At 41.7% G+C, this 140,116-nt stretch overlaps 4 protein-coding genes and 1 long non-coding RNA gene across 10 annotated transcripts; 1 reads left to right on the forward strand and 4 right to left on the reverse strand.

The window, feature by feature from the left end:
* Positions 1-4,777: 4,777 nt before the first annotated feature.
* Positions 4,778-48,301, reverse strand: socs5b (suppressor of cytokine signaling 5b). 2 transcript variants are annotated; one of them, XM_046358903.1, is made up of 2 exons: positions 47,761-48,301; positions 4,778-7,040 (listed from the first exon to the last, which is right to left on the reverse strand). In XM_046358903.1, exon 2 carries the CDS (start codon positions 7,021-7,023, stop codon positions 5,335-5,337), a length of 1,689 nt encoding a protein of 562 aa, XP_046214859.1. In that variant the 5' UTR covers positions 7,024-7,040; positions 47,761-48,301; the 3' UTR covers positions 4,778-5,334. The 2 variants fall into 2 exon arrangements, with proteins under 2 accessions (XP_046214859.1, XP_046214861.1); XM_046358905.1 differs by lacking the exon at positions 47,761-48,301 and adding an exon at positions 28,719-28,772.
* A 22,433-nt stretch (positions 48,302-70,734) lies between these two features.
* Positions 70,735-88,590, reverse strand: LOC124041388 (rho-related GTP-binding protein RhoQ-like). Its single transcript, XM_046358909.1, has 5 exons — positions 88,048-88,590; positions 87,537-87,595; positions 78,564-78,728; positions 72,654-72,749; positions 70,735-72,404 (listed from the first exon to the last, which is right to left on the reverse strand). The coding sequence occupies exons 1-5, from the start codon at positions 88,187-88,189 to the stop codon at positions 72,243-72,245; spliced, it is 624 nt and encodes a 207-aa protein (XP_046214865.1). The 5' UTR covers positions 88,190-88,590; the 3' UTR covers positions 70,735-72,242.
* On the forward strand, positions 87,496-105,880 carry LOC124041389. The gene is made up of 2 exons (XR_006839930.1): positions 87,496-87,714; positions 104,263-105,880. It is a non-coding gene; the product is annotated as an uncharacterized LOC124041389 (long non-coding RNA).
* Positions 93,477-112,167, reverse strand: LOC124041387. Of its 3 annotated transcripts, XM_046358906.1 has the most exons (5): positions 111,753-112,167; positions 106,484-106,608; positions 105,880-106,005; positions 95,091-95,275; positions 93,477-94,525 (listed from the first exon to the last, which is right to left on the reverse strand). In XM_046358906.1, the coding sequence occupies exon 5, from the start codon at positions 94,493-94,495 to the stop codon at positions 93,731-93,733; it is 765 nt and encodes a 254-aa protein (XP_046214862.1). In that variant the 5' UTR covers positions 94,496-94,525; positions 95,091-95,275; positions 105,880-106,005; positions 106,484-106,608; positions 111,753-112,167; the 3' UTR covers positions 93,477-93,730. The 3 variants fall into 3 exon arrangements, with proteins under 3 accessions (XP_046214862.1, XP_046214864.1, XP_046214863.1); XM_046358908.1 differs by lacking the exon at positions 106,484-106,608; XM_046358907.1 differs by lacking the exons at positions 105,880-106,005; positions 106,484-106,608.
* Positions 112,168-118,402: 6,235 nt separating this feature from the next.
* LOC124041390 (serine racemase-like) lies at positions 118,403-132,195 on the reverse strand. 3 transcript variants are annotated; one of them, XR_006839931.1, is made up of 12 exons: positions 131,961-132,195; positions 128,184-128,544; positions 127,802-127,918; positions 127,222-127,463; positions 126,865-127,030; positions 126,636-126,738; positions 126,418-126,493; positions 125,049-125,174; positions 124,686-124,853; positions 124,122-124,179; positions 118,517-118,724; positions 118,403-118,456 (listed from the first exon to the last, which is right to left on the reverse strand). XR_006839931.1 is itself a non-coding variant. In XM_046358910.1 (11 exons), the coding sequence occupies exons 1-11, from the start codon at positions 132,059-132,061 to the stop codon at positions 118,626-118,628; spliced, it is 1,617 nt and encodes a 538-aa protein (XP_046214866.1). In that variant the 5' UTR covers positions 132,062-132,195; the 3' UTR covers positions 118,480-118,625. The 3 variants fall into 3 exon arrangements, 1 of the variants encoding a protein (XP_046214866.1); XR_006839932.1 differs by lacking the exon at positions 118,403-118,456 and adding an exon at positions 118,867-118,934 and having other exon boundaries at positions 118,484-118,724; XM_046358910.1 differs by lacking the exon at positions 118,403-118,456 and having other exon boundaries at positions 118,480-118,724.
* Between the last annotated feature and the right edge of the window lie 7,921 nt (positions 132,196-140,116).

Raw genomic sequence — 140,116 nt, forward strand, 5'->3', positions numbered from 1 at the left:
TTACAAGTGAACTTGATGTTGGCATTGGTAGTGTTGGCATTGGTAGTGTTGGCATTGGTAGTGCAGCATATTTGTTGGGGATCTGCTTGCAGAAAGGTGCTGCTCAGAATCACTGATTTAAAATTCACCTTACATGCCAAATAACCACTCATTATGTGATCATGTTGAGCAAATCTGTGTAGCACCTTCCTCAGGCTTATCTCCTCAAACATGCTGAGTGTTGAGAGGGATTGTGAGCTTTATGCATGTTCAGGTATTTATGTATTGAGCTATGTTGAGATTTTTCAACAGGTTCAAGCTTTTGAGTCAAACCCTGCAAGCCTACATCCTGTGCTTGCTTGTCCCCCTCTCTCCCTCTGGACGAGCTTCAATTATTTATACGTCTCGGCTAGCTAACTTGAAACCGATAACCCACATGCTATTTATACTTCATTTCAAGGAGCAAATACTAAACTCTAGGGTCGTGCTTGTGTCTCCAGTCAGCTACTGGTAGGCCCTGGTGGGAAAGGGAGGATGAGGAGTGGGGAGGCTTGCCCTAGGTGGGCCGAACCAGACAAGAGCAGCAGCCAGGCCTGAGCTGGGAGGAAGAGGTGGGACCAAGGATTGAATGCAGAGAGGTGGGCAATACATACAGTATTAAGTAAGTGGGCTGGCTCCAGATACTCCTACTGATCACGGTGTCCCCAGGTCACTTTTTTAAAGGTTAGGAAACAAACACATTTAGTTATTTTTGTGAATTATCCCTTTCATTTATGGTAGAGAACGATGAAAGGTAAGAAAATGTGGCACAGTGAGAAAGAGAGAAGAATGAGAGATCTGAAATCAAACACGGCCCAATGTAGATTACGCTTAACAGTTTTATTTGGAATATTAAGACAATGAAGCATAAGCCAAGCACCAAGAGTGACAGCTACAAGTGTCGCATCATACGGCTCTTTAAAATGAACAGGTTATAATGGAAAGAAACAACTGTCTGAATGGTGAAGCAGATACACAGAATAACAAAGACACTGAAATGTGAACATTTGCACTCTCCAAATCCTTCCTGACAACAGTAAAAAAAAAAATTATAATAATGGAACGGCGATATTCGTCTGACCAGAGTTTTTTTTTAAAGTCTGTGGCAGTGCCTGCGGCCCCAGATATGAAAGGGCTCGTGATTGGTCAGAATGAATAAGGCAGTCTGGGAACACAATGGTGCTGTAGAATGACAACCATTAGTCCCCATCATTGTCAAGTCCTGTTGCCACGGCACCCACATAGCAACCGATGTGCACATACAGCATTAAAGTGACAAGAGGATTGCGACCATTGTTACAGTACACTCCATTGCATATAAGGGAGAAGAATAATGAAAAATAATAATTCTTTAGTCATACATCTTTTCATTTTTTCCCCCTCGTTTGCATATAGCATTTTTACCCAGCTTTCCAAATAAAATAGGGGAAAGATGAGAATAAAACTTGTATTTTTCCTCTAAGAGCTGAAACCTTGATCCAAGCCAGGGGTCGTGATGTGGTCAAACAGGGTTGGCTGGTGATATGACCTGCCTGTCTCAGATTTATAACAAGTAAGTTGAGAAGAGATCCTGGAACTAGCCTAACATTGGGCCTGCCTGAGAATAGGTGGACAAGAGGCATTGTTCATAGGGGGGGTACCCCTCACAGCAGACTCCACATCCCCTCCACCAGACCCCCTCTATGTGGTCCACACACACACACACACACACACACACACACACACACACACACACACACACACACACACACACACACACACACACACACACACACACACACACACACACACACACACACACACACACACACACACACACACACACACACACACACACACACACACACACGAGTCTGCAACTCCACAGAACATAAATCTGTCCTCCAACATTGCTTGTGATGTATGAACAAATGAAATACTCCACTCACACCCACATCTCCACCTTGAACAAATAAAACACAAACACGCGCACAGACAATTAAAGTGCCATTACTTCAACAAATCCCTAGAACCCCCCTCGCCCCCCATTTCCACAGCAGGAAACCGGGCCTTCAATGGTACATTGTGTGACTAAGGCGCTACTCTCTTTTAATGCTAACTTTAGCCTAGCTCCCAAACAGGGCTGGGGAGGCCGCAGAACGTGGAGGGGAAAGCAGCCACCAGCATAAACAAGAGCCCCTAAGTCCCCTCCACATATCCCAGCAGCATCAGCAGGGTCATGTTGAGGATGTGGTCAGAGAAAGAGAGGGGCACCCATTAGGAAACACAGTGGCCCTTTATGCGCACAGCACAGTAAATGTAGATCTTGGTGAGGTACATTTAGCCAGTGATTAGTGCCAGTAGGTCATCGCCGTAGCATGATAGACAGGTGGCAAAGAGTAGGTGTGTGTGTGCGCACGCGTGGGTAAGAGCCTGTGTGTGTGCGCAGGAGAGTGAATTTTTAACAGCTATCCCATACAAGATGTCAGGGTGATAGACAGACATGGATGTGGATATAGAACATACAAGTGCACATGCAAGTGACTTATATGTCAACCTATTTTTTCCCCCTTCAAACAGTCCTCCACAGCCCTTCATAGATCATACAAATGGGTGATTTTCACATGCAATCTCCAAGCTTTCTGAAAACAAAGTAAGTTCTGTCTGATTGGGTTTAGGACACAGAAGAGAGAGGGAGGGAGGGATGGATATGAAAAAGAGCATCTAGTTGATTTAACTATCACACACATGCCTCAATTATACCATTGACAATGACACCCTTTCCTGCCCTTCTGCCTCCAAACCATAACACATACCCACACATCACATTACTTTTCATTAGTACACTGTGAACGTAGCACAAAAGGGCTTGGCAGAGGCCAGAGCAGTTGCAAGACAGAGGTGTAAGATGATGGGGGCTCGTCTCTGTTTCTACCTGGCAACATCACCTGCCCTGTAGGCTTAAAATGTTTTTTCAGTTGAAATAAAATTCAGGATGGTAATTTTAAAGAGCCCTAGAGACATAGTGGCGAGCAATACTACTAAAAACAATGCAGCTTGTGTGCAACACCGTTGAATAACAGAGCTTTGGTCACAGACACTCAGAGATGGTCATGAATAAGCTAATAATATGCATTCATTGCATTTTCATTCATGATCCTCCCCCTCTGGTAACACACACACACACAACGCGTGTTGGGTAGTTGAAATAAACATATTCCCTGCCATTCAGAGCGACGGGATTCAAGTTACCTTTCCAACCAGGATAAAAATCACTGATATCACACCGATAATTTGTAAGAATTATATTTGTATACATTTGCAGATAGTATTTCCATATACAGGTACTCCTCATTTCTTATCTTTTTTTTCTCCATAGATTTTACAGACTCGTGCCTGTGTGCCGTTCTAAAAAATGTCCAGTGTAGAAGCCCTCCAGGACCTGACGCTGCCTTGCCCAACCTATCCAGCCACCTATAAAACCCAATGACTTTTGGAAGTGAAGCCAATAAATGATTCTAGACAGCAGTGGCGGCTGTTGGGAGGAGCTTTTGGAGGACGGGCTCATTGTTATTGCTGGAATGGAATAAATGGAACGGTATCAAACACCTCAAAGATACGGGAACCAAGTCTGACTCCATTAATTCCATTCCAGCCATTACAATAAACCCATCCTCCTATAGCTCCTCCCACCAGCCTCCACAGCTAGACAATGGAGTAGTGTATTCACTTCTAGCTAGCTAGCTAACATTGACAATATTTTCTTGATGAAATAGAAATGTGAAAAATGTAAATATATATATATAAAATATTGAATGTGCACCAATGAACAGAGCTCTTCATCCCCTGCTCCACATCATTCATTTTCCTCCTCCTCATCCTCCATTTAAGGGCTACATGAGTGGGAAGTGCTGCTGGAGTATTCTATGCACCAGGCTCAAGAGTTTAAAGTAGATCAGGAGGCTCTATGAAAGGCACATAGGTTACACTTAGTTGTATTCGTCTTCCTGATGCAAGCTCTCACAATATGCTGGGTTATTACGGGCATGGCTAGCAGCAGTGACAAATCGCATATCAAATGTAGCTCCTTCGGGTACTAATACTATAAAGCGGGATTGTGGCTGTAATGTGTAAAGCGGAGTCAAGTTAACTGTATAATGTCAATGGTCTGTGGAGGGTGCAGACATGAATTATATGAACCCTGAGCAGCATGGAGGATGCCACAGAGAGAGATAAGGGAAACCATGAAGGCAGAACACAGGTCCAGAAACAAACCAGACCCTGAGACAATAACCAGTGTGTGTGTGTCTTCAAAAACTGCACGCACAGTTAAAGTGCCTGTTCTGTAGCCAGTTTGAGCCACCGGCAGACAGGTGTGAGAAAACAACCACCAGGACAAATATCATTAGTATTGTTCCATTAGAAGAACCGTACACTTGTGCCAACACAGTGGTGGTGGGAGACAACGATTATGCTTCGAGAAACGACAGTGAGGATATCTAAAAGCCAAGGACTCGCAGTGCCAACACACACTGCTGTGTATGCCTCGCCCCCTACAGGTGTACGCTGTAGCTGCACCTTTAGACCTGGCCGCGTTCCACATTGCCTTTGGGGCGAAGAACTACTGGACAGCACCCTTAAACAGCACCTTATTTCAGACATAGGCCTACTCAATGATGCTTGATGATGACTGGGTGTGTGTCTGTACGACACTGTCCACCAAGCGGGCCCTAGCGAACTGCAGTAGGAGTTTTAGTTGCAGCAAACCCCCCCCCCCCCCCCCCCCTCTCTCCAGTAAAGCCACTGTCAACTCCACACCTCAAGCCTCACGATGCCCGCCAGGCATTCTTCTAGTCGCTTGATCAAGCAACAGGAAAAAAAGGAAGGATAGAAAGTATGAGTGAACTGTACAACATAGCTAGCTAACCATGTGGGCCTAGATCGAGACTGGGGGAGGGGTGAGGGGGGGCCATGCAGGCAGCTCATGCTGTGGGATCAGGCAGACACTTGACAGAATGAAACAGGAGAGAGGGAGACCAAGCATGAAGGCTTATGCTCTCCCTTTCAGAATCTTTTCAATAGTAAAAATGTGCTTGCCAGACAGCATTATACTGAATATAATAGATATGTATTCCATGTGATGTAAGTAGTAATAAGTAAAACAAAGAGATTAGAATGAATCTTGGATAGATCACTTTACCTAACTCCTTCCCTCCAGTTACCCCTCCCTGCCTGACTGAAAAGTGCCATGTTCAGTATTACCTCCTGATTGGCTGGGAGTTTTTCCTGTTTTGACTAAGCCCGCGGCGGCACGCACAGGCCGCCAGAACCCCGCCACTATTTGATCTTGAGTGGCGGCTCCCTCTCCAGCCAGCGCACACGCACTTTCTGTTTGTAGTGATACTCCTTGAGGAAGTCCTGCAGGGCCGGGGGCAGTGGCAGGCCGCCGATGCCGTCGTATGTGGTCCGGGGGCAGATGGCGGCCCGTGCCAGGTGCTGCAAGCCGAAAGGGAAGGCCCGGTGGAGTGGCGCCGTGAGCAGCGGCTCAAAGAACATGCAGGCGCTGGGGTCCTTGTAGTGCTCCAGTAGGCCTGTGACGGTGGATGAGTGGAACACGCAGGGGTCGTGGGCATCGAAGCTAAAGTTGTGGTTCCACTGCTCGATGCGGGCATGCAGCGAGCGGTTGTAGCGGCGAAAGCTGACCGAGAACAGGTAGTCCTCCTGGGCCGAGTCTCGCAGCAGGAAGGTGCCCTCGGGCCGTCCATCCAGCAGCGCCTCCGCCTCGTAGCGGTCCATCACGCCCCAGTAACAGGGCAGTGCAGTGATCTGCAGCAGGTCCGGTACCAGGCAATGGATGTAGTCAATCTGCGTGTGCACCTTCCATGGCCCAGGCTGGTTCCGGCTCAGATTGCCATCCCCGGACGCGTGCCGCTGCTTGGGCCTCAGGGCCTGCAGGCATAGGGTAGTTGAGTCCTCCTCCGAGTCACAGTCAGCCAACTGGGCTGTAGCCCCCCCGAGCACCTGCACCGATACCCCCACTCCTGAGCAGCAGGCCGCGGTGCCCCGGGCCTCCCCAGAGGCCTCTGCAATGCCGGGGGCCATCTTTGGTCCCAGTTTGTACAAAGAGGAGCCCTGCGCCAAGGCCTCCAGGGTGTGAATCTGGGCGTTGGGTGGGGGGTCCACTCCCTCTTCAATGCTGAGCCTGCGGCGTTCGCGCAGACGCTCCTCCTCGTCCTCGGGGGAGGGGTGGGCGGTGTCGAAGGCGTCAAGCAGAGCCGTGGAGGAATGCGGGCTGACGGGCGCCGTGTGCTGCTTGATCAGGTGCCACTTGTTGGCCAAGTCCGAGCCCTGGGGGAAGGGACAGGTCTCCAGCATCAGCTCTGTCAGGTGGATCTTGCGCTTCGAGATGGTGGGGGTCTTGGAAGAGCGCGAGCGGCGGCGGGGGGGCAGGGGGAGACACAGGCCCACTGTTTCGCTAAGCCGCTGGCGCAGGGAACGGGCGCTCAGACTGCGCCCCCCGCCCCCTGAGTCCCCCATTTCCTGGATAGAGCTGACTCCGTAGCGACGGTCCCTCCGACCAGTGGCCCCGCGCGCACGCCCTGACCACCTGTCTGTATCCATGGAGCTCTGAGTCTTAGTGGAACATGAATGTTTTTTCTTGCCCCCCCAAGGTGCATGGCGTGAGTACGAGTCTCTCCGGGCCACAGGGACTCCTCCACGACCCCCCCTCGCATCCTCACTGTCTTTGCTGTCTATGGTGATCTCCACTATCTGGGGGATGTCCGACACACAGTTGTGACGTCGTCCCCCAGTAACCATGGGGAGCGGCAAGAGGCTTCGGGACAGGCTAGAGCCCCGAGAAGCCTGGGCCTCGCCTGAATTGCCTCCCCGTCCTAGGTCCACCACACAGTGCATACCGTCCATCTCCACCACACTGTTCTCTGTACTGGGTCCCGCACTGTCGCTGTGGAAGAGGGTCTGGCATCGGCTCCTCAGGTTGCTCCACATCTTGCCCACTTTCTCCATGGATAGGAGACCAAGACCTGCCAGACAGATGGACACATCAAATTAGACCAGTTGTAGGGTACAGGAATCTCACAATCCATGACCTACATTACTATACAATTGCAGAATTTAACATAACATTTTTGTTAGGCCTAAACAATAGCTAGGTTTCCACCCAATTGGCGACATATTTCCATGCGAATATTCTGGAATCCGCATTGAGAAAATATGCACATTTTCAAACCAGTGATATGTTTTCACCAAATGGACATGTTGCAGATAAGAATCAGTGCGTGATGACATAGTGCACACAACATTTTTTACATTTTTTTTGCTTAAGTTTCCATGTACAAAAACAAAGTTCAATCTGTTTCCATCGCATTTTCAACTCTAATAATAGTTTTGTCACAAAAACGGTTGCATTAAATAGCAAATGTGCCTACTCTGCTCTTGGTACCTGCGCTCTAGCCAACAGCTCACAGATACAGTGCGGGTAGGCTGTGTGGGTTGTCGAGTTTACATGAGATTATTATGGATAATGGATAAGAACCTGGATATTTATTGGAAAGCAGCATCAAGCTCATCAATGTGCACTTTCACCACCCTGTGAAGTTCATCATAACTTATTTCATATGTAGCCTAATAGAGTGCATGCTTTCCCGAGTCATAGTGGGAGGTCCAAACACCATATCACCACATGACTCCAAATTTACTTCGATACGATGGTTATTCTATCAATATTTGAGCATAAAGGCGTTTCTACCTCGATTTCCCACATAATTAATTTTAGACACAAAAAGATCCCCCATGTCGAACAAACAAACTGTCAGTATTTTAAAAATTACACTGAAACTTCATGTTTCTGTCACAGCTGTCGTGAGAATTTTTTATACTATATGACTTGACTTGAATAAAAATTGTGGATGGAAATGTGGTTACCGTAGCAATTCAATGGTAGTGATCCTAAAGACAAAATTTGGGTGTGGGGGAAATTGGGTGATTCTTTGCATGTGGGATTCTTGCACAGGAATGTCTTGTGTGTGAGAGAGAAAGTGGGCTAGTTGGAGCTGTAAAGTGAGTGAGGAGTTGCCAGGCAGACGTGCAGGGACACAAGGCCACGGCTGTAAACTAACACAGGGATCTGCCTGCACCCAGCTGATCTGCTGGTATGTACCGTATTACACCGTCCGTCTGGACCTGACCAAGAACTTTCCCTTTCACAACAGTGTAGACAGCCAGCACAAACACGCACACAGACACTAAATTCATCAGTGTGCATGGTTAATACTAGGTTCTTGAGCGCAGTGACCCCAAACTGCCTTCAAAATGGTTTGCCTCTCCAAGATCATGTTTAGTCTAATAGAATTAACATGTGGCCGCCAGCTCTCTTCCCTCCTTACCAAAGGTAATGGATCTCTTTCACACTGCATTTCCTTCCTACTGAACGCATTGATTATTGACTTTAAACCTTTAGTAATCTAATAAGGAGGTCAGAGACCTGGCCGTGTGGTGCCAGGACAACAACCTCTCCCTCAACGTGATCAACAAAGGAGATGATTGTGGACTACAGGAAAAGGAGGACCAAGCACACCCCTATTCTCATTGACGGGGCTGCAGTGGAGCAGGCTGAGAGCTACAAGTTCTTTGGTGTCCACATCCCCAACAAACTAACATGGTCCAAGTACACCCAGACAAAACCTATTCCCCCTCCGGAGACTGAAAAGATTTGGTACGGGTCCTCAGATCCTCAAAAGGTTTAACAGCTACACCAGAGAGCATCCTGACTGGTTGCATCACTGCCTGGTATGGCAACTGCTCGGCCTCCGACTGCAAGGCACTACAGAGTAGAGGTCGACCGATTAATCGGAATGGCCGATTAATTAGGGCCGATTTCAAGTTTTCATAACAATCGGAAATCGGTAATCTTTACACCTTTTTTAAATCTTTATTTTACTAGGCAAGTCAGTTAAGAAAACATTCTTATTTTCAATGACGGCCTAGGAACAGTGGGTTAACTGCCTCGTTCAGGGGCAGAATGACAGATTTTTACTTTGTCAGCTCAGGGGATTCAAACTTCAACCTTACAGTAAACTAGTCCAACGCTCTAACCACCTGATTACATTGCACTCCACAAGGAGACTGCCTGTTACGCGAATGCAGTAAGCCAAAGTAAGTTGCTAGCTAACATTAAACTTATCATAGAAAAAACAACCAATGAATCATAATCACTAGTTAACTGCACATGGTTGATGATATTACTAGTTTATCTAGCGTGTCCTGCGTTGCATATAATCGATGTGGTGTGTAACGTTGCTCCAATGTGTGTAACCATAAACATCAATGCCTTTCTTAAAATCAATACACAGAAGTATATATTTTTAAACCTGCATATTTAGCTAAAAGAAATCCAGGTTAGCAGGCAATATTAACCAGTTGAAATTGTGTCACTTCTCTTGCGTTCATTGCACGCAGAGTCAGTGTATATGCAACAGTTTGGGCCGCCTAATTTGCCATAATTTTACGCAATTATGACATAACATTGAAGGTTGTGCAATGTAACAGGAATATTTAGACTTATGGATGCCACCCGTTATGACAAAATACGTAAAGGTTCCGTATTTCACTGAAAGAATAAACGTCTTGTTTTCGAGATGATAGTTTCCGGATTCAGCCATATTAATGAAATAAGGCTCATATTTCGGTGTGTTATTATGTTATAACTAAGTCTATGATTTGATAGAGCAGTCTGACTGACTGATGGTAGGCAGCAGCAGGCTCGTAAGCATTCATTCAAACAGCACTTTCGTGCGTTTGCCAGCCAATCAAAACCCGAGATTAGACTGGTGTAACCGATGTGAAATGGCTAGCTAGTTAGCGGGGTGCGCTAATAGCGTTTGAAACGTCACTCGCTCTGAGACTTGGAGTGGTTGTTCCCCTTGCTCTGTATGGGTAACGCTGCTTCGAATGGTGGCTGTTGTCGTTGTGTTGCTAGTTCGAGCCCAGGGAGGAGCGAGGAGAGGGGCGGAAGCTATACTGTTACACTGGCAATACTAAAGTGCCTATAAGAACATCCAATAGTCAAAGATTAATGAAATACAAATGGTATAGAGAGAAATAGTCCTATAATTCCTATAATAACTACAACCTAAAACTTCTTACCTGGGAATATTGAAGACTAATGTTAAAAGGAACCACCAGCTTTCATATGTTCTCATGTTCTGAGCAAGGAACTTAAAATGTTAGCTTTCTTACATGGCACACTTTTTCACTTTTACTTTCTTCTCCAACACTTTGTTTTTGCATTATTTAAACTAAATTGAACATGTTTCATTATTTATTTGAGGCTAAATTTATTTTATGAATGTATTACATTAAGTTAAAATAAGTGCTCATTCAGTATTGTTGTAATTGTCATTATTACAAATAAATAAATAATTTAAAAAATCGTCCGATTAATAGGTATTGTCTTTTTTTGGCGTTGAAAAATTCATAATCGGTCGACCTCTACTACAGAGGGTAGTGCGTACGGCCCAGTACATCACCGGGGCCAAGCTTCCTGCCATCCAGGACCTCTATACCAGGCAGTGTCAGAGGAAGGCCCTAAAAATTGTCAAAGACTCCAGCCACCCTAGTCATAGACTGTTCTCTCTGCTACCGCACGGCAAGCGATACCGGAGCGCCAAGTCTAGGTCCAAGAAGCTTCTAAACAGCTTCTACCCCCAAGCCATAAAACTCCTGAACACCTAATCAAATGGCTACCCAGACTATTTGCATTGACCCCACTCTTCTACGCTGCTGCTACTCTCTGTTATTATCTATGCATAGTCACTTTAATAACTCTACCTACATGTACGTATTACCTCAATTACCTCTACATTGGTGCTCCCGCACATTCAGACTGTACCGGTACTCCCTGTATATAGCCCCACTATTGATATTTACTGCTGCTCTTTAATTATTTGTTATTCTTTCTCTTACTTTTTGGGGGGTGTATTTTCTTAAAACTGCATTGTTGGTTAAGGGCTTGTAAGTAAGCATTTCAATGTAAGGTCTACACCTGTTGTATTCGGCGCATGTGACAAATACAATTTGATAAAACTGTAATATATGTCATTTAGCAGACGCTTTTATCCTAAGCGACTTGTGCATACATTTTTTTGTATGGGTGGTCCCAGGAATTGAACCCACTACTCTGGCGTGACAAGTGTCATGCTCTACTAACCTTGCTACAAAAAGACCTATAGTAGTGGGAGATCTGATCTCCAAACTGCCATGGTGTACTCTCAGTTTCCTACCTTCTCACATTTGCAGAGATACCATTGCTGTCCTGTGTATCTCTGTTGGTAGAGCATAGCGCTTGTAACACCAGGATAGTGGGTTCAATTCCCGGAACCACCTAAATGTAAAATGTATGCACGCATGACTAAGTCGCTTTGGATGAAAGTGTCTGCTAAATGGCATAAATGATTATAATATATTTTTGCCCCAGTTACATAACATAGTTGCCCCATTTAGCCTAGATGAGCCATGCAGAGCAGGCTCTACAGTCTGCTTCCTACAACAGTGAAACACAGACAGAGTAAAACCTCTGTTTCAATAGAGATACAGGGATTTTGCAGTCAGCTGCAACGGCGTTAAGATGCCAGAGGAATCAGGCCCAGACACAGCACATGACTGATTATGTTGATTTACCAAGGCCTATCCCCCTGGCCTAGAAAAGCCTATGACTATTGCTAATACCACTCATGACATCCAAAGCTAAAACCAGATGATTTCTCTTAACATTAACATCTTTTAAATGTATTTTTACGAAGGACTTTTTTTCTTCAAACGTTGCCTTAATTTAACCAGGTAAATCACTGACAACAGATGCTCTTTTACAATAATGACCAGACCAAGATGGAGCACAATTAGGGGAATGATGTGTCCAATTGTCCTGAGTCAGGTGGTCAGAGGTGGTGAAGACAAAATGACTGCATAGCGTCATGTATTCTAAAAGGCACGAGATATGACTAGTATGTCATGTTTGGTAGAAGACGCTGCAAACATAACTCTCGTGATATAGGCATTTGATAGAAGTAGTACTCAGGTCCTCTCTCGGAGGACCTGAGCCCTAGGACCATGCCCCAGGACTACCTGACATGATGACTCCTTGCTGTCCCCAGTCCACCTGGCCATGCTGCTGCTCCAGTTTCAACTGACCTGAGCCCTAGGACCATGCCCCAGGACTACCTGACATAATGACTCCTTGCTGTCCCCAGTCCACCTGGCCATGCTGCTGCTCCAGTTTCAACTGTTCTGCCTTACTATTATTTGACCATGCTGGTCATTTATGAACATTTGAACATCTTGGCCATGTTCTGTTATAATCTCCACCCGGCACAGCCAGAAGAGGACTGGCCACCGCACATATGCTCTCTCCAATTCTCTCTTTCTTTCTCTCTCTCGGAGGACCTGAGCCCAAGGACCGTGCCCCAGGACGACCTGACATGATGACTCCTTGCTGTCCCCAGTCCACCTGACTGTGCTGCTGCTCCAGTTTCAACTGTTCTGCCTTGTTATTATTCTACCATGCTGGTCATTTATGAACATTTGAACATCTTGGCCATGCTCTGTTATAATCTCCACCCGGCACAGCCAGAAGAGGACTGGCCACCCCACATAGCCTGGTTCCTCTCTAGGTTTCTTCCTAGGTTTTGGCCTTTCTAGGGAGTTTTTCCTAGCCACCGTGCTTCTACACCTGCATTGCTTGCTGTTTGGGGTTTTAGGCTGGGTTTCTGTACAGCACTTTGAGATATCAGCTGATATACGAAGGGCTATATAAATACAATTTGATTTGATTTGATTAGTAGTGGGTACAAATACCGGTATCCATAATACATCACGATGTTGTCCAAAATAATTGTTGCATTCGACAAAACATTCAAGCCAGTATGAAATGTCACCTGCTACAGACCTGCATAGACTGTGGTAAAAATTGATATAAGATGGATGTAGGTCTAATGTAGGGCCCTATAAGAATCTGCGTTGCGGAAGACACGGGCGGAATCCAGACATTTAAACGTAATTCAATGATATTAAATTTTTTATTGATAAATGCATTAATTCTGTCTGGCAGAATTAGATCATGATTATTTGTATCAATCCAGTGGCTATTCGTTTTGCAAAAATCTGCAATCACATGAGCGCTCCAGAAACACCGCTAACAAAACAACGGTCTCTGGCTCGTGCTCACTTGCATTAAAAAGATAGACCTAACTACACCCCACATTTTTCTGATACCACAAAAGTGGTCTCCTGATGTGATTTAAGCAGTTGTGGACTTAGAACTTCACTTTGTGGTTTTCTATAAAAAAAGGGTGACATTTGAAAAAACAGAATGAAGCAGAAAATAACAGATTTTATAGGGCCCCTACAAATGATGGATAGGCATGACATTTTTGACTGTTCCGAGTACTCAGATGATTTTTTTCAAGTACTCAAATATATTTAAATTTCATTATTGACCCGTTTCAGAAAGCTGTGCGTATGACGGAAGTCACTACTTAACAGGAGAGGCATTTGAATGTTCAAAAAAATCCTGTTTATGTGCCGTAATAACAAACGTGTATGTAATCTGTAAATATAAATAAAACGTGAAATCACAAAACTGTTAGAAACAGAGAAAATACAGAATATTGCACAGCCACGATTGGTTGAGATAATGAGGGGCCGGGACATTCACGAGAAAGAGCATCCATTCTGTCATGCAAAGCTTCCGTCAATTTTTATTTTTTAAATGTTACCTTTATTTAACGAGGCAAGTCAGTTAAGAACAAATTCTTATTTTCAATGACGGTGGGTTAACTGCCTGTTCAGGGGCAGAACGACAGATTTGTACCTTGTCAGCTCGGGATTTGAATATAACCTTTTGGCTACTAGTCCAACGCTCTAACCACTAGGCTACTCTGCCGCCCCAATGGCACATCCTGCTCTCTGCTGCCATGGATATTTGAAAGATCCGTTGGATTTACTCATATTGACATCATGGACAACATGCAAAGTGTAGCTACAGCTTTCAATACCAGAGTTGTCCTGAATACAGCTGCTGGTATCGACACAGCTGTCTTCTGTGGCAAAAGCAGTCTGGACTGGTTGAAGCAGAGTGGGAAGGATTATCTTGAAAGTGTTTCAGTCTGCTGTGAATCATCTCAGCCCATACACAGGTAAGAGTCTACAGTTAAAATGCCAAGATAGCTACATGTGCATTCGTTATTCTCTCAACTGTATCGGAAAGCAGTTTTCATTGCTAACTATTGTTAGCTAGCTAGCAGTTGCATACAGGTAACGTTATAGCTAGCTAGCGGAGCTGGCCAGTTGCATTCTGATTGCTGATGTGCTATCTTTTTCCTTTTCATGTATGCCAATTTGTCATGTTTAACTAGCTAACTACAGAAAATTGCCACTGTGGTGAAAATCCTATCCGATTAGAAAGCTAATGAAACCCCATGTTAAGTGATAGGGACACATGCTAAATTGGAAGGGACAGCTAAATTAAGTGACAGCTAAATATCTAGATATTGGATTACAGATCGTTTTTTTATATGTTCAACTAACTTACTAGCTAGATGAATACCGTTTACATCTAACCAACTGGTAATTGTGAGGCTAAATGTTTGCTAAACCTAGCTAGCTATCTTGTAGTTTCTGTATTGCCATTGTTGGGCTGGAAGCAGGTTGTGTGTACAGGGCATTTTAGTACAGCTGTAACAGTAAATAGGCAATAACCTACAGGATATTAATACATTTATGTCTTAACATATTTTTCTGGAATTTGTCTTTCAGGATAAACCTGTTCACCACCAGTACAAGGACATGATCGAGGGTGAACAAGCAACAATTCAGGTATTTTGTCTTTGTACTTTGAGCTTATTGCTTGAACTTTGAACTTGGGGGTCAATGAATGTTATGGCAGGTATGCAAGGCTTTAATGTCTTGTCTATTTTTTGCCTGCTTTCCCCCTTTACAGCTTCAATTGTCTGGAGCCTGGTGTTGTGGCCAAGGAACTTTCACTCTGATGGAAGCAGGTTTCAGTTGCCAATGTGAAATAAAAAAAATCTAACTATTTCACATTTTGGAACATTAGATTGAAAAGAGTTGGCGGTTCACATTTTTAGAACAAGGCCTGCACTGGAAAAAAGGAAGAGTTGTGCCGTTCTGCCTACCGCTGTTGTCCTGCCCCATTATTTGCCTGTTTGTTGCATGCCGGTTAGCTTGTATGATTCTTGCCATTCTCCTTCGAAATCTCATCAACAAGCTGTTTTCACCCACAGGACTGCTGCCGACTGGATGTTTTTTGTTTGTAGCACCATTCTCGCTCCAAGTCGCATAGGTCACTCATTTTGCCCATTCTAACATTCAATCGAAAAGTAACGGGACGCCTGTCTACCTGCTTTATATAGCAAGCCATGGCCACGCGACTCACTGTCTGTAGTAGCAAGCCATTTTCGTGAATGGGGTGGTGTACCAATACAATAAAAGATCCCAGAAATGTTCCATATGCACAAAAAGCTTATTTCTCTAAAATGTTGTGCACAAATTTGTTTACGTCCCTATTAGGGAGAATTTCTCCTTTGCCAAGATAATCCATCCGCCTGACAGGTGTGGCATATCAAGAAGCCGATTAAACAATGATCATTACACAGGTGCACCTTATGCTAGGGACAATAAAAGGCCACTCTAAAATGTAAACACAATGCCACAGATGTCTCAAGTTTTGAGGGAGTGTGCAATTGGCATGCTGACTACAGGAATGTCCACCAGTGAATATTAATTTCTCTACCATAAGCCGCATCCAATGTCATTTTATGGAATTTGGCAGTAAGTCCAACCAGTCTCACAATTGCAGACCACATGTAACCACGCCAGCCCAGAACCTCCACATCCGGCTTCTGAGACCAGCCACCCGGATAGCTGATGAAACTGTGGATTTGCACACCCAACGAATTTCTGCTCAAATTGTCAGAAACCGTCTTAGGGAAGTTCATCGGTGTGTGTGCTCATCGTCCTCACCAGGGTCAAGACCTGACTGACTTCAGTGAGCAAATACTCACCTTCGATGGCCACTGGCACACTAGAGACGTGTGCTCTTCAACTGTACTGGGCAGATGACAGACTATGTATGGCGTCATGTGGGCGAGCGGTTTGCTGATGACAATGTTGTGAACAGTGTGCCCCATCGTGGCGGTGGGGTTATGATATGGGCAGGCATTAGCTACAGACAATGAACACAATTGCATTTTATCGTTGGGAATTTGAATGCACAGAGATACCCATGTCACAAGGACCTGTACACAATTCCTGGAAGCTGAAAATGCCCTAGTTTTTCCATGGTCTGCATACTCACCAGACATGTCACCCATTGAGCACTTTTGGGACGCTCTGGTTTGACGTAGAAGACAGCCCGTTCCAGTTCCCGCCAATATCCAGTAACTTCACACAGCCATTGAAGAGGAGTGGGACAACATTCCACAGGCCACAATCAAACCCGGACGGCCAAACCCGGACGAAGCAGGGCCAAATTGTGCTCCGCCCTATGGGACTCCCAATCACGGTCGGTTGTGATACAGCCCGGGATCGAACTCGGGTCTGTAGTGACGCCTTAGACCGCTGCGCCACTCGGGAGGCCCAATTCCTATAATTTGTATCTACAATGTTTGTTTGGTTACGGTAATTTCTGTGAATGCATTCAATATACTGCATCATTATTCCAGTCTTTTACCATTCTCATTGTTGGAGTAGACAGGTTGCTTGCAGAGCGCACAACCTATGCTACACTTGTGAGGCACAAGTTTTGGTTTATTTCATTCCATTTACGAGTTGTCAATATAGTCATTGTCTTAGTTTAGAGAGCTCCTGTAAATTTTGAGTAAGGACGCACACCTGATTACGCATATAAGTAGGCTTATAGGCTACCTGACCTGCGAGCAAATGTAGGCATATAAATGTGCCCATTTGGGGAGCTGATAGTATTTCTGATTAGCTTAACACACCACCACTAATGAGCTGTGGAGCTTCTCAAAGTAATGTGTTCTTCACCTCAAACAGCAAGCAACGGTAGTCTGTTTTTACATCCATAGAGCATGACAAAAGTTCCTCAATATATTCTAAATATCTTTACAGCCCTCTCCTTTTCAATAACCACTCAGCGTGAAAGGGAAAATGGCATGCTCTGATCCAGTGGAAATTTCATAAAATAGGCCTGATTACTTCTTATCCCTTGCACAAATAGCCTACAACTGTTTCTGTCCAGAGCTCACTGGCCCGGGAAACTTGGAGTTCAGACCCAAGTTAATAGTTGATACAATATTTCAAGTTGGTTGCAGACAGGCCATGCGTAGCCAATGTGATTTATAGGATATTTGTTTTTTTCTACTTTCTACCTGCAGGCAGCAATGTTTTTATTTGTTGGCTTTATGTAGGCTATTTTTACATAGTTGGCAATGGAAGTTACTTTTTAGGTTTGTATAATTTCATTAGGATTTGGATAGAATTTGGATTTAACCAGGACAATGATTGAGATACGAAGACATTATTATAAATTAAATTAAAATGTTCCACAAAAAAGTGTATTTGAAAACCATAACTGGCACGCGGAGCGGTAGAAATGGTAATATAAATTGTCATTCCACATGAGAATGGTTGCCGACTCCTCATGTAGCCTATTACGGGCCACTTCAGGGGAGTAACGACAGAATCTGCAAAAGTTAGCAGGAGTGGGAGGATGGTCGGGTCAGGTTACATTATTTCCTTCTGGTTATCTTGATCTCTGGCTCCTTCGAGTCATGGGTGTCTTATTTAATCAAGCAGCGTCCTTAAAGCATGTGACAAGCTCAATACATATAGTTGATTTTATTAAAAACACACTTGAACTCTGAAGCATTTATTTGGGCTGCAATTTCTGAGGCTGGTAATGAACTTATCCTCTGCAAAAGGTTGGGTCTTCCTTTCCTGTGGCTGTCCTCATGAGAGCCAGTTTCATTATAGGGCTTGACGGTTTTTGCGACTGCACTTGAAGGTTCAAAGTTCTTGAAATTTTCCGGATTCTGACCTTCATGTCTTAAAGTAATGATGTTGTTTTTCTTTGCGAATTTGAGCTGTTCTTGCCAGAATATAAATTTGGTCTTTTACCAAATAGGGCTATCTTCTGTATGCCACCCCTACCTTCTCACAACACAACTGATTGTTTCAAATGCATTAAGGAGGAAAGAAATTCCATAAATTAACTTTTAACAAGACACATCTGTTAATTTAAATGCATTCCAGGTGACAACCTAATGATGCTGGTTGAGAGAATGCCAAGAGTGTGCAAAGCTGTCATCAAGACAAAGGGTGGTTACTTTAAATATATTTTGATTTGTTTTAACACTTTTTGGGTTTCATGATTCCATGTGTGTTATTTCATAGTTATGTCTTCACTATTATTCTACAATGTAGAACACAAAAATCAAGAAAACCCTTGAATGAGTAGGTGTGTCCAAACTTTTGACTGGTACTGTATATGGAAAAATACACCATTTAAAATTGACAAATTGGTCAAAAGAACAGACGATTTTCGGTCAACCAATATTTTTGTTGGGTCGGGGACAGCCCTCCTAACCAATTCTAAATGGCACTAGCAGTTCGCAAAGTAACTTAAGTGGGAAATAGACGGGATGCAATTATTCCAAAACTGCAGCTCATTGTTGAAACACATTTTCCTACTTCAATCAACAGTCCATTTGTGATAAAACTGTAGTCGATCGTCTCATTGCTGCAACTCCCCAACGGGCTCGGGAGAGGCAAAGGTGGAGTCATGCGTCCTCAGAAAAAAGACCCGCCTCCTTAACAACCAACAGCTTAATCCGGAAGCCAGCCGCACCAATGTGTCAGAGGAAACATAGTTCAACTGGCGACCGAGGTCAGCCTGCAGGCACCAGGCCCACCACAAGGAGTTGTTAGAGCGCAATGAGACAAGTAAAGCCCCACCGGCCACATCCTGCCCTAACCCGGACAACGCTGGGCAAATTTGGCACCACCTATGGGACTCCCTGCCACGGCAGGTTGTGGCCCAGCCCAGGAATGAACCCGGTTCTGTACCAACACCTCTAGCAATGTGATGCATTGCCTTAGAATGCTGCGCCACTCGGCAGGGCAAGTTAGATACGTTTTTATAGGCATTTATTTCTGTAGGCCTAAGGGGTGCTTTTGTGTGCACTCAGCACATGTGTGTGGAGGGAGCGGTCGGAACGCAATTAAGTGAACGAGACACAGAGGGGAAAGGGACCTTAGAGAATAGAACAGTGTGATGCTTGGCTTGGTTTATTTTCTGTTGTCCTCCGGAAATGCACATGTAGAAATGGAACAATCGAGGCAAAGCATATTAAAGTAGTCTTCAAGATAAAAATGTAACTTGCCGGCAGCCACAAAACACATTCCATCAAATAGTTTCACAGTATTTAAAAAAAAATGTGATCTCTGGTTAAAGATCGAGCTTTGACGTCCGTTCGACTACCCCATTACTCATGCCCATCCCTACTACTAATGATGATCACACAAATACACACCCGTCACTAAGTGGGGGGGGGAGAATCAACAGTGTGTAATGATCATAGGCCTAACTCATAAGGTTGGCAGGCTAAATAGTGAGGGGGAGGGAGGGACGAGGGAGTTTCAAACAGGACATTCATCCTTAAACTGTAACTGTACACAGCCAAGATTGGAGCAGGGGGCCTGGGTGTGACATCACTCATTCTTCCATTGTAATTGACCTAGTGTTACAGTCAGTCTCCCGTCCCTGACTAAGTCGTGGATAAGAGTGCGAGTGGGGGTGTATTGTGTGTTGGGTTGGAGGTGTTCCCTCTATTCTCTCAAGGGGTGGTGCCACTTCCCCTCTCTCCACAAGAACTTACAGACTTTATACGGTATCTCCCTTCCCTCCTTCAAGACATGGACCTTGAGGCCCCATTCACCCTCAACCATGTTAACTTAGTGGTCAAAAGCTTTAGTTATGACAACAGGCATTTGCAATTACGGTAACATATCCATCATCGGTTTTCACAAGACTTACTGATAAACTCACTAGCCTATAAATAGTGTACAATTCATTTTTTAAAAACAATCCAGCTTTGACAGACTTATATAAGGACTTACACGCTAGGTTCAGATATGCACAGCAATTCCCTCACATAGTAATGTCAGAGAGATGGCCTATATTACTGCCATTATAACAGTCCAACACAAAGCAATCTACAAAAGGTAAGAATCATCCCACTCAAAGCAAGACTAACTAAGAACATACATGCATGTGTAACCTTTTGTGTGAGCTAATCTGTGCAGAGTACTGAGTTTGCATGTGTGGGACTAGTTCAATTCCATATACAGACTGATTGTGAAAGGCCTAACTGTTCCCAATCAAACAAACAAGGTTGTGATAAAAAAAGAAAGAACTGCCCAGTCTACTGGACAATGCAGCTTTCAGCAAATGCACTTAGTAGGAGAAAGGTGCACACCCTACTTTTCCTTTTGTCTTTCCCTCCAAAAGGACTGGTTGGTAACGTGAAGCAACATCAAAACTTTCTAAGGGGGACCATGTTTTTCCATGTGGGTTGGGGGATTTTATCCTTACGAAGTCTAATCACGTCCACGAAAAAACAAAGAAAGGTTAGATTGTCATTTCAGGATTTACATTCCAACATTATTATTATTATGAATTTGTTTAAATCATACCCAAGAATAGCTAACCCATGTGGTGTTTTACACAGAAATTAATATTGTGATTATGCAACTTTAACGGGGGTTATGTTGGGCCGGTGACAAATCTGAATTTTGGTAACTGCACGCACTGCTCGGCACTTAACCTTTAAATCACAATCAAATGTAGGAAAAGTTTTTCAAAACACCAAAAGGACATTAGCCTGTCCATTCATCCAACATAGCAGAGGTGTAACATGCAATGAGGAGTGTTTCAGAACGATATGACAGCGGTGGGAACTAGGAAATAGGATGAGGCCTCGGCTAGTTCGAATAGTTTTACAGGCCTAAAGAGTTGTATGACCTTTATCTGCTTAATGCTCCTACACAGGGTAGCCTATACGCTGCTGTCGTTAGGCTAACATGGAGCGAGTGACCAGGGAAAAATGACGAGCGCTGCCAGTGTGCGGTATGGGGTCAGTTAGCTAATCTGCATCCATCCTGTGTCCTCATTAGCATGGCTCCATTCTGATTAGGCATCAAAGAGACTTGGGTGAAAATTCCAAATGCAGCACCCAAAATAATACAGCATGTGTGTGGCTAGTATAAAAAGATCCCTAGTGGTAGCACACCTACCTGTGTACCGTGCCTGTGCCGTATCTCAGTGCAAATCAATGCAAAGCTAACAAGATTACAAGCCTAAGTTGCGCAAGAGAGAGAAGAGAAGGGGAGAGAGGGTTGCAGAGAGCAACCTATTGAGAGAGGTGACGACAAAACACAATCAACGCCACAACAATTGTCCTCTTAACACAACTAAAACTGCAGCCATCTGCAATTCCAGCTTTGCCAAATGACTGAGCAATCCAATTTCACATAATACACACCAATAACAGCCCACAGAGCACCATTATGGATGGGTCATGCTACTTCAGATAGTGCAGGGCAATTCTACGATAAACGGAATGGTGCTGAGACTCAGATTCTTCACTTAACATGTATGCCCCAAAAAACTGATTTCAGTTTAACAAACCATACAACTCTATGCACAATAACAACTTTAAACAATTTACACTGAAAATTGTACAAAAATACATTTACTGGGAAGAACTGTGCAGATGCAAAGTTTGGTAACAGAATTTCAGTAAAATCTCCCTCAGTGTTTTGTGTCCATACTTTCCAAAAACTCCTAAAAAACTGCTCCGAATTAAGATTCTATGATGCCTGCTGAAAGAATGGGGTGTCAGCTATATAACATGACACATTCAAATTCCTGTTAAGGTTCCACCTCGAAGACTGACGCAGGCTGCTAATACATACAGGAATTGGGTGTGGGAATGTTGTGGCAATTTCCACGTGTAGCAGGGAAATAACAACAATTATAAACACGGATGCGTCAATACCTTCAGGCTATGCTCAAACCCTAACACCCCAACACGAGCAGTCCTCAGGTCTCTTGGCCCTTCCACCCCTACGGGAGGGCAGCTCCTGCTCAGCCAAGTCCAAGCTCTTCTCTGTCCTAGCACCCCAAGCTGGAACCAGTTTCTCCCTGAAGATAGGACAGCAGAGTCCCTGCCCATCTGATTTCTATGCCTGTAATATGTGGTTGTCCCACCTAGCCATTTTAAGATGAATGCACCTTAGCCTAACCCGAACCTTAAATTAAGGCCATAAAGCACATTTTTGTTTTCATGAATTTGTACAATATAGCCTATTTTCGAGGCTGTTGGAAGCCCAAGTGCAGGCTACAGAGAAAAGTTGTTTGGTTCTCGGACGACTTGCGAATAGGAAGAACTTTACAGCAGGTGTTTCTGATTAATAAAGATTTACCATCCACCAGCATGGCAGAGTTAAATAAAACCCTGCCCTGAAACTAAACGTAGGCTGAAAAGAATTTGCACGTCATCTCATAGGAAAAGACACGTAAAGACTCACGGAAACATCCGAAGTCACGCATTTGGATTTGGCACTTAAAGCCCAAATACATCATACTTTGACTAAAATGATGACTTATTCACTTACATCATTGTGCAACATCAAGCGTAAGCTCTAGCCACATTTCTACTGGTGTGGTTGTTTAAATTTACAAAAGGCAGAACAATTTCTCTAAAACTAAATATAAGTGTTGATATTACTTCAACATTGTGTTTTGATGAATTTCTAATACCTTTTAAGACTTTCTGGTAGATGTTTTCTAAAAACCCATCTGTTTGACCAGAAATCAAAGCATTTGCTCATTCCTAATTTTTAGGATGGAAAATGGCTGTAAAAAAATGGACTCTTAGCTTTCATTTGACATGCTCCTATGAACTTAACATTTTGGTGCTCATGGGTCCTTTCACATAGAAATTACCAGCAGTAAACAGCAGCCAGGACCAGAACTTCCCAATGAATAATGTGCCAAAACTATATTTTAGTGATGTCTGACCCATCTTGACCTTGCTACAATTAGTGTAGGCATGCTATCAAATTAATAAACAAATCTGGAAGATTATCAAAAACCGTCATCTAAGTGCATCTAGCAAGTGAGGCCTACTAGATGCTGGTGCACTTATCTGCTTATCTGGTTACTATTCACTACACGTATAATCAACTAGCCTAAACTGACAATAAGTGCAACTCTTACCCATAGAAAACCGTGGCTGCAATGAAACAGAACAGGGATACTTCTGCTTAACACACCCATTCTCTGGGGATCCCAGTGATCTCAGGGAGGGTTCGAGAGTGGACAAGATTATGGGAGGAAGCCTGCTCTCTGCCCAGACCAGAGTAAATTAGATATTTTTGGCGCGTTGCTTTTAGAAAGTCCTGTGGGATGGCCAAAAGCCATGGCGGGTCTGTTCTGTTCAAGGCACTCACAGAAGACTTTTAGGTTTTTCATCATTTCTATCTAACCAGACAAGGGGCTAATAATAAAGTTAGTTAGGCCTACTTGTTTAACCAGAGTTATGAGAAAGGCTTAATACCAGATATTTGATTTACTTGATTTGATTTTTTATCTAAAAGCATGAAACATACCGGCTGCAGATAAGCACTTATCACAACAAGAGGCCATTCATTCTCTTGCTAGTACAAAATATGTACCTGGAGCACACGGAGGAGCCTGCCATTTCTACTTGTAATTTTAGCTTGCTAGCTAGCTAGTTGAAACACGAGCTAACATTTACTTGCTTGCTAACTGAGCAAGGCAGTCACAAACTTCATATGAAACGAATGGGGTTGTAAGTGCAGCAATGCACACAACGCTAAATGCTTTACCAAGCTAGCGATCTGGCCACTGTAGCTAGTAACATAATTATAAAATTTACAATGGATCCGTTTTCATGAAGCAGCTGCCTATAGCTGGCTGTCGAGAGTCAATACAGTGTCTTTACTTTACCTAGCTAGCGAATCATGCTAACCATTTAGCTAATGTTAGTCAGCTAGATAAAAATGTATCTATGGGCTGTATGTGATTATTAAGAGTGAATTAAATATAACATCTAAAGTGTTGGTCCCATATTTCATGAGCTGAAATAAAAGATCCCAGAAATGTTCCATATGCACAAAAAGTTTCTCTCTAAAATGTTGTACACAAATGTGTTTACATCACTCTTAGTGAGAATTTCTCCTTTGTCAAGATAATCCATCCACCTGACAAGTGTGGCATATCAAGCAGCTGATTAAACAGCATGGCCATTACACAGGTGCACCTTTTGCTGGGGACAATAAAAGGCCCCTCTAAAAATGTGCCGTTTTTTTCACACAACACCATGCCACAGATATCTCAAGTTGAGGGATCATGCAATTGGCATGCTGACTGCCGGAATTTGTATTTATTTCACCTTTATTTAACCAGTTAGGCTAGTTGAGAACAAATTCTCATTTGCAACTGTGACCTGGCCAAGATAAAGCATAGCAGTGTGAACAGACAACAACACAGAGTTACACATGGAGTAAACAATAAACACGTCAACATAGTAGGAAAAAAAATAATCTATATATATTGTGTGCAAAAGGCATGAGGAGGTAGGCAATAAATAAGCCATAGGAGTGAATAATTACAATTTAGCAGATTAACACTGGAGTAATAACTGATCACATGAACATGTGCAGGTAGAGATACTGGTGTGCAAAAGAGCAGAAAAGTAAATAAAATTAAAACAGTATGGGGCTGAGGTAGGTAAATTGGGTGGGCTATATTTTCTATTTCCAGGTAGGCAAGTTGAGAACAAGTTCTCATTTACAATTGCGACCTGGCCAAGATAAAGCAAAGCAGTTCGACACACAACGACACAGAGTTACACATGGAGTCAAACAAACATAGAGTCAATAATACAGTATAAACAAGTCTATATACGATGTGAGCAAATGAGTTGAGATAAGGGAGGTAAAGGCAAAAAAAGGCCATGGTGGCAAAGTAAATACAATATAGCAAGTAAAACACTGGAATGGTAGATTTGCAGTGAAGAATGTGCAAAGTAGAAATAAAATAATGGGGTGCAAAGGAGCTAAATAAATCAAATAAATACAGTAGTGAAAGAGGTAGTTGCTTGGGCTAAATTATAGGTGGGCTATGTACAGGTGCAGTAATCTGTGAGCTGCTCTGACAGATGGTGCTTAAAGCTAGTGAGGGAGATGAGTGTTTCCAGTTTGAGGTTTTTGTAGTTCGTTCCAGTCAATGGCAGCAGAGAACTGGAAGGAGAGACGGCCAGACCAGAGAGATATACCTGCTGGAGCGCGTGCTAAAGGTGGGTGATGCTATGGTGACCAGCGAGCTGAGATAAGGGGGGACCTAGCAGGGTCTTGTAGATGACATGGAGCCAGTGGGTCTGATGACGAACATGTAGCGAGGGCCAGCCGACTAGAGCATACAGGTCGCAGTGGTGGGTGGTATAAAGGTGCTTTAGTAACCAAACGGATGGCACTGTGATAAACTGCATCCAGTTTGCTGAGTACAGTATTGGAAGCTATTTTGTAGATGACATCGCCGAAGTCGAGGATCGGTAGGATAGGCAGTTTTACTAGGGTACGTTTGGCGGCGTAAGTGAAGGAGGCTTTGTTGCGAAATAGAAAGCCGACTCTGGATTTTATTTTGGATTGGAGATGTTTGATATAAGTCTGGAAGGAGAGTTTGCAGTCTAGCCAGACACCTAGGTACTTATAGATGTCAAACATATTCTAGGTCGGAACCATCCAGGGTGGTGATGCTAGTCGGGCAGGCAGCGAACGGTTGAAAAGCATGCATTTGGTTTTACTAGCGTTTAAGAGCAGGTGGAGGCCACGGAAGGAGTGTTGTATGGCATTGAAGCTCGTTTGGAGGTTAGATAGCACAGTGTCCAAGGAAGGGCCAGAAGTATACAGAATGGTGTCATCTGCAAAAAAGTATTTAGTCAGCCACCAATTGTGCAAGTTCTCCCAACTTAAAAAGATGAGAGGCCTGTAATTTTCACCAATTCAACTATGACAGACAAAATGAGAAGAAAAGAAATCCAGAAAATCACATTGTGGGATTTTTAATGAATTTATTTGCAAATTATGGTGGAAAATAAGTATTTGGTCAATAACAAACCAGCAAGATTTCTGGCTCTCACAGACCTGTAACTTCTTCTTTAAGAGGCTCCTCTGTCCTCCACTCGTTACCTGTATTAATGGCACCCGTTTGAACTTATCAGTATAAAAGACACCTGTCCACAACCTCAAACAGTCACACTCCAAACTCCACTATGGCCAAGACCAAAGAGATGTCAAAGGACACCAGAAACAAAATTGTAGACCTGCTCCAGGCTGGGAAGACTGAATCTCCAATAGGTAAGCAGCTTGGTTTGAAGAAATCAACTGTGGGGGCAATTATTAGGAAATGGAAGACATACAAGACCACTGATAATTTCCCTCGATCTGGGGCTCCACGCAAGATCTCACCCCGTGGGGTCAAAATGATCACAAGAACGGTGAGCAAAAATCCCAGAACCACACAGGGGGACCTAGTGAATGACCTGCAGAGAGCTGGGACCAAAGTAACAAAGCCTACCATCAGTAACACACTACGCCGCCAGGGACTCAAACCCTGCAGTGCGTGTCCCCCTGCTTAAGCCAGTACATGTCCAGGCCCGTCTGAAGTTTGCTAGAGAGCATTTGGATGATCCAGAAGAAGAATGGGAGAAGTCTGTGTTGCCCAGCAACAGCCCCAAAACATCACTGCTCTAGAGGAGATATGCATGGAGGAATGGGCCAAAATACCAGCAACTTACAGACTTACAGAAAACATTTGACCTTTGTCATTGCCAACAAAGGGCTAACCCTAACCCTAACCCAAATTGACCAAATACTTATTTTCCACCATAATTTGCAAATAAATTCATTAAAAATCCCACAATGTGATTTAACTGGATTTATTTTCTCTCATTTTGTCTGTCATAGTTGAAGTGTACCTATGATGAAAATTACAGGCCTCTCATCTTTTTAAGTGGGAGAACTTGCACAATTGGTGGCTGACGAAATACTTTTTTGCCCCACTGTATAGAGAAAAGAGTCGGCCCGAGAATTGAACCCTGTGGTACCCTCATAGAGACTGGCAGAGGACCGGACAACATGCCCTCCGATTTGACACACTGAACTCTGTCTGCAAAGTAGTTGGTGAACCAGGCAAGGCAGTCATTAGAAAAACCGAGGCTACTGAGTCTGCCGATAAGAATATAGTGATTGACAGTGTCGAAAGCCTTGGCCAGGTCAATGAAGACGGCTGCACAGTACTGTCTTTTATCGATGGCGGTTATGATATCGTTTAGTACCTTGAGCGTGGCTGAGGTGCACCCGTGACCGGCTCGGAGAAGGTATGGTGGGATTCGAGATAGTCAGTGATCTGTTTGTTGACTTGGCTTTCAAAGACCTTAGATAGGCAGGGCAGGATGGATATAGGTCTGTAACATTTTGGGTCCAGGGTGTCTCCCCCTTCGAAGAGGGGGTTGACCGCGGCAGCTTTCCAATCCTTGAACTGTAACTCAGTAAAATTGTTTCATGTTGCATTTATACTTTTGTTTAGTATAGTTTTTTTAATCATCTTGCTAGCTAGTTATATAGCTGTGGCCATCTGCTTAGTATCAACAAGGGCTTTCTACAACAATAGCATCTTAAGAGCAGCTAGCGAACATTGATTAAACCAGGGTATTCTACTCTTACACGACAAGGTCCGGAGCCTGCTGGTTTTCTGTTCTACCTTATAATGAATTACACCAGTCTAAATCAGTCCCTGAATAGTAAGGAACAATGAAAAACAGTTGAATTGGCTTCGAGGTCCAGGTTTGAGGGGACTAGACATTAACAGGGTTCGATACTGCGATCAAAACAGTCGCATTTGCGACTCTTTGACTTGGCAGTGCGACACATTTTTTACAATGGTCACGTTAGGTTTTGATTCAGCATTATTCAAATAGCAATGTGTAATTGACCAAAAATTGACCAATTTTCTGAAGAGGCAATAACGGCACGGGAATGCCCGTGTGTGTGTGTGTGTGTGTGTGTGTGTGTGTGTGTGTGTGTGTGTGTGTGTGTGTGTGTGTGTGTGTGTGTGTGTGTGTGTGTGTGTGTGTGTGTGTGTGTGTGTGTGTGTGTGTGTGTCAGGCCTCGACATCCGGGCCCGACATCTGGGCCAGTCGATCGTCCCTGTCAGTAGCTTGCTTGGGCCAATGGAAAAAATATTGTAATAATGCTATTTTTAATCTAGGCTAAATAATTTATTAAAAACAGATGGATTCCAGAAGCTGTTAATTCATTATGTTGATTATTTATCATGCACGCTGCACACACAGCCTATAGATAATCTGTTGGGCAGAGAGACCGCCAGCTCTCAAACAGCTGGTTGGTAGGTGGAGTGCAGACTGACAGCGGTAGGGGTATGAAAGATTTTCAAAGTTATGATATCTACCAGTAAATGCTAAGGCAAGAATGGGTATGCAAACAAGGTATTTAAAAAGTTCAAAATCTTAGTTGAATTTTGCCATGCACAATTCAGTCATCATGGAATAGCCTACCTTGAAAATCCTACATAGGGAAAACCCATAGAAGCCTTAAGACACAGATCAGTGAGCACCGCAGCAATATACAAAACAGATGACACAAAATAATCTGGTGGCTGCTCATTTTGTACAAGCTGGACATTCTAATAGTTCTCTGAGATACATTGGAATAGAAATGGTCAAGATGTCACGCAGGGGAGGGGACATCGAGAGGAAACTTCTTCAAAGGGAATTGTTCTGGATCCACAGTCTCCTCTTGGCCTTAATGAGGAGTTTGACTTGAAAGTCTGAATTGTGTTCTCTTTAATCCTAATTGAATATTGTATGTATATTACTATAAATACTGATCATATTCTGTGTATGATCATATATTTTGATACATTGAATGTTCTGTGAAACTATGTTATACATTTTTTACCTCTCGTTTCAGGAAGTGATGTCACTGAGTACTGCTCCTATATATAGGACCTTCCGCCCCCACCTGGGATATGGATGCCTGATGAAGAGCTAAGGGTCGAACCGTTGTAAATAAATATCATCTGGGAGCATGAGCAACAGTGTGCAGCGTTTTTCTTTCTGTTTTACATGAGTTTGCCTACAACTCTAACATCTGTGGAAAGTACCTGGATGTGCGTATGTTCTTCAGCTTTTCATGTCGGTACAGTTTTTCCCCCTGTGCTTACTTACTAGGGTTCCCCCCCTCTGTTCTTCTACCCTCTGCTCCATGTACAAATGCATGAAAAATTCAGAAAAGCATGTATCACAATTTCCCTCGTTCACTTTCGCTCACTGAAAATGACATTCGTTAGGTACTAGCTATGCTTGTATAACTTCACGAGCTGGATTTGCCAGACTTTGCTCCCAAGAGGCGCTCTCTCTTTACATTTTACATTTACATTTAAGTCATTTAGCAGACGCTCTTATCCAGAGCGACTTACAAATTGGTGCATTCACCTTATGACATCCAGTAGAACAGTCACTTTACAATAGTGCATCTAAATCTTAAAGGGGGGGGGGGTGAGAAGGATTACTTATCCTATCCTAGGTATTCCTTAAAGAGGTGGGGTTTCAGGTGTCTCCGGAAGGTGGTGATTGACTCCGCTGTCCTGGCGTTGTGAGGAAGTTTGTTCCACCATTGGGGGGCCAGAGCATCGAACAGTTTTGACTGGGCTGAGCGGGAACTGTACTTCCTCAGTGGTAGGGAGGCGAGCAGGCCAGAGGTGGATGAACGCAGTGCCCTTGTTTGGGTGTAGGGCCTGATCAGAGCCTGGAGGTACTGAGGTGCCGTTCCCCTCACAGCTCCGTAGGCAAGCACCATGGTCTTGTAGCGGATGCGAGCTTCAACTGGAAGCCAGTGGAGAGAGCGGAGGAGCGGGGTGACGTGAGAGAACTTGGGAAGGTTGAACACCAGACTGGCTGCGGCGTTCTGGATGAGTTGTAGGGGTTTAATGGCACAGGCAGGGAGCCCAGCCAACAGTGAGTTGCAGTAATCCAGACGGGAGATGACAAGTGCCTGGATTAGGACCTGCGCCGCTTCCTGTGTGAGGCAGGGTCGTACTCTGCGGATGAACCTACAGGAACGGGCCACCGCCTTGATGTTAGTTGAGAACGACAGGGTGTTGTCCAGGATCACGCCAAGGTTCTTAGCGCTCTGGGAGGAGGACACAATGGAGTTGTCAACCGTGATGGCGAGATCATGGAACGGGCAGTCCTTCCCCGGGAGGAGTGATGCTAATGACAGCCTAACTGTTTTGGGGTATATGGAATGGCAATTAAAAGTTAACAAAGTAACCCTGACAGAATCATGATTATCTGCGTCAATCCAGTTGCCATTCATTTCGAAAAAACTAATTAATTATTGAAAGCTGATTCACATTTGCTGTACTGCAATTCTACTCTTATTACTTCAACTCGTCTTCCTAACGCCTATCTGAAGACAGTTTCAAATCTCCCTCTGTGTATTAAAAAGGTACAGGTGCTGGACCAAAAAAAACTGAATCACCTGGATGAATGAAAGACAACAATATTACAATGCCCCTACCCAAAAGTGCATGAGTAGTCACCCAATAGTCATCTTCTTGCCCCTCAGTTGTTAGCATTATTATCCACCACTTGTATGTCTTCTATCCCTGAATACCCTCAACCTCTCTGATCTCCCTCTGCATCAACACATACCTGTCCACTCCAAAATGTACAGAGGTTTCTAATTGTTCCTAATCTTGGTAAAGGTCGCATGGCTATATGCACAGTATGCATAACTGTAGTTTGTGTTTTAACAAACTTAAAATCTGCACAAACAAAAAAATGTATGCTCATATTCATTTAATATTTGGATATCAACATACTATTCCCATGTGCTTCAATGCAAACCAGTCTTAATAGGAACATAAAAAAAGACAGAATAGCCATGTCTACCCAGAAAATATTTGGTAAATATACACTGTAGACTACAATATTATGCAAGTTAGTATTGGTTATATTGAACAATATTGTTTTGTCATTTACATTCTGTATAGAGGGAGTGCTTTTTGTGCTAGGTGTACCCTTTAAGGCCACCTGAGATAAATGTTACATTTACAAAAATGGCATCTATGTATAACAATGCAGGGTTAATTTAACAGTAAAATAAAACAAAATCCACAAAATAATTAGGCTGTGAATGCCTGAAATCTATTATATTGTTGTAGTTCACCAAGATATGCTGCTACTGTGAGACTGACATGCAGGCACTACTACTAGAATGAAAAACAAATTTTTCAATTGGCAAGAAATAGTCATGAATGCTCATGAAATATGCCATCGTGTGCATATTAGCACATTTATCTCTTCATTTTAGATCAAGTATGATCACTTATCTCAGAAGGTACAAAAAATATCAGAAAAATATGTTTATCTAAAGGTAACCTCAAGTTTTTTTTGCAGCTTTGAAATTTGCCACTAATGGGAAATTACACATAATTGTCAATAACTTAATAAAACATCCGATTGGCTTAGAATAATTAAGTTAAGGATATAACAACCATATTAATTAGTTGAAACATTAAAACAGCAGAATTGTTTTGTTTTTTATTATCCAAAGATGGAAGTGGGCTTAATGGGTATGGTTACCCTAAACGGTAACTACCAGGGATGCACGATATATCAGTAAGCATATTGGAATTAGACGATATTAGCTAAAAATGCCAACATCGACCCGATGTCTAGTTTAACGCTGATGTGCAAAACCGATGTCAAAGCTGACGTGCATATATAACGTAGGTAGATGACGTAATGACTCCACGAAAAATATAGTGCTACACATACAAACAAGTAGGCGCTATTTTTCAGATGTTGCCCTACCGGAGTAACACAGTATTGTTGAAACATACACCTATGAGCATCTTGCTATGGGTGTCACTGCTATTAGCTTCACGACTGACATTTGGACTAGCGATGTCAGCCCCATGAGCATGCCGAGTCTGACAGCACAATGATTCGGCAAGGATTTAGTACTGAGGAAAGTCGTATTGCATGCTCAAAAATGTGCTGGTTCTCATACCGCTGCTGCCATTTCAATGGCATTTGAGAACATATTTAAAACATGAACACTCCTAGCTCCATTCGATCAACTGACTCGAAAAATAAGCTCAACTGCGACTGCAGCAGACATGATACCCTGTCATGTCATTGAAACGTTTGCTCAACAAAAATGCCAATACAGACCATCGGGTTAACTTGGAAAAGTACTCTACTAGAGGTTGTGAACAAGCGATTCGGTGGCATTCTCTCTGAGCCTCTACTGTGTCGCCACCATGCTCGATGCTAGGTACAAGGACCGCTACTTCGATGCAGACAAGAAACAGGGTTTACGTGAAATGTTACAGACCCAGCTACACGAGATGGAGACGGACACAGTGACAGTGCGCACCGAGGAAGAGAGGCCACTGACAGATAGAGCTGAAACTTCACTACTTGACACGTATGACCAAATCCTGGTTGTGACTGAACAGAGAAACATCACAGCAAGTAAGAGAAATAGGTTTTGATTATGTTTTACTGGTAATGGGGACATACAGTGGGGCAAACAAGTATTTAGTCAGCCACCAATTGTGCAAGTTCTCCCACTTAAAAAGATGAGAGAGGCCTGTAATTTTCATCATAGGTACACTTCAACTATGACAGACAAAATGAGGGGAAAAATCCATAAAATCACATTGTAGGATTTTTTATTTATTTATTTGGAAATTATGGTGGAAAATAAGTATTTGGTCAATAACAAAAGTTCATCTCAATACTTTGTTATATACCCTTTGTTGGCAATGACAGAGGTCAAATGTTTTCTGTAAGTCTTCACAAGGTTTTCACACACTGTTGCTGGTACGTGTTTTCAAAGGGAATCAGTTTCTTAACAGCTCGATTTGCCAAGACAAGAAGCTCTGAGTGCAGCCCAATCCAGAAATCTGGCACTGTCTTCTGATTTAAATATTCACAGAACCGCTTGTTGCAATTTCGATGAGGCTCTCTTGTTTAGATATCGGTAAGTGGACTGGAGTGGAGGCAGGGCATGAAAGGGATAACAAATTCAGTTGTTTGTGTCGTCCGTTTCGGGAAAGTACCTGCGTAATTGTGCACCCACTCACGTGCTTCGCTTTATCACATTTGACATTGTCCGTAATCTTGAGTTCATTTGCACACTAAAAGAAAAATCATACAATGATGGAAAGACCTGTGTGTTGTCCAACATGTTAATCATAGCCTGAATTTTGTCCCGCACATTGAATATAGTTGCGGAGAGTCCCTGTAATCTTAGATTCAGATTATTCAGACGAGAGAAACTCGTCATTATGCAAGAGGTCAGACAAGTGAAAATTATGGTCTGTAAAGAGAACTTTAAGCTTGTCTCTCAATTTAAAAAAAAACATGTCAATACTTTGCCCCTTGATAACCAGCGCACTTCTGTATGTTTTAAAAGCGTTACCTGGTCGCTGCCCTTCTCATTGCATAATGCAGAAAATAGCAGAATTCAGGGGCCCTGCTTTAACATTGGTAACCATTTTTCACTGTAGTGTCCAAAATGTCTTTCAAGCCGTCAGGCATTCCCTTGGCAGAAAGAACCTGTCGGTGGATGCTGCAGTGTACCCAAGTGGCGTTGGGAGCAACTGCTTGCACGTGCGTTACCCAACACATCTTGACCACTAACGTCCATTCGATGTCACAAAGCTGTCCAATACTTTAAAAATATCCTCTCATGTTGTCCTGGTTTCCAGTGGTTTGCAGAAGAGGATGTCTTCCTTAATTAACCACACATAAAAGTAACAGACATATACCAGGAGCTGTGCCAGGCCCGCCACGTCTGTTGACTCATCCAGCTGTAATGCATATAATTCATTGGCTTGTATGCGAAGCAGTAATTATTTCAATTTCATCTCCTGCCATGTCACAGATTTGTCATGAAACCGTGCTGTTTAATGAAGGCCTTGTTTGTATAGATTCTTTGGTCTTTTCCCCCCAGCATTGTCCCAGCCATAGCCGGGGCAGCAGGAAGAATGAAGTCCTCCACAATAGTATGGGGCTTGCTTGTCCTAGCCAGGTTTTTTGATGTTTGTATTCATTTGGGATCTATCACATCCCACAACTGTCCAATACTATGTTTGGAATATTTATTTAATGCACAGAATAGGTCAACTTTTGTACTATGGGGGATAGTAGATTGACATAGGCTAGTGCTTTTGTAGTTCGTTAGGCCTACTCATCTTGTTGGCTGACAAAAAGCAAATGTGGACAGCTCTTCCAACATCTTCAATATGCACTTCGGAATTGGCTAATAAGGATGTGCGCAGTTGCGTCCCCCTTTACTTGTAGCTTGTGAGAAATATCCGATCACGTGACGAAGAGCCATGTGAGTGAGAGGTGCTTCAGCACACAACCAGAAGAAGGGAATTATAATTATTATATTCAGCCCAAAGGGCACAACAGCTACGGGCCTTTTTAAGGGCCATTAAGGCCACACAGGTGATGCAGCAGGGAAATTTGTGGCATTATCAAGTGTTTACAGCCTGCACAAAAAAAACAAAGCAGAAAGTGCCTTTCATGCCACTTTTTTCAAATCATCATTAGTCGCACCATGCCGCGTTAGAATGTATTAAAAATCTCAACATATAGCCCAACATTTGTATCACAACTAAAGTTACATAAATAACTCCAAATTAAACATATTACTGTAGTTGTACCTGTTTCTTTTAACTGCTCAACACAGAATAGCCGCATGTGCGAACTCCCTCAAATCGTTTGGAGAAAATATCCAGTGTATTTTATTCATGTTCAATTGTATTCTTCAAACTATAAAATAATGCCACGGAATTCCAAGCAAACCTTGTCTTCTAAATGAACTAGTGTAGCCCACAGCCATATGGCATAGCCAGATCAGGACCTAACATAAGGACAACTCAGAGTATGCTATTTTGTTCTTCTGAAATAGGAAACATGATATGAAGAAAATGTAGTCTGAGACCGGTCTATTGTGTAGGCTATATTACATGGATTTATTCAACTTTTAAAAATGGAACATCAGTGGCTTGTAGGCTGTACGTAGAAACCAGGAGATGCTAATTGTGTTTGTTGATGAACTGATTTGGCCTTGTTTTAGATTTGGCTAATAAAGAAATACTGGAGGCCATGACTGAATTTAAACATGAGTTGGTTTCGGGGTATGGTTTGATGTGGGTGTCTAGTGTGTTCGCAGGTTGGAAGAGTTACATGCTGACCAGACCAGACACTTTGCGAGCGTTGCAAAATAAATTTAGAAATCCATGTTATTCAATTATTGCACCCACACTGCTCGCACGCACCAACAAGTGTCTGCGTTGCCAAGGGCTAAAAGGGCATCCAACCCGGAAGCCAGCCGCACCAATGTGTCGGAGGCTACACCGTGCACTTGGTTAGCGCGCACAGCGCCCGGCCCGCCACAGGAGTCGCTGGTGCGCGATGAGACAAGGACATCCCTACCGACCAAGCCCTCCCTAACCAGGACGACGCAAGGCCAATTGTGCATCGCCCCACGGACCTCCCGGCCGGTTACATCAGAGCCTGGGCGCGAACTCAGGGACTCTGATGGCACAGCTGGCGCTGCAGTACAGCGCACTTAACCACTGCACCACCCGGGAGGCCCCTGTTTAATGCTTTTAGACCTGTCCCCAAATTAATGTCATTGGTTCAGAGATTATTTTGATATTTTAACCTGCGTGTCGTAATCACGTTTGGTGTAGGGGAACAAAATAAATGTATGCACGATGGCGCACACGCGCAGCCGGTTTGGGTTCCGTGTTAGCCAAATTATTTTTCAACAATTAGCTTCAGCCGGCTGGTGTGTGACCGTGGCAAAGATGGTTTGACTTTGGATAGCGTATCTCCGGGGCTAGTTTTCATGTTGCACACTTAACCTTTTTGGGATAGGGGGCAGCATTTTCACTTTTGGATGAATAGCGTGCCCAGAGTGAACTGCTTCCTACTCTGTCCCAGATGCTAATATATGCATATTAGTATTAGTAGTATTGGATATAAAACACTCTGAACTTTCTAAAACGGTTTGAATGACCTCTGTGAGTATAACAGAACTCATATGGCAGGTGAAAACCTGAGACAAATCCAACCAGGAAGTGGGACATCTGAGGTTTGTCGTTTTTCAAAGCTTGGCCTACCGAATACACATTGAGATATGGATGGGGTTGCACTTCCTAGGGGTTCCACTAGATGTCAACCATCTTTAGAAACTGGTTTGAGGATTCTACTATAAAGGAGGGGCTCATGAGACCTCTTTGAGTCAGTGGTCTGGCAGAGAGCCTTGGTCTCATTACTGGACTGAATAAGCTAACAACAAGTGGCTATTTGGACATAAATAATGGAACTTTATGGAACAAATCAGTCATTTATTGTCGAACTGGGATTCCTGGGAGTGCCTTCTGATGAAGATCATCAAAGGTAAGTGAATATTTATGGTGTTGTTTCTAACTTTGTTGATTCCAAAATGGCGGATATTCCTCTGGCTGTTTTGGGTTCTGAGCGCCGTTCTCAGATTATGCTTTTTCCATAAAGTTTTTTAAAAATCTGACACAGCGGTTGCATAGAAGTCTCTTTAATTCTGTGAATAACACTAGTATCTTTTATCAATGTTTATTATGAGTATTTCTGCAAAATCACCGGATGTTTTGGAATCAAAACATTACTGCACGTAAGGCGCCAATGTAAACTGAGATTTTTGGATATAAATATGCACATTATCGAACAAAACATACATCTATTGTGTAACATGATGTCATACGAGTGTCATCTGATGAAGATTATCAAAGGTTAGTGATTCATTTTTATCTCTAATTCTGCTTTTGTGACTATCTTTGGCTGGGAAAAATGGCTGTGTGTTTTTGGGGATTTGGTGGTGATCTAACAAATATGTTGTGTTTTCGCTGTAAAACATTTTTTAAATCGGACACGATGGGTAGATTAACTAGATGTTTACCTTTCATTTGCTGTATTGGACTTGTCAATGCAGAATGTTGTCGAGGGGTTCCGCTAGCTAGAAAGGTTAAGATTTAATTAAATTATTTCAATATTTGTCTATGAATTTCTACCATTCATAGTTGGTTTGAGGTTAAGTCATTCAAATGTGGAGCTATTGGAATTTTAACATATTGTCCCATGTGCAGTGTAACATACAGAGGGTCCCCAACCCTAGCCCCATAGGGATATCCCAAGGCACATTTACTACCGGCATTACGATTGGGTCACGTGCAGCTACACTCCAAATTGATGAGACAGCCTATAGGGAGCAGATCCGAGACTTAGAAGTGTGGTGCCAGGACAACAACAACCTCTCCCTCAACATCAGTAAGACAAAGGAGCTGATAGTGGACTAGAGGAAATGGAGTGCCGTGCGCGCCCCCATTCTCAGAGGGGCTGTAGTGGAGTGGCTTGAGAGCTTCAAGTTCCTCTGTGTCCACATCACTAAGGATCTATCATGGTCCAAACACATCCACACAGTAGTGAAGAGGGCATGACAATGCCTCTTCCCCCTCAGGAGGCTAAAAAGATTTGGCCTGAGCCCTCAGATCCTCAAAAGTTATACAGCTACATCAGAGAGAATCTTGACTGGCTGCATCACCTCTTGGTATGGCAACTACTTGGCATCCGACTGCAAGGCGCTACAGAGGGTAGTACAGTGCCTTGCAAAAGTATTCATCCCCCTTGGCGTTTTTCATATTTTGTTGATTTACAATCTGTAATTTAAATGGATTTTTATTTGGATTTAATGTAATGGACATACACAAAATAGTTCAAATTGGTGAAGTGAAATTCTAAAAAATAAAAAACGGAAAAGTGTTGCGTGCATATATATACACCCCCTTTGCTATGAAGCCCCTAAATAAGATCTGGTGCAACCAATTACCTTCAGAAGTCACATAGTTAAATAAAGTCCACCTCTGTGCAATCTAAGTGTCACATGATCTGTCACATGATCTCAGTACATACACACACACACACACACACCTGTTCTGAAAGGCCCCCAGAGTCTGCAACACCACTAAACAAGGGGCGGCACCATGAAGACCAAGGAGTTCTGCAAACAGGTCAGGGACAAAGTTGTGGAGAAGTACAGATCAAGGTTGGGTTATAAAAAATATCTGAAACTTCCACGGGGCACCATTAAATCCATTATTAAAAGAATGGAAAGAACCACAAGAAACGTGCCAAGAGAGGGCCACCCACCAAAACTCAGACCAGGCAAGGAGAGACCAAAGATAACCCTGAAGGAGCTGCAAAGCTCCACAGTGGAGATTGGAGTATCTGTCCATAGGACCACTACGCCGTACACTCCACAGAGCTGGGCTTTATGGAAGAGTGGCCACAAAAAAGCCATTGCTTAAAGAATTTGTTTTTGCTTTTGGCAATCAAGGAAAATGCTATGTCTGGCACAAACCCAACACCTCTCATCACCCCGAGAATACCATCCCATCCATGTTTTTCCATCGGCAGGGACTGGGAAACTGGTCAGAATTTAAGGAATAATGGATGGCGCTATATACAGGGAAATTCTTGAGGGAAACCTGTTTCAGTCTTGCAGAGATTTGAGACTGGGATGGAGATTCACCGTCCAGCAGGACAATGACCCTAAGCATACTGCTAAAGCAACACTCAAGTGGTGTAAGGGGAAACATTTAAATGTCTTGGAATGGCCTAGTCAAAGCCCAGACCTCAATCCGATTGAGAATATGTGGTATGACTTAAATATTGCTGTACACCAGCAGAACCCATCCAACTTGAAGGAGCTGGAGCAGTTTTGCCTTGAAGAATGGGCAAAAATCCTAGTGGCTAGATATGCCAAGCTTCTGAGACATACCCCAAGAGACTTGCAGCTGTAATTACTGCAAAAGCTGGCTCTACTAAGTATTGGTTTTGGGGGGGTGAATAGTTATTATGCACACTCAAGTTGTGTTTTTTGTCTTATTTATTGTTTGTTTCACAATAAAACATATTTAGCATCTTCAAAGTGGTAGGCATGTTGTGTAAATAAAATTATACAAACCCCTCCCATAAAAATATAATTTAATTCCAGGTTTTAAGGCAACAAAATAGGAAAAATGTGAAGGGGGTGAATACTTTTGCAAGCCACTGTACCTACGGCCCAGGACATCACTAGGGCCGAGCTCTCTGCTAGGGAAGGCCCCCCCAAAAACACTGTTCTCTCTGCTACTGCACGGCAAGCGCTACCAATGCACCAACTTTGTAACCAACAGGACCCTGAACAGCTTCTAACAACAAGCCATAGGCCTTCTAAACAGCTAATCAAATAGCTACCTAGAGTACCTATATTTACCTTTTTTTGCACACACATACCGACACCAAGGTTTCCGTTAGCCTGTAACAGCCAGATTATGGCCAATCAAAGAAATGAAAAGCCGATAAATAAAATTGGCACCGGCCAATTGTCCGGGAGGGGGAAAAAAGCAAGCTTCCCATTCACCATTCAAGTGCGTAGGCAACTAGGCAGGCTTCAGCACGTCACACACCACTTTGCAATGAGCTGGAGGACGTATGCATTTTGAAAAGATATGCTTCCTGGTTTGAAACGTGAACATTTTACTACATATTATGAGGCATGTATTACCTTGCTACAAAGTAGCCTAGCCAAAATCCAACCAAACATGCAGGCAATTATTTTATAAAGACTTCAGTATACCATTGAAACCAGTATCCTTTTCCCCTCATGTTCTATTAGTTTTCAAATCAACTTAATTTCATTGACCAGTAGCCAAAGGCACAATCTTAATTGTGCTAATTGTTGCATATTTGATCTCCCCTCTTCTAAAATTTCTAACAGATATGTTCATGTCTGTCACATGAAACCGCTCACAATGTTTATTTGCCACTTATTGATTTATGGAACGAACATTCGCACATAGCCTACTGCCTTGTGCGCATTGCTGCAATAAATGTGAACAAATAGTTTATCAACGCTTTGTATTTAACATTCGATTGCATGATCCTCATTGCTGTAATGTCTTTTGGATGTAGCCCAGGCCTATCGGTTGTATAAATCTGGGACCTATCATCCCACAACAGTCCCATAGTCTTTTTGGAAGTGGCTACTTCCTTCTCGCACAGAACGACAAACTGACCAATAGAATAGGTCAACTTTTCTACTATGGGGGACAGTAGATTAACATAGGTTAGTGATTTTGCTGTTCGTTACTCCTCTTGTTGGCTGAGGAAAAGTAAATGTGGACAGTTAACATAAGCACCATGAAAATTAACCTTTTTAATAAAGCATTCCATGCATCCTCACGTTTTCAGATTTACAGTGCATTTGGAAAGTACTCAGGCCCCTTTCCTTTTTCCACAAAAAAAATATTTCAATCGGTTTTAGAATAAGGCTGTAGAGTAACAGAATGTGGAAAAAGTGAAGGGATCTGAATACTTTCTGAATGCACTGTGTGTGTATATATACACAGTACCAGTCAAAGGTTTGGACAAACCTACTCACTCAAGGGTTTTTCTTCATTCTTACAATTTTCTACATGTTAGATTAATAGTGTAGACATAAACAATGCCTTCAACTAAATCATGTAGTAATCAAAAGTGTTAAACAAAATCAACATTTATTTTATATTTCAGATTCTTCAAAGTAGCCACCCTTTGGGATGATGACAGCTTTACACAATCTTGGCATTCTCTCAACCAGCTTCATGGGGTAGTCAACTGGAATGCATTTCAATTAACAGGTGTGCCTTGTTGAAAGTTAATTTGTGGTATTTCTTTCCTTCTTAATGCATTTTAGCCAAACAGTTGTGTTGTGACAAAATAGGGGTGGTATACAGAAGATAGCACTATTTGGTAAAAGACCAAATCCATATTATGGCAAAAACATGAAGGTCAGTCAATGCGAAAACTTAAGAACTTTGAAAGTTTCTTCAAGTGCAGTCGCAAAAACCATCAAGAGCTAAATTGAAACTGGCTCTCATGAGGATTGCCACCGGAAAGGAAGACCCAGAATTGCAGAGGATAAGTTCATTTGAGTTAACTGCACCTCAGATCACAGTCCAAATAAATGCTTTAGAGTACAAGTAACAGACACATCTCAACATCAACTGTTCAGAGGAGACTACCCTGAAATCAGGCCTTCATGGTCAAATTGTTGCAAATAAACCAATACTAAAAAAGGACTCTAATAAGAAGAGACTTGATTGGGCCAAGAAACACAAGCAATGGACATTAGACCAGTGTAACTGTCCTTTGCTGTGATTAGTCCAAATAATTGATATTTGGTTCTAAACGTCGTCCGTGTCTTTGTGAGACGCAGAGTAGGTGAACGGGTGATATCCGCTTTTGTGGTTCCCACTGAGAAGCATGAATGAGGAGGTGTGCTGGTGTTGTGCTGGTGACACTGTCAGTGATTTATTTAGAATTCAAAGCACACTTAACCAGCATGGCTACCACAGCATTCTGCAGCGATATGCCATCCCATCTGGTTTGCGCTTAGTGGGACTATCGTTTGTTTTTCAACGAGACAAATGATTTCTGTCTGTTTGGTTGAACCATTTCAGATTGTCAGTGATATGTACGCTGAACTTTTCACCTCCACTGCGGCCTTGTCAATGTGGATAGAGGCGTGCTCTGTCTGGTGAAGTCCACGATCAGCTCCTTCGTTTTTATGACATTGAGGGAGAGGAAGTCCAGGATCCAGTTGCACAGGGCGGGGTTCAGACCCGAGCTTGGAGGGTACTATGATGTTGAAGGCTGAGCTGTAGTCAATGAATAGTATTCTTACAAAGGTATTCCTCTTGCCCAGATGGGATAGGGCAGTATGCAGTGCGATGGCGATTTCAATGTTTGTGGATCTATTGATGCGGTATCCAAATTGAAGTACGTCTAGGGTGTCAGGTAAGGTGGCGGTGGTACGATCCTTAACTAGACTCTCAAAGCACTTTGTGATGACAAAAGTGAATGCTACGGGGCGATAGTCATTTAGTTCAGTTACCTTTTCTTTCTTGGGTACAGGAACAATGGTGGACAACTTGAAGCAAGTGGGGACAGCAGACTGGGATAGGGAGAGATTGAATATGTCTGTAAACACTCCAGCCAGCTGGTCTGTGCATGCTCTGAGGACACGGCTGCCTTGCAAGGGTGTCTTACTCATGTTGGCCACGGAGAACGAGAGCCCACTGTCCTCGGCACGGTGTTATCCTCAAAGCGGCGAAGGAGGTGTTTAGCTTGTCCGGAAGCAAGACGTCGGTGTCCACGATGTTGCTGGTTTTCCCTTTGTAATCCGTTATTGTCTGGTGTCCCTGCCACACTCCGGTTTCCAAGAATCGAGGCCAAAGACAGCATCGCTAAGGTAGGTCTAAAGTTCACTGTGCTACACCAAACAGTACCTATCCTGTAACTCCCAGTAATGGATACCAAAAACATATTTGGTTAAATCACATTATCTGATGTAACAATCTGTAGCTAAGAGAACTGATGTTAAGCAGATGATGGGAGAGGTTGCCTCGACGAAATTGCCATTCCAAAGAAACATACAGTAAATTCAGGGAATACTTGTAAAGCTGTGGGAGGAGTGTTGTAATAATTAAATTGCCATTCAGCACCTCATGAGTCATTTGCTTGAAATCCAGCATCATGTCTAATCCCTCAACAGGGATACAGTTCTGCTACAATGACACACCCAGGCAAAGGAATCAACTACAGGAAGAAACCCAGGCACTACACTGTTTTGTCTGTTGGACAAAGAACAAAAACAATTATATTCTATTGTACAGTTTGAACAACAGTTGAACCATGCCAGCATTACATCAATATTAGGATAGACTAGTTGAACATGCATACATGTGCACAGGCAAAAATATTACATGTACAACAATATCTAGCCTAATAGAAATATGGCATAACCCTCAAACTTTGCCCAGTGACCAGAGTGTATAAATGAGCCTAGGTAGGTAGGTAGACAGTATCTACCTACAGCCATGTCCATCAGGCATGCTTAGGCAAATATCTTTATAGTAAAACAAGCTTCAGTTTTAGAGATTTACAACAGTAAATTGTTGTATTATTGTTTCTCCTCACTGTTTGGTAGTAAATGTATGATATATGCAATACTTACATCTGTTTGTAATGCTATCTTACGTCACGCCTATCATTTTGTGGGATTGAAATGCTTCCAAGGTCATAACCAATGTCAACCCTCGTCAATCATGTTAAGTAGCTGGCTAGTAATATATTTTACAGTTGCTGATGTTACACGTTTGCTAACAAGTTACAAATGGGAGGCGTTGCGCATAACAAGTTAGCAGGTGCGTGGCTAACTAGCCAGTCAACTCCAGTCATGCACTGACGTTTGCTGGTAAACCTAGCTTTAGGTGGCTGGTTGTAACGTTATAGCTTGCTGTTTATGTAGCTAGCCATATCTACGACTTAAAGGAGAAGAGGTTTTACATATCGAGATACAAAAGATCTCCGATTGTAAAACCTCAATTTTTTTGTCATAGATATGGATACCGGTAGTTGTTAAGCAAGCTAACTTAGCTAGCTACCTACCTAGATAGCCAGCCAAGTTAGCAAATAATTGTATTTCCTCCCCACTGTAACACAGTAGTATATTAGCCAGCAATACACAACATGGATTTAAGTAGATAAACTAAAGTTTAATAACTAGATAAACTAAAGGGAAATTAACTGGGCATCGCATTTGTCATCTGCCTTCTTGGTGCTAGCATCGGCCGTAGAGGAGCTTCAAACAATTACAAAGAGTTGGATTTGAATCCTCTTTGCTACATTCCGGTTGAAACATGTATGGTTGAATGTCACCATGAAGCTAATAGAAGCTCCATCGTCAAATTCGAGTTGATGAGAGGAATTACTTGAAGCCATTACGTCTGGTCAGTTCTTTCAGTTTTGCCTAAAGGATTGTTGTTAGTTTCCTCCTCCTTTGTAAAAATATATATATATTTTTTAAAGTCTGCCTAGGGGGAGAGATGGGGGCCAGAGTACAAAGCACCGACCAACACAAGTTGTAGTCTTTCATAGACAGGAGAAATGTGAGACCTGCTTGTATAATTACTAATGAATCCACAAATAGGAACATCGCTGAATGACGTCCGATGGCAAACAAGGACAGACATATTTACATACACGTTTTTGTGTATATAAAAATGGGCAGAATATTGCACAATCCAGGTGTGGACTCTATTAAGAGACTTACCCAGAAAGACTCACAGCCGTAATCGCCGCCAAAGATTATTCTACTAAGTATTGACACAGGAGTGTGAATTTAAACAATGTTTTCACTTTGTCATTATGGGCTATTGTGTGTAGATGGGTAAGAAAAAAAATAATTTAATCAATTTTGAATTCAGGCTGTAACAAAACAATGTGGAATAAGTCGAGGGGTACGAATACTTTCTAAAGACACTGTATATGTACAGTACATAGCTACCCCTGCACATCGATTCGTACTGGTACTCCCTGTATATAGCCATGATATTTTCTACTCCCTATATAAAGTCATGTTTTTTTTACTCTTAATTCCCTGGGTCACTATTTTTTTGTTTGTTTTATCTTTAACTCTGCATTGTTAGAAAAGGACCCGTAAGTAAGCATTTCACTGTTAGTACACACCTGTTGTCTATGAAGCGTGTAACAAATATGTGTGTGCTGCCAGTTGTGGGCTGGATTGAAACAAACCTAACCTTCATTTAAGTTGTGATGCAGTCACGACCACAAGTATCACAAAACTCGTATGGACGAGATTGACTATGACCAAAATTATCCTATCCACTTAGTGGTCACTTAGTGTTCGCTGCTCTGGCTCCCCAATGGTGGAACAAACTCCCTCACGACGCCAGGACAGCGGAGTCAATCACCACCTTCCGGAGACACCTGAAACCCCACCTCTTTAAGGAATACCTAGGATAGGATAAAGTAATCCTTCTCACCCCCCCCCTTAAAATATTTAGATGCACTATTGTAAAGTGGTTGTTCCACTGGATGTCATAAGGTGAATGCACCAATTTGTAAGTCGCTCTGGATAAGAGCGTCTGCTAAATGACTTAAATGTAAATGTAATGTAATGGTCAATTTTGACAGTAGAATAAATATTTCTGACTCATATCGACGCAACCAAGGTGGGAAGTTAACTCAACACAGTGGCTGGTGGATGCCCAAATTTTACCAGCCCCCTCACAAAATAAAAACTGAGGATAAAGTGACAGAAAACACATGCACGCATTGTAATGTTAAAACAATAATATAAGCCATTTAGCAGATACTTTTATCCAAAGCGAGTTACAGTCATGCATGCATATAGTTTTGTGTATGGGTGGCTCCGGGAATCGGACCATACAGGACATTTATTGAATGGTTTTGAAATTGATTGAAAGTGATTTCAAAGAACAACACAGAACATGGACAGACAGTGAATATCAGAGTGTGTTCTATACCTGTTCCAGCAGGCAAGGTCTACATCTTTCTCTCTTGTTTGAACCTATGCTGTACCCCACCCCACTTTCACCACTGTAGCATTGAGATTCTCTCTTCCAGAGCTGACACAAACACATTTGGGGGGGAAAACTACTCCCAAATGCTCTGTGATGACCACCTGCCAATGTCTCTGGTAAGAATAGCCATTCTGACAGCCAATGCCAACATCTACCAGCATTTGGCTGGTAATTTCCCACCCTGGGTGCCACATAGGCTGTTTTCTAATTTGATTTTTAGTGGCAGCTGATCTTTAAAGATGTGATAATAAAATATGTTTTATTTAATTATCTTTAATTATCAGGACCACCTTGTCCTGAACACAGGCATCCCACAAGGTTGTGTCATGTCACCTCTCCTGTTCTCCATATGCACTAATGAAATGGCATGCAACAACAGTGACCTCATCAAATATGCGGACGACATGGCTCTGGTTGCTTGCTTGGAGGGCAAGTCTAGCTCAAGCTACTCCCAGTTAATTGACTGCCTTGTGAAGGGGATTGACAATAGCTTCCTTGACCTCAATGTCACCAAGACTAAAGAACTGTGGCTTGGAGGGTAAGCTGGGGAACAACGCAAGTCCCTCTTTTGAGCACGTCACCATGAATGGCTGGGACGTGGAACAAGTCACATTTGAAATACCCGGGGACAATTTAAGACCACAAACCTATCTTCCAGGAAAACAATTAACTCATTAACAAAAAGGCAAGTCAGTGTCTCTTCCTACTTAGGAAGCTAATAAGTTAATGCAAGCAAACACACACTGATCATGGTGTACACCTGATGGTGTTCTCATTTTCAACATCTCTTCCTGGTATTGGACTTTCTCAGTCAGGAACAGGAGTAAACTAGCACAATTTGTCAATCAGGCCAGCAAAAGTGGGCAGGAAAGAGCCACAACTCCAATAAGTGTACACAGAACATCACAAGGAAAGCCCTCCAGGTCTTCGACAACACCCACCCACTGCACACATCCTTCCAAATGTAGTGGCAATCCTAAATAAGACTAATGGACTGACATGTAAACGTTTAGTGTTTGTGTGTAATGTGTATGTTTAATGTCTGCTTTTAACCTTTTAATGTAAGCCAGATCTTCTAAGACACATTTCCATTCTGTGCAAACTTAACTGACAATCAAGTTCTCTTATCTTAAATAATATGCCTACATAGCCTTGGGATAGGCTAGCCCTACAATAAATCAGACGTTTCAGGTTACTGCAGGACAATGACAACGGTGGAAGACAAACTGGGACACAGATATGGACACAACTACAGTAGGCAACTTTCTTGGATTCATTATTGTGATATAAACATGAAGTGCAACACTTCATAATAGCATTAATTATGATATGGTGCTTGCACAGAACGACATCAGCTATAACGCTATTATAATGTGGACCATTCACTGCATTGGTGAGGTAGGCTATAGCGTAACAACCTAACGTTAGCCTAATTTACAAAATCACAATGGTTTCATATTTTCTAGGTTGTGAGATTAGTATTTGACATAGTAATATTTAGGCAATCATAAACTAATAGTTTAGCATTGCATGCGAGATAGATGAGATAAGGCCATTTAAACCGATGTAGGCCTATCATCGGTCAGACAGCACTGGTTAACTGTTTAACTATCTACAGTAGCTAGTTAGCTACTGCTATCACTGTACGTTGACAATAGTTGGCATTACATCATGACCTGACTGTAAGTAAGGATCTGTCTAATGCGATATGTTTTTGACATGATGTAGGAGTTGTGATAATATACGTCGGTAGATCAATGGTAACATTATTCAACAAAAAAAACTTCACCGACAGATCACCACCTTCCTCCAAAAAAATGGCTGCATTTCGCAAATAACGGTGTCAAGCTAACGTCAACTAGCTGGATGCTAACGTGAGCTTCAACATCGAGTTGGTCTGCTAGCTAATTAGCTAGCTAGGATGAACAAATATGTTACCAAATTACAGACAGACGTGTACAGTTATTTAGCGACATAAAGTAGCTAAATGACATGTATTCCGTAATTAATCATGGTTATTAATATTCTCAACTTACCCTTTTGTCTTTTATAAACACTACTCAACAGTTCTCTTTGTCTGCAAAAAAATGGCTATCAAGACAAGTCAGGCACATATCCCCCTTGAGTTCCACGGTGTCGAACGAAACACAAAAACGTACGCGGGCGCTTTTCAATGTCATTCTGAATGGACTTTCTAATACATAAGACAATGTCTATGTTAATGAAAAACTCTTAAAATGATACATAAAAGTCAGAAACCCTGTTCGGTCTCTTGGACGACACTTCGGCCGTGGTGGTCGTTCCTGTTCCTGACAGCCAATACGGTCGCTAAGCAAAGCCGAGAAAAGAAGGGGCGTTCAGTGTTGATTGCAGGCGGGTAGAGAATGGCAACATGGAACTCCAATGGGGGAAGCAGGACGAGAGCGAGCTGCTGATGGTGGATACTGCAGGGAAAGTCCATGCCTGTGGCCCAGCATGACAGGCACTGCATCTCGCCAATGACAGCGGAGTAGAAAATCAAGTAGTGGCCTGTTGGCATTTACTTGGAAACGTGGAGAGGCTGCTGTGAGCGCCGGGTGTCTCTGTTGATTCGTGTCAATTTGCTCGAGACAAACAGCAGGTTATATTAGAGGGGCCTGGGTCGAAGATGTTCCTCGTGATAATTTCAGCAGCTAATGAGAGACTGGGCTGCTCTCTGCCTTAAAGGTTATTAGGTTGGGATAGTTCCACCTGCCAAATCCTGAATTATTTAATTTACTTTGTACCAATGCATTCAACAATGGGCTATGCTATTTACCTTTGATTTTATTGATGTAGGCCTCTAGAAATTCTATATTCTTACATCCTATATTACTGGTGACTTTGGTTGACTGATTCAGGGCTCCAGTCTGCGACAATAGCCTAGTCGCATTTTTGTACCCTTTTCACTTGGCTGTGCAATGCTGCGATCTGTACATTATACCTACTCACCTCAAACAAATCCTATTTTGTCGGCAGATAAAAACCATCATTTGTTCAAACAGTAAAGTGCATTATCCTCATGATTCCTGTAATGAAAGTGTCTGCCCAGCCACTGCCTGTTTCACACTGTTTTACAATAAAAAAACTTTTGGTCATGTAGTGTATGTGGACACCTGCTCATCGAACATCTCATTCCAAAATCATGGGCATTAATATTGAGTTGGTCCCCCTTTGCTGCTATGACAGCCTCTACTCTTTTGGAAAGGCTTTCCACTAGATGTTGGAACATTGTTGCAGGGACTTGATTCCATTCAGCCACAAGAGCATTAGGGAGGTCAGGCACTGATGTTGGCTGATTAGGCCTGGCTTACAGTCGGTGTTCCAATTAGTTCTAAAGGTGTTCGATGGGGTTGAGGTCAGAGCTCTGTGCACGCCATCAAGTTCTTCCACACTGATCTCGACAAACCATTTCTGTATGGACCTTGCTTTGTACACAGGGGGCATTGCCATGCTGAAACAGGAAAGGGCCTTCACCAAACAGTTGCCATAGCGTTGGAAGCACAGAATCGTCTAGAATGTCATTGAGGCATTAGGATTTCCCTTCACTGGAACTAAGGGGCCTAACCCGAACCATGAAAAACAGCCCCAGACATTATTCCTCCTCCACCAAACTTTATAGTTGGCACTATACATTGGGGCATGTAGCGTTCTCCTGGCATCTACCAAACCCAGATTCGTCTGTCGTACTGCCAGATGGTGAAGCGTGATTCATCACTCCAGACAACGCGTTTTCACTGCTCCAGAGTACAATGGCGGCGAGCTTTACACCACTCCAAACGACACTTGGCATTGCGCATGGTGATCTTAAGGTTGTGTGTGGCTGCTCGGCCATGGAAACCCATTTCATGAAGCTCCTGATGATAGCCGAATCCACTAATTTGAATGTCCACGTACTTTTGTAAATACTGTATAGTGTATCTGATATGGCTTTGAAGCTGCACATCGGCAAGTGTGCTAGGCCTCATTGGGTAGTAGTAGCCTATTAAACTTCGTAGGAAATCAATTAAATGTATTAAACTCATTAGAAATTGTATTAATTTGCCCAAATTCATAATAAGACACGAACAGAATGCGTCAGTAATTTGTTTTTCCTGCAAGTTTCTGAAGAGGCAACGACACTGCAATGCCCGTTTTGTGTGTGTGTGTGTGTCTGTATGTCTATCATTGTAGCCATTAGCGATGCTAATGATAACTTTCTTCTGGTAAATGGAGAAAGGTTTTCCCAAAAACATTCTCATTAATTAGAAAGTAGCATATGGATGACCAAATCTGCCGTTATTAGAAATAAATAAATGCACACATAAATAGATGAATACATGAATAAATAAATACATGTACATAAATACACACATAAATAGATAAATAATTAGTCCCACCTTTCATTTTATTCATTTATATATTTACATATGAATATCTTCCTCCAACATGATAATGAAGTTGTGTCAAGCAAACGTATGTGGGTGGTATCTAGCGCAACGTTGGTTGATCAACGCTCCCGCACGTTGCTCGATTGCATTTGCCTGGGCTGCGTTCAGGATGACACAATGGTGTTTATAAGGCCATGTTTCACATTAGCGTCCCCCCAAACAATAATGATTAGCGCATATAGCTATGTATCAATATGATATGTCACCTTTTGGGGGGTGGAGATAAAAATCAAGTTATATGCGGCTGTGCCACACACACAATTAAAACACTCTAAAATAACAAATGGAACATTGTCCTTGCTTGACGTAGAAACGGGTGAACAGTTTTGGAACACAACCATGCCTGTCTCTGTTATGAGTGGGTTCCTTTTGACAATAAGACTACAGCCATATATAGTAGATTCTAATTTATAAATCGACCGGGATTGCCCAGAAAATCACGGTATGCTAAAGTTATTGAGTGAGTATCAAGCAAGCTAGCTTGGCTACAACTGATAAAGTCAAATTGGCTAGCTGCACTAGCCACGTTTTACAGCCAGACCTTGACCCTTACAAAAATGAATTTGTTATCACAAATTTCCCACAAGTTTATGGCAAATTAGCTGCAAACTAAATAGTGTGCCACAAAATGTTGCCAGAACTTTGCAAATGTTTGCCACTAGTGGTGAATCTGTGGCAACAATATTATTGCCACTAGTGGCAAACATTTAAACAGAAGCCGTTTCTGGTAAATACATGAGTTCCAAGACCAGCAACCGTTGACGATCAATCAAGGGGATTAGAAAAATCTGTTGGAAAATAGAAACCAAGCTATCTAGCTTGCAACCTACCAAAGTTATCAGGGATCTAATTTATTCATTACATTTCCTAATAAACTCAAAAAGTGTGTTTGCTAATTGATGCCTAGTTAGCAATGTCATGTTTTATGTTTTTTTGTTTTTCACCTTTATTTAACCAGGTAGGCTAGTTGAGAACAAGTTCTCATTTGCAACTGCGACCTGGCCAAGATAAAGCATAGCAGTGTGAACAGACAACACAGAGTTACACATGGAGTAAACAATTAACAAGTCAATAACACAGTAGGGAAAAAAGGGGGGGAGTCTATATACATTGTGTGCAAAATGCATGAGGTAGGCGAATAATTACAATTTTGCAGATTAACACTGGAGTGATAAATGATCAGATGGTCATGTACAGGTAGAGATATTGGTGTGCAAAAGAGCAGAAAAGTAAATAAATAAAAACAGTATGGGGATGAGGTAGGTAAAAATGGGTGGGCTATTTACCGATAGACTATGTACAGCTGCAGCGATCGGTTAGCGGCTCAGATAGCAGATGTTTGAAGTTGGTGAGGGAGATAAAAGTCTCCAACTTCAGCGATTTGGAGACCAGTTTCAAATCGGTTAATGCCACTAACTGGCTAGCACTATCATATATTTGCACAATTAATGTGATAGCTAGCTAGCTATCTAACTAATGATTTGCCTGAACACCTTGTGCACCTGGGGACAATAAAAGGCCACTCTAATATGTGCAGAACACACATGCCACAGATGTTTCCAGTTTTGAGAGAGCGTGCATTTTGGCATGTTGATTGGAGGGATGTCTACCAGAGCTGTTGCCAGAGAATTGAATGTTCATTTCTCTACCATAAGCCGTCATTTCAGAGATAGCTTCCGTCCTCCTCTGGGTACATTGACTTCAATACAGAACATAGGATGCTCATGGATCTCACCCACTTCATAGACTTACACAGTAATTATGACAACTTCCAGAGGATGTCCTCCAGCCTATCAGAGCTCTTGCAGCATGAACTGACATTTTGCCCACCCACTCAAAGGATCAGATAATGAATGTAGTACTGAAAGCATAAACTACAGCTAGCTAGCACTGCAGTGTATAAAATGTGGTGAGTTGTTGACTTAGAGGGAGACAGTAGTTGAACAGTTTACAACAAATTAATTTCTTCCAAAATGAAGGAGAAGCAAGAGAGAAATAGAGAGTGACATTTTTTCAGTGTCACTGCAATGCAGCTTTCTAGTTTAGCCTACTGAAACACCCTACTCAGAGGGATGTTATGTTAGCTAGCTGGCTATGACTTTCCAGCACAACATGGAAGTCTTCCAAGGGACCCACTGGTGTAACTGCTTACTGACTGTACACTAACATTACTGTATGATTGTAGCGGGGTTACTAGCACGTTAGTTATATTAGCTATGCTGACTGACGTTACTTTAGATAATAACGTTGTACGCTGACTATAGCGGCAACTGCACACAGCCATTGAAGAGGAGTGGGACAACATTACACAGGCCACAATCAACACCCTGGTCATCTCTACGAGAAGGAGATGTGTCACGCTGCATTAGGTAAATGGTGGTCACATGACTTTGAGATGTAAGTTAACAATAATTGATTTTGAAAAATAAATTGCCATATTAGGCATAACTCTATTATTGTAATGAAACAAGCAGGGAGTAGGACTCGAACCCTCGACCTTCTAGCCCGAAGTCCAGCGCGCTAGCATGCTCGTGCGGCAGAGTCGATATCCGCGCTTATAAACTCAGGTTCGTTACATTTATCTTGTTTTTCTTCCATTCACGCCATATACACCTGAGTTCGGAAGAAGAGACAACTAGTATACAACTGTCTCTTAATGATGAAGTCCCAAATCTAGATTGAATGTCATAATTAGTTGATTAGTTTGAATTAATTGTGTTGAGGCTAGGCTGTGGCTCGCAAGGAACGGTTGGCCACACATTTAAAAGTATATTTAGTAGGCCTAAATCCCAGTTTATGCTAGCTACATCATTTGTTTATATTTCATTAATTCAAGGCAGAAACATTGTTTCCTTGCTGAAAAATGTTTCCTTGCTGAAAAATATATAAAATGCCAGTTTCAGTGAGAAGCATAGCAACATCAAGGAAACTCAAACAGCTGACCCAATTTTTCCAAAGCCAAACGCACCCATTAGCCACTGAGTTTACTGTTTTAAAATGCCAAAATATAAAATGTTTTCAGTATCCTAATTTTGTTTTTGTTTTCTAATTGTTTCATTGCATGCGTTCTACATGCTTTGGACAAAGAACTTCCACAGGGCCGCCATTTACAAAGTTCACTCAAAAAGGCAATAGTTCTGAACTGTGTTTGCTTTTGTTTTAATTATTTACATATTGTTAATCTTTAAAAGTTCCATTGGTTGAAAGCTATTGCTCAGTTATCACTTGGCTCATGTAAATTATGTTTTTGGCAAAACAAGCAGGACCCGTCATGTGTCAGAAGCAATGCATGTTAGCAATCTTATGTTAGCTGGATAACTTATTATTAAGCAATACAGTGGATACTTAATGAATAGGATTGTCAATAAACTAATTCTCAACATCCATCTTTGAAGCAGTTTGTTGAGACCTTATTTTGCAACCAATCACAGGCATCTAAGCAAGCTAAATATAGTCGAAAAGGAGCATGATGTCATGATTGAGTAAATCACCTGTGTGAAGCTATCCACAATAGAGATTAGCCACAATAGTGGAATTTTCTTTTCACCTTAACAATTGTTAGTGAGATGAGACGTGGTGCCATAATATACAGTGTACAAAACATTAACACCTTGCTAATATTAAGTTGTGCACCCCTTTGGGGATGACCAAATGCAATAAAGTTTTGTATAGACTCATTTTCATTTTGTTAATTACAAAAAAAATACTTTCATAGCATGTTTCACATTGGTCTTCACACTAAATTTTACAGTAACTTAAACACAAAGACAACACTTAGCTTATGATTAAAAAGGTCTAAAGTCAATGCAAGTCTCGTGTCTTTCGTGAATATAGTTTTATTCATGTTATGTGTCAAATAAAATATATCCTAGACAAAATTGAAGAATGGGACGAGTAGACAAATTTAATATAAGTCAGTGATTGCATCAGTAGCATTTTGTATGAATTTGAATGGTTATATACAAGACATGTTGACAGAATTGCTGCAAGAGAGAGAGAAAGAGACGTGCTCTACTCCCAGGTAAGGCCCTTGCTTCCAGTACCACTGAAAGCCACAGTATTCAGTCAGGCAACATGAAGATGAGATGACAATGTATTATGTACCTTTCATCACCAAAGCCATGATAACATTTACTGCACATGTTGCTGAACAATTCAACCTTTTTTTTGTTAGTGTCATCGATATATGGAAATTTAGAAACAATATTCAGTTCATAAGCATTGACTAATACCTCCAGGGCTGGGGTAGGCATCCCTGGTCTTTGAGGGCCCCAGGCACTACGTGTTTTTGATTTAACCGATCTGGAAGACCAGGTGTGTTGAATTTAGGCTTTGGTAAGGGCTTCGTTCTGTACATAAAAATGTGATAGAATGTTAAATTGAAAGGAAGTGGTGCTGTAAACTTCGAAACAACCAGTTGAAAAATGGGTAAGGGTTAGGTTGTGGGTTTAAAATGCACCGCTGCCCTTTAAATACGCCACTTGTTGCTTCAAGCCACACCCCGGCACACCCACTGAACGGAGCAAACACATCTGTCTGTTCAAAAAAAAAAACATTTTGGGAAAACATGTCGTTCTGTACAAACCCGTTCAGCAATGTAGAAAACGTTCAAGCGAACTGAAAACACCCCCTGGTTTAGAGCCTAGTTGGATCAAAATCCTGCGGGACTCCAGGAACAGGGTTGTCCTCCACAGGACCTTAGAATAGGGTTAAAGCGACTGCTGTGCGATGTATTGGGCAAGAGTTTTCTTCCAGGGCCCATATTTACAAAGCGTCTCAGAGTAAGGATAGCTAAATTACTCTAAATTCATTATTTTAAGAGATTTGAACTGGGACATGCTTACATCCTGTATCGGACTCTTTTAAAGAAATGTGTGACTCTGAATCTCGCTCAATTCATTAATATAATAATAATTCAGTAAGTCTGATTCTCAATGTTGTCACTGCCTGGGACTATTTTCATATGAAATGTGTCAATTTGTGTTGAACATGCACTTTGAATAAATTTAGAATCGGTGGAAGGGACAATCCCTGGTTGTCAGAATACTCGGCAGAATATATTGGAAAGATAAATATATCTTGGCCTCAAGCTAAAGTGCTAAGAAACAAATGCACTGGATTTATCAGGAAGTCCAAATCAGATGACTATTCAAATGCAGTCGCAGAGAACCTAAACAACCCTACCAAGTTCTGGAAGCTAATCAAATCAGTGTCAGGTTCTAATCCATCCTCTGGCCTTCCTGACCATTTAATGATGGATTCTAATGAGTCAGTTAAGAACAAATTCTTACTTACAATGAATGACAGCCTAGGAACAGTGGGTTAACTGCCTTGTTCAGGGGCAGAAAGACAGATTTTTACCTTGTCAGCTCAGGGACTCGATCTAGCAACGTTTCTGTTACTGGCCCAATGCTCTAACCACTAAGCTACCTGCTGCCCCAACAAACACTTTTTTTTTTAAACAAGCACTTCATATCTGCTGGTTCAGTTTTTGATAATGGTGGGGCCCAGGTCTCTAATGTATGCTCTGGTATAGTCAACTATGATATAGGCTCTCATGTGAACCGTTTTAACTTTCAGCCTGTTTCTTATACTGAGGTCTATAAAGCACTAAAGGCTACGGACACTAAAAAGTCTGCAGGTCCTGACAACCTGGACCACCTACCTCTTAAAGATAGCAGCTGGTATTACTGAACCTGTGGCTCACATTTTCAACTTGGGTCTCTTGACCAATTCCATACCCAGCATTTGGAAATCAGTCCTCCCACTGCTAAAGGGTGGAGACCCCTCAGATGCTAATAACTATCGTCCTATTTCTGAACTCCCTATCCTGGCCAAAGTCTATGAATCCCTGGTGAACTCGCAGTTAAAACATCTTATTTAAAAAATAACCCACTGAGTGGGGTTCAGTCTGGCTTTAGATCGGGGCACAGCACCACAACTGCAGCTATGGTAGTGGAAAACGACATCATTAATTCACTTGATAAAAAGCAACGTTGTGCTGCTCTGTTTGTGGATTTATCAAAGGCCTTTGATTCAGCTGACCATGAATTGTTGCTAGCTAGACTCATTGGTGTCAGTGAAGGGGCAGTAAATGAGTTCCTAAACCATCTTTCTGACAGAACACTGTGTGTGTGTGTACACACTGACAATCACAAACCTAGATTTCCTGATATTAATAGAGGTATGCCCCAGGGTTCCCATTTTTAGCTCCAGTGTTTTACATTTTTATTAATGATTTGGGAAATGGGATGCAACCAACAAACTTACATCTATATGCAGATGATAGTCATGTTCATGTGCTCCTTCTCTGGTTCAGGCTGTTGAAGAGCTCCAGACTGATTTTCAGTCACTGCAGGCCTCACTTTATGGTCTTGAATGTACAAAAAAACTAAATTCATGACCTTTACCAGACATAGAACTCTGCCGGAGAACGTTAGCATTGTCACATCTGGTGGCTTATCCATTGAAAACGTGTCATCCTACAAAGTTCATGTGGATAATCTTGTGACAAAGCTTAAATTGAAATAGTGTTTTTATTTTCGTAATAAGGCTTGCTTCCCGCTTATAGCTAGAAAGAAGCTTGTTCAGGCCACTTTTCTCTCTGTAATTGATTATGGCGACTTGTTGTAAATGCATGCAACCTCCTCCGTCTTACAGAGACTGGACTCTGTTTATCAGGCATCCTTGTGCTTTATTACAAATGCCAAGTCACTCACCCACCATTACACATTATACCAAATGGTAGGTTGGACCTCACTTTATATGCACAGAAATATACATTTTTACGAGTTCATCTACAAAGCCTTTTGGGTAAACTCCCTCAATAGTCTGGTCTCCTTCACCACCAGCAGTTACCATACCCGGTCTGCTAGGTGGTTGCTACTTAAAGTCCCCAAGACATTCACAGTATTAGGCAAGACTGCCTTCTCTTTTTGTGCACCAGAGGCATGGAATAGTCTACAATCCATGCTTCATCTAGATATGTTAGTGCCACTGAATTAATTTAAAATATTGATGGGAGACCGTTACAGGGGAGTGTGAATGCTTTTTTAGTCTGGATCTTATTGTCGTATATTTTAATTATGTAATGTATTGATTGTTGCTGCCTTCTTGGCCAGGTCTCCCTTGAAAAAGAGACTCTGGGTCTCAATGGTCTTTTCCTGGTTAAAAAAAGGTGAAATAAATAAAAATAGAACAAAGTTCTATAGTATTAGTACAAATGTGATCGATACATGTGGATGACCTTGTTCATGTAGTGTTTGTAAACACCCTGCTCGGTTGATTAATAACCTGAACCAGATTACAGGCACTGGTTACAATAAGAAGCTTCCTCTTGAGCAGACAGCTTGATGAAATCCAGTTCATATTCAGGTCCCCAAGAAAGTAGACTCTGTTTACATCACATACATACACTATCAAGCATTTCACACACATTATTTATATACTGACTGTTAGCACTTGGTGGCCTATAGAAACACCGCAAAGAAAAGGCTTTAGATGTGCCAGGTGAACCTGCAACCACAACACTTGACAGAAGATATTATTTAAGCATTACAGGGATATGGCTCTGAATACAGTTGAAGTTAGAGGTTTACATACACACGTAGCCAAAAAAAATTTAACTCAGTTTTTCAACAATTCCTGACGTTTAATCCTAGTAAAAAATTCCCTGTATTCGGACAGTTAGGATCACCACTTTTTTAAGAATGTCAAATGTCACATTATATCGACATAACCTGAAAGGCCGCTAAGCAAGGAAGAAGCCACTGCTCCAAAACCGCCATAGAAAAGCCAGACTACGTTTTGCAACTTCACATGGGTACAAAGATTGTACATTTTGGAGAAATGTCCTCTGGTCTGTTAAAACAAAAATATAACTGTTTGGCCATAATGACCAACGTTATGTTGTGTTTCAGACATAAGGAAGTGGATGGCTGCAAACTTTCTACTTTTAAACTCGGACAAAACAGAGATGCTTGTTCTATGTCCCAAGAAACAAAGAGATCTTCTGTTGAATCTGACAATTAATCTTAATGGTTGTACAGTCATCTCAAATAAAACTGTGAAGGACCTCGGCGTTACTCTAGACCCTGATCTCTCTTTTGAAGAACATATCAAGACCATTTCAAGGACAGCTTTTTTCCATCTACGTAACATTGCAAAAATCAGAAACTTTCTGTCCAAAAATGATGCAGAAAAATGTATCCATGCTTTTGTCACTTCTAGGTTAGACTACTGCAATGCTCTACTTTCCGGCTACCCGGATAAAGCACTAAATAAACTTCAGTTGGTGCTAAATACGGCTGCTAGAATCCTAACTAGAACCAAAAAATTTGATCATATTACTCCAGTGCTAGCCTCTCTACACTGGCTTCCTGTCAAAGCGAGGGCTGATTTCAAGGTTTTACTGCTAACCTACAAAGCATTACATGGGCTTGCTCCTACCTATCTCTCTGATTTGGTCCTGCCGTACATACCTATACGTACGCTACGGTCACAAGACGCAGGCCTCCTAATTGTCCCTAGAATTTCTAAGCAAACAGCTGGAGGTAGGGCTTTCTCCTATATAGCTCCATTTTTATGGAACGGTCTGCCTACCCATGTCAGACGCAAACTCGATCTCAACCTTTAAGTCTTTACTGAAGACTCATCTCTTCAGTGGGTCATATGATTGAGTGTAGTCTGGCCCAGGAGTGGGAAGGTGAACGGAAAGGCTCTGGAGCAACAAACTGCCCTTGCTGTCTCTGCCTGGCCGGCTCCCCTCTTTCCACTGGGATTCTCTGCCTCTAACCCTATTACAGGGGCTGAGTCACTGGCTTACTGGGGCTCTCTCATGCCGTCCCTGGAAGGGGTGCGTCACCTGAGTGGGTTGATTCACTGATGTGGTCATCCCGTCTGGGTTGGCGCCCCCCCCTTGGGTTGTGCCATGGCGAAGATCTTTGTGGGCTATACTCAGCCTTGTCTCAGGATGGTAAGTTGGTGGTTGAAGATATCCCTCTAGTGGTGTGGGGGCTGTGCTTTGGCAAAGTGGGTGGGGTTATATCCTTCCTGTTTGGCCCTGTCTGGGGGTGTCCTCGGATGGGGCCACAGTGTCTCCTGACCCCTCCTGTCTCAGCCTCCAGTATTTATGCTGCAGTAGTTTGTGTCGGGGGGCTAGGGTCAGTTTGTTATATCTGGAGTACTTCTCCTGTCCTATTCGGTGTCCTGTGTGAATCTAAGTGTGCGTTCTCTAATTCTCTCCTTCTCTCTTTCTTTCTCTCTCTCTCGGAGGATCTGAGCCCTAGGACCATGCCCCAGGACTACCTGACATGATGACTCCTTGCTGTCCCCAGTCCACCTGGCCGTGCTGCTGCTCCAGTTTCAACTGTTCTGCCTTATTATTATTCGACCATGCTGGTCATTTATGAACATTTGAACATCTTGGCCATGTTCTGTTATAATCTCCACCCGGCACAGCCAGAAGAGGACTGGCCCCCCCACATAGCCTGGTTCCTCTCTAGGTTTCTTCCTAGGTTTTGGCCTTTCTAGGGAGTTTTTCCTAGCCACTGTGCTTCTACACCTGAATTGCTTGCTGTTTGGGGTTTTAGGCTGGGTTTCTGTACAGCACTTTGAGATATCAGCTGATGTACGAAGGGCTATATAAATACATTTGATTTGATAAATACTTTTGTTCCTGTTTCCTCCAGCATCTTCACAAGGTCCTTTGCTGTTGTTCTGGGATTGATTTGCACTTTTCTCAAAACAAGGTACGTTCATCACTAGGAGACAGAACGCGTCTCCTTCCTGAGCGGCATGACGGCTGCATGGTCCCATGGTGTTTATACTTGCGTACTATTGTTTGTACAGATGAATGTGGTACCTTCAGGCTTTTGGAAATTGCTCCCAAGGATGAAGCAGACTTGTGGAGGTCTCCAATTTCTTTTTTCTGAGGTCTTGGCTGATTTCTTTTGATTTTCCCTTGATGTCAAGCAAAGAGGCACTGAGTTTGAAGGTAGGCCTTCAAATACATCCACAGGTACACCTCCAATTGACTCAAAGGATGTTAATTAGCCTATCAGAAGCTTCTAAAGCCATGACATCATTTTCTAGAATTTCCCAAGCTGTTTAAAGACACAGATAACTTAGTGTATGTAAACGTCTGACCCACTGGAATTGTGATACAGTGCATTATAAGTGAAATAATCTGTCTGTAAACAATTGTTGGAAAAATTACTTGTATCATGCACAAAGTAGATGTCCTAACCAACTTGCCAAAACTATACTTTGTTAACAAGAAATTTGTGGAGTGGTTGAAAAACGAGTTTTAATGACTCAAACCTAAGTGTATGTAAACTTCAGACTTCAACTGTATGCATACATAGCGTAACAATATCCTGATTATTTGCATCATTCCATAGAATAGTTTGTCAAAATCTACCATCACGTGCGCTACAAAACAACAGCGTCTAGGTATGTACATGGAGATCCTATTAATCTAATTCTATGGGTGTGCACTTGAATTCAAAATTATTCAACTTTTCGCAAATTTTCTCCTGATGTGATTTAAGCATTGTTGTGGATGTAGAACATCCAATGTTGTTGTTTTTCTACCAAAAAAGTTAGAAAATAAACAAAATAGAAATGATAGGGCCCTAGAGTTCCCATTTCTCAGGTGGTGAGTTAGCACTAATTGAATCAGGCCTATATGTCATATTAGTGCACAAAATGAAGTTAAAATCATCTCTATAGAACCCAAAAAAATCTGGAGGCCTTTTTTGATGGTAAAATATAACAATAATAGCCTAATTGTCAACCCAAAATTCATGACAGTCACATGATTAGGTTGCATATCTCAATATCTTGCAATCCTGCTTGGACATGTTGGACGGAACTTATTTATTGAATACCATCTCAGTATTCTAAATGACACTTCTTATTAAGCATTGGGAATTACTTTATACACCTGATATTTTGGGGTGTGACCAAATCGTGGGCTGGTGCCACCAACTGAAACAGTTAGTGGCATCAGTCCGAACAGGGGAACTGGTCAGTCTGGGGGCCTGCTGATTTGAATTGCCTACTAATATTAAATCACATTGTTCACTCAATCAATTCATTTTTTCAGTTTAACTGTTGGCATTGAGATATAGTAAAGCTGTAATGAGACGCAATAAGACCGTTGTTGAGAATTCCCACTGCTAATGGTGTGTCCTGGTGGGCCCACGCACTCCATCACACATGTCCACTTGGAGAGAGACTAACAAGGCACTGACATGAGCAGGAAAAATGACTGCCAACCTGACCAATAGCAACCAATCAGTAGCCCGGAGAGGTCATGCTAGTTTGAGGAGCAAGTTTATGGCCTGCTAGTCTCTCATTACCATCTCACTCCACCCATCCCCGAAGGTGCCAGAGAGATGACAGACTAACGGGTCACAGGTGTAAGTGAATCGCAGACCAGCTCAACTGGAGAACCGATACTTGAAGACCCTTCAATAATACATTCATTTTGAAACCATAGACTTTTTTTCTGTGTGCAATGTTGACAACCACTAACAATGACATTCTGTGTGAAAGGTGCGAAATGTAGGGTGTGATGAGGGTGGGATGAAAACATGAAGTAAGAGTGAACAGCCCCAGCTATCCCCATATGGCCATATAGTATAATTAAATCTAGCTTACACAGTACACACGAATAAATCGGATCACAATGGTCTCAGAGGAGCATTCATACCCAGCCACCTACAGGGGATGTCATCTGTTGGAGTCAAGAGCATTAATGACCATGTGATGGGACACAATTGGCATGTTCGTCATTGCAGCCGACTTTAAAGGCGAGCCAAGGCTGACTGATCTGCAAATCCCCTTGCATCATAAATAACTAGTCAATATTACTTGTAAGTCAGTCACAATTTACTCATGATACATCAGGGTTTTGATGCTCTTGAACACGGTCACTGTGAGCAACAGGAAGTGCTGTGAGTAATGTGGTAGGAATTGCTGTCCTACCTTGTCCGTAGTAGACTGCTTACAGGGTAAGGAAACCAATATGTAACTGTATGATTTGGGTGAAGCTTTGCACATGCTTGCCAATCACTTTTTTGGTTACTACATGATTTCATATGTGCTATTTCATTGTGTTGATGTCTTCACTATTATTCTACAGTGTAGAAAATAGTAAAAACAAAAACCCTTGAATGAGTAGGTGTGTCCAAACTTTTGACTGGTACTGTAAGAGGAAGAACATTCAATGATTTGCAAGCATTCTGAGGCCTTATGCATTCTTAGTAGGCCTAATGTAAAACAATCAGATAACTGCACTAGACTGATCTATTGTGCAATGAGGTACAGAAGACACTGTGATGGTGTAATAGGTGAGCGAATGAGAGACTATTTAGAAGAACATACATTACATTATTTGAACCTCTCCAAAGCAGGCTGATGCAGAACTTTCAAAGGTTTTCATGGCATGTTTGACAGAAATTGCAGTTCAACTTTGAGGTCCTAGTTACTTTTTTTTCCACAAACAAGAAGGTTCTTAGATCTGTTACACCATTTATGTATGATTCATTTTGTGTAATTGCCAGATTTGCTTTAAAGTTTGTTGGCTAATATAGATGTCAGACCTTACTACATTTCAATTTAGATGTGCGCCAAGTGCTTACAATCAAGGACCGGCACTCCTAATTGAATTGAAATGGGCACGCTGATTCGGAATGTCCCCTCCAGTAAACCAGAACAGTTAAGACTGGTTTGGAAGTCAATGGCTGCCAAGTTAGTAATCATTCCTTTTTAGATTGGGTATGTTAGTAGCCTGGCAACTCACACTAAGTTATTCTGCTGCTCTGTCGTTTGCTACATACTTTAGTCTGAGACTGCCATCATTGAAGTCGTTTTTGGTGACCAGGGGCATGAGTTGGTCAAAACAAAGTCTAACCAATCAGAGTATCAATACCAATTACACATTTTCAAACCACTGCTTTACCAATGTGGGTTTTGGTTCTGGCCCAACCCATCAGTTTCTGGACCAATCAGATGACCCCGAATGTGTTCACATTTTGTGACAGGTCTGGGAGGTACTCAGATCCAAACTCGTTGCGGAGAAGAAACTAACGTCCATGGGTGTGGCATAGCGTTTGACTGTCAGGAGTCTGGGTAACCAGACAAGTATGTTAGCCTGGCCCAGCTCTGCATGTGTTATAGCCAACTCCTCTGACTATTAGTGTCATGCCACTGGACATGTAGGGATGAGTATCTTGAATGGTGTATAAAGCATTGTTCGGCTACAATAAAGTTCTGTAAAGTTCTGGCTCAGCAGATTTAGTTAGATGGGAATTCAATGAAGAGTCATAACTCTTCAGCTCTGATTAGAAGGGAGGTGGAAGACTTTCAACCTCAAAACTAGTCTATACTAGTACCAATAAAACTAATTTGCGTAGATAACCGTGGTTTTATATACTTGTGTTTTGGTCTGGGTTTGTATTTGGCCATGAATATGTGAGATTGGTCTGCTTTATGTCCTTCTTTAGTCCTAATGAAAAAAGGAAATGTTGCCATCTAGAGGGGTTAAGACAGAAAGTGTATTAGCGATATTGCTACAGTATCACAGAGATAGTGAGAAGGGTCATATAGGCCAAAATCACCAGCAATGAGTCATTTGTGAAGATGTGAATGCACATCCCTTACTGATCAAATATGTGGGCATGTTTACTGAACCAATGAACCAGCTATAGTGCGATACAATGCAAGACCTGCATCATAATATGATGTGCATTCAAGCAATTAACCTTGTTTCATTAGAGCTCACCGGGTTAGCCGCCAGTCTCCTTTCTCCTTCGTTTGTATTGTCAAGAGTTTTCTGTTCATCCTATCAACGATAGTTCATTCCCCACCACCAACCTTAATACTGTAGATTGCCTTATTGGCCCCAATTATAACAAATGTATAAAGGCTTTCCACATGTAAAATAAACCCCTATGTCAATTTCCCCCCCAAAAGCTGTGCTTTATAAAGTGTGAAAGAGTTCTAGCCTGGCGCAGGGCAGGTATATTTGTCAAAATCAAATCAACGTTTATTGCGTACGTAGAATGTATGCACACATGACTGTAAGTCGCTTTGGATAAAAGTGTCTGCTAAATGGCATATATTATTATTATTATTGGTCGCCTACACAGGTTTGCTGATGTTATCACAGGTGCAGCGAAATGCTTATGTTTCTAGCGCCAACAGTGCAGTAATATCTAGCAGTACAATAACAATACACACATAATAAAAAATGAAGTAATTAAGAAATAGAGCGAGCAGTGTTTACAGTGCATTCGGAAAGTATTCAGAACCCTTGACTTTTCCAAGTGTTTTTACAACCTTACTCTAAAAAGTATGAAATAGTTTCCCCCCCCCCTCAATCTACACACAATACCCCATAATGACAAAGCTTCTTTAGATTTTTTTGCCAATTTATTTAAAAAAACACATATCACAATTGCATTTTTGAAGCACCTTTGACAACGATTACAGCCTCCAGTCTTCATGGATATGATGCTACAAGCTTGGCACACCTGTATTTTGGAGAGTTTCTCCATGCATGCTGAGGAACTTTAAGCTTTTGACCCTCTCCACTGCAGCCCAGATGATGTGGATGGGTGCGTGCTCTCTCTGCTGTCTCCTGTAGTCCACGATCATCTCCTTCGTTTTGTTTACGGTGAGGGAGAGGTTATTTTTCCCCCCTGTTTTCATGAGTGTTTATGTCTGCTTGTTCTCATGTTGTATTTTTGGTCTCGTCTCCTTTGCTCCTTCTGTGCTGTGTGCACCTTCCCATTTACAGTGCCTTCGGAAAGTATTAACACCCCTCAACTTTTTCCACATTATATTGTGTTAGCTTCAGCAAGCACACTAATAACTATTGGTAGAAACCAATAGATATAATTCGATATGGTATTGTTTGATCGAAATGAGCAAGGTATATCCCATTATCGTCACCTACTGTACCTCTAACCTTCCTCTTAGCATACAATTATATTTTATATATATATATTTTTAAAGGAGATCAGAGTTCTGATCCCCTTACATTTGTCCTGTCAAAACAATCAAATATGTAAGTACATATAGGGAGAAACTGGTTCAATTAGATTTAAAAATCTACTTCATATTCATCACATCCAGCACCACCCCAACATCAACATACACTCCCCCAAGTATTTATTTGTACAGTGAAGCTGCGATTTTAACCAATTATGAGTAGACACGCCTGATTATAACTGGTTAAAATCACATGATACACACCAGATGACCTCATCGGAAACACGTGTAATCCTCGATCTTTTAAATGAAAATGTTTAACCACCATTAAAGCATGGCTTAAGCTTATAGATGATTTGTGAAGCATTTATGCTGTGCGTATGAAGACAAAGTATGCTATATAAAGCCTTTTAAAAGTTGTAATTCATTTAAAGTGGAACCAAATGATTTCCTTTTGCCACTGGATGGCAGGCACACCAAGTACATGTGATCATGCAGAGACCGTTTTGGAACTCACCTATGCTAAATTAGTTGTGCATATGAAAACTAGTTGTGCATGTGAACATTAGTTGTGCATGTGCAACACGCTGGCAATCAGGCTGGCATGTGACATTAACGATCCTCCGGCAAGTCATTCACATAGTCAAACATTATGAAGAAAGTTAAAGGTTTGATGAGATTGTTCTGTGGATTTCATCGCTGATATTACTTGTTTCACTCTGCGATATCCACTTGGGTTTTACAGATAATGTGACTGCTTGCCAGTCAAAGAGACGATAGCAACCAGATTTTAAAACTGGCCGTAGGTCTGAGAACCAATGTCAATACAGCCAATATGTACTGTCCATCCTTGAATAGTTCATGTATGGGATGTTCATAAAATGGCATACCACAGTTGCTCTGCACGGATCACGAGTTGCGAATCATAGATTAGATCTTTTTTTTTCATCTTAAAATAACATGTTATGCTCACTAAGGCTGTTAAGTTAACTCAAAGTTTCATGTATTTGTCCACTACGTCACATCAATATGAGCTATTGTTCACTTCACAATAATCTCTGTTTTGTGTGGGTCTGGTCTTACATTGCATCCAGAGGACACAACTTTGATCCGACTTAACCTAGGCCTTACATGAAGTACGTCACACTTCATGTTTCAAGTAACTATACAAGTCAGAGATTCCTAGGAGTAGGAGCTGAACTCGGATTTGACCATTCCATGCATATACTGTATCAAACATATGGCTGGATCTTCAGTAACACTTTGGGTTTAAGCTGGGGATGGAACTATTTCGTCCCGTAGGAGGGGAGACAGGCAGCAGACAGTGGTATCTGATCTGATTTAACAGTAATAGACTTGACTTGGACTGAAATAGTATTTTATAAGAAGAACAGGAGCTCAAGCAGTAGAGAATTTGAGGTGCCGGTACTCAGCTTCGGTGAGCTCCGACCCAAGTCAAGCACTGGTAGTAGATGACCATGGAAAGTCATCATGTTTGGAGTTTCTCTATTTACTGTAGCTACATAATCTCAAACTGGTCACAATTGACAATAACTAATTGTTTTTACTTCCCCCCCAACTGCTACAAATACAGTACTAATACAATTAACGATAACCATAATAATTACAATGATTTTTGGTATAAAAATAATACAAGTAGACACAATGGCATTTTCCCTCAAATCCCTTCACATTGTAACCTCGACAAAGCACAGCCATCATTTGTGCCACAAAATTCACCACACGTCGGCTATCACAATTGAGAAAAAGAGCTTCTAAGAACCTTCATAGAAATTAGTCAAACTAAGAATGTGTTCTCTAAATCAATAGAGTAAGTGATCATGACATGTAAAAGTGTCCCTGTAACTGTTCGACTTTGATGAAGACTTCATCTTTAGCAAATAATAATATTTTGAATACCGGGAAAGATACAGAAGCATAGCGTGCAATTTGGCCTGGCTGGCACAGTGTGCATGTTCCTCTGTATTGGACACTGGTGAGACATGCAAGACTCACCCGGCATAGATACAGATTTGTATTTGGCCGCACCGCCCCCCCCCCCACCACCCTTCGCCTCAACAAGCAGAGAGGAGACTCTTTTCGTCAGAGAGGGGTTGATTGACGTACCCGCTCGTCACATCATTTTGAACATGCTAGAGACTTACCGTTTCTTGCAGTGGATTTAGCTCCATCCCCTCTTTCTGCCGATATAAAGCTGGAGTCTATTCCATAACACGGGGCCTCGTTTTTCTACACATGGGAATCCAGGCAAGAAATTGTCACATTCGTATGCAAAACCAAAAACGTTTGAGCTGGCAACTCATGAGACCCCACCAGCGTCGCTTGTTTTGCTCTACGACATCCACAAACTCTGCAGCAGTCGTCTGACGCCCGCTTCCAAATTTCAAAGGGGTTCTTCTCACAAAACCGTCTGTCCAGACTGAACCATTTGAGCCACATCACAGGGCAGGGATTACAGCTGTGTCTTTCACACCTGGATTGTGCGACATTTGGCCAGTATTCCTTTCAAAATTCTGTGAAATTGGTTGTTGATCATTGCTAGACAACCATTTTCAGGTTTTGCCATAGATTTAAGTAGATTTTGTCTGAATACTTTCCGAGTGCACTGTACACCACACACATATTTACTTCCAGATTATACATAAATGATGTACACAATCTATTTTCCAATTGTTATCTTTCATTTGTTTTTACTTCTATCCTTCAGCTACCCTCAACCCCTCCCATCTATTTCTGAAGACCATCCAGTTTGATTTCTATTTGCCATATATTCTTAACTGTGCGGTCTCAAAAGTTCTGAACCTATATACATTTCACACACACAGTATATTTTACATGAGTCATCTTATTAGTCCCGACCTCCCTCCCTCCCCCCCAGGAATCTGTCTGGTCTATTTATACAATAGTGTTTAAGATATCTTTACTCCACTGACACAGGGTGTTGCCGTTAGACTTCTCTTGCGCAACATCAGTTAAACTAACTTTTTGATGGAAGGTTCAATGTATCTTTGAACCGTCACACAGCAGTTCCTCTGCCTGAGATGGAGTTCTTAAATTGACCACACAAATACTCATCTGGGTTGGGTCTTAGGGCCTAACCTAATGTCTTTATCTGGATTTTGTGGACTGTTCTTGAATCTATTCCCTCAGCTTAAAAATGTAGATTTTTTTCTTGTAGTCTCTCATGATCAAGCAGCTGGCCAGTGTGTGCGTAAATCTAGCCCTGGGTTCCGAGATGAACATTTCTGCAAATCAACATGACGAGAGCTTGGTATTGTAAGGTTCTATCTGCGTTTTTGTCAACATTTTATTGTTAACGTAGCCTTGTTCTGTTCAATGTTCTCTACCTATATAATACTCGAAATATCCCCAATTCATGTTAAGTTCAAAAGAATACAAGATAAAACAAACCAACCAGGGTTCAGAATTATAAAGCCAATTATCTCAGAATAATCTTTTTGCAGATCGAACCTTGTCTCAAGCTCTCAATGATTGATTTAGCTTTGAAGCTGCCCTTAAAGAATGAATCTGGTTCAGGTTTCTGTGATCTTGTCTGGTCATTCCGTATATTCATACTTTGAAGCAGTTAATGACACATATAGGGCCAGGAGTTTTTCCTGAGCATGTGACCTGACCCAAACCATATAATATATGATTCTGGTCATCGAGATCTGTGTCTGGAGGTATTTTTTCTTCAAGCATTAAGATGGTCATTTCAGAACCATTTACTAATCCATAGAATAGTCCTATGGAGGAAGGATTGTTGACCATTTTAATCTAAAAGTATAAGGGATAAACGCCAACGTTCTGTACATTTGTTATGAAATTTATGAATAATGACTAAAATGATGTATACATTTACCGTAGAGCTATAACTAAACAAAATACTACCCCGTCACTGTATGATTGTATGAAACTTATTAGAATCATAAAACTAAATCTAATGTGTGTCGTTTTAGTCAAGAATTAGAACAAGGACTTCCTGTTCCTTTTTAGTATGTGAGCAGGGTGCAAGTGTGAAATGGAGCTATCGTCAAACAAGCTGGACTACTGTGTTCCTTACAGGACATTCTGTCCCCACTCAGGGAGGGGAGAGACCTTGGGCTTGTAGTAGATTGTCTGCCACCTGTTAAACAATGTATGAGTTGGAGAAGAATTGTGAACTATGTTGCCATTGTATCTGAGAGGAGGAGGGACATTTGACGAAATGTGAGGTATATAGACCAATGTACCGGAAATTATAAGGAGAGCTCTCTAAATAAACATTCCTGAGAATTGTAGCTGGGCCTCCGTCTGATTCATTCCAACCAGTTTCCTACAAATTCTGGGTATCAGGCAGGGTAATCAATTCAATTGGGTTTATGAACACTGAGAACATAATTCTCGTGACAACATTACCTTGGAAGTAATGGATGACACAGCGGGATGAGGCGGAGCCCAGTCCCTTTGCGGAGTTAATTTTTCCAAGGTAATGTACAGAACGGAGGCGTTCAAAGAAAAACATGAAAGCAGACATGTATCGGTAGAAACACTTTTCCCCGTTCATATTTTCAGTTATATAATCGAATTCATACTTTCTCATATTTTAGTTGCTAGAGATGCGATCCAGTCGTTCGATTACATTACCTTGGAAAACGTAGATGCTACAAAGCAAACATTTGGGTCATTTGAAGCTTCACCCCTTGCTCTGTAATGAGTATTTTTTTATGTCAATAAAACAAAACATTTACATAATTTATGAATATTGAAAAATAAACATGAATATAGAAAACTATTTGATTAGGCACATTTTTTTTAAAAATTGTTGAACCTAATATACTCTACCGGCATATCAAAGTTCCAGGGTGGGATCTCTGCTAGTTTTAAAGTTATGGCCCATTTTACACAGACAAATTGGTATAGTAGGCAATGTAACAAATAACAGCCCTCCTTTTACAATACTTGTAACATTGCACATACTGCAAATTACCAGAGAGGTGACCATTTTCACATTCACTCTTGGAAAATGCTTACAAATTGGATCTTAACCTTAAAAGTAGCAGAGATGCCATTAGAAAATATGAAACAATTAGCCAAATTAAAAAAAATACAAAATACTACTCATATTACTGAGCAAGCTGTAAAGCTTCACATGACACCAATGTTTGCTTTGTAGCACCTACAGATTAAACACCATGGAGTCTTAAACTTAGATCAATTATTTCTCAATTATGCTTTTAGATACAAAATGTCATTTCAACAATCCTTCCTCAAATTACTGTTCTATGGATTACATTGTGTGAATCATGGTCTTTGTTGTTCTGGGTTTCGGGAGGAATCACATGTGTGACACACTTCGAAGTCGCTCTGGATAAGAGCGTCTGCTAAATGACTTAAATGTAAATGTAAGACACTCCTTCTTGTACGAGGTCACCACGGCCTAGCTAGCAACGGATCCAAATCAAGTGTGCCCAATACTGTACTTATAAAAACAACATCTATACATAACCAAACATCATAATGTCCTGTAACACATCCTCAAGGAAGACCACAAAGAAAGGCTTTAGATAGTAAAACACATTTATTGAGTAGAGAAAAGGATTAACCAGAAGCTGCACTTGTTTCTGCACCGCTACAGATCCATTCAGTTTACCTCAGTAAGCAGCATGTGCCACAACTTCCTGGTAAATAGAGAATGTCAACACCCAATAATCCACTCCGCTCTTCTAGGGAAAACACTACACAGCACAGCAGGCTGGGACAGAGAACGAGAAAGAGAGGAGCACCATATACATTAAAGCTTTCTAAAAATAAAAAAAATCAACAAGTCCAACTCTGGCCTAAAAAAAAAATACGATCAGGCAGTCGGCAAGCACCATCCCAATGGATAGAAAAATGCACCATAAAAAAGAAGAGATATCTTCCAGCTGGCGAAGGCATACGTGTCTGAAGAGGGGGGTTGGAATATGGTTGGAGCAGGCTTATTGTGCTCATGCATGCACCCCCTTGGCCTTTTGGGAGTGGATGTTGTAACCATGTTATGTTCTGTGCTTCAATGACAGAATTGAGGGGTACACTTTTCACATTACTGAGCCAAGCCGAACTGAGCGGAATTGGGATGACTGGTTCTGCAGCAATCAACACACAGTGTGTTCAGGTCAGCACGATAATGCTAATGGTAGGGGTTTGCGGGTCGACTTTTAACTGTGCTTTATTGGACAAGGATAGGTATGTGGAGTGTGCTTCATGTTGTGTGCCTCTCTCCCCAAAGAGTCTGTATCCCACGCAGCTGTGTGCATTCAATTATTTGGCCACCATTGGGTTACTGATTAATTCAAGTCCAAGTTTAGTAATAATACTGCAAGCACTGCAAACTGAGCAATAAGAGCAGATAATGTTATAAAAGATGGGATTAGTAGAAGAAAAAGACAACTCCCCATAGTTGAGGGGAATAGCCTGTTCTTTTAAACAAAGTATTTCATTGGTTGTGGCTGAGGTGAGTTAAACACACAATGTAAAGCGCTTGGAGGCTTGATGGAAAGCGCCTAAAATAAATGCAATCAACCCATTCGTTAATTGCTACAGCATATATTATTAAAAATACATGTCATATTAGGAGTTAAATGGGCACGTGATTACTATGGATTTTATGACAGCTTACAGCATGTTTTTTAAAAGTACTTATAAAGGCAAATAAAGTCTTACTGAAGGGCGTTGTTGACTTGGGTATTGTGCTCCTTTGGTAGTAAAGCTGCCCCCTAACTCCATTGGTCGACAGCAGGAGAGACAAAACCGCTCAAGAGCCCCGAACTAAAAATAGGGTCCTTGTCCATGTCGGTCATTCAGCCTCTCTCCCCCCTTTTATGTCCTCTCCGCGGTCTCTGTCATTCATTCTGGTTTGTATTCATTAGGCACCAAATGGAAGAAAACAGCCTGAAACAGGGTGGGGCTTCCTGATCTTGTCCAATAAGAAATGCTTGTTTTTGTTTTCCGTTTTCACATGTTTTAAAACATTTTCCATTGCATGCCCTAATAAATACGACCCAGGTGTTTTTGGATGTTTGCATCTCTCACGTGATGAGGCAGCAGTTGATATAGCGTGGCCCCAGTCTTCTCTTCAAGACTCCCTTTTTCCTCTTGGGGTTCAGGATAGCGATAATGGCCTCATCGAACACAGTTTTCAGTCCTTTCTGGGTGAGAGCCGAGCATTCCACGTAGACACACGCACCAATCTGGAGAGGAACAGGCTGTCACTCAAAACTATCAACATAGGATTAAACCTCATCATCAAGCTAGCTTGGAGAGGAAGTCTTGTGTGTGAGACTCAATCAACAAATGCCCAAAACTGAATATATTCAAGCTTTATAATCATTTTAATACAGAATTGGTTTGATGAGGGACAGACCATCTGTGTAAAGTTGTCTCTCCTACACACTAAAAAATCCTTCTAACCTCCCTCCTGGCCCCACAGTGGTACGTACCTCCTTGGCTAGCTTCTGGCCCTGCTCTGTGGTGATGGGTTTTTCCTTCATGTCATTCAGTTTGGCAATGGTCTTGGGGTCATCACGCAGGTCAATCTGAAACAAGGAGAGACAACATTTCCAATCAGCACAGCCAATCTTGAGCAACTTATTCACTTGAGTGAACAACTTGCTCATTCAACTACCCACTGGGCACACCACATCATTTCAAAGCATTTGGTAATATTTAGTTAATACGTTTGATCAATGATCAATGATTTTCATTGATCAACGTTTGATCAATGAAAATACGACCTATTTACGCCCACTCAAAAAGACAGCCAAAAGTTTGAGAATTTAACAATGTGTTATGACCATCTTTTCAACCATCAAAAACAACAACCAAATTCTCAATGTCAGATTTTTGGTTTAATTCTCTCACATCAGTGTTGCACTTTCAACCATTTAAAAACCAAAAGTTCAAAAAGGGAACAGTGTCAGACATTTAGTTTATTTACACGACAACGTTACCACCGTGCTCCGTCTAGCACGACAAATGACCTCGACTGCAATTGAGATCATTCAAGTGCGTCATGCAACTGATCAATGCCATTCGAGATTCTGCACAGATTTATTCAAATCGCAATTGTGAAGAGCTCCACAGACCTGCTACTTTTGCACGCGATCTTGAACATGCACACTTTCTATGATTAAGAAGAGCTTTGTTGCAGTAACCTCAATGTGTCCATAGTGTTTTACTCATTTAACAAGTTAAAGAAATGTACTGTTACATTAGTTTGTAAAATAGCCTTAAATTGAAGGCTATTTACTGGATTACAAAAATGTTACAAAATGTTTGGTCAACAACACAAGCAAAAATGTAAAGGAGATTCCATTTGTGCCACTGAGTCTGGCTTTAATTCCAGTTGGTCTACAAATTAATAATGGATGTCCTGAATTCACATCTCCATTTCAACCAAAAATGTATGTAATAAAAAAATAGGACTAAATCAGAACAATCTTCAAATGCAGTTTGATTGGATTAACTTCTATATTCCATTTGAAATTAACCAAAGCTTGAAACCCTGTATGGTCTATTTTCAGTTGAATTTAAACCTACCCTTTGGAATGAATTCGATAGCAACAATGAATTAAGTGGAGATTTCTCAATCACTCTCATGATTGGTAACAGTCAGTGGCAAATATCAAAGCTAAGCAGAGCTGGACTAGATGGGAGACCAAATGGATCTTCTTCCCCATTTTTAAAGAGCACCCCACATTTGACTTCAATTACCAAAGAGGTGCTCTTCCTGTTTCACGATTCTTCTATAGAGTTTCGCTGTAGTATTCAAACAGACAATGTTCATCTTGAGAAATGTGCCATATTGGTCCTTTGCACTATTTCCAATACAATCCAAACCTTGTTTTCATTTTATCTTTATTTAACTAGGCTAGTTACTTTAGAACAAATTCTTATTTTCGATGACAGCCTTGTTCAGGGGCAGAACGACAGATGTTTTACCTTGTCAGCTCGGGGATTCGATCTTGTAACCTTTCAGTTACTAGTCCAAAGCTCTAACCACTAGGCTACTCACCGCCCCTACACTCTAACCACTAGGCTACCCTGCTGGTTCTCTATTATATTATTCCTTCATATGTATTCAACTTCAACCATGAGGCATTCGTCCCTTCATTTTCTTTTGAGTGCAGAACACACACACACACACACACACACACACACACACACACACACACACACACACACACACACACACACACACACACACACACACACACACACACACACACACACACACACACACACACACACACACACACACACACACACACACACACACACACACGCAGTTCCTCTCTTACGAACACCCAATATGAGGCCAGGCACCACAGGCTGCCTTTATTAATGTTTTGATTTGTTGGTATTTTGTTCCATTAATATAAGTATTTTTAAAAAGTAAACATATACATTTATCAAGTTTAAAAAAAATATGTATTTCTTTAGTTTGTCATACCACTATCCACTACATTTTAACCACTTTAAAATGGACATTCATCAACAATTTCAAAGCTCACCTTATTAAATTACAGAATTTAAAAAGCTAATTTCATAATGAATGTTACAAACTGGACTATATTTGGTAACTTACTTTCAAGAGATGATGTTTGGTAGTCTGAATTCAGGGTACTTGTCCTTAACTCCCATTTCCCGAAAGTCAGACTTTTCCGACATGCCAACTAATTTCTTAGCTTCAGAAGCATCTGCATTCAGCAACTTGTGGTTATCTTCAGATATATTCTCCAGACTTGCCAAGAGATCATTTTTTGTTATGTTGTAAATAATATACTACCGTTCAAAAGTTTGGGGTCACATAGAAATGTCCTTGCTTGGGAAAAAGCATTTTTTTGCCCATTTTAAAATATCAAATTGGTCAGAAATAGAGTGTAGACATAGTCATTTACAACATTAACAATCATAGCTGAAAACAGCTGATATTTGATGGTATATCTACATAGCCGTACAGAGATCCATTATCAGCAACCATCACTCCGGTGTTCCAAAGGCACGTTGTTAGCTAATCCAAGTTTATTATTTTAAAAGGCTAATTGATCATTAGAAAACCCTTTTACAATTATGATAACACAGCTGAAAACTGTTGTCCTGATTTAAAGAAGCAATACAACTGGCCTTCTTTAGACTAGTTGAGTATCTGGAGCATCAGCATTTGTGGGTTCGACTACAGGCTCAAAATGGCCAGAAAAAAAAAAACTTTTGTCTATTCTTGTTCTGAGAAATGACGGCTATTCCATGCGAGAAATTGCCAAGAAACTGAAGATCTAATACAACACTGTGTACTACTCCCTTCACAGAACATCGAAAACTGGCTCTAACCAGAATAGAAAGAGTGGGAGGCCCCGGTGCACAACTGAGCAAGAGGACAAGTACATTAGAGTGACTCGTTTGAGAAACAGACGCCTCACAAGTCCTCAACTGGCAGCTTCATTAAATAGTAACCGCAAAACACCAGTCTCAACAATGTAGTGGCGACTCCAGGATGCTGGCTTTCTAGGCAGAGTTACCTCTGTCCGGTGTCTGTTCTTTTGCCCATCTTAATATTTTCTTTTTTATTGGCCAGTCTGAGATATGGCTTTCTCTTTGCAACTCTGCCTAGAAGGCCAGCATCACGGAGTTGCCTCTTCACTCTAGAAAGAGTGTTTTTTGGCTGTCATGTGCCTTTTACTGAGGAGTGGCTTCCGTCTGGCCACTCTACCATAAAGGCCTGATTGGTGGAGTGCTGCAGAGATAGTTGTACTTTTGAAAGGTTCTCCAATCTCCACAGAGGAACTCTGGAGCTCTGTCAGAGTGACCATCAAGTTTTTGATCACCTCCCTGACCAAGGCCCTTCTCCCCCGATTGCTCAGTTTGTCCGGACGGCCAGCTCTAGGAAGAGTTTTGGGGTTCAAAACTTCTTCCATTTAAGAATAACGGAGGCCACTGTGTTCTTGGGGACTTTCAATGCTGCAGGAATTTTTTGGCACCCTTCCCCAGATCCGTGCCTTGACACAATCCTGCCTCTGAGCTCTACGGAGAATTTCTTCGACCTTATGGCTTTATTTTTGGACATACACTGTCAACTGTGGGACATTTAAACTAAAAATCAGATTTACCTAGCTCAGTGGAGACCCTATGAACCTAAAGGGTTAACCAATCCTATGAACAGCTAAGGCAACTCCGGTGTCTATACTTAGTTAGCACAGTTAGATTTACTTAGCACACTTAGATAAGATGGAAGTTTATGAAGTAGGGCCAAATGTAGAGATGTAATGTAGAGATCTACAGGTTTTTAGCGAAGTCCAGCCAACCTTTTGATACAGGATTCAGTGATGTGAATCAAAACTGTCACCTGTAACAAAACAAAGGGCACTATGGTCGATGGCATCCAAACTTTTAAGAGTAGTAGCAGCTGCACTTTGATAAATAATCAAGAACATATGAAAAGTTCGACTGAATAATCAGATACCTACTGCTCAGAGAAAGGCACGATCTGTTTCTGTAGAAAAAGACAACTTTAAATCCTAGCTTCTTAACCAGCTCATCTATATGTTTTTAAAAAGTCAAATCCACATCAATCCAAACGCCTAAGCATTTATTTGCGGGACACGTTCGATTGGAGAACCATCTAATGAGTGAACGTAGTTCATCTGAAACATTTGTGCGAGAGTTTAAAAACATGTATTTTGTTTTGCTCATATTAAGCACAAGTTTTACAAATCTGAGTTCTGTCACTACGATAACCGTGAAACCAAGAACAGGCGTCATAGCTCAGGCCTATCGAGGACCACTTATTCAAGAAAATAGCATGATCAACAGTATCAAAAGCCTTTAATATGAAATGTGCTGCTTTGTTTGACAAGATCATCAACAACTAAATTGGTTATTGTCATAGCACTATGCCCAGGCCTAAACCCTGATTGGTTTACATTCAAAAAAGACATTTCTCAAATAAAAAGAGCAAAGTTGTACATTTACCAAGGATTCAAGAATCCTTAAAATGGGGCGATAATTGTTAAGATCTCTACTTTCTCCACCCATATGGAGTGGCAGCACGAGAGCGGATTTCCATATTTTTGGAATATTTCCGGATAACAATGTTAAATAAAACTAAAATATTTGAGTTATTGAGCCAACAACGATGGGCGCTGCACACTTAAGCAGACCAGGATCCAATTGGCCGGCCCCTGTAGATTTCTTGTCTATTGCTAGCAAAGCATCTATGGCTTATTTTTCTCTAAATAGCCTAAAATAAAAGCTTGAACTCAAAGTTTCCCCTATCAGTACCCAGCCCAATATCGTTGTGAATAGTCTTAGAATTGCTTTCAAAGAGAGAGCCCGCTGAAATAAAATGGTGATTAAAACGCATTTAATGAAATATTGCCTCATTTGCACATTTTAATAAATTATTTCAGAAAAATGGTTATACAAAAGTCTTGTGTCTACATTCAAATGGTAAAAGTTAATAGTTGTATGATTAAGGTGGTGGGGGGGACACTACTTTACCACACATGCCCAACTAATACGTGTAACAAACTCTATTGAGACAAACATTCATTAACACTTCTGTGGTAGTGTTTGATTTGTGGCTCTGGTCATCTGTGAATTGATTGGGTCCACATCAGTATGTGAATTGATTGGGTCCACATCAGTATGTGAATTGATTGGGTCCACATCAGTATGTGAATTGATTGGGCCCACATCAGTATGCAGTGTGAGAATGTGAGTTACGGTGGGACTGACAAGAGAGGTAAATATCAGCCGAAAGAACGATAACTCACAGGCCCACTCCACTAAACTCACCACCACCAATATGGACATTTTCTATTTCTGGTGGCCAGGGAATTGCTGGCGGAGGGACACCCATAAGTGTGGTTTGATCTTTTGGAAAGTATTTGAGAGTTAATAAAAAGTTCAATTTACTCTTACTATTAAGTTCCATCTACTTTTTAATGATTCTATACACCTATCTTCTGTAGCTCAGTTGGTAGAGCATGGCGCTTGTAACGCCAGGGTAGTGGGTTCGATCCCCGGGACCACCCATACGTAGAATGTATGCACACATGACTGTAAGTCGCTTTGGATAAAAGCGTCTGCTAAATGGCATATATTATTATTATTATTATCTTTATGCATGTTCGTGAATGGTCTTAAGAATTAAATAAACCAGTGTATAGTACATTTAAGTGGAGGCTCAGTTTTAGAATCCACCTCCCCTGTCAATGTGAAGTAGGGCGTGAGAATGAGTAGGGGTGGATGAGGATAGCACATGCCAGGTGAATACAATACACTCTGTGAAACTCAGCATGTGAAATGGCCAGGACAAAGTATAGAGACAGGCTATGGGTGGGGTGGCTCACCTGAGTGCCTATGAGGAGGTAGGGGACACTTGGGGCATACTCCTGCAGCTCGGTGACCCACTCCTCCCTCACATTCTGGAAACTAGCCGGGTTGACCACAGAAAAGCAGATGAGGAAGACATCGGTCATGGGGTACGACAAAGGCCTCAAGCGGTCATAGTCCTCCTGGAGAAATGTGAGGGCGGGTAATAAGAGACACAGGAGAGGGAGAAGTTAGGGGAGGGGAACAAAGACACTGGGGAGAAAGAGAGCAACAACCTTCCTTACATAATATCCACCAAAAGACTACCACATCCTCAGAGTTAATACTCATTCATTATTAAACCGTATGAAAAATGAGCTCCAAATGCAGCTATCTTTTTACTCCTCCTCACTGAGACTTATTCTGTGCTTATCTACTGGACTTCACCATGCACAACACAACACAGCACACTGCCAAGCTACCAGGCTGTTTTATGAGAACAATGAACACTTTTATATGAAGGGAGTGATAAACATTTATCCATTAGAATTTAGTTTTGAAATGGAGGGATGTGCCGATTTCTACAGATGACCTTCATCAGATAGCAGCTTTTCTCTCAGTCTCTCTCTGACTGTGGCTATTGGGCATTATTTCCCATTAGCAGTACTTTATAGGAAGCAGTGCGGAAGGCATCAGACAAACTGCCATCTCCGATAGGCCTCAGTTTATTGTGTGGCGGCAATAGCTAATTCACATATCCAACATGGTCCGGTCTGTGTAAATGAGATCAAGCATTTCCTCATTGCTCCCTGATACCCAATTCTGAGAGGATGTCCTTCTACATCACCGGCACACTCTGAATGACCTGAGTTTATACATGCAGAGTGCACACATGAAGACTGGTGATGGACAAGGTGGCAAGCTTGAAGGAAGTAAATCATCGTTAATATGACTGTCTGACTAGCTCAACAAACTAACTTGACATTGATCAGGTAAAGAACAGAAAAATCTAAGTGAATTAAATTCTGTTCACTGGATAATTAAGAAGTCTTGGACGACCTAGTGGCGATGCCATGATAGCATCTGTTACTACCACTTGGGGGCGGTAAGTAACTTAGTGGTTAGAGTAACCGAAAGGTTGCTGGATCGAATCCCAGAGCTGACAAGATAAAAATCTGTCGTTCTGCCCCTGAACAAGGCAGTTGGCCTACGGTGGAACAGTGGGTTGTCATTGTCAATAAGAATTGGTTCTTAAATTATTTGCCTAGTTAAATAAATAAAGGTTATTGTGAGAGCAGTGGTTTCAAGAACTGACGGAAATATACATTTTCTTCATGAAGCTTATCTGATGTCTTACAGAAAATATGCTGATACTTCTGCTTTCTAGTCCATTTTAAACGCATGTAAAAATCAAATTGCATTTGTCACATGCTTCGTAAACAACAGGTGTAGACTAACAGTGAAATGCTTACTTAGAGGCCCCTCCCAACAATGCAGAGAGAAAGAAAAGAGAAAGAAAAGTATTAACATGTAATAATAAATACACAATGAGAAACGAGAACTCAAAGTATTCAGACCCCTTGACCTTTTCCACATTTTGTTACGTTACAGCCGCCCCCCTCAATCTACACACAATGCCCCATAATGACAAAGCAAAAACAGGTTGACATTTTTACACATTTTGAATTGGATTTTTTAAAATATTTACACAAGTGTTCAGGCCCTTTACTCAGTATTTTGTTGAAGCACCTTTGGCAGCGATTACAGCCTCGGGTCTTCTTGGGTATGACGCTACAAGCGTGGCACACCTGTATTTAGGGAGTTTCTCCCATTCTTCTCTGCAGATCCTCAAGCCCTGTCAGGTTGGATGGGGAGCGTCGCTGCACAGCTATTTTCAGGTCTCTCCAGAGATGTTCGATCTGGTTCAAGTCTGGGGTTCTGGTTGGGCCACTCAAGAACATTCAGAGACCTGTCCCGAAGCCAATCCTGCGTTGTCTTGGCTGTGTGCTTAAGGTTGTTATCCTGTTGGAAGATGAACCTTCACCCCAATCTGAGGTCCGGAGAGCTCTGGAGCAGGTTGTCATCAAGGAGCTCTCTGTACTTGCCCAGTTTAGCTTTCCATCGAATCCTGTATGATGCTGCCATCACCACGCTTCACCGTAGCGATGGTGCCAGGTTTCCTTGACATTCAGGCCAAAGAATTCAATCTTGGTTTCATCAGACCAGAGAATCTTGTTTGTTTTTCATGGTCTGAGTGCCTTTTGGCAAATACCAAGCAGGCTGACATGTGCCTTACTGAGGAGTGGCTTCTGTCTGGCCACACTACCATAAAGGCCTGATTACTGGAGTGCTGCAGAGATGGTTGTCCTTTTGGAAGGTTCTCATATCTCCACAGAGGAACTCTGGAGCTCAGTCAGTGTGACCATAGGGTTCTTGGTCACCTCCCTGACCAAGGCCCTTCTCCACCGATTGGTCAGTTTGGCCAGGCTGCCAGCTCTAGGAAGGGTCTTGGTGGTTCCAAACTTCTTCCACTTCTAGACCCTCCATTATTTGAGCTGAAGCAAGAGAAAATATTAAAATGCTGCCCATTCACATCTTATATGTTGCCTGACTACAATATTGTATCTTGAAAATGTTAATTACATTCTGTTATGTTTACCTGCCTCAATACCCACTGTGTGTAGATTGCAAGCCCTTAGTAAGTCAATAGAGTGAACTGGCTAACTACTACTGTTGGTTAGCCAGCCAGCTAGCCAGCCAGCAACGAAGAAGTTGGTAGCTAGGTACCCATGAAGAATTGACCATACATGCTTGTCTTCTGAAGGGAGAGCGATCTCTAGTTCCTCCATTCTTTTATCCTCATCGCATTTCATAAATGTTTCCACAATGTAAGCGTGTACAGTAAATAGTATGAAGGAGGGAGAAGGAAGCATAAAAATACAAAGGGGGCCACCAAAGGGGTAGACAGAAGAGGGTTTCTAGTAAAGAGTCTAAGCTCTGTCTATGCCTGGGGAGGGGGGTGTTTTAAGATGGTTAAACCAATGATTGTTTAGCTATTTGATTTTGAATTAAGACCCCTTAAGGTATAAAATGTAAACAAATTGTTGGATGAAACACAGAATGGCATTACTGCTATTAGCCAATATAAATGCATTGAACAAAATATTCACTACATGGAACAACAGGGAAATCATAATGACGTTTGTTTGAAGTGTCCTATATCTGAGAGACGAAAGAAAGATCATGTATTTATCCCCTTATTTTAGGCACAAAACTATCTCAATTTGATTTGATAAAACTGGTACCAGGGACTTTCAGATGATTCTTGTGAGTATCCTAGAGAAACATGGAGAAGACCATGTTCGTGAGGGTATCTCGTCTTTCAATTGAGTGGTCACAACAGTTTGTAGTCCAAAACGTTTGGATGCTACAGATGTTTTCTTGAGGAGGCTGATTCTTTGGGATGTCTCATGATCTGATAAGCAAAGCTCTAGCTCTGCCACCTTTCACCGCATATGCGGAAGGATGCGGTGGATTGAGACGCAGTTCGGGTTGCAAAGGATCGGACACTTTCCAGTAAATTTCTGGAATTTTTCCGAAAAGTAAGCCCTGGAATTTGAGGAATTTTTCTTAAATTCATTCAAAGAAAAAAAACTTTGCTTATAACAGTGAACCTTTTTTTGAGGGATACACAAAGCAATTCTAGGTCTTGTGGCATATTTTGGTTAAACTATCCCCAATTCAATGGAATTGCAACCCTCTGCATTCACAGTGCATTCTTCCATCACATGTACAGCTGATTCTCAAGATCTTGCACACTAATGAGATGCTATTGAGCCCACACTACTACACTATCTGAGCCAAGGACTACATGCTTTCTGGTAAGTTTTGATTACAATACTGGGTGGGGTGAATATATTTTATGACATACATGATTTTTTTGTTAATTAGTAAATAGTAGCCTCCAGCAAAGTGTGTTTAAATCATTTCTAACTTGTTAACAATTCCTGCTACTTAGTTGTTGATACCATGTGATTTTAGCTTGTTGAGCCTGATAACCGAGGAGTGTTAATTCACCCGTTTCCATACATGTTTCATTTTAAAACATTTCTCTCAAAGGAGTTGTTTAATCTAACTGTTTATCTGTACATGGAATTGTAATCATTTTTAAAACTAATTTTTATTCTAATCTTTACAGGAAATGCCAATGGCACTATCTAATATGTGGAGACATTTCACTGCAGCTAATGTAGAAGGAAAAGCTGTGTACATTTGCAAATATTGTGCCAAATCATAAGTGAAGAATGCAACAAAGATGCAGAATCATCTGGCCAAGTGCATAAAGTTCCCTCAGCGCTCACAACAAGCAACCTCTGACAAAAGTAAATCAGACACCTTATGGATAGCAACAGCTCAAGGTCCTCCTGGAATCAAAGTTTTTTTTTACTCAATGGAGGAATGTAGTCAGAGAAATGCTGATGAATGTCTCGCTCAAGCTGTGTATGCAACTGGTTCACCTCTGATGCACACAGGTAATGTGTATTGGAAGGGATTTCTGAATGTTCTTTGCCCAGCATGCACCCCACCAACCAAACATGCTTTATCTACTCATTTGCTGGGTGCAGAGTTCAACAGAGTTCAAGTGAAGGTCAAGCAAATCATAGAGAAAGTAGACTGTATTGTAGTCATCTCTGATGGGTGGCCGATTGTTCGTGGGCAAGAAATAATTAACTACATCATCTCCACCCCTCAACCAGTATTCTACAAGAGCACAGACACAAGGGACAACAGACACACCGGTCTCTACATTGCAGATGAGCTGAAGGCAGTCATTAATGACCTTGGACCACAGAAGGTATTTGCACTGGTGACAGACAATGCTGCGAACATGAAGGCTACTTGGTCTAAAGTGGAAGAGTCCTACCCTCACATCACACCCATTGGCTGTGCTGCTCATGCATTGAATCTGCTCCTCAAGGACATCATGGCTCTGACAACAATGGATACACTCTACAAGAGAGCCATGGTTAGGTATGTGAAGGGTCATCAAGTTATAGCAGCAATCTACCTCTCCAAGCACAGTGAGAAGAATAGGAGCACCCCATTGAAGCTGCCCAGCAACACCCATTGGGGTGGTGTTATCATGTTTCACCAAGAAATGGCCAAATCACAGTCTGCCGATATGGACAGCCCCATCAAGAGGATCCACCTGGATAACTTATTTTGGGAGAGAGTGGTAAGGAGCTTGAAACCTATAGCAGTAGCCATTGCACAGATTGAGTGAGACAATGCCATTCTATCTGATGTTCAGATTCTGCTTGCAGATGTAAGAGAAGAAATCCGTACTGCCCTGCCCACTTCATTGTTGCTCCAAGCAGAGGAAACTGCAGTTCTGAAATACATCAAAAAGTGTGAAGACTTCTGTCTGAAGCCCATACACGCCCCAGCATACATGTTGGACCCCAAGTATGCTGGCAAGAGCATCCTGTCTGGTGCAGAGATGAACAAGGCGAACGGTGTCATCACTACCGTGTCTCACCACCTTGGCCTGGATGAGGGCAAGGTTCTTGGCAGTCTGGCGAAGTACACTTCCAAGCAAGGGCTTTGGGATGGAGATGCAATATGGCAGACGTGCCAACATGTCTCATCAGCCACCTGGTGGAAGGGACTTTGTGGATCTGAGGCTCTTTCCCCTGTTGCCTTCAACATACACGGGTTGAAAAATTGGTGGTCATCTGGGAAATTTGAGGCTTTTTGAGCCTGACAACGAGCCATCCTCAACAAGGTTTGAAAGTGACAGTGAAGATGAGGCCTCAGAGTCTGATGTTCAAGAGGTGGACATTGAGGAGGTCCAGGGAGAAGACATGGAAGCCTGAGAGGAAGACAACCAAAGCTTTAGTTTCTAGGTTATCATTTTACAGATTTATGTTGAAAATGTTTTTGGGAGATGCGATGGATCATTGGGGATCATTCAATATTCCCCTTTGTTCAGTGAAATCATCCCATGTGAAGAGGCAACTCATTTAATTAAAGTGCAATTCGTAACAAATTATTTTATTATTTTTATATTGGAAGGATGTAATAATTTGCAATTATGTCTACTTAAAATAAGGAAAAATGTTTGTTTGTCTCCATATGACATGGTAAATATCCTATGCAAAAAAGATTACATTTAAATGGTATTAATATTAATTTGCATATATTTCCGTTAATTCCTATATGCCCGTTAATTCCCATATATTCCTGTTAATTCCCATATCTGAATATTCCCCAAAATGTGCAACCCTAGACGCAGTCCATGCAAACAAACAGATCTCTAGTTAAAACCAACAGATTTTGCTGGATATTTTTTATTATGTTAATTCGATTTCCACAGGGGAGCAGAAATTGTAGGCTAAGGGTTAAGAAACTAATAAAGGTACTCATGGCAGGGCATATTCCAACCGCTCGCCGCATACGGGTTCTTACATTTCGATCAGGGCGAGGCTTTCTATGGCATTTCTACTTGGCTGGGCATGTGATCTCAGCTGTGAGTGTGTCGAGTCACTGACATGACAGTCTATGTTATCAGCGAGTCCCTCCTCCTCGTGCCTGGCGGCTGTGTCAGAGACGCCTGTTCCAACATAGCCACAAGGAGAATAACAAGCGCAGACACTACGCTTCATGGCCCATCCTCAAAACTGTCTGAACACTGCACTGTAAAAGGGTTACTGTGAATTGTACAGTAACTTACTGGTAGTTGATTGCCAGCTAGTAACTGCATTTCATATTACAGTACTCCACAGTTCATCCCGAAAACTGTCTGAGCATTTACCAACATGGGGACTAAAGTGATAGTTCAGACTGAGGAATCCCATTCAAGGTGATTACATCACATGCCAAATAATGGAGCTTTAGACCTATGGTGGTCAATGGTGAAACAATTTAAAACATCCATCAGCAACCTCCATCTAGCTGTAGTGTTCAAATGTGAACGACATGTCTAGTGCTGCCATTGGTGTTCAGCTGGGTGGAGAGGAACAAGGCCCCGTGGCAGCAGCAGAGCAGAGCCCACTTTACTCTACCCCCTGTTGGGATGTCTAGGGGTCACATCTCAGAGAGGGCACAAAACCTAATGAGGCACTACCCAAAACAAAAGGGGGGGGGGCATCACAGAACAGTGACGGAGACATGTGCAACTGAGTGTGAGGAGTGTGAGTGCAGGAGGGAGTGAGTGAGCAAATGAGAAACTGAGCAGAAAAAAAGGGAATGAGTGAAGAGTGAGTAGAGAGAGCCCAGTGTTGCCATGGGTACAACAGCACTTAACATCCACTTCCTGCTTCCCCCTCCTATCCACAGCAGCAATGCTAGCTTTCTATGATTAGTGCATCAGCCAGGGAGAGGATGAATGAACAAATCAATAAAGTATATTCCAATCTGTTCCTTCTGTTCTTGGCCCACATGTTCAAGAGCTAAGAAATGTGACTGAACCTGTTATGTATAGATATATGAAATACACGGGTGCTGGAATAAGTGTTACACAGACAAAATGAGAGACTAATTTCTCTTCTCTTTGAGCAAATGGTTAATCATCTTCCCCTATGAAACAGCTAACGATTCCAGGAGCTTCAGCTCTGCCAGGGGCATAAGTATTAAAAGGTCTTTGGAGCCAATAAAACATGTCTGATGCAGAGCAGAAGGTGGGGACTGTAGCAGGAGAGTGTGACTTAGCGGGTGGGTGGCTGGGTTGGATGAGGTTCCTCAACAGAGAGGGGTTATAGTATTTAGCATTGCATTCTTCCACACCCCCGGCCCGAGCCTCCTATAGGGCTGTATTACAGGGTTCCAGAGCAGATTTGCAGTTTTTCGCTCCCCACTCACTCTGTTTTTTCCCCCGTCTCAGCCAGCCCCTCGGTCTCTATTCCCTCCCTCTAGCACTCCCTTCTTTGATCAGATGCTGAAGTTATAAACATTACCAGCTGGCCTTGTGCTCAAAAGCATAAAGAGATCAGCCGAGGTGGGGGAGTGGAGGGGCTGCGTTTGAAGAGAAGTAACTACTCTCTGTGGCCTCTGCGCCCACAGTCGACATCTGGGAAACTTCTCAATTTCACAGATGGTCTGAATTAGAAAACAAAAAAAGGCTCCAGATATGGAATTGCAATCAAACACCGAAGAGCAACGAAAAGCTGTGTGAAACACTACTGAAATGTAGTTTTAAGATCATATAGTTTCTCTAAAGAATTAGCTATGGTAGCCACAGAGTCGAGTGGGAATAATTATTTGGGATTGTTGGAGACAATAGCTAAACTATTCATGTACTTATATTTGATTAATGAACAAACAAAATGGGCCTTATAGTATTATTTCTCAACCTCAAAACCTATTCACCAAATGAATAATGTTTCAGTTCAGGACCTATTTGGACTTTACACAGTTCAAAAACATTGGGTTCGGGGGAAGAGTGTTAGCAATTCGTCGCTGCATGTGACATGCCTTAACTTTCAGACCCAGCTTGGAAAAACAGCGCTAAAGGGCTTAGAGGAGAACGTGAGTGTGTGTTTACACGAGAGCTTGCTAACAGGGAGTGAAAATGTTATGGCTGTGCACATTTGACTGCGTGCTGCTGTGTACAGTGTGAGTTGAGTGATACACTTGCGGATTTGAATGCTACATTGTAAAGAACCAACCCATAAACAAGACAGTGACAACCTCCCTACTGGACATAGGACCCCTGTTCTCTACATAATAGACCTATTGAAATGCTTAACGAGGCCTACAACCACGGTCTATCACACACCAGACTGACTGGAAACTAGAGCAATGTGGAGAAAACCGTCACCTGTTGCAGTTTAGAGTGATCAGAATTTCAAACTTGTGGGTGTGTCTAGAGCACCATTGGTTGACAGTAGTGGGGGGGGGGACATCGGGAGAGGGGGGGACATCGGGAGAGGGGGGGAGCACATCGGGAGAGGTTGTGTCCTTGGACGTGGCATGCTTGGCAACCAGCCAGAGTAAAAATAAACTCACTGTACCTGACCAGCTGTGTCATACAGTCCCAATAAGTACTGCTTTCCGCCAACATTGACACTCACTGCAAAGCAATGAAAAAGGCTTGTTTAGAGAGAGACAGAGGGATCTCTTATCCCAAGTGGTTTTGCTTATAGAAACCGATGTATTCCTATGCAATCTGAGACAAAGAAAGTAGAAAAGGTAAGCAATTGCACTACATTCAAACACACACTTCACTTTCCCCTGAACATTGGAATGTAGGGACTCTTCAAACAAATTGGCATAGAGAAACTCATGCAACCATAACTAGATTACCAGAGTGTCAGATTTTATTAGGAAGGATCAGGTAACTGGAAATGATTCAATTCGAGATCTCTCACACACACACACACACACACACACACACACACACACACACACACACACACACACACACACACACACACACACACACACACACACACACACACACACACACACACACACAGCCTAAATGTTCATGTAAGATCATGACATGTTCCAAAATCATTTTACCTGCATAATGGTCAAACACAGTGGGCACATACTCCTCCGGAAAGGCGTCGTTGGCATAGCTCATCAACAGACACGTTTTGCCCACAGCACCGTCTCCAACCACAACGCATTTCAACATAAGAGTACCAGTTCCGTTTGCCATGATGATCCTATCATTACTACCATCCTCCGACGCCCTGTTTTCCTGAGCTGCACGGAGATCCCCACACCACTGGCATTACCAGAGACGGAGACCAAATGCGCGACTCGCCGAAACCGATGGAAACTCCATTTCTCCTTCCTCCTGTCCAGTTCGCAAATGTGGCCTTAAAGGGTTTTTATTTCCACACTGCATACACAAAAAACACAGGCACTGTGCAGAGTGGCTATTTACCGGTTCAGCAAAGTGTAGAAAGTCTCAGCAGTCGAAACGGGTTCGCCCTAGTCCCCAGTCCCCCGCCCTATCGTTGATGTATTTGCGAGACGCGCTTGGAAGCCCGCTGCTTAGCCTGTTCCCCAGTTCGCCCCTTGACTCTCGGTCTCTCGCCTAGTTTGCATTGGCACTATAGAAAAGGTGAGTTCGCTTGTTGTAGAGGCGGGGCTATATCTGAGACCAATGGGTTTTGGTAAAACAAATCCATAGATTGTGGATAGTTTATTGATATTAGGCTAACTTCTTTGCTATATTTTTGAAGTGTCACCAAATAGCATTTGTTTCATCGTAATTACACTTGATTTGCATCTTCAAAAACAACATTTTAGTCATAGCCTATACCCTACGTATAATGGTGTTACATCCAGCTACTTCCTCTATGGTTTTAGTCCTAATGAATCCCAAATGATGGCATAATTGCCCAGAATCATTAGCCAAAACAAAAGTATGACAATAATGTCATGATGACCTGAAGAGGGAGGGCAGAGAGTAGCGTGATCATCTTGCAGATGGAGACACCACAGGGAGTGGATGCTGTGCAAATACAGTATACAGGAAGAGAAGACTTGGCCTCTGTGTTGCACTTGGACAGGTGTGGGTTGTCTCCTTGAATTAGCGCACCCAGACCCATTATCTTCAAGGAGGAAGAACAAGCAAACAAACACACTTGCACGCAAGCGCACATATGCACACACACACACACATCTGTTTGATAGTGGTGGGAACAGCTGTATTGTTACACATGTTTGTCCCAGAACACATATGATGTCCTGGACTTCTCTCTCCTACCCTACTTCCATTTGATAGCATATGCCACATGTGCACAAATGCAAACATTCTCCCACACAACATCCCTATACGTCATATATCCACTTTGTTGATAGTCCCTAGCCAGATTGTACAACTGTACAATCAGCATCAAGGGGCGTGGCTCCCCTGAGCTACGAAGCTGTAGCTTTCAACCTCCGCTGTAGTAGCGCTACCATATCGTTTGACAAGGGGCCTGTTCGTTTTGGATGGCCCGGTGCCCTGGGTGAATGGAGAATTTTGTCAAAACCAATGGAATGGTATGCGTAAACTCCGTCCACCCGGGGCACCAGCCTATGCAAAAGGAACCCAGCCAGTTGCTGCAGCTTTCACGTGATCAAACAATTACCTCATACTTGCTGTTCAAAACATGTAGCATAGTAGGTGTTATGAACCAATCATAGAAGATAAGTAACAGCATTTAGTCAAATTCCAAATGAGACTATCTGCATTGTTTTTATGTAGTCTAATGAATACACATATAATGCATATATTAATTTGCTATATATGTATATAAAACCTTGCTTCATTTTACAGAGCATGACTAGTAGGCCTAAGCTAGGCTACTGGTGTAAGTTTGATGTTGGTATGCTACATGAGTTCATTAGTGGGCTGCTGACCTTATTTCCCAGTGGATGACTTCAATATCAACTGTCTCTTTGTAACCGGACTAGGTTTAAAGGTCAAGGTATCTATCTAAAAGACAGGGATGCTGTCCCAGTAGCCCCTCTTTGAGAGTCAAAGTTTGACTGTTTCGATTGACCAGTCTTGTTGAGAGAACTGGAATGAAATGAAAAGTCCATTGAAATGAATCTAAACCCAGTGTCTCAGTATCTTCGGTGACAGATAAGTCTGCAGCCCTTTCTTGGCAGATTGATCATTGGATTGGTTTGCTCTTCATGTTTCTAGATAAGACCTTTTTCATGCGCACACAGGCACACTCATGCTACCACGCACATACATGTGTATGTACACACACTTGCACACACACAAACATACAGTGCATTCGGAAAAATATTCAGACACTTTGACTTTTTCAGCATTTTGCTACATTACAGCCTTATTCTAAAATGTATTAAATTGCCCCCCCCCCCCCACACTCATCGATCTACAAACAATATCCCATAATGACAAATCAAAAACAGGTTTTGGGCATTTATTTAAAAAATGTAACTGAAATATCGCATTTTACGTAAGTATTCAGACCCTTTACTCAGTACGTTGTTGAAGCTGAGGTTACAGCCATGAGTCTTCTTGTGTATGACATGGAACACCTGTATTCTTCTCTGCAGATCCTCTTCTCTGTCAGGTTTGATGGAGAGTGTTGCTGCACAGATATTTTCAGGTCTCTCCAGAGATGTTTGAACGGGTTCAAATCCGGCGAAGCTACTCCTGCATTGTCTTGGCTGTGTGCTTAGGGTTGTTGTCTCACCATGCTTCACCGCAGGGATGGTGCCAGGTTTCCCCCAGACGTGACGCTTGGCATTCCGGCCAAAGAGTTTAATCTTGGTTTCATCCTACCAGAGAGTCTTGTTTCTCATGGTCTGAGAGTTTTTAGGTGCCTTCTGGCAAACTCCAAGCTGGCTGTCATGTGCCTTTTACTAAGGAGTGGCTTCCGTCTGGCCACTCTACCATAAAGGCCTGATTGGTGAAGTGCTGCAGAGATGGTTGTCCTTCTGTAAGGTTCTCCCATCTCCACGGAGGAACACTAGAGCTCTGTCAGAGTGACCATCGGGTTCATGGTCACCTCCCTGACCAAGGCCCTTTTCCCCCGATTGCTCAGACTTCCAAACGTCTTCCATTTAAGAATGATGGAGGCCACTGTGTTCTTGTGGTCTCGGAGCTCTACGGACAATTCCTTCAATCTCATGCCTTGGTTTTTGTAGAAACATCTCAAGGATGATCAATGGAAACAGGATGCATCTGAGCTCAATTTCAAATCTCATAGCAAAGGGTCTGAATACTTATGTAAATGTTATATTTCAGTTCACAAACATTTCTGAAAACTTGTTTTTGCTTTGTCATTAAGGGGTATTGTTTGTAGATTGATGAGGGAATAAAACAATTGAATCAATTTTAGAACAGGGAAGTAACGTACAACATGTGGAAAAAGTCAAGGGTTTTGAAAACTTCCTGAATGCACTGTATACACACACACACACACACACACACACACACACACACACACACACACACACACACACACACACACACACACACACACACACACACACACACACACACACACACACACACACACACACACACACACTTCTTGGGTATGAGGCTTCACTAAAGAATATGGCTTGTCATTTCACCAAACCCTCAGTGTGGTCCTGCACTACAAGTTCTTATTTACATAAGATCTCATCTCACGGCTTTGGGATTTCTCTCCTGTCTTTTTGCACATCTTCACTTCCATTGATTGATGCAGATGGTAAGGGGATAGGAAAACAGTGTGTGCGTGTGTGTGTGTGTGTGTGTGTGTGTGTGTGTGTGTGTGTGTGTGTGTGTGCACGCATGTGTCCATACGTACATGCATTTCTGTCTCCTCTTGAGGTCTCTGAGGTATCAAGGCTCATTACCTACACTACTACAAAAGATCACTATACGTGAGTAATCCTTTTGTTATGTTCACCTTTGCACACAAAACATTTTCCTCCATGTTCCTCCATGACCTGTGTAATGAGGGACGTTACTGTGAATGAATGGTGTTGCTGTGTGAGAGAGCGTCTCTCTTTCGATTGTGTCTCACAGCTCATTTTCCCTTGTGGGTTATTGGTGTGACTACAGAGGTAGCAGCCACAGGAAAATGTTGGGTCCTAGCAACAGAAATATGTATCTCCCTACTCTGCTGATCTGGTAGATGCCACTGTATTATGGGAGGTGTAGTGAGGTCATAGGTTGACCGGTGGGATCTTCAATTGTGTCTATAGAAATCATACAGTATCTTAAGACATATCCAGGAGCGACAGAACCATGGATGGCATAGACTGTCCTATTTATATATTTTTTTAAATTGTGATTTTAACAAAATAATTTCTAATATACATTCTTTCCAAAGTATTTATATTTTATTTTAGTAGGAAGAAAGTCTCTTGAGGGTTGAATTTTTGCGAGCGAGCGACCTGAGAAAATTTCCGCATGGGAAAGCATTAGAAGTGTACATGGTCCAAGAAATAAAATAAATACCAAACAAAATAGAGAAAATACATAATATTGAATCAGAATCAAGTTTCTAAAATCTATAAAATGTACCCTATGATTTATAATAATTTCAATTGGCATATATGGTCATCTAGCATGTCCTTGAGCTCATACAGTGATACTTTCCCTGTGTCTCAAGTTGCTAGTTGTAAAATGTACCAAGACCTTAATGTAGTAGACCTATAGATAAAGTAGATCTCTGAATACATCTGGACGAGTTGAGAGGTAACCATGAAATTCAAAATTAACGGTTCTCTAATGACCTCAAGTGGCATAATTGCATAACTGCTGTAAAAATACGGTACGATCAGTATCATTGACCACCAGTGACTCTTTTTAAAAATGTAACTAGGCAAGTCAGTGAAGAACAAATTCTTATTTACAATAACGGCCTACCCCGGCCAAACCCGGACGACGCTGGGCCAATTGTGTGTTGCCCGATGGGACTCCCAATCACGGCCGGATGCAGCCTGGATTCGAACGAGGTACTGGAGTGACACCTCTTGCACTGAGATGCAGTGACTTAGACCGCTGTGCCACTCGGGACACTTGACACAAGAACAATGTGGCACTTCACAAAGCGGCTTGTATGGACAACTTAAGAGTTATGGTCAGAAACAGCATTATAACTGATACAGTAGGCCTACAATGACCAGCTACTCGGATTCGCATACTATGAATCTGTGACTCACAACCACCATCTTAGTGGATGTGTTTCTTTACGCTGTGCATGAGTGAAAACTGATCACATGCATGACGAATGCAAATGAATGTAAAGAAATGTAAATTCAAGGCTTACTCATAACATCTTGAAGCCCTACTTAGGCTCTTTGACCTGTTTGAAATACCCTTCATTATGGCATAATACTTTATAAATCAGCAATATTACTTCCTCTGAAATCAAAGGTGTCAGTTCAGTTCTCCACTGATCAAAGCTGTTGTAACGCAATGCGTTTTTCAGAAAAAGTTCTTCAGAATAAAACAAACAAATGTAAACTCTGTTTTAATAAAATTTTATTTAGAATTTAAGTACAGAGAACAAAATATGAATAAATAGATATATAGATAGATAATGTAAAATGAAGTGGGATGAAGTTCATGAGGGAGAATGAATATGATTGTTGTAGAATTCCTAAAGATGATCCCCTCTCTCTCTCTCTCTCTGAGAACTTTTCTGTCAACATGTAGTCCATAGTTGACATTCCAGCAACACAGGATATACAGTAAAAACCTCTTGTTTTTGCACAAAAAAAGTTTTCAACAGTTAACCAGATTATCCTCATTGGGGTAGCTGTTCAGGCTATTTCCCTCCCAGCACTCTTCATCCAGTTCCCTCAGGATATCCTGCAGGGACAGGACAGGGAGCTCTGGGTATTCTGGGGTAGACATATCCATGCTCCAGGAGCCATACAACTGTGAACCTTGGCCTTTCATCGTAGGGGTGTTCTCTTGTCCAACCTCCCAGCAGCCGGAATCCGGGGTGACTGGGGCCTGGGTCTGGGTAATGGGGCCTCCATAGGCTTCCTGGGGGTTGCTGTAGAGGGGCTGCTGCTCAGCTGAGCTATGGTAAAGGAAGGCCTGGCTGGAGCCTGCGCTGCATTTCCTTACCTCCAGGGGAAAGGGGATCCACGTGGACTGCACTGGGGACATCTGATCACCCGCCTGGGGCCAGGCTCCTGGAACCATCTGGTGCCTGGGGCTATTCAGCGGTGGGCTGGCACTGTATCCCAGCACCCTGGCTTGCTTCAGTTCGAACAGGGAGTTGTAGTGGCCAGTCTCCTCCACTCCAGTGTAGGGTGAAGGGCAGCATCCATAGAAAAGGTCATCCAACTCCTCCTTCAACTGGATGGGGTAGGCAGGGGGCAGGCAAGGGGAGGTGGACAGAGGGGCCAGGTCAGGCTGGGTAGCCCCTGTCCCCATGGTGCGGTGCTGGGAAACTGTGTCCTGGACAGGGGTGAACCCACCAGGGGAGTGGAAGCCAGAGTCAGACTGCCACACGGCCTTAGCTCCCTTATACTTCATTGTCCGAGCCCTCCTGTTCTGGAACCACACCTGGAGAGAGATGACAAAACAATTGTGTTATTACATGGCAGTTAGAATGTACATCTGATGCAAACAGATACTGTGTTGCAGTTAGTTGACTCTAATGACTAAGATTATTATTATCTGCTTTGTGTCCATGCTAATAATATCCCAAGCCCACCAACAAACACCTGTAGAATATTATGAGAGTGTTGGGGCTTATCTTGCTGTTGTCTGCTCTGTTTACAATAAGTGTAGTACAGTCTATCAGTCAGACCAAACAATACCACAGATAAAAACCGCTTACATCATCTTAGTGATTTAAAAGATAAACAGAAACCCTGATAATAGTATCAGCAGCACCTATGCTGGCCACATTTGAACACAAGAGACCCTGTAATGTAAACAACCCCCATTACACGTGTGTGTGTGTGTGTGTGTGTGTGTGTGTGTGTGTGTGTGTGTGTGTGTGTGTGTGCATAATGCATACAGTGCATTCAGGAAGTATTCAAACCCCTTGACTTTCTCAACATTTTGTTACGTTACAGCCTTATTCTACAGCCTTGTGTGTGTGTGTGTGTGTTTAGCTGCTTACCTGGATCCGTGATTCAGGTAGGCCTGTGTTCTGAGACAGGCTCTCTCTCAGGCTGATGCCAGGGTAAGGATCTGTCTCAAATGTGACACGGAGAAGTGCCACGTGCTCTTTGGTGAAGCTGGTCCTCTTTCTGCGGTTGGTACTCCGGGACAAGGATCCAGTGACTGCCACCTGTCTAGGGTCATCTGAGGGGAAAACAGGTCAGATATGAGGGAGACAGGAGCAATGGCAGGACAGAGATGGTGGGGATGGTTTTTTTTTTATCATGTAGTGAGGTTGTCTCCAGCAAAGAGAGCCACATACTGTACACATGATTGCCTATCACTTTGCAGCATTACAAGCGGCAAACAAACTCCATACACTCTAAGTTCTAAAATGTTTTTTCGGCTGTCCCCATAGGAGAACCCTTTTTGGTTCCATGTAGAACCCTCTACAGAAAGGGTTCTATGTGGAACCAAAACCATTCTACCTGGAGGGTTCTTTAAAGGGCTTTCCTATGGGACAGCCGCAGAACCCTTTTAGGTTGTAGATACACTTAGAAAAAAAAAACGTGTTAAGACATAAATCTGTAAAGTTCCTTAGATTTTTCACGCACAAAAATCCAATGTTTTACCAAAGCAAATGTTCAGCTTTAAAGAATAAAAATTAAGCCACTTGGTTCCATTTCCCCCCCAAAATGACAATTATCATCTATGATTCACCTGGCTTGCTAAAAAAAAATACAGATCTGATATCCAACCGATATTCTGTGCCATCCAGTGGCCTCTCCTTACCAGTGCTGGTGTTCTTCCACATACCTTTTGGCTGACACTTTTTAAGATCTGTAAGAATCTGTAGGTGTCTGTAAGAGCTCTGTCTCCCAAATGTACTGACTGCCCATTTTATACAGATCACATGACTAGTACCCTCCGCCTCAAATAAAGTGCTGATGATGTAGTGTGATTTTTCTGGTGACAGTTTGAGGTGATGTAAATTTGTGTTGGGGGGGGGGGTGTCTTTGTTTTGCTGAGGTTAAGATCATCTGAATGGACTTTGGACTAATGGTCCTCTCCCATCCACCCCTAGCGACATCATCCACATCACATGCATTGTGATGTTGGCACACAAGAATCAGACATAAAATACATTACTGAATGAAATCGGACATTTATGACGAGTTGAACGTTTTGTCTCAAGGTGCCGTATAACTGTAACAAATGCTTACTTGTGTGTAGCAAATGTGTAGTTGATTTACTGCATTTTCAAGGTGCCTTATGAACATTAGTGTTTGGCATTGTGTCAAACTATTATAAATGCTTTGTTTTTTGCAGTGCAAATTCATGGTTTGTTTGCATTCATTAACATTTGTTTTTCCAGCAATTCAATAACTTGTGTTTTGATATGTGTTGATCAACCAGTGGTTTGAGTGCAGTGAGAAGGGAATTTGTATGAGCTTAGTGCATTTTTTTGCACTACAACAAATCAATATGTGAACAGGAATAGATAGATGTGCAAGTATATCCATTATTAAGCGTCATAAATTACAGAAGGGCTTATAAAACAAGACAACAATTTTGGATTATTTTAATAATTTACATTATTTCAACAGCGCATGTTGAAAATGATTACGGGGGAGTCGCTGAAAGTCCTTTGCTAATGGCTATGTCAACAACCACAATGGAGCATTTTAATTACCCAAACATTTACAAAATTAGCATGAAGAAATATTAACTCACATGGCTTCTTTTTCACAACTGCTGTTTTCTTTTCAAATACAAGCTATCAAAATAAGAAAAACATGGATGTTTAATTGTTTGGTAATTAATAGGACCATTATCAACATGCTGCCTCATCTATCATTGATGTATAGGCCCATTACAGGGAAAGGCCAGGGGTTGTACCCACTAATAGTAGGTAACAAGCTCATCACTGAGTTAGACTTGTCCAGACTTGCTGGCTTCTTCATAGCCTATGGGAAAGACTGAGTCAGAGGACAGTTTCACTTCAATGGCACCCATTACCCCTGAAAGAAATCTAGGGACACCCCACACAGGTAGTTGACACACAAGTAGTAAAAAAAAAAACAATACTATTCAGTAAATAGTATTACAATATACTGTAATATATTTTGGCATTTTATATCTTACAGGTATATATTAATAATAAGTAATCAGATACAATAAACAACAATTATCTCACTTTTCATATTGTCCGGTGAGATTGTGTCTTTTCATTCCTTATCTGGACAATCAGGATCAGCGTCTCCATGTTTTGGCACGGCTCACAAGAGTTCCATTCTTTCGGCCAATGTACAGTACCTGACAGCAATTCATTCTGGGGGTCATCCTAATCCTATCACACATTATGCATGGATTTTTGTCCTTCAAGCCCCTTGCAAAATCAGCATTGTCCACCTCATTACATATATAGTCTATATATATATCATTTGCATTTTCACATAACAGAATATATCATATGATGTTCAACGCATAGCACATACATATACATAGTTTCTATTGCATAACAGCCTCATGTAGGCTATTCTTTGAGTTTGTTTGTTGTCAGGATTTAAATACTTCTGACACATACCATGCAATGATCAGAGAGTAAATGAGTAATGATAAACAGTTTGACCAAATGGGCCATTTGACTAATGGTGAAATGACCTCATGGTTTCATTATTTTCATTCAGATGGTGAGACATTAACAAGATTGTAAACACTTAATGGTCCCATGACCGGCTTACTGTAGAACCATTAGCTTAGATCTTGGCTACGTCAATAAACAAGTTGGATAATCTCACACTTTGATTTAACTTTAATCTTGTAACTTTGAATAGAATAGAAAAAACCCCACCAAGCATCAGCAAAATAAATATATAGCCTATATATTATAAATGTTCAAATGTTTTATTTTTTATTTTTAATGCATGCACACATTCAAAGCAATGACAAATCAATACAAAAAGTACATGGGGAACACAAGAATATACAAAGGACATTTGGGCTAGGGGGTACAATATCACATTACACAAGGACCTTAAGAGGCATACACACAGTTATAATACTAACAGCTTTTTTGTTGGCAGAGTATTTGTCTTAAAATATAGTATAATTTAAGGTAATAAAATGTGGTGTTTTGTTTGTAAATGTACATTTGTGAATATGGAATTTGGCCAAAAGAATAATGAAATGAATTGCATAGAAATAAGTTGAAACAATTTTATCATAAGTTAAGAATCCAAGCAGCACATCTTCATAAATGTGTTCAATTATAAATCTACTGATGTCTGCCAGATTCCTTACATGAAAACAACGCCAAAAATATGCAACACTGTTTCTGGGTGGTCATTATAAAAGGTACAATTTTAATTAGTTTTTCAAAAACGTCTTCATATAGTGGTTGGCAGGATAATATATATATTTTTAAATAAGAAACTTCCTTAATAATAAGTAAGTATGTGTGTGGCCAGTCTACTACGTTACATAAGCATTTCCACGGTTATTGTTGCAAGTACTGATTTGACATTGGGACCAGTTGAAAGCCACCATGGGCGCGATTATTTCAGAAGAAGCAGTCTTTTTTGGATAACTAGTGAGGCTTTCGATGGGACTCTTCACAGTAAGTGAGTGCCACAAAACGTGAATGGTTTTGAAGAAATACCACAGCATTTATAAAGCAAACTTAAGTTCACTCTGTGCCACTGCCACCGTATCGTAGACATAGCCACGGTGTTACCACGAATGGACTCCGGATGGATCTCTAACTCAGACAATTTTCTGTCATTTATTCAGACATTTATTTTTGTTGTTTATTATTCAATTCCCGTGAAGTCCATGGCGTAGTAGCACGCTATTTAGCTTTTGAAGTTAACCTAGATGTTGCGCTTTCAATTAACTTTTAGCTAGGTCATCAACCTTGCGAGTTAAATATGAATGAATTATCTGTAAATGTACCTTAATTTGAATATTTTTAAAAAGTTAAACATTTCATATTTTATAAATGGCATTGTAAAGACCGACTAATCATGTATCTATTTTTGGAATCACTAGCTAGGTTTCAATCCAATTGGAATGCGAATATTGTAAAATCATAAATTAATATGTATCCTAATAAACTGCATGTTTTCCCGACTCGTAGGACCACACAACACATCACATCATCGCGTGGCTCCAAGTTTACTTCGATATGATATAGAAATATTTGGGCCTAATACCATTACCACCGGCATTTCTCACGTAATTGATTTTACCGACACAAAAATATCCCACCTTGATAATAGTATCTTGTTTTGTCGACATTTGGAAAGTTTACCGATAAATGTTTTGTTTCCATCAGGCCGGGCGTGACATTTTTTTAACCGACATGTACTTTACTTGCATAAAATGGTTGGACCACTGGAAAACTGTTTAGGCCTACTGAGTGTAGGGTGTATCGAGCTGGTCTCAGAGCATTTCGTGTTATTCTATACTTAAATCCGATACACTCCATTTAGTATGGTATGTTACGTTTCATATGGGATGTAATTAATTTGTGTATCTCCCATTTTCTATTTTAGGCAGCAGTTCACCACCCTATATCCCACTGCTGGCTTGCCTCTGCAGCCAAGCAGGGTTGGTCCTTGGATGGGAGACCAGATGCTGCGGGAAGTGGTGGAGGGTCAGCAGTATGGACTCTTTACTCTGGTCTAAAAAAATATACAGTGCATTCGGAAAGTATTCAGATCACTTGACTTTTTCCACATTTTGTTATGTTACAGCCTTATTCTAAAATGGATTAAATTAATTGTATTCCTGATCAATCTACACACAATACGCCATAATGACAAAGCAAAGCAGAAATGTTTGCAAATGTAAAAAAAGAAACCTTATTTACATAAGTATTCAGACCCTTTGCTATGAGACTCGAAATTGAGCTCCGGTGCATCCGGTTTCCATTGATCATCCTTGAGATGTTTCTACAACTTGGAGTTCACCTGTGGTAAATTCAATTGATTGGACATGATTTGGAAAGGCACACACCTGTCTATATAAAGTCCCACAGTTGACACTGCACTTTAGAGCAAAAACCAAGCCATGATGTCGATGGAATTGTCCATAGAGCTCCGACACAGGATTGTGTCGAGGCACAGATCTGGGAAAGGGTACCATTTTTCTCTAGCATTGTAGGTCCCCAATAACACAGTGGCCTCCATCATTCTTAAAATGGAAGAATTTGGAACCATCAAGACTCTTCCTAGAGCTGGCCGCCCAGCCAAACGGAGCAATTGGGGTAGAAGGGCCTTGGTCAGGGATGTGACCAAGAACCCAATGGTCACTCTGACACAGCTCCAGAGTTCGTCTGTGGAAATGGGAGACCCTTCCAGAAGGACAACCATCTCTACAGCACTCCACCAATCAGGAATTTATGGTAGAGTGGCCAGACAGAAGCCACTCCTCAGTAAGGCACATCACAGCCCGCTTGGAGTTTGCAAAAAGGCACCTAAAGGACTCTTAGTCCATAAGAAACAAGATTCTTTGGCCTGAATGTCAAGCATCACGTCTGGAGGAAACCTGGCACCATCCCTACGGTGAAGCATGGTGGTGGAAGCATCATCCTGTGGGGATGTCTTTCAGCGGCAGGGAATGAGAGATTAGTCAGAATGAGGGAAAGATGAACGGAGCAAAGTACAGAGAGATCCTTGGTGAAAACCTGCTTCAGAGAGCTCAGGACCTCAGACTGTGACTACGGTTCACCTTCCAACAGGACAACAAACCTAAGCACACAGACAAGACAATGCATGAGTTGCTTCAGGACAAGTCTCTGAATATCATTGAGTGGATCAGCCAGAGCCAGGTCTTGAACCCGATCTAACATCTCTGGAGAGACCTGAAAATAGCTGTGCAGCGACGCTCCCCCCATCCAACCTGACAGAGATTGAGAGGATCTGCAGAGATGAATGGGAGAAACTCCTCAAATACAGATGTTCCAAGCTTGTAGCGTCATACCCAAGAAGATTGGAGGCTGTAATCGCTGCCAACAAAGTACTGAGTAAAGGGTCTGACTACTTATGTAAAAGGTGATATTTGCTTTGTCATGATTGTGTATTTTGCTTAGATTGAGGAGGGAAAAAAACAATTTAATACATTTTAGAATAAGAATAACTTAACAAAATGTGGGAAAAGTCAAGGGGTCTGAATACTTTCTGAATTCACTGTACATCCAATGCCCCAGGGCAGTCATTGGGGACATTGCCCGGTGTTGGGTACAGTCTTTTGGATGGGACATTAAAAGCGTGTCCTGATTCTCTGTGGTCACTAAAGATCCTATGGCACTTATCGTAAGAGTAGGGGTGTCAACCTCGGTGTCCTGGCTAAATCCCTAATCTGGTCCTCATACAATTATGGCCACCTAATCATCCCCAGCTTCCAATTGGCTTATTCATCCCCCCGTAAATATTCCCCAGGTTGTTACTGTAAATGAGTGTGTTCTCAGTCAACGTATCTGGTAAAATAAAGGTAAAATAAATTAATAAAATAAACATTTTATATGATATATTACAATTCGTATAATATGGTACGAATTTCCAAACGTACAATATGTTATGAATTTGCAAAATGTATAATACGTTACAAATTATCAAAACGTATTATGTTATGAATTCTAGCTAGCTTGCTAACGCTAGCTAGGCTAGGGGTTAAGTTTAGGAGTTAGGTTTAAAAGGGTTAGGGGAAGGGTTAGCTAACATGCAAAGTAGCAAGTAGTTGAAAAGTTGCTAAAGTTGTCTGTGATGAGATTTGAATTCGCAACCCCCATCCACCCGACTAACCACCTACTTTCATTTTTGCCTTAACCATCTGTCTCATTTAACCATACCAAATGTAACATACTAAATGGAGGATCTCGGATTTACGTATAGAATAATACAAAATGCTCTGAGTCCAGGTTGAGTGGGTAACTAGAGTTCTGCTGCATAGTGAAAAGGTAATGATATTCTTGTAGCCATTGCCATTTATCTTACTAGGCCTATTAATCAGCCAAAGATAGCCCTATAGATAATGCAGTATCTTGTTCAAAGTCCATTTCAAAAATCTGTGGAACGGCTGACTTGGATGCAATATGCATGTTGGTAGCCTGGTTATCTAGTGTAGGTTTTATCTTTTAATATCCACACCACATCTACACTGAACAAAAATATAAATGCAACATGCAACAATTTCAAAGATTTTACGGAGTTAAAGGAAATCAATCAATTAAAAAATTATAATTAGGCCCTAATTATGGATTTCACATGACTGGGAATACAGATATGCATCTGTTGGTCACAGATACCTTTTAAAAACAATGTAGAAGGTTGAATGGCAGGAACCCGGTTACCAAGATTTTACCACCCAAAACCACTCCCTTTTCCCAGGATAAATAACTGCGAGAAACTGGTACATTATAATAAATTATTTTTATGAACAGCATGATGTGAAATTGAACTGTTAAATTATTTGCGATGTCTAAATCTGGATTCTCTACGGCCATCTTTCTGGTCACTGCATGATGAAGCATCAACGCACAGGGTGGGGACCAACAGCCCATCGCAGTATGTAGACCTATCATCTCATCATGGTAACTTTTTTTAATAGTTTTTTTATTGTGACAGGTAGACCTACATTTGCTGCAACATAGCCACAGTAAGATATTGATGCTACAGTAAGATATTGAATGCATGTCTAATATAGACATCTCCACCAGGCTTTTGAGGATCACCTTGTTTTTTTTAATTGTAAAGATTTTTTATTTTTTATTACAGCTGCTGAGTTTCAAAACAATATATTGTTGCTTTAAATCAGTGCACAAGTGACCACTCTGTCTTTCTCTCCATCAATTCCATTCAAATGGCATCCAATATAGATCATCCTGTTCAAGATTGATATATAGGCCTACAGTGCCTTTGAAAGGTATTCAGACCCATTGACTTTTCACATTTCGTAACATTAAAGCATTATTCTAAAATGGATAAAAAATAAATAAAAAATAATCCTCAATCTACACACAATACCACATAATGATAAAGTAAAAACAGGTTTTTAGAAATATTTGCAAATGTATACAACATTTTAAAAACTATTACATTTACATAAGTATTCAGACCCTTTACTCAGTACTTTGTTGATGCACTTTTGGCAGCAATTACAGCCTCAAGTCTAATTGGATATGATGCTACAAGCTTTGCACAACTGTATTTGGAGAGTTTCTCACATTCTTTTCTGCAGATCCTCTCAAGCTTTGTCAGCTTGGATGGGGAGTGATACTGCACAGCTATTTTCAGGTCTCTCCAAAAATGATCAATGGAAACAGACTTGCCCCGAAACCACTCCTGCATTGTCTTGACAGTGTGTGTTTAGGGTCGTTGTCCTGGTGGAATGTGAACCTTAGTTCCAGTCTGAGGTCCTGAGCAGGTTTTCATCAAGGAGCTCTCTGTACTTTGCTCCTTTCATCTTTCCCTCAATTCTGACTAGTCTTCCAGTCCCTGCCTATGAAAAACATTCCCACAGCATGATGCTGCCACCACCATGCTTCACCGTAGGGATGGTGCCAGATTGCCTCCAGACGTGACGCTTGGCATTCAGGTCAAAGAGTTCAATCTTGGTTTCATCAGACCAGAGAATCTTGTTTCTCAAGGTCTGAGAGTCCTTTAGGTGCCTTTTGGCAAACTCCAAATTGTGTTAGTCTTATGTTGATTTTAATAATAATGGATTTATTTATAATTGTGTATATTCTCAATGGATTTATAAAAATAGACGCCCACCACTACTACCACTCGTCCCCAGCATGTGCACGGGAGGTATAAACGGTGTATGTAGATGTGGTAAAAATGGGTCTGTTTGTAAGGGGGTAATATAAACATTGCCCCCAAAAAATTACAGGCTAAATACCGTAACTCCTATGAAAAGGAAAGCAGTAATAGAGATACTGTTGATTTGACCAAATGCAATAGTTTTGTGATTCTTCTAGTGCACCATCCCTCATCATGTTTTGTTTTGTCCAGAAGGGGGCACTGTATAACTGCAAGTCTAGTTACATTCAGGATCTTACAGGCTTCTGTCACCTTTCTTTATATTTGCCAATTTGGACTCGACTCAATACCTTAAAGGCCATTATGCTGTAGTCATTGACACTGAAGACTGAACTGCCTTGTGTGTGTGTGTGTGTGTCTTCACAGTGACAAAAGGGATGGACGGCACAAGGACTAGTTTGCCTCTATTTTGTTCAGACAGTGCTGTTTGGCTTTGCCTCGCAGCCTGCTTCTCAAATACAAACCTGACCACAGGCCCAAACAACACAGAAAAGGAAGACCCTGCTGCAGAACAGAGTCTATAGTCTTCATAGACGACACCACCACTTCCTCAGGAAATAATGAGTGGCCATGGCATGCTGTGAACTTTTATCTGCTAACTGTTTTATATATGTTTGGGATCAAGATGGTTATTAGTGATTCCAGCTTGCTTACAGCGCTCAGAGAGGACCATAGACAAAAAAAGCAAAAACATTCAAGCCGTCAAAATTCTTCATAAAACATAACTATTGTTAAGCTTCCCACCACACACCTAACATTCCTCAGAAAATAAATGATCTTCTTTGACCCAGAACATATTTTAGGACAAAATGCAATGCACTGTTTAAACAGAGATTATCACAATGTTCAAAATTACAACATATTGTCTTGTTTTATATCATGATGGAAAAGCATGAAGTTTTCCTACAAAATGTTTTCTAGTCATAACGCTAGAGCATTCGCCAATTTTAAGTTCAGATCGCCCATTTTAATCACCGTTTACATTACGCTTGTTTTATGAAAAAAAGACTACAGATGTTTCATACAGATGTTTCTTAACTTGCCTTATATTACATTATACTAATACATTTGCCTTTAAGCACGGACAAGCTTGGGATTTATCCACAAATCGAGTCTATTAATATAGATAAGAGATAAGATGAGAGTTGAAGGGTGAAGTTCTCGTTTATAAAACGTGACAAATAAAAATGTGATTGATGAACAAACTTGGCTCTATGCAGCTACTTAGTTTTTTTCCACCTCTGTCTGTTACGCTGTCTTCGCGTGTGCTTGGACAGCTCTGACGAGGACATAACATCATCATGGTCCATGATTGGTGACTCTGCATTGGCATTATGACTATGTTCAGAATTGTATGTGTTGATCAGACATGTATTTGATCATTTAAAAATAGGCCAGCATAGTCAAAATATTGAGAAATAACAGTGAAACATGACATAAAAAAATATATATTAGAGCAGTAAGCCTAATATAGGCACCTGACCCGGCCTACAATGTGCAGGACTCCATTTATTCATACAATTTGTCAAACTAATTTCCCATCCAAATGCAAAAATATATATAAAAAGTGACAAAATGGGATATCACATGAATTACTTAAGCTTTAGGAAATGCAACCAACTACAGAGATTGATGGGGAGGGGAGTGGGACCCATAAACCCCGCTTCAATCAAGCAGGCTTCAGTCACCCACTTTTGCTTCAGTCATCCCCATTGCCTGTAATGTTTTTGAAAAGGGAAATGTGTGTTAAATGGGTAGTGAATATAATTTCCTTTTATTTACTGTTCTGAGTTATGATGTTATCAATTCGTTGATGTAGGGATCTACTCATTCTACGCAAAGTTTTCAGCTATTTTTGAAGTACTCAATTTGAAATATGCAATATTTGGTTGTGCACTTTTTTGTGAAAATTGTCATTGTTTGTATTTGGAAGTTGTGTGCCTGAAATGCTCAATTGATTTGAAATGAACAACTACGACTTACAGTATGTTGTGTCTGTCTTCACAGCAAATCCCCCTTTGGTCTGTCTTCACAGGCTTCACAGCATATCCCCAAGGGAAAGCTGATTTTGTATCACAGCATTTCTGCTGCCTGTGGTTGCCTGGGAAACTGTGCAGACAGAGTAGATGTTACATTTTCTAAATTGTCTATCAGTGGGAAGACTAAATGAATCATCGTGGTTCCCCAAAATCATCATGATTAGCCCCAATGACACAAGCTAAATAAATCAACTGTAAGACAACAACCCACACAATGGCAGAATATGATTGTCAGGGGTAAATTACAAGTACAATACACAACGCACCTCCTTTTGCGGACGACATTACTTCGTGTCAGCAGTGTGCTGGCAGTTCGACCTAGGATGCTTCAAGCCAACTTATGGTTGATTCTAAAATGTGGTGGAAGGCTTTGTATGGAGGGTGTGACGCAATTGCGGACCCTCCAGAAGCATGCAAAGGCAGAATTCTGCCGCATCGCTGTGCGCCTCCCAAATGTTGTAACAATGCGGAGGACTCCGTATAGCTCCGCATTGACATGATTGGTTGACAATAGATGGGGGTGGGAGGTCCTGTACAAACAAACTCACTTCCTTGACAACTGCTCTGCGCTGCTCCACGAAGAGCAAAAACTATGAATGCCGTGACTTCTGCAGTGTCCATATCGAGATAAATACTGCATGGCTAATGCAGACGTCAGCTTGACCACGCAGTCCTTTAGGGATGGATGAACAAAAAACATAATGACTATCAGGTGTGTTACAGAAAATATAGCGTTCAGAAGTGAAAACAGCCACAGTGTCAGACTCAAACTGATACTTATTATGATCAACGCTTGCAAGATCCACTTTTTTAGTTTAGTTTAATAATTCAACCATTTAAAAAAACAAGCACACATAAAACTTGAAAAAGCCATACATGCACAAGAATAAAATCATCGAGGATAACACACAATAACGTCTGGGACTTATTTCCATTGTGATCCTCTTGAGACAAGATGGCTAGACAAGATCAAACACAGTATGGCAGTGAAATAATAAAACAGAAGAACATCTCATCATTCCAGTTACATCATAGGGGTTATTCATATGGGTACAGAAGACAAACATATTTTTACTTTATTTTTAAAGCTGCCCAGAGAGGAACATTGTTTTTATGGGCAGAGGCAACTCATTCCATTCTGAGGCTCCAGTATACAAGAAAGTACCTTTCTCTGCATTACTCCTGAACCTGTATAAGCACACATCAGCAACACCTGATCTCAAATCAAATTTTATTTGTCACATACACGTGGTTAGCAGATGTTAATGCGAGTGTAGGGAAATGCTTGTGCTTCTCGTTCCGACAATGCAGTAATAACCAACGAGTAATCTAACCTAACAATTCCACAACTAATACCTTATACACACACAAGTGTAAAGGGATAAAGAACATGTCCATAAAGATATATGAATGAGTGATGGTACAGAACGGCATAGGCAAGATGCAGTAGATGGTATCGAGTACAGTATATACATATGAGATGAGTAATGTAGGGTATGTAAATACACTTCTCAAAAAAATAAAGGGAACACAAACAACACAATGTAACTCCAAGTCAATCACACTTCTGTGAAATCAAACTGTCCACTTAGGAAGCAACACTGATTGACAATACATTTCACATGCTGTTGTGCAAATGGAATAGACAACAGGTGGAAATTATAGGCAATTAGCAAGACACCCCCAATAAAGGAGTGGTTCTGCAGGTGGTGACCACAGACCACTTCTCAGTTCCTATGCTTACTGGCTGATGTTTTGGTCACTTTTGAATGCTGGCGGTGCTTTCACTCTAGTGGTAGCATGAGACAGAGTCTACAACCCACACAAGTGGCTCAGGCAGTGCAGCTCATCCAGGATGGTACATCAATGCGAGCTGTGGCAAGAATGTTTGCTGTGTCTGTCAGCGTAGTGTCCAGAGCATGGAGGCGCTACCAGGAGACAGGCCAGTACATCAGGAGACGTGGAGGAGGCCGTAGGAGGTGTGGAGTGGCATTTCTTTGGGGGGCCATGTGCTCGCCAGAGGTAGCCTGACTGCCATTAGGTACCGAGATGAGATCCTCAGACCCCTTGTGAGTCATATGCTGGTGCGGTTGGCCCTGGGTTCATCCTAATGCAAGACAATGCTAGACCTCATGTGGCTGGAGTGTGTCAGCAGTTCCTGCAAGAGGAAGGCATTGATGCAATGCACTGGCCCACCTGTTCCCCAGACCTGAATCCAATTGAGCACATCTGGGACATAATAATAATAATAATAAATGCCATTTAGCAGACGCTTTTATCCAAAGCGACTTACAGTCATGTGACATCATGTCTCGCTCCATCCACCAACACCACGTTGCACCACAGACTATCCAGGAGTTGGCAGATGCTTTAGTCCAGGTCTTGGAGGAGATCCCTCAGGAGACCATCCACCACATCAGGAGCATGCCCAGGCATTGTAGGGAGGTCATACAGGCTTGTGGAGGCCACACACACTACTGAGCCTCATTTTGACTTGTTTTAAGGACATTACATCAAAGTTGGATCAGCCTGTAGTGTGGTTTTCCACTTTAATTTTGAGTGTGACTCCAAATACAGACCTCCATGGGTTGATACATTTGATTTCCATTGATAATTTGTGTGATTTAGTTGTCAGCACATTCAACTATGTAAAGAAAAAAGTATTTAATAAGAATATTTCATTCATTCAGATCTAGGATGTGTTATTTTAGTGTTCCCTTTATTTTTTTGAGCAGTGTATAAATGTGGCATAGTTTAAAGTGGCTAGTGATACATGTATTACATAAAGATGGCAAGATGCAGTAGATGATATAGAGTACAGTATATACATATACATATGAGATGAGTAATGTAGGGTATGTAAAAATTATATTAAGTGGCACTGTTTGATCTGATGCAGTGATTGTGTGCATACCTAACACTGGGAAAGTAATCACTTAGAAATCTGGGCACAGGACCATAAATACTCCTGTAAACCAAACCTAGTCTAATCTGGGACATCCTAGCCTCAACAGGCAGCCAGTTTAGTTCCTGGAAGCAGCTCCTGCCTATACGAGTATATGGACTCACCTTCAATACTACCATGTTCAGCTTATTCTGGGCTATCTGGAGCTTCCCCTTCATACGTTTTGATAAGCCCCCAAACCAGGAAGTACTAGTATAGTCAAATGGCATTGAATGGGGGCATTAGCTATCACTTTCATGGAGTCCTCATGGAGTCCTTATCAAGCAGCTTGGACTTTCTAGCCAAAAACCTAGTCCTGGTATTAAATTCTCTAGGGTAGGGGGCAGCATTTGGGAATTTTGGATGTGCCCAAATGAAACTGCCTGCTACTCTGCCATAAATAGAATATGCATATAATTAGTAGATTTGGATAGATAACACTCTGAAGTTTCTAAAACTGTTTGAATGATGTCTGTGAGTATAACAGAACTCATATGGCAGGCAAAAACCTGAGAAAAAATCCAACCAGGAAGTGGGAAATCTGAGGTTTTTGGTTTTTCGACTCTTGCCCTATCGAAAAGTGTCTATGGGGTCATGATGCACTTCCTTAGGCTTCCACTAGATGTCAACAGTCTTTAGAACCTTGTTTGTTCACGTGAGAGCGACCTGCATTCCATTGCATTTCTGAAGACAAAGGAATTCTCCAGTTGGAACATTATTGAAGATAATATATCTTATATATTATTAGATATACATCGTTTGACATGGCTCTGACCTAACATAATCGTTCGGTTTTCTTTCGTCGTAAAGCCTTTTTGAAATCGGACACTGTGGCTGGATTTACAACAAATGTATCTTTAAAAATGGTGTAAAATACATGAGGAATTTTAATTATGGGTTTTCTGTTGTTTTGAATTTGGCGCCCTGCAGTTTCACTGGCTGTTGAGAGGTGGGACGCTACCGTCCCACGTACCCTAGAGAGGTTAACCTTCCCTAGCACCTTATTGGCCATGCTCACACCTCCCAAGCTTCCATCAAGGATACATCCCAAGTAGTTAAGTAGTCAACACCTCACCCCCTAACTCCACTCTGATTTCAGACAAACTACACAATTTAGGTCTGGATCCAAAAATAATTGCTTCAGTTTTCTATAAGTGCAGAGATAGCTTTTTATCTCCAAGCCATTTGCTAATGGTAGTAAGCTCTGTATGCTCTCCAACATAGTTTTACTTTTGTAAGACACCAGAAGTGTAGAATCTGCCACAAAGAAAAATACAGCAAGAACAAGCATCTTTCATATCATTAATAAACAATAAAAACAGCAAAGGCCCAAGCATGCTCCCCTCCGGAACACCACAACTCATTGGTTTTGCCTGAGACAGTGAACCATTACCTCTATTACTTGCTCCCTTCCTAATAAATAGGACTTTACCCAGCCTAGAGGGATACTGCTTAACCCCAGTGCTTCCAATTTGGAGATTAGGAGACAGTGGTTAACTGTATCAAATGCCTGCTGTAGGTCATGCAGTACCATTCCACAGATTTCCATCATCAATCTCTTTCCTGCTGAAGTCAGTCACGTAAAGTAGACAATCAGTGGAGTATGTTTTTCTAAAACCTGACTGAAAATCATACATTAGACCCTGTTTGTTAACATATTCATGCATTTGCTCATGTACAACTCTCTCCAGGATCTTTGATGTTACACAGAAGATAGATACAGGCCTATAATTCTAAGGGTCAGACTTTATCCCCTACTTATACAGAGGTATAACTTTAGCTTGTTTCATGTCCCTGGGAAAGGTGCCTTGTTCAATAGAGATTAACGATATACGTAATATGAGGGCCAATTTGCTCAGCAGAATCTATAAGAAACCTTGCAGTAATATTATCCAGGCCTGTGGCTTGGGAGCATTTAAACTCTGCCAGCATACAGACTATTTTGGCTGTTGCTACCTTTGCAAACGAAAAAGTGTTCGGCTGAACCCCTAACTTTACATAATACTTCTTCACTTGGTTGCTTCCATACAAACCAGAACGTGTGGGCAAGCTTGCTAACCAGCTTGCTGGCAACATAAGTATTTTTTTTTTTTAAATAGAAGAGTTTCATTGGTAACCTCTGCTTTTTCATATACAACCTCCCCCTGACATTCAATCCAATGCTGTTTAGTTTGTTTTTGGTAGTACTACTACAGCCTAGTTCATCAAAATGATTTCCAAAGCTTTTTAGGGTCATTTTTGCTGTCAATTATTTTCTCAGCAAAGAAACCACCAGTAGCTTCATCCATCCTGCTCTGTGCTTCATTTCTGTGACGTTTATATAGGACAAAATCATGCTGCTCTTGAGAGTTCTTACATTTTTTTAAAAGGCCTTATTCCTTGCTTGGATATGTTTTAGAATCTCATGATTAAACCAAGGGCTAGATCTCTGCTTTATCCTGACCCATCTAATAGAAACCGTCACATTCACCACATCAAGGAATCTACTTTTAAAAAGACTTCTCAGGCACTGTCTACTGCTACACTATCTAGCACAGATGACCAATCAATTTTACCCTCTTCCTCCCTAAACTTTTCAACACAGTATTTGTTGAGTCCTCTGATTAACGGTTTTGAGACACTTAAATATATATTTAAAAATCCTTGTGCAAAATGTAATAAAATGATCACTGATTCCATATACTATTACTACAATCTGCGATATTTTAGATTTATCAGACACCAATATTAAGTCAATCATACTTCGCACTTTTTCACATATCCTGGTGGGAAGTGTCAATGATGGTACTGCAGCCGTCTTCAGGATTAGCTTCCTGGCAAGACCCATTGGATGTTCCCATCGGAATTTCGCTCGAAATGCGCACAGTACTCACATACATAATCCTGATTTTCGGTGAAGCCTGTCCACCCGAAGAGAAAAAACAGCCACTGATGTCGGATGTGTTCATTCTTCTAAAATAGTGTACCGTTAAATTAACACTATGGCATCTGGTCAAAACACAGTGTGCTTTTTCGCGCATGCTGGTAAGTAAATTAGCTTGCTAGCTAAAAGTCACGAATGAAAAGGCTGAAAGATGCTGGTAACTATCATTTTTTTTAACCTCTTCATCCAATTGGTAGTTACAGTCCACAACCGCGCTGCTTCTTCTTGACACGATGCCCACTTAACCCGGAAGCCAGCCGGAGGAGGAAACACCATACACCTGGAACGTGTCAGCCTGCACTGCGCCCAATCCGCAAACAGGAGTCGCTAGTGCGCGATGGGACAAGGATATCCCTCCCGGCCAAGCCCTCCACTAACCCGGACAAAGCTGTGCCAATTGTGCGCCGCCTGGGACAGTTAGGACTCGAACCCAAAATCTCTAGTGGCACAGCAATGCAGTACCTTGCGCCACTCGTGCTATTTTTTTTTTTTAAATTTTATTAATATCAAATCGATACATAAAGCACATGAGGGAACACAAGCATACATAGATTACAAACAATAGACAATCGAGCTAGGGGGTACAATATCACATTACAATTACACAAGGACCTTAAGGGACATGCATATACTTACAATTCTAACCGCTTTTTTGTTAGTAGAGCATTTAACCGTCTTAAAATACAGTTCAATTTCTTTTTGTAGGGTACGACAATGTGGTTTTCTGTTTGTAAATGTACATTTGTGTATATGAAATTTGGCCAAAAGAATAATTAAATGAATTACATAAAAATGATTCCGCTTATTTATATTGTATGTAAAGAATCCAAACAGTACATCTCTCCACAATAGTGTAAAATCTTCATAAATGTGTTCAATTATAAACCTACTGATGTCTTGCCACAGTTTTCTTACATGCATACAATGCCAAAAAAGATGCACAACTGTTTCTGGGTGGTCATTACAAAAGGAGCAATTTGAGTTGATGTTTTCCTTAAACTTTTTCATATAGTGGTTGGCAGGATAATATTTATGAATAATTTTAAAGGAAACTTCCTTAATTTTGTTAACAAGTAGGTATGTGTGTGGCAACATCCAAACTTTTTTCCAACATATACCACTCGTGCTATTTTATGGGTTGTAAATAAAACCGTATGACGCGCACATGTGATGATGGATTTAATGCGTTCCAGAATTATATTAGTTACGATTATATGATGCTACCATTGGTTTATAACATATCCGGCGTTTGACATGGGGGAGGGGACTAGTAACTTTATGATCAACTTTGTCAATTTACCAGCTGCAGTCATTTTTCATACTTGGGTCAACCTAGTATTCTATAGTGAGTGGCGCTGCGGTCTAATGCACTGCATCTCAGTGTTAGAGGCGTCACCACAGACCATGGTTATATTCCAGGCTGTATCACAACCGGCCGTGATTGGGAGTCCCATAGGGCGGTGCACAATTGGCCCAGCGTCGTCCGGGTTAGTGTTTGGCCGGGGTAGGCCGTCATTGTAAATATAAATTAGTTCTTAACTGACTTGCCTAGTTAAATAAATAAATATTATGAACTGGTTTCATCTAAATATCATCCAATTTGATGAAAAACACGATTTTTACTGTAAGCAAAGGTCAATGCATTTAAATTGCATGCCCTATAACAGGTGTCAAACTCATCAGCGCAAGGGCCAGACATAGCTTATTATGTTTGTTTAAAATAAAAAAACATGCATACAACTGCAACCCAAACTGGCCATTGTTTTATTAGAAAAAGATATGGCACTTTATAATGTCCACTTAAAAACATAGGATGCTGTATATAGCATGTTTTAAACATATTAAAACAAAAAAAGAGAGAAATGATATTTGTCCAGCCTTTGCCGCTGTGCTTGCAGATGTGCATAATAAGCTGTGACCCAAATCAACAAGTATTTAATAACTCCAAATGCATTACATAGGTAACCTGTGCGGTTGAATGCAGCTTCGCTGTATAAAATATCTTGTAGGCCTAGTTGAGTAGCTAGCCTAGGCTACTGCTCAATTGTTGCTGTAATAGACCTACATGTTTCTCCTTTGCGTGGTGTTTTGTTTTATGGTTATTCATTGTCAACCTTTAAAACGAAACCCACACTGCAACATTTTAGTAGCCCAGCTAGAACTGTGGCATGTGTCTGAACACTTTCCCTCTGGCACAGTGGACGCATCATTATACCCATAAAACCTAGCGGTCAAACACAGAAATGGTTCCAGTCGTTTTTTCACAATTCATTTTTCACATCGTGAATTTTATAAACACTTCAAATTAAGTATTTGTTTGGTGTTGGCTTACCTAGGCCTGATGTTTTTGACAAACCGTGTAATTCTCTCTGACAAGGTGAGTTTTATCAATATGTACTCAAAAAATGTTTAAATGCTAATTAGCTACAGAGAAGACCTTAGCAAGACTACAAATTCCTGCAGGAAGCTCCTGCACATCATCTCTATCTGACACTTTCAGCTACTGTTCACCAGCGTGATCAGAGACCTGTGCCCAATCCATGATGAATCCATATGCTGTATTGAAATTAATTAAATAGTGTTGAACTTCCGTCCCATCCCGGTCTTATCTAGCCACTGACTACACCATAGCTAGCTAGTTAGAGCAGTAGATCAACAAATCATTAGCCTAGATAATTGTTTGTACAGCATGTCGACTTTTGTGTCTTTCAGACCTTATGTCATTTTTCAAGGATGAGCATAAGCATTAAAAGGGGGCGAAGACCACTATAAGTCTGGCCATGATGATAAGTGCAGCTATAGTGAGGGGCAACTTACTGGTTTGGTCAGGGTCAGTATAAGGGATAAAGTTTATCCTGTGTCGGTGAGTGTAGCTATTAAGTTAAGTTTGAGCATCTTAGCAATATAATATGTTCTATACTGCTGTCAACATTCTACAAGGAAAGAGCCACTTAATCAATTATATAATTATTAACCAGATTACCCCGATACCAGACTTAGATGAGTGATAACTCAGTTCTAGAATGTTGTCATTGATGAGAATGAATCTAAAAATCTATTGATCTTAAGAATTGACTTTGTTCAGACATCCAGCCTGTACTGTAGTTTCATGACCAGAGGCGGATCTTCAAAGGCACAGTATTTATTCCGAGTGCTACATGCATTCACACAATTCTGATTTGTAGTATCCTTCGCACTATATGATTGATACGGTCACCACTGGTAAATCCACTATAATTGAGAATTTCAATAAGCATTTTTCTACGGCTGGCCATGCTTTCCACCTGGCAACTTTGCCACCATGACCTTTTTTTTGCCTTTACCTCCCTTATCTCACCTCATTTTCTCACATTGTATATAGATGTATTTTTCTACTGTATTATTGACTGTATGTTTGTTTTACACCATGTGTAACTCTGTGTTGTTGTATGTGTCGAACTGCTTTGCTTTATCTTGGCCAGGTCGCAATTGTAAATGAGAACTTGTTCTCAACTTGCCTACCTGGTTAAATAAAGGTGAAATAAAAAATAAATAAAATAAAAATATGTCAAGTGATAAAATCCCAAGTTATCAAACTTGTCCTCACGTGAAAAGTTTATAAAATATTATATTTTTGTTATATTTTTTTAAATCCCAGGCCCCAGTCCCCACAGCCTTTTGTTAGGCCCACATTGTAAATAAGAATTTGTTCTTAACTGACTTGAATAGTTAAATAAAGATAAAATAAATAAAATAAAAGGGACGCTTGCGTTCAGATCACACTGGCACAGGATGTCCATTTCCATCCACCTTGGACAATGTGACAAGTAATCGCTCAACACCCAATCCTCATGGCTCATAATTTGCTCTTGTTTCCCAATCAACAGTCTGGATCTTATTCTTCTTCTGCCATGGTGGATGAGATAGATAGCTTTTCTTGTAAATACAGGTCAATTTCTCTTTCCCACCGGAAAATGGTAGCTGCAGGCCGAAAATTGTCACTGGTTTTCCAGTCCACCCATCTGAAAGACAAAACATTTAATTTTACTAGTTAAATTGATTACTAAAATGGTATAATGTATATTAAAATACCATAACCCATAGTTAAATAAAGGTTAAATATTAATTAATAGACTTGACTGTATTAATGGTAAAATAGACTGGGCTTTGGTCTATCTACACATCCAAAATCCTACTATGTGGATGGGACATTTTGGCAGGGATGGAGGAATTATCTGGAATGCTCAACTAGATGATTAGGATAGTCTATGATACTATTTGCAAGAAGAGGATGTATTGCGATTAGCTATACTACTGGACTTCTGATTTGAATTCTCAAGAGGTAAGTTAAAACCTTCAGCCCGTGAGTTCACTGAGAAGGTCCAACAGATAAGGGGGATCGTCTGCAAAATTTAAACAAACCTGTTTTTGCTTTGCCATTATGGGGTATTATGTGTAGATTGATGAGGGGTAAAAAAACAATTTAATCAATTTTAGAATAAGGTTGTAATGTAACAAAATGGAAAAAGTCTGAATACTTTCCGAATGCACTGTATAACTGACTTCACACGTCATCTGATTAGTCATGTACAGATGCACTTGTGGAACAAAACCATTTGTTTTTTTCTACGGGAAAACATTGAGCCCACAAGTCCTGAGCTAGCTAGCCAGCTAGTTAATGTTACCTCACTGTTTGTGTAGTCACTTTTCCATGTGGTGACATGCTAGCTAATGTTAGCCCACCGGGGCGTGGATATTTAGCTAACACTTAGCTAGCTTTTACCCAGACACCACGGGATGTGACATGCTAGCTAGGGGATATTTAACGTTAGCTAGTTAGTGCTAATCGCTAACAACAGTGTGAGGTTCTGTGTTATACACCATAGCCCTTTACCATATATGTGATGGAATATTATTTGCTGTTGGCTTGTGTGGGTGTATGTGTTATGCAACATAGCTGACATCAGTGCTTGCAACAGGATGTGTAGTTCTGTATGATAGCCACATTAGTGGCTAATTAGCATTTCATTTTAGGGGGGATAATTACAGAACCTGTTCATATTGATAAGTTACCTTGTCCAAGAGAGATTTGCACGGTTATCTAAATGTCATGCCAAGGTATAAGCCTACACAAAACACAGACCTTATCTGAAGTAGTTCTAAAATCCCTGACATCTTGTTTTTCCACCGATAGGAGTGGAACCCGACGTGTTCATCAGCTGCAACAGCCCATCTGTGACGAGGACCGATGAGTTCTGCTTTCCGAGATGTCGGTCTGCACACCGCTGTGCTTCGACCTCTCAACGAGCTGTTTTCGCCCACAGGACTGCCACCTGACTGGATGTGTTTTTGTTTGTTGCACCTTTCTAGGTAAACCCTGGACACTGTCATGTGTGAAAAACTGTTTCAAAGTAGCACGATGGGGTCAGAATGTCCTCTGCTAACGAATTTAGGAATTAGCCTGTCTTAATCGTCCCATCTCTCCTCTGGCGCTGTCTCCAATCATTAAATCAACGAGATGTCATCTTCTGAACTATGAGGTAACTTTAATTTCAAGATCTCTCTCGCTCAAGATCTCTCTCGCTCATCCTCTCAACAGGGAGTGGGAGTAAGAGGATCAGGTCTGATTCTATACAAGGAACCGTTGGCCGACTTTCTTTAGTTCCCACTTCCCACAATCTAATTAATTGATGCGTAGATGGTAAGCAGATGCTCTAACACAGCTATGAATAACATGTTGTGCAGTTGATCTTATTGGCTGACCTTACCTGATCCTATCTCATCTTTACTGGATATAAAAATTACGAAGACAAATTGTTGAATACATCATTATCATCATCTTTTATTTCCAGAACATATTTGTGATGATTGACACGGCCCCTGTTGTTATGTAGATATGTACAACAATTCAAAAACAATGTTTATTGAAAATACTATATACTTAATGTGTTATTATTTCTCTCAATGGAACAGTAGTGGTTTGTAAGGAGAAACCACATTAAAACGCTAGCTCCTAACTAGGGGCTAACCATGAGTAGACTGCACTGGCGTGACCCACTGGAATGTTAATCATTATCACACTCAATGGGCCTGTTTGAGGCACAGATTAAGCCTAGTTCCAGACTAAAAAGTATGCTCAATGGAGAATCTCCATTGAAATAGATTTTTAGTCCAGGACTAGCTGAGCTTAATCTGTGTCCGTGATACTGGCCTAAAAGTACCACATGAGCTCCCTAATAACAGAAGTGTTGGGTGAAAGTATTGTTTTCTCATCAGATCAGAATATGCAGTAAATGCCATGTATTCCCATATTTAATTTTATCTCTCTCTGCAGCAAAGATTTCAATGCATGTATTATGTGTTAGTTTGGATACATATTCACAAAGTTTCTGTTTCAGTGTGGGTGTGACGTGCATGTGCGTACATACAGTACCAGTCAAAAGTTTGGACACACCTATTCATTCAAGGGTTTTTCTTTATTTTTACTATTTTCTACATTGTAGAATAATAGTGAAGACATCAAAACTATGAAATAACACATATGGAATCATGTAGTAACCAAAAAAGTGTTTGAAAAATCAAAAATGTATTTTGATTTATTTAAGTAAACACCCTTTGCCTTGACAGCTTTGCACACTCTTGGCATTCAACAGAACACCTTTTTGGTGACTACATGATTCCATGTGTTATTTCATAGTTTTGATGTATTCACTATTATTTTACAATGTAGAAAATAGTACAAATAAATAAAAACCCTTGAATGAGTAGGTGTGTCAACTTTTGACTGGTACTGTACATGTGTGTGTGTGTGGATGGTCAGATTGAGAGCCATGACAAGTGTTAATCACCGGTCCAGCCAGTGTCGTGTGGGGTAGCGCTCAGACAGTATCCTGCGGAGCTGAGTGCTCTGTGTCTTATCCCTGGTCTCCACTACACACTCCACCTGTGGGCACACAACACATATTTAATCCTAATAATCTTTCACTGATAGTGCTATATACACAGACTCTCCGTCAACTGCATACAAACAATGGCGTGTCTAAACTAATTATACATTGACCCACTCATACATGTTTAGAACGTACCATTGCTATGTGGTTGTAGCATCTGTCCTGCCAACAGCAGATTGACATAATATGTAGTCAATTTATTTCTAAGGGCAGAAAAAATCTGATTGGTTTCTAAAAGGTCAATGGGTTAGTGTCACACCCTGATTTAGTTCACCTGTCCTTTTGATTGTTTCTACCCCCTCCCGGTGTCGCTTATTATATATCCCTGTTTCCTGAACTCTTGCGAGTTCGTCTTGTTTGCCAAGTCAACCAGCGTTTTTCCTTGCTCCTATTTTTCCCCAGTTTGTTTGTTTCTCGTCCTCCTGGTTTCGACCTTTGCCTGTCCTGACTCTGAACCCACCTGCCTGACCTGGTATATTAACTCTCGCCTGTCCCCCACCTGCCTTTGCCTACTCCCTTTGTTATAATAAATATTGAAGCTCTACCATCTGCCTCCTGTGTCTGAATTTGGTTCTCGCCTTGTGCCCGTATAGCGCAGGTTAAATCAAATCAAATGTTATTTGTCACATACACATGGTTAGCAGATGTTAATGCGAGTGTTGCGAAATGCTTGTGCTTCTAGTTCCGGCAATGCAGTAATAACCAACGAGTAATCTAGCTAACAATTCCAAAACTACTATCTTATACATATAAGTGTAAAGGGATAAAGAATATGTACATAAAGATATATGAATGAGTGATGGTACAGAGCGGCATAGGCAAGATGCAGTAGATGGTATCGAGTACAGTAGATACATGAGATGAGTATGTAAACAAAGTGGCATAGTTTAAAGTGGCTAGTGATACATGTATTACAAAGATGCAGTAGATGATATAGAGTACAGTATATACGTTAACTCAGAATCTTGTAAATGAAACTTTAATTTACATGTAACATTTTGAAATCATTATTGTATTACAGTAGTCAGACAAATGTGACAATATCTATAAAATGCAACTTGTCTCCTGACTTGAGGCAAATACTAAAATGTAGCAAGATAGCAGCAACATGCTAAACTAATCAGAGCACGCTTGCTAGCTAACCTTTTTAACTACTCATGCTGATTAAATAGATAGCGCTAGCTAATATATATATATAGTAAGTCAGCTAACATTTGCTTTATTGAATAAGCTATATAACCTTTAAAAAACGGGGATGGACAGGTATGCTGCCCCGGGGGCAGCCGAGTAAATAGATCTAAGCTAAACAGTGCTAGTTGGCTCGCTATCTCTTATTAATGTTGAGTCATATAATATAACTAGCTAGGTCTCAAATACAGTAGTTAATCAGATCAGACTTTATCAAAATATTTAATTGAATAAGCTATTTAAACTGAAAAATGTGAATGGACGGTTATGCTTCCCTGGGGGCGGAAACGTAAAATGCTAAGCTATCTCCTACTAATGTTGAATCATAAAATAGAAATAGCTAGATACAGTTTATGCTGCCATTGGGGCAGAAATGTTAGTATGGGTCAAACTACTTATAGGCCATAAGGACCGACTTCAAGCACAAAAGGTCATTTTAAAAAGTCTGAACTGCCCCCAGGGCAGCCATTTGAATGCACTGTTTAAATGCTTACCCAGGGGCATTAATGTTAGTTTGGGTCAAGATCACTTGGTGTCCTAAGGGCAGACTTGAAGCACAAAAAGTAGTATTTACTGCCTTAGAGGCAGCCATGACTTATCTGAATTATATCCTATAGTTATCTTCACCCAAACTAATATTACTGCCCCCGGAGCAGAATTTAAACAGGGTATACTAATTTCTAATTTATTAGGCTTAATATTACCAATTATTTTTGCTCCATATAATTTTCTAATTTACTGGCATATTTGAGACCCAGCTCGCTAGCTCTAACTTATGATTTAACATTTGCTTAGCCCGCTAGTTCAGTTTAGTGTAGCATTTTACATTTCTTCCTCCAGGGAAGCATAACAGTTCATTCCAATTTTTAAGTTGATAGAATTCGCTTACTCAAGTAAATATTTTAAGTGGGAGTTGACTTACTGGTATATTTGAGACCTAGCAATCTAGCTCTATTCTATGACTCAACGTTAGTAAGAGATGGCTATCTGCTAGCCAACTAGTTCCGTTTAGCTTAGCATTTTACGTTGCTGCAGCTTCACTGTCCATCCACATTTTTGTTCATATAGCTTCTTCAATGTAAAGATGTCCGATGCAGAAATCGCTCCGCGATTTCCTGGTTGCAAAAATATAATTAGTTTGCCTAATTTAGTTCGCCTAAAACAAGCAAGTATGGTGTAGAGAATGGTCGGATTACCAAAAAAGTTGCATATTGCACCTTTAACATTTCAATGAAGCAAATGCTAGCTGACTTTCTTATATATTAGCTCTATTTATTTAGTCAACATTTATTTAGTCAGCTAAGAGGTTTCTAAATGCTTAGCTAGCCAGCTTACTCTGATTAGCTTAGCATGTTGTCACTAGTTTGCTACATTTTATTGTTTTCAAGTCAGGAGACCAGTTTCTACTTTTAAACTCGGACAAAACAGAGATGCTTGTTCTTGGTCCCAAGAAACAAAGAGATCTTCTGTTGAATCTGACAATTAATCTTAATGGTTGTACTGTCGTCTCAAATAAAACTGAAGGACCTCGACGTTACTCTGGACCCTGATCTCTCTTTTAACGAACATATCAAGACTGTTTCAAGGACAGCTTTTTTCCATCTAAGTAACATTGCAAAAATCAGAAACTTTCTGTCCAAAAATGATGCAGAAAATTTTATCCACGCTTTTGTTACTTCTAGGTTAGTCTACTGCAATGCTCTTACTTTCCGGCTACCCGGATAAAGCACTAAATAAACTTCAGTTAGTGCTAAATACGGCTGCTAGAATCCTGACTAGAACCCCAAAATTTGATCATATTACTCCAGTGCTAGCCTCCCTACACTGGCTTCCTGTCAAGGCAAGGGCTGATTTCAAGGTTTTACTGCTAACCTACAAAGCATTACATGGGCTTGCTCCTACCTATCTCTCTGATTTGGTCCTGCCGTACATACCTACACGTACGCTACGGTCACAAGACGCGGGCCTCCTAATTGCCTCTAGGATTTCTAAGCAATTTTTATGGAATGGTCTGCCTACCTATGTGAGAGACGCAAACTCGGTCTCAACCTTTAAGTCTTTACTGAAGACTCATCTCTTCAGTGGGTCATATGATTGAGTGTAGTCTGGCCCAGGAGTGTAAAGGTGAACGGAAAGGCTCTGGAGCAACAAACCGCCCTCGCTGTCTCTGCCTGGCCGGTTCCCCTCTTTCCCCTGGGATTCTCTGCCTCTAACCCTATTACAGGGGCTGAGTCACTGGCTTACTGGTGCTCTTTCATGCCGTCCCTAGGAGGGGTGCATCACTTGAGTGGGTTGAGTCACTGATGTGATCTTCCTGTCTGGGTTGGCGCCCCCCTTGGGTTGTGCCGTGGCGGAGATCTTTGTGGGCTATACTCGGCCTTGTCTCAGGATGGTAAGTTGGTGGTTGAAGATATCCCTCTAGTGGTGTGGGGGCTATGCTTTGGCAAAGTGGGTGGGGTTATATCCTTCCTGTTTGGCCCTGTCCAGGGGTATCATCGGATGGGGCCACAGTGTCTCCTGACCCCTCCTGTCTCAGCCTCCATTATTTATGCTGCAGTAGTGTATGTGTCCGGGGGCTAGGGTCAGTTTGTTATATCTGGAGTAGTTCTCCTGTTCTTTCTGGTGTCCTGTGTGAATTTAAGTATGCTCTCTAATTCACTCTTTCTCTCTCGGAGGACCTGAGCCCGAGGACCATGCCTCAGGACTACCTGGCATGATGACTCCTTGCTGTCCCCAGTCCACCTGGCCGTGCTGCTGCTCCAGTTTCAACTGTTCTGCCTGTGATTATTATTTGACCATGCTGGTCATTTATGAACATTTGAACATCTTGGCCATGTTCTGTTATAAGCTCCACCCGGCACAGCCAGAAGAGGACTGGCCACCCCACATAGCCTGGTTCCTCTCTAGGTTTCTTCCTAGGTTTTGGCCTTTCTAGGGAGTTTTTCCTAGCCACCTTGCTTCTACACCTGCATTGCTTGCTGTTTGGGGTTTTAGGCTGGGTTTCTGTACAGCTATTTGAGATATCAGCTGATGTACGAAGGGCTATATAAATACTTTTGATTTGATTTGTACCGTAGAGATATTGTCACATTTGTCTGACTACTGTAGCACAATAATGATTTCAAAACAATTCAACATGTAAATGAAAGTTTTATTTACAAGATTCTGAGTTCTAACCTGCGCCATGTTTTCAAAAGTTGTGCATCTGTTAAACTCCACCCATATCTTTAGAGTTAGGTCAACCTTTAGAATTTTGAATATTGTTTTACTTCTAGACATTAGGTTACATAGCATTGTTTAAATATTCCCCATTAAATGCTAATAGAGCCCACCAGCTTGTAGTCCTAAAAAAAACAAAATAAGTTACTTCTGGTTCTTTCAACCATTCATATGGGGAAAATACATGGGGAAAGAATAGGGTTTTTTGGATAAATGCCAAAAATAAGTTCTGAAGTAACAGGTGTAGGAGATCTTATAAATTCTATGAGATAATATCAGTCAGTTAACATGACCTTTATAAATTATGAAGGTTATGCTTTTTTTGGTGACATAAATCAAATAAATTTTTATTTGTCACATGCGCCGAATAAAACAGGGGAAGACCTTACCATGAAATGCTCATTTACAAGCCCTTAACCAACAATGCAGTTCAAGAAATAGATTTGTGCTGCCCTAAACCTATCAGATTATTTCTGCCCTTAGAACAAAGTTGACTGGACTTTATGTCAACCTGCGACGCAACACGCTCCCAACACACTCAACACACCTGAAATCCCAATTGATTCCAGTCTGTCTGAATTCTATGACTATCCTTAATCTGCTACATTGTGGTAACATAGTATTCTACCTTTACCTACACATAAATAATTTTACAGCTACCAACTTTACAGTCAGTTGACATCACACATCTAGAACTTTAAATTAGGCATGACATTAGTAGGCAACGGCTCAATCAGAAATTCTGAGTCATAAACCACTTCAAAATCAATCACATATTGACACATTGTCTAGCAGCACTGTACCCGGAATCCACCACTTATCTCACACCACCCTGCACTGCCAACACAGCGGCAACGAGCCAGGGTTTCATTTGCAGCGGCAGTGTGACAAGCGCTTCATATGTACAGTCATTGGAGAAGCAGTTGAGTGGATGTCGGGGGGAAGAGGCGAGGGAGGTGGGATGAAGGCTAATGCTGTCGTACCTGGGCCTTGAAGAGATCGCCTTTGTCACTGTGTCTCCGGTGGCAAATATCCAACAGCCTGAGAGAGAGAGAAAAGATAGTGAGATGGATGATGATAAGAACAAGAGAAAGAAACTGGATGAGAAGGAAGAGAGGAGCAGACTAAATTCACATTGTTCTTTGTGTTAGAGGATTTGTATGTCCAGACTGATCATCCTGCCAGTTAAAGCCTACCCCTGTCCTGTGTCTTATTCTGACGTGATTGGATGTGGGGGAACAGGGTCACATGGACAGATTGGTCACAATGGCATTACAAAGAGAGAGTTGTCTAAATATGCGCACCGCAATCTAACTATACACACTCATCTCTATCCATATGTAGCACAGATATCAGGAATTTGTTGATCAATAAGCTCTGGCAGTACTGGGTTATTGTCAGTCTGTATGACCACACACTGATATGTGTGACCTGTGTGTGTGTTTCAGATAAATAGAGAGTAATCAACCTCTTATACACTAGGGTATTTATATTCAAATGTACAGTATAGGTCATAACTATCTGTTATTTTGTTAGTGTTAGCTCACTTGATGTCCTCTCTTGCCAGCATGTCCAGTAGCTTGGCCATGTCCCCCGGAAAGTCCCCCAGCTGCACTGTAAACTTGCTGACTCGGTCATCCAGAACCAGGGCGCGGTCAACACACTGTCTGATCAGGTCCAACTCCATGTTAGCACTGCTGACCACCACAGCTACCCTGCAGCGGGCAGACAAGGAGATAGATGCAGAATCAGTTCATCGGAATATCAACAGGTTACATTTAGGACACTATGGTGTGAATCCTAGTTTCCACTTAAGTCCAATTTTCATGAAGTCATGCATTTACAGTATGTCAATGGGAGGCAAAGTCTTAGGATTCACTCCTATGTTTTGTTACAGTTTGTAAACCCACCTTTTGCCCTTTAGCTCTGGTAGTTGCCCAGCCAAGATGGCCGCTAGTCCCATGGCTCCCTCTGTGTCCACTGTGGAGCGTTCAAACTCCTGGAACCTCAGCATGGCTACCAGAGAGTCCTCTTCTCTGAGGAGAATAGATAGTGGTCAGGGAGTCTCAGAGAGAGAGAACAACAATAGTGCTAAAGGACAATAATATTGTCAAAACACTCTACTGCATCCTGGGCTCTAATTTGAGACCATCTTGCTCCCATATGCTCCTAAATATTTAGCTGTATGAGCTGGAAGTGGGTCTGGAAACATATTTTCCCAGATAATACATTGAATGGCAAAATTATATTTGTGTTGTTAGGCGCAACAAGCTAAGTTAGGCAGTCATTGTAAATAAGAATTTGTTCTTAACTGACTTGCCTAGTTAAATAAAGGTTAAATATATATATATATTTGTGTTTCTCGTCCACTACGCTCTGGCTGTTGTTACATTTGTATCATATTGCAGCGAGCAAAGTCAATATATTGTTTTATTTCACCTCATCTGTGAGAGTGAGAGGAAATTCAGCTACTCTTAAGTGCTTGTTTATTACTAGGTGTCTAACCAACATCGGCCCTTATATTTTTTCTAGGTCTTACAGACAAAAATAAAGAAGACTTTTAAATATTTAAAAATGACCGGCTATTGGTTGATTTATTGCAACTAATCACATGTTTTGAGTTTTATTCCCATTGAGATTAGTCCCTGAACCCATTAGAGACCATGTAGAAATATACAAAAGCTTCCTTCTTTTCTATCTGTAAAAGGCTAAGGCAGAGACACATTTTTGCTTTTCAACACTCTGTTTGCGCCTCAGTTCAAGCACCTTGATTGGAGAGCGAGGTAGCGGCAGTGTTCACTTCCCTTTGCACCCCACCTGTGAGAAGCTTTGCAACACATAGAACTGCTCGTCTCTGGCCCAAACCGTTCAACATGTATAACTCATATGACAGGAGATACATTTTTTCCCTGTCTACTGCAGATTCTCAGGTCTCATTTGATAATTTCATAAACCTTGTCAAGCGGGCCGCTAACCCATGTTACCTAGCTGGCTAACAACCTGGCCCAGTAAGATGGCCCTGAAAGAAAGGAAAGGGGATCTTAGATAGCTCCTCCAAGATAGGATTCATATGGGCCTAATCACTTTTCTGGTGTTCCCAAATACTTTGGTGCTTCTAAACTTTTTAAAGTTGGGCGCATTAGTGCTACCAATTTAGAGCCCTGGAAACACTCAGGGCCCTGGGGAACTGAGGGACGTCTATGTCCATATATGTAGAAAACTATGACTATGGCAAATGTGTGGCGAGAGATACCCGCCCCTTCCATAGAGATGTAGTACCTGACAGTAACGACTTTGTCCACATATTTCTTAGCCAACTGGAAGGTGTGGGTCCCCAGTGAGTGCTCAAATAGATCTGGGGATAGAGAGCAGGATATAGGCGTTAGGTTCAGTGAGTTGTGCCATGACAATTGAGATCTATTTAAGAAAAAGAAAGACCATATCACAGGGAGTAGGTTTGGTTTCAGATAGCCTACAGGGGTACAAGGGCACAGTACCTCCATAAAGCTTCCTGTTGGGGACGTTGTAAAGTTCACTAGCCACTGGGCTGCCTGTTTTGAGGGACTGTAGTAGCAGCGGGAATCCTTCTGGTTCAACTCCCTGTCAAAGAGAACATGGTACATGAATCCCAATATTCTTTTGGGAGATTTTGGAGAGCATGGCTACATCTTACTCCACTGTGACAATAGTACACTAAACAAATATTGAGAGTGAGGAAACACTTACTATGACAGTGATGCGTGAGTTGAGGTGTTTGATGGCTGCTGCTGTGCTGACCAGTAGACTACACTGCCCACCTGTGGGCACAATGACTGCATCTAGTTTGGGCACCTGCTCATAGATCTCCATGCCTACTGTGCCCAGCCCTGCTAAGTACACAGCACTATCATCCCTGAGAGAGATAGAAGAGGAAGAGAGAAAATAGAAAGACAGAGAGAGATACAATATAACCATGTGTCCATGTACCAGGGCCACATTGTCCCCACTGTACAGTACATGTTTTGAGACAAAGGAGAGCTATGGGGACTGGCACCCATCTATGTGGGGTAACCACCGAAGCAATCTATCTCCAAGATGACGTACTCTTCCAGGCAGAGGTATCCGTTCTCCTTGGCCAGGTGGCGGGCGTGGTTCAGGGAGTCCCTGGCGGTACTACCATAGGAGATGACCATGGCGCCGTAGTCTCGGTACACCCTGAGGTGGGGCTGGGCACAGCTGGCTGGCATGATGACAAACACTGGGATCCTCAACTCCACCGCATGGTGAGCCACGGCCATGGAGAAACTACAGTCTTTAGCTACGATCACCCCCTTCTTCTGCTGCTCCTGTGGAGAGGGATATGAGTTAGCTAACTGATCAAGTGATTATTATTTATTTTGCTTGTTAGCTTCTTGTTAGCAGGGTTGCAGAATTCCTGAAAACTTCAATAAATTCCCCGTTTTTTCAGAAATTGAAAGGTGGAAAATTCTGGATTTCCTGCTTATTCCCTCCCGATTCCAGGACTCCTCCAACTGGGATTTTGGGAAAAACAGGTGATTTTTTGAAAGTTCCAGGAATTATGCAACCCTATGTGTTAGCTACTTGTTAGCTTGTTGGTTACTTGTTTTGATAAATGAGCTGTTCCCCAGCTGGGATGATTTGGGAAATGCATTGGGATTCATACCTGGTTGAGGGAGGTGAGTAGGTATAAAACGCCTCTCTCCTTTACGGAGCCTGTGTAGTGGAGGAGCTCCTTCTTTAGGAAGATCTCCATGCCATACTGTTTGGACAGTCTGGAATACTGGGAACACAAAGAAGCAGAATGCGAATAAGCTTCTGCATGAAGCAGGAGCCATCATCTAAAGTATTTACTTTTAGAAAACAAACTACTACCTAGAATAAAAAGGTTCTTTGACCGTCCCTCCATAAAATAACCAAGGTTTTACCTGGATACAAATTGGTTCTAGACTCCTACAGGCTGGGGACTTCCAAAGATCCCTTTATGGTTATAGGTAGTACCTTATTTCCAAGGGTGTACAGAAGGCTCTGAACTGGAGCGGGCATACCGTACAAGGGGTCTTCTGCATCGCTGACTGGATTTTGAAGGCTGCAGCACTGATGTCCTCGAAGCGGAGGTACTCAGGCTTGGGTGGTGGGACTGCATTGCGCTCGCTGCCTCTCTTCTTGTTAGTCTTGGGTGGGTCCATTAGCTGGATCTCAGGGGCGCCCACCACCTTGGTCTCAAACGTTTTGACTTTCCCATTGAGGCACTCCTCCTCCTCAATACCAAAGTCCTTCAGGCGCTCTGGGTGGATAAGGGTGGGCCGCCAGCCCGCAACCCCGTTACAGACGGGGGCGTCCTTGTTGCAGGTACTCTTGGAGGAGGTGGAGCAGCCCTGTTTGGTTGGCCCAAGACGCTGCTCCTCGCTGGTGGAGAGAGGGAGAGAAACAGGGCTTGAAGAGTAGTGGTTGGGTTTCTGTAGTGTTGGATAAAGTTCTTACCGTTATACACATGCATTTCAGGTCAACACTCTTAGCAATGGGCTGCAATCTCTCAGAAAAAAGGGTTCTTCGGCTATCCCCTTATGATAACCGTTTTTGGTTCCAGGTATGACCATTTTTTGGTTCCATCTAGAACCCTCTGTGGAAAAGGTCCCAGATGGAAGCCAAAAGGGTTCCACCTGGAACCAAAAGTGTTCTACCTGGAACCAAAATGTGTTCTTCAAAGGATTCTACTATGGGGTCAGCCAAAGAACCCTTTTAGGTTCTAGATAGCACTTTTTTTTCGAAAAATGTAGAGTGACGAGAGTGAGCAGGAGGAGATCATTTCTAAATGCATGTTTGTCATTTATTATCATGAGCCCTGTGCTCCCCAACCCTTATCATTTCTGTTTCTGTTCCGTTCCTGCTCCCAATTCCCCTAATCATCATTTAGTCATTTAATTAGGAAATAATACCATGCTGTATTGCGTTTCGCCCTGTCCTGTCGTGTTTTTGCTGTGATTGTGTATCGCCCTGTCCTGTCATCAGATGCTTGCATTCTGATAGAATGAGTTATTTCCCCTCTACAAGGAAATAAACTCTGTTTCTGTTAAGTTTTGGAAGTAAGTTTTGTACGTGTTTGTGAGAACATGCGGGAATAAGCCACCGCTTTACATTATCTGGGAGGGATGGCAGTGACCTTGTTCTTTGTACACTAGAAGATCATCTACACAGATCCTTCCATGTCCAGGTACACCAGGGTGTCCCTTATGATTACCAGAGTTTTGGCCTATTAACCACACACATTCAAGCACGCACACCGCTCTCTCACACACACACACACACACACACACACACACACACACACACACACACACACACACACACACACACACACACACACACACACACACACACACACACACACACACACACACACACACACACACACACACACACACACACACACACACACACACGGCTCTAAGGTTAGGGAATGGATGGAAGGATTGGTTGAATGGTTGGTTATGACACCTACATAAGTGTCAAAACTAACATTTAATTCCAATGACTTTTTCCCTGCCAAGAAGTATATTTTTGTTTGAAAGTTTGTTTCATTTACATTTTTTTGCTTGTTTTTTTTGTTTCTTAAATCCTTTGTTGTTGTAATCAATTCTTTACAGTCATATTTTTTCTCATCCTATTTTAAATAACTTGTAGAAAACACACTTTATAACACTGTCAAGAGGCATTATGACCATCCTGTGTCACTTTACTTGGACTAAGAAAATACACTTTATGACACTGTCAAGAAGCATTATGACCATCATAATCATATAAGCCAGATAGGCCTACGTCACTTTATGACACTGTCAAGAAGCATTATGACCATCATAATCATATAAGCCAGATAGGCCTACGTCACTTTATGACACTGTCAAGAAGCATTATGACCATCATAATCATATAAGCCAGATACACTTTATGACACTGTCAAGAAGCATTATGACCATCATAATCATATAAGCCAGATAGGCCTACGTCACTTTATAACACTGTCAAGAAGCATTATGACCATCCTGTGTCACTTTACTTGGACTAAGAAAATACACTTTATGACACTGTCAAGAAGCATTATGACCATCATAATCATATAAGCCAGATAGGCCAATCACGTACAAAGATGGTGTCTTGTCCTACTCCTGAAATCGTATCCTGCATTAATTCCAGTCATCATCAACAGAGCATTAGGGTATGTGCATGTCTGACATTAACGTGTGTACAATTAAAATGTTAATTTAATATGGTCAATAAAATAAAAGAATAAAGAATAAAGATATATATATATATATACACACACACACCTAACAAACACACTGTTGACATGTACTTTAGGCTATGGTGTTTCGGAATGTTTTGCCTTGTAGTCGGTTTTGTGAGTTTTTACACTCTTATGTAGGTGTCATAACCAGCCATAAAATAACTATGGTGGTAGATAGATGTCACAACAGGTGTAAATATATGGGTCATGACAGTGTTATCACCATATTATGACAGGTTATGACAACTAATGTCAGCTGTTGTGACATAATGTCATGGTTATGACCGTGTTATAACGCTGGGTGTCTTGTAAAGTGTGAACAAAATATAGCATGTGATGAGAAATGCAGAATCAGACAGAAGCTTATTGTTGATTTAAACACCAATACTTAACATAATAGTAACAAAGTCATGTAATTCATTTTTCTTCATGTCAAAACATTATCTAATTGTTCGGATGGTTGACAATTAGATCGATAATATATTTCAAACTTCACATTTATTTATGAAGCCCTCCTTACATCAGCACATGTGACAAAGCGCATATACAGAAACCCAGCCTAAACCCCCAAACAGAACCAATCTAACCATGTTTTTGTGTTTATGACAGATAGTTACAGGATATTATCCGCTATACAATGAGTATACAAGCCTTGAGACAATTGAGACGTATTGTGTCTGTGTGCCATTCAGAGGGTGAACGGGCAAGACAAAAGATTTCAGTGCCTTTGAACGGGGTATGGTAGTAGCTGCCAGGTGCACCGGTTTGTGTCAAGAACTGCAACGCTGCTGCGTTTTTCACACTCATACGTTTCCTGTGTGTTTCAAGAATGATCCACCACCCAAAGGACATCAAGCCAACTTGACACAACTGTAGGAATCATTTTTAACACCTAATGCATGCAGTCATAGAACATTGACAGTATAATTGACTTTATAATGTTGAGGAGAGACTGACATGAACCATTAGGTATTAGACCATTTTGTATCCCTCAACAGGCTCCTACATTTTGCTCACAATATTCACTGCTGAAATGGATAGACTGCATGGTATGATTCAAACCAGCTGGTAGAATTTAACTACACTTTAAGCTTCCATTGTGGCGCCAGGTACTGTGGACCAGGGGACGGCAGGAGCAGGGGAGGCTCGATGGGGTGGAGAGGCTGGTTCAGGTGGAGAAGGATGGGGATCAGAAAGGGCTTTAGAGGCTTTAGATTTGGGGACAGGAGATGCTGGATGATGAGGCAGTGGTTTACTGGTGGATGTAGATGACTTGGTAGATTTGTTTTGGCACGGGAAGAAGGAGAAGGAAGATGGTGGAGGGTTAAGGTTGTGACTGGCAGGCTTGGTTGACCTTGGGTTGAGAGAAGAGGTGGTGCAGGGGAAGAATGAAGGGGAATGAGGCGCTACAGGAGTCACAGCAGGAATCACTACAGCTGGAGGCTTTGGGGGCTCCTCTGGGTGGGGGGGGTGCTGAGGTAGGGAATCCCTCTGTGTCTAGTAGGGTAAACTGGGTGGGGATGAATCTGTAGTGTCCCACCTCTGCCAGAAGGGGTCATTCTCACTGTCGTTGAATCCCACTCTCCTGGGCGATCCATCACCAGCGTAGTTGGCGTAGATGAACTGGGCGGCAAAGTTCATCCTGGACCAGCTATAGTCCAAGGATCCACTCTAGATAAGTTCCGAAAAGTCCTCTCCCTGCTCCTCCTGTGTGTGTGGCACGTCCAGGAGTGTGTTGGACAGTGTGCCAGCTCAGAGAGCTCCCAAGGTGTTAACTGCGCTGCCCTAGATCCCTACCTGGGGCTATTTAAGGCGGGATTAGCCTGGGGTACATGCCTGGTGTCACTCAGCCTTCAAATCCAACCTGCCTCCAGCCCTGGCCCCTCCCTCCCCCTGGCTCTATTCTAGTCCAAGATCTGGATTAAACCTCCAGGTCTGTGACGTGCTAGTAATCAGACGCTCTAAGGGGATAGATGTAGACTTACAGTTTATCTAGGGAACAATGATCTGGGGTCTTGGGCAGTCAGTCAATAAAGACACTAGGGGGATCAGAGATGATGAGACTCGCCGGTCAGGCCTGGATAGAGATGGGAAAGTGTCTGTGTGTGTGTGTGTGTGTGTGTCTGTGTCTGTGTGTGTGTGTGTGTGTGTGTGTGTGTGTGTGTGTGTGTGTGTGTGTGTGTGTGTGTGTGTGTGTGTGTGTGTGTGTGTGTGTGTGTGTGTGTGTGTGTGTGTGTGTGTGTGTGTGTGTGTGTGTGTGTGTGTGTGTGTGTGGTGTTTCAGAGCGAGAGAGCACTGGCTTTCCAAACAGGCAGATCCTAGTTGGTGGGGAAATAGAAGGTAGAAGGTTCCCCCACCACTGATTTCTAAACTAGTATGAAGATGTCCCCTACAACTTCCCCCACAGTCAATGGAGGATCAACACATCCTTTGACTTACTTCAGATAGTATAGCTGTATAGCTCACTCATTTGCATATTTCTGTACTATTGTCATAAAAACCTGACTACACCACCTGGTGGAGGTTTGGAGCACCAGGACACATGAAGGTTTGAGTTCTTGTGACCAGTTTGGAATCACAGTAACACAAGGAGTCAAGATTTCTTTAGTAAGTAGATTGGAATTGTATCAAAAATGATGTAGGCCACCCATTAAAGGGGTTAGGGTGGAATCGACTCCACAAAAGGAAAGAAAATGTTTTAAGGGATGGGGGGGGGACTCTGGTAGCCTGCCTGCTCCTCTCATCGCCGCTCCTCGTGTTACTCAAGTTCTGTCCACTCATCAGTAACAGTCCAGTCTTCAAGTCAATAGATACAGTAATCTTTAAATCTTCAACTTCAATCGTCAGTGAGCCCTCAATAGCAGGTACAGCTGAAGTCGGGAAGTTTACATACACTTAGGTTGGAGTCATTAAAACTCATTTTTCAACCACTCCACAAACGTCCTCCTTGTCTCCATCCCGAACCATTCTGGCACACGTTGCTTCCATGGCCTTTTAACACACACCTCAATCTGGTCAAATGCCAATGGAAATGTACATTGAATTATTGATACCTGCATTCTCATGAGGGGTTGAGAATTTGGCGAAGTGGTGTCATCCCGTATTCCCTCCATCGTAACACTCCAATGTTGACAGCGATGCTCCTATGAGTAAAACCGTGAAACTCCAAACAAGGATAAGTGAAATGCTTAAAAATACACTGGTGCAAAAAAGGTGTGAGCAGGCCATCTCATGGCGGAATGTACAACAATAAGACCTTGTTATCATTTTATCTTCGTCATTTCATGACACTATTACACTCTGTGTGATTAAGTCAGCAACATACTATCTAGTAAATACTGTAATATTTGACGTTCTCAATATGTGAATCTGGGAATCAGTGGGAAAGGGGGAGGAACAGTGAGGGAAGAGATAAAAAAACCAGGGTCAAAGATCATCTACTGTGCTAATAAATCAATGGATCTCTGTATCTCTCACAGACAGTGTACCCACTCCCATCTACACAAATAAACACACACAAGTTTGTTTTACTATCCTTGTGGGACCTAACAATTGATTCCCAATCAAAATCTTATTTTCCTTAACCTAACCTTAACCTCTAACCCTAACCAAAACCTTAACCAAAACCATAACTTTGACCCCTTACCTTAATTGTTACCCAAAATATAACCCCTAAGCCTAAAATAGCTAAATGTCCCCACTTGTCAGAATTGTCCTTATTTCAATCTCTGGTCCCCACAAGGGCAGAAAACCAAAACACACACACACACACCAGATTTAACCCCTAATCCCTTTGTTAGTGAAAAGGAGGAATGTCTCTGCCAAATAGTTAACCGGTATCCAGAGCTGGCCTAATCTTTTGGCAAAACAATTGGGGTTTTCTAGGGTCTGCAGAGTGCTTTTAACTAGGAGGCTGGGCATGAACTAAAACACTGAGCATGGGCAAGCTGTCCCTCTTCCCCCACAGCCAACCACTACCCTGGAGCTTTGGGATTTAGATGTCTGGGAGGCTCTGTTCCATTCAGCACAGCTCCCTGTCTATCTGATGATGGCGCTCTTGGCAGGCCAACCACTGTTGTTCTTGGAAAGACTATTGGGGAACCTGGTTGTGCTTCCCATGCAACTCTCCTTCCGAGAGAAAGGGAGAGAAACAAAGAGAAAGAGAGAGAGATATGATCCCTGCATCCACCCTCACCCTCTCTTTCTCTCTGTCGATTTTCCTTTCATTTTTTCCCCACGTTGGCCAGCCCCCTAGCAATTTGAGTTCAGCCAATGAGCTTCAGTCAGTCGCCATATGAGTGACAGCTAGCAAGATGCAACCACAGCAGAGAGAGAGAGAGAGAGAGAGAGAGAGAGAGAGACCTTTTCTCTTGTGAAAGCTACTTTCAAAACTACTGGCTAAAAAGTATACAAAAGTACCCTAGAAACCCTTTAAGTCTAAAATGAAAAGGTATTTATGTTAAATAATTTCACCCTTTAAATCCTTTCGGAATATTGTTTCAAACATTTTCTGAAATGCCATTACATAAAGGATTATTTGTCTTATACTGTTCAAATGAATTATGAAGTTAAGAGCAATGTAAAAAAAAACACACAAAAAAACATCATATTCTGTGGTACTAATTCCATGAATTTCAATGTAGCGTTTGCCCCCACTGTTGGACACGGACAAACAGTACACCAAATGGTGCCTATTGACTCTCTTCAGATAGTATAGCTGTGTAAATGCTCATTGGCATATTTGTGTGCTATTACACTCACTTGACTAATACTGTATTTTCTTATTGTGATTTAGATAGCAACATACACTGTCTAGTAAAGAATGCAATATTTTATGTTTTAATTATGTGAATTTGGGAATTAGTGGGACTGACTAGACTCTGTCAGGAAGGAAGGTGGATGAACAGTGAGAGAAGAGATAAAAACAGAGGCAAAGGTCACCATTGATTTGTGTTTATGAGGACAGTAGACTCCCATCTTCTCGGTACACACGATCTCGCTCGCACATTATAAATACTTTATTTGAATCCACCAATCAAATGTACATTCAAAAGGATCCAGACATTTCAAAGATCCCTGTATGCATGAACACTCAAGAATACTGGTCTTTTAGAAGTTTGTCAGCAAAGGCCTGCTCCATGTAGCCGTCAAATGAGCAGCCCACATTGAAAATGAGAACCTCCCTCTCGCTTCCCTCCACAACATCTGGCGTATTTGGCACACAGGAAAACACATCATCATCAACATCAAACCGGCTTCCTCTTGCACAATAATGTTTATGGATGCGTGCTGTTGGTGAGACGACCCGTCTCACCTTGCTGGCTATCAGATCGACAAGGTGGTAATGTCTTGCAATGTATAAATCCTTGTATGAACATCAACCATTCACAACATGGGCAACAGACTCTGACATTTGACTCTTGTAGAATATAAAATGGGTCAAGGTTTGAGTGCTAGGTTATGTTTTGTTGGTAGAACTTTCAGCCTTGCCTTAACAGTAAAGGTTAGAATGTCCTCGCCAATGGCAGCATTCTGGTACATGGAATGAGAGACAGAGTGGTCAGCACAGTCCAGAGCAGCAGGTTTCCCCTGCAGCCTCAGTCCAGTCCAGTGCTGCACTAGCTGCATCCGTCTGATACCGAGGAGTGTTGTCCTCGATGTAGCCTCCGCAACAACACAACACTATCTGCCACAACAGCATCAGAGGCAGACACACACACACATACACACATACTCACAATCCTCTTGTTAGTGACAGGGAGACATGTCTATGCCAAAGAGTTAACCGGTATCCAGAGCTGACCTATTCTTTTGGCAGGACAATGGGGTTTTGTAGGGTCTGCAGAGTGCTTTTACCTAGGAGACTCGGTATTAACTAAGTGACTGCTGGCTCTCTTCCCTCACCAAAGGTCCTTGCTGATGGGTTGTGTACCACTCGGCCACCCACTAGCCTGGAGCATTGGGGCTTAGATGGTGGGAGGCCCTGTTCTTCTCAGTACAGCTCCCAGTCTGAAATTATTTAGACATTTACAAATTACATTTTAATTTTATTTTGGTTGAGATGAGTATGTTAATAATGTTGTTCTTAGTCTATTAAATTTGACTAGCCACAGATCAGATAAACAGGTAAAACAATTTCACTCATGGTTAGAACTAATCCTCTTACTGTTTCTGTTTGACCCTGTCCGGAGGTATCATCTGATGGGGCCACAGTGTCTCCTGACCCCTCCTGTCTCAGCCTCCAGTATTTATGCTGCAGTAGTTTATGTGTCGGGGGGCTAGGGTCAGTTTGTTATATCTGGAGTATTTCTCCTGTCTTATCTGGTGTCCTGTGTGAATTTAAGTATGCCCTCTCTAATTCTCTCTTTCTCTCCCACTGAGGACCTGAGCCCTAGGACCATGCCGCAGGACTACCTGGCATGATGACTCCTTGCTGTCCCCAGTCCACCTGGCTGTGCTGCTGCTCCAGTTTCAACTGTTCTGCCTGTGATTATTATTATTTGACCATGCTGGTCATTTATGAACATCTTGGCCATGTTCTGTTATAATCTCCACCCGGCACAACCAGGACTGGCCACCCCTCATAGCATGGTTCCTCTCTAGGTTTCTTCCTAGGTTTTGTCCTTTCTAGGGAGTTTTTCCTAGCCACCGTGCTTCTACACCTGCATTGCTTGCTGTTTGGGGTTTTCGGCTGGGTTTCTGTACAACACTTTGAGATATCAGCTGATTTACGAAGGGCTATATAAATACATTTGATTTTGATTTGATATTTGATTTGTTTAGTGAATCATTCTTCAGCCTCTGAAATAAATGTTTTAGTTGTAAAGGTACACTGGGTAATAATGAGACACATAGCCAACACTGTAGTTTACATTGCGGGTCTCTGCAAACTTAACTCTGTGTGCTCAACCCAGCTAGTTGTTGCAAAGTCATTGTTTTTCAAATTCAACTAACATTCATTCAACTCAACAATTTCCCAATTTGAAGTCTAGCCAACTTGGATCTAGCCAACTTGAAAACGTAGCATTGGTAGTAGTCATAAACATAACATAGTCCCAAAATGTACAAAAAAGTGTAAGCAGGATAACTTAAAACATGAAGTCAGTATTTTCCAAAACAAGAATGTTGGAGATTTATGGAATCGATTGCATTTCATATTTGAGGGTTGGATTTTCATTTCAAGTAATGCCCACTAACACATGGGTGTTTGTTTGTCTCGGAATGCACACTGACTGTGGTCAATTTAGTTTGATATGTCTATGGGGCCAACCTCTAACTAACTTTGAGGAGATAACACAAAGATGAGAGAACACCTCAGTCAAATTTATAAAGCCCTTTTTACATCAGAGAGGGAGAGGGAGAGAGAGCGAGAGAGAGACTGGATCAGCAGCACAACAACAGAGGGGACAGTCAGGAGTCCAGCCAAGTAGTCCGGAGGCATGGTCCTATTTTCAAGTTTTGAAAAACGGTTCATTTCTCTGAGCTTTATTATAGGTTCACAATGCACTTTAGTGGCATCTGCTGGTCGTTTTTGAACCGTTTTCATCACAACTGTGGAGCAGCGGTTAGCCGTTGGCTTCAGTATCCCACAATCAGCTTTGTGATTTTGACGATTCCTCCGAAGCTCCGGTATCAAACTACAGAATGAGATAGCAAAAGCTCAGGTTGCCCAACCCAGCGGAGATACAATCTTCGGCAAAATCATTCGCAAGGAGATTCCTGCAAAAATATAATTTGAAGATAACTTTGCTATATAATATAATAATAATAATATATACACGGGTTACCAGTACCGAGTCGATGTGCAGGGGTACGAGGTAATTGAGGTAGATACTGTATGTACATATAACTAGGACTAAAGTGACTAGGCAACAAGATAGATAATAAATAGTAGCAGGAAAGTATGTGATGAGTCAAAACAGTTTGTGCTAAAAGGGTCAATGCAGTCCGGCTAGCTATTTGGTAAATTATTTAACTAACTATTTAGCAGTCTTATGGCTTGGTGGTACAAGCTGTTCAGGGTCTTGTTGGTTCTTGACTTGGTGCATAGGTACCACTTGCTGTGCAGTAGCAGAGAGAACCGTCTAGGACTTGGGTGGCTGGAGTCTTTGACAATTTTTAGGGCCTTCCTCTGATGCCGCATGGTATAGAGTTCCTGGATGGCAGGAAGCACAAACTTTTACCCTCACAAACTTTTACAGATGCACAATTGAGAGCATCCTGTCGGGCTGTATCACCGCCTGGTAAGGCAATTGAACTGCCCACAACCGCAGGGCTCTTCAGGGTGGTGCAGAACGCATGAACGGGGGCAAACTACCTACCCTCCATGAAACCTACAGCACACAATGTCACAGGAAGGCCCACAAGATCATCTAGGAGAACAACCCCCTGAGCCACTGCCTGTTCACCCAGCTACCATCCAGAAGGCGAGGTCAGTACAGGTACATCAAAGCTGGGACAAAGAGACTGAAAAACAGCTTCTATCTCAAGGCCATCAGATTGTTAAACAGCCATCACTAGCACATAAAGGCTGCTGCCTACAAACAGACTTGAAATCATTGGTCACTTTAATAATGCCACTTTAATAATGTTTACATATCTTGCATTACTCATCTCATATGTATATACTGTATTCTATACTATCTATTGCATCTTAGCCTATGCCGTTCTGACATTGCTCATCCATAAAGTTCTGGGACACTGTGAAGTCCATGGAGAACAAGAGCACCACCTCCCAGCTGCCCACTGCACTGAGGCTAGGTAACACGGTCACCACCGATAAATCCATGATTATCGAAAACTTCAATAAGCATTTCTCAACGGCTGGCCATGCCTTCCGCCTGGCTACTCCAACCTCGGCCAACAGCTCCACCCCCCCGCAGCTCCTCGCCCAAGCCTCTCCAGGTTCTCCTTTACCCAAATCCAGATAGCAGATGTTCTGAAAAAGCTGCAAAACCTGGACCCGTACAAATCAGCTGGGCTTGACAATCTGGACCCTCTATTTCTGAAACTATCCGCCGCCATTGTCGCAACCCCTATTACCAGCCTGTTCAACCTCTCTTTCATATCGTCTGAGATCCCCAAGGATTGGAAAGCTGCCGCAGTCATCCCCCTCTTCAAAGGGGGAGACACCCTGGACCCAAACTGTTACAGACCTATATCCATCCTGCCCTGCCTATCTAAGGTCTTCGAAAGCCAAGTCAACAAACAGGTCACTGACCATCTCGAATCCCACCGTACCTTCTCCGCTGTACAATCTGGTTTCCGAGCCGGTCACGGGTGCACCTCAGCCACACTCAAGGTACTAAACGATATCATAACCGCCATCGATAAAAGACAGTACTGTGCAGCCGTCTTCATTGACATTGCCAAGGCCTTCGACTCTGTCAATCACCATATTCTTATCGGCAGACTCAGTAGCCTCGGTTTTTCGGATGACTGCCTTGCCTGGTTCACCAATTACTTTGCAGACAGAGTTCAGTGTGTCAAATCGGAGGGCATGCTGTCCGGTCCTCTGGCAGTCTCTGTGGGGGTGCCACAGGGTTCAATTCTCAGGCCGACTCTTTTCTCTGTATATATCAATGATGTTGCTCTTGCTGCGGGCGATTCCCTGATCCACCTCTACGCAGACGACACCATTCTATATACTTTCGGCCCGTCATTGGACACTGTGCTATCTAACCTCCAAACGAGCTT

This window comes from Oncorhynchus gorbuscha, linkage group LG08, assembly GCF_021184085.1.
Source record: "Oncorhynchus gorbuscha isolate QuinsamMale2020 ecotype Even-year linkage group LG08, OgorEven_v1.0, whole genome shotgun sequence".
Classification (NCBI taxonomy): Eukaryota; Metazoa; Chordata; class Actinopteri; order Salmoniformes; family Salmonidae; genus Oncorhynchus; species Oncorhynchus gorbuscha.

Coding starts and splice junctions, on each gene's coding strand:
- socs5b (XM_046358903.1), bottom strand. CDS start 7,023: ATGGAGAAAGTGGGCAAGATGTGGAGCAACCTGAGGAGCCGATGCCAG.
- LOC124041388 (XM_046358909.1), bottom strand. CDS start 88,189: ATGGCAAACGGAACTGGTACTCTTATGTTGAAATGCGTTGTGGTTGGA. Junction 72,750..78,563: donor ACCTCCTCATAGGCACTCAG/GTGAGCCACCCC, acceptor TCCTTGTTTCAG/ATTGACCTGCGTGATGACCC. Junction 72,405..72,653: donor GCCAGAAGCTAGCCAAGGAG/GTACGTACCACT, acceptor GTTCCTCTCCAG/ATTGGTGCGTGTGTCTACGT.
- LOC124041387 (XM_046358907.1), bottom strand. CDS start 94,495: ATGAAGTATAAGGGAGCTAAGGCCGTGTGGCAGTCTGACTCTGGCTTC.
- LOC124041390 (XM_046358910.1), bottom strand. CDS start 132,061: ATGAACTTTGCCGCCCAGTTCATCTACGCCAACTACGCTGGTGATGGA. Junction 124,180..124,685: donor CTGGCAAGAGAGGACATCAA/GTGAGCTAACAC, acceptor TCTCTCTCTCAG/GCTGTTGGATATTTGCCACC. Junction 118,725..124,121: donor GCGATCTCTTCAAGGCCCAG/GTACGACAGCAT, acceptor GTGTGCCCACAG/GTGGAGTGTGTAGTGGAGAC.